The 144,179-nt window shown below is 42.9% G+C and overlaps 2 protein-coding genes and 1 pseudogene across 2 annotated transcripts; 1 reads left to right on the top strand and 2 right to left on the bottom strand.

The window, feature by feature from the left end:
• Positions 1-82,968: 82,968 nt before the first annotated feature.
• LOC118636054 (E3 ubiquitin-protein ligase Siah1-like) lies at positions 82,969-83,847 on the bottom strand. Its single transcript, XM_036271119.1, has one exon. The coding sequence runs from the start codon at positions 83,845-83,847 to the stop codon at positions 82,969-82,971; it is 879 nt and encodes a 292-aa protein (XP_036127012.1).
• Positions 83,848-95,691: 11,844 nt separating this feature from the next.
• Positions 95,692-100,140, bottom strand: LOC118636053 (annotated as a pseudogene).
• An 18,010-nt stretch (positions 100,141-118,150) lies between these two features.
• On the top strand, positions 118,151-143,395 carry FAM155B (family with sequence similarity 155 member B). Its single transcript, XM_036271330.1, has 3 exons — positions 118,151-119,040; positions 140,899-141,070; positions 141,484-143,395. The coding sequence occupies exons 1-3, from the start codon at positions 118,186-118,188 to the stop codon at positions 141,873-141,875; spliced, it is 1,419 nt and encodes a 472-aa protein (XP_036127223.1). The 5' UTR covers positions 118,151-118,185; the 3' UTR covers positions 141,876-143,395.
• Positions 143,396-144,179: the final 784 nt, after the last annotated feature.

Raw genomic sequence — 144,179 nt, 5'->3', positions numbered from 1 at the left:
AACCATGAGCAAAGAACTAAAGGAAGCCAGGAATTATTTTTAAAAAATTTAGCACCTAAAAAGTATAATAACTGTAATTAAAAATGCACTGGGGTGTGTGTGTGTCAATAACAGATTTAAGCAGGCAGAAGAAAGAATTAGTGAATTTGAAGACAGGACAATTGAAATTATCCAATCTGTGGAGCAGAAAGAAAAAAAAAAATGAAGAAAAGTGAACAGAGCCCAAAAGATCTATGGAACACCATTGAGCAGAGCAGCATGCACAATATGGGAGTCCCAAAAGAAGAAGGGAGAGAAAAGAGGACAGAAAGAATATTTGAAGAAATAATGGCTGAAAACATCTTAAACTTGATGAAAGATTCACGTCTACACATCCAAGAAGCTTGATGAAGTCCAAACTGTTGAAAGACTAAGACAAACATCTTGAAAGCAGCAAGAGAGGATTGAATCATAGCATACAAGAGATCCTCAATAAGATTATCAGCCAATTTCTCATCAAAAACCATTAAAACCAAAAGGCAGTGAAATGATTTATTTAAAGAGAATACTATAAACAGCTGTATGTTAATAAATTAGAGAGATAACCTGGAGCAGAGATTTTCAAACTTTTTCATCACCAGGCACACATAAACTACTAAAATTCTGCAGCACACCAAAAAAATACATTTTTTGCTCATTTGACAAAAAATAGGTATAATTTTTATTCATTCACATGGAACGGTTATTGTTGTGTTGGCTGTCATCATTTTTTAATTTGAAAATCTAAGGGAAAAGAGGTCAGTGCCCCTGCCTAAATAGTCTGGTATTTCATGTTTTAAAAATTCTTGTGGCACACCAGTGTGCCTGCTGTAGCACACTGATTGAAAACTGCTGATGTAGAAGAAATGGACAAATTCCTATAAACACACAAATTACAAAAACTGACTGAAGAAGTAAAAAATATCAACAGACCTATAACAAAAAATAGAATCAGTAATTTTTTTTAACACTCTCAACAAAAAAAAGATAGGACCCCATAGCTTCACTGGTAAATTCTATCAAATATTTAAAGAATATTTAACATTAATACTTCTAAAATTCTTCCCAAAAATTAAAGAGAAAGAACACTTCCCCACTCATTCTCTGACACCAGCATTACTCTGATACCAAAGCCAAATAAAGACATTATAAATAAATTACAGATCAATATCCCTTATGTATATGCCATAGCATATACAGCCATGAAAAATCTGAAAAGGAAATTCTATCCAAAAGAATAAAATACCTACAAATAAATTTAACCAAAGAAGTGAAAGACCTGTACACTGCAAATTACAAATTATTGCTGAAAGAAATTAAGGAAGACATAGATAAATGAGAAACTATCCTGTTTTCAATTTTGTTAAGATGTTGATACCACCCAAAGCAATCTACAGATTCAGTGCACTTTCTATCAAATTCCAATTACTTTTTTTGCAAAAATAGAAAAGACAGTCCCCCCCCCCCAAATTATATGTAATTGCAATGGACCCCACATAGCTAAATACTCTTAGAAAAGAAGAACAAAGTTGGAGGACTCACACTTTCCCATTTCAAAACTTACTACAAAGTGATAGTAATCTCTGGGCTGGGGAGGCAGCAGGTCCGACTGGGAAAGGACTCCAGGCTCCCAGGCCCCTCAGGTTAATTCCCTCCTTCAGAGGTCTCTGCCAGTTCCTCTTCATTTCCTCACTTTTTAAGGCTGACGGGAAGCTGCCTGGCCTCCAAATGGGAACATTTACCACTCTACACTTCTATGTGGAAAGAATGAGATGGCCAAAGAGAAATTCAGAGAAGCAGGTTGGAGTCAGGGCTAGGCAAGGTGATAGAGAAGGGCAAGGGTCTCTGCTCTGTTAACCTTTCCCCTCCTGCACTCCAAAGACTATGGTCATGGAGTAGGGGAATGCTACAGCTGGACAGGCCTTTATAGACCAAAGTCCACCCAATTTGCATTTTACAGATACGAAGACTGATCTCTGAAAATGGGAAGGGAGTCACCCAAAGTCACACAACAGTTGAACTCAATGAATAATAGGACTACTGGTCTGAATGACATCTTAAATGGACCCCCAGTTCCCCCGCCCCAATTTAATGCAGACATGCTCTCAACAGCCTTCCCGATGTTGTCAGGCTATGGCTTAACACCTTCAAAAACAGGGCACTCCCTCCCTCCCAAGGCCAACCTATGTTTCTGGCTTCCTGAGGACAAGTGGGCTGATTGAGCAAATTCCCTTCTGTTCAGCAAGTCACAAATAACCATGGTAAGGTCCGTCTCATGGTATTCCTCCAGGGAGACCTGAGGAAGTCTTGCCTCCCACCAGCCCTCACCTTATTTCCTTCTCTCTCTCCTCTGAGAAGCTCTTCATTTTGCCTGCGGCTGGGATTTTGGTCCAGTAGAGAAGCAAAGGTTCTCCATTTCCAGGAGCTGGCTCAACATATACTTTCAGAGCATCACTAACTTCTAAATGCAGCCGAATGGCTTTCCTCCCAAATCCTTCTTTGGGTAGAGACCAGAAATGGTAAATTTTCAGGGTCCTTTGGGATATTTAAAGGGCCTGCAGCCAGGGTGGCCTAAATGCAGTCTGAACTCATAGTCCCCCATCTGGACTGATAGCAAAATGTGATCAGAACTTCTGAGGCTTTGGAAATCATCAGCACCTCCAGAACCCTCCTTTGCTTGAGGAAGAGCCCCTGTCTATTCTTCTGCTGCAATTCTGGCAGCCTAATATTCCACTTTCCCTGACCCCCCATCTCTCCCTTAACAACACTTCAATAATAAGACCCATTGTCTACAGTAGTCTAAACCCCTCCAGCATTTTACAAGTGGGAAAATTAAGGCTGCCAGAGGGGTTGGGCTTCTGCAGATGTGTCAGTTCAGGAATCCCACGAGCTTACAGAAATGCCATCCTCATTCACTAACCTCTTCTGAGCCCCATCTACTTGCACACTCTGGGCATACCTTGTCTCACCTGACTCTGACATGCCTAAGGTTGGAAAAGGCTGGGGAAGGCTCTGTTGATGGTGGGTCAAGTGATTATCATCATCATTATCAGCTGGCCTTTCCTGCCCAAGCATGTTGATCTGTAACCCCACATGCCTGCCTCTACCCATCTGCCAGCTCACCATGAGGATGACACCAGTGCCAAGGGGCACACTGGGATCATCTCAGCACAGCTCAGCCTGCCTAGACCACCACTGTCCTTGCAGCACCCCACTAATGCCAGATCTGCCTCTGTGCCTGGTGGGAGGTGGGGGAGCAGCTGGCCTTTGCCCTCAGCCCATTCCTTTTGCCCTGTCCTGCTCTCCCCTTCATCTCCCCTCTCTGCTCATGGAACTTACTTATAAATCCTGAAAACCCAAACCCCCATAAATTCTCAATTCATTCTGCAGATATTTCCTGTGTTGGGGTTTTCGGCAGCATCTGCTGGTTTGAAGTTCCCTCTTTATTTGTCCTGGGGGCACCATTACTCTCAACTTTAGCAGTTTTTCTGCTCTGTAGTCCTTGCCAGACTCCATCCGAGGAAGAGAAAATTGGTGAAAGAATAATAATTATTATTGTTATAAATATATATTTCATTTTGGTTTCATTTTTTCCCCTCTAGGCCTTGATGAGAATCCCAGGCAGAGGCTGGCAAGGATATGGCCTCTTCATGGACCTCAGGGCAGTGGACTTGCCCTGTCAAAGCCTGGCACTTTGCCCTCCCGATAAAGGCATCTGCCAAAAGGCCATTCTCGGCTATTCTGCCCAATTATACCCAGTTCTCCCATAGCTTTCTTCCCACCCAAAACTCCTGGCTCAAGTCCCCAAGTCTCCAGGAATTCTCCTTAAGCAAGAAGCACAACACCTATGGTGTATGAGACACTTTCCAAGGCATGGGCTTGATTATTTCTCACCATATCCTTAGAAGGCAGGCATATTTAGCCATTTTACAGAGAAGGGACTCAAGCTCAGAGAGTAGAAGTTAGGGGCTCAAGGTGATAAAAGTAGAGAAAGGAAGATCTAGGATTTAAATCCAGGTCTGCCTGGCCCCAAAGCCAGTACTCATTCTACTAAATTGTATTCCCCTTCTTTGAACTCCTGAATGAGATCCTTTATGAACTCCACTATCTCGCTCTTAGAACCAAGTTGCCTTGGCTTGCTATATACTTGTTTCAGGAGTTCAGCTGACTATAGAGATGCTCAGAATTTGAGAACCTTATAGATCAATTAGTTTAAGGACTTAATACTACAGAAAGAAAAACTGAGTCCCAGAGAGGGCATGTAGCTGTCACACAGCACATTAGTGGTTTTCTTCATGAAATCTAATCTCCTTGAGGATGGGAACCATGCCCCCAGCTCTGTCATTTACTGGAGGTGTTTGTTACTTTGGGCAAGTCATTCTGATACTCAGTCTGAGAGAATCTTAGTCTTCTCTTCTGTAGACTGAGAACATGGTAGTATTTTAGTATCCTTCTTCTACCTCAAATAAGTAAGCTAATCCAATCAAGTCCTTTCCAGTCCCCTTGCTAGTGATTGGTTCAGGAAAGAACACGTGGCCCCATCCTGGCCAATGAATGACACATGAGAGGAAGTCTACCTGGGAACCTCTCAGAAAAATTTCCTTCCTCCTAAGGAAACAGAGACACTTTCTTTTCCTTCTGGTGATGTTATAGGTGGAAGTGATGCTTTGAATGGCCTCAAGCAAAAATGTTTTTGAGGATGGCAGAACCAAGAGGTAAAAACATTCTAGTTCCTGAGAACACTGCTGAGCCACTGATTTTGCCAGGCCTGAAGCCTGCTCTGCCTCTGGACATCCTTTTATTTGAGAAAATAAACGTCTTAATCGTTTATTTAAGCTAGTTTGAATCATGGTTTCTTTTACTTGTAGCTAAAAGCATTCTCATGGACACATAACAATTTCACAGATTTTAGAATTAAATAAGATAATTCCTGTATAAAGGCCTTATCTTGGCACTTATTAGATATTGCTTTTAAGTACTTGGAAATTTAAAAAAAAAAAGCTTGCTTATTCATTTTCTGCTTAAAATGGGGTTTTCTTGTGGTTCTTTTTCAGGGAAGGGACAAGGTAGCAAGTGTGTACACCTTCCTTCACATCCGCTTGGTTAGATTTTTACTGGGGTTTGTAGAGGGACCAAGCCTTGGTTCTGTCCTAGAAAAATCAATGGTTGATGTTCATCTGAGGAACTGGATGGACTGAGTGCATCCAGTTGGTTGTTTTGACATACAGCTATGTCTGTAAAGAGGAACTAAACAAGTAAAGAAATGTGCAAGTCTTCTGCAATCTAGAAACTTCCCACTCAGGAGCTAGTGCATCACCAAGAAGTTCCAGAGTTTTCAAAACAGGCCTCACAAGGAAACATTTACAAACTGGAATTGTTCAGCCTAGAGAAGAGAGAGCTGAGGCCAGAGAAGAGTTATTTCTTCAGTGTTCATCTCAGATAATGGTACTACCATTCATTCAGAAACCAGGAGTTATCTTTGACACCTCCGATTCTTACCACCCTGCCCATATACAGAACTGTCCAAGTCCTATTAGGAGAACTCAAGGAGCCAATAATGCCTGAAAGTCAGTGTTCAGTGGGTTCTTGGTACATGTTAAGTGCTCAATAGTTGGTAGCTGCTGTCATTCTTAGGCAACATACCAGCCCCAGATGGGCATCAAGCTATTCCCATGGTCCCTTAAGCATATTGGCACAGGCTCACATTTTATTTTTTGTTAATCTTCACCTGAGGATATTTTCCATTAATTTTTAGATAGAGGGGAAGGGGGGGGAGAAAGAGATAGAGAAACATCGATGTGAGAGAGACACATTGATTGGTTGCTTCCCACACAACCCCAACCAGGGCTGGAGATCAAACCTGCAACCCAGGTACATGCTCTCGACTGGAATCAAACCCACAACCCTTTGGTCCACAGGCCAGTGCTCTAACCGCTGAGCCAAATTGGCCAGGGCATGACTGACATTTTCTCAAGGAAAATTAACAGGGAGAAGAAAAAGGAAATACTATAATTTATAAAACTATATACAGCATATAAACAATCCATCTCGATTAATTCCAGTTTAATCCCAGTGTATAGCTGCTTGGTGGACCCCCAAACCCTGTTTCTTGAAGTGATAGCACTACACTCTTGATGACCTGATACAATCCTGGAATTACCTTTGCCTGGTGTCTCTCTCCACCAGATCCATGTCTGTTTCAGCCATGTGGCTTCCGTGACCCAGGAGCTTGGACTCATGTCTCATTCTTATACAAGTGACAAGTTCCTAACTATTTCATTTATCCTCTTGTAGCTCTGGTCAGTGAGATACAGCTAGCTCACAGCTGACTGGCAGAGCCATGGTGATTGAAGTCTGTGTGCTTTACAGAAGGAGGAGGGCTTTAGACCCATAGGATGGCAGCCCTGCTATAGGAGAGGATGCTGGTGCTGGGATCAGATCCCCTCTTCCAGCTGCTGCACCTATCCTCAGCTGCTTTGGCCACTGGCAAGACCTTGGAGACTTGTTCTTGGCTGATAGAAGCCATCTAATCCAGAGCTTCATGGGAGGTTATACCTACCACCATGGGATCGGGAGAGGAGAATAAGTGACTGCTACAGGACTACGAAAGTCCAGTCCCTCTCCTGAACATGGTACAACTCTGTGGTGTTATTTGTGCTCCAAAGTCCCCACATCCACTCTAGATCAGGTCAAAGCTAGGCTTTATCAGAGGTCAAATCCTTTCTAGCTACTTCTTCCCTATCTTGCTTTTCTGCCTCACTTTTGGGTTTTTCCATAAGGGTATGACCTTAATTACTCGCATGCCCCAATCCCTGCTTCAGGCTCCACACTCCCCGACAGCTGGAATTTGTATAAACACTCACTAGAGCAATTCCCCTTTTCTTCTTCCAAAACAGGAGTATCTTTTAGAGAAATCTACAGGTCCAGATCTAAAATAGAACCTGGCCTTAATTGCTCAGTTATCCAGACATGCATGCAACTGGCAGTAAGAAGGGCAGCCTTTCTTCATACTATTTCCCAGGATGGAGCTTCTCACAGTTGGATAAACCGCTCCAGTCAAAGGTGCCAAAGCCAGGGCACTCTCCTGAGGACAGCTGATCATGGAGATGGAGAAAGCAGATTTCTAAGGTGATGGAGGAGAGAAATGTTAAGAGCTGGTCAGAGAGATAATAGCTCCTGAGGCCAGCATCATGGGGTGCTGTACACGTCTCTGGTAAATTGATGTCAACCTAAGTTGAAGATCTGAGAGGATGGAGAGAAACAAGATTTGATTTATCAGAGATAGGTCATGGTCATCCCTCCAAACTTTTTAAATCTAGGACATCCCTATGGTCTTGTCAGGACAAACCTGGACCATCATCAGTCTCTGGCCCATTCTAGCCAGTTGACAACCTGCACCTCACACTCAATAGAATGATATGCAAATTTAATGTTTAACAGTGGATTGGTGGTGCTGTAATTGACATCTAGATTACCCATAAGAATGATTTCCTGACATCAGCAGCATTACCCAGAGTGGTCGGTTAATGTCATATTCCAAATAATGAAGTGAGCAACTCACCTCCCCCACCACTTTTTAGGTGTTAGCAAGTTGAATCACAGAATCAATCAGGAGAGATAATATCGTTAAAGGAAAGGTACCTTTACCTCTTAACTGTAATGTTTTCTGAATGCTCCCTCCCCCATTCATCAATGACCATCTGTCTGCCTAAACTTTGTTACTCAAGAACAATTCTCCTCTAGGTCTCTGGTGGCTTCACTTTGCTGCTTTCTCTGGCCCTCCTTTCTCAGCAGCCAGTCCCGCATGGAACTAAGAATGATTCCAACAAGAGGAACTTAGGTGAGACCTAAGGAATGACTTTCTGGCTTTTACAGATGTGGGGCACTAGAAAAATAGTAGTGAAGAGTTGTGAAATCTCCATGGGGGTGGCCTTAGAGCACTGCAGCCCTCACAGAATCACAGAGTCATGGAATCTCACAGCTGGCAGGAACCTAGGAGTCATCGTCTAACCTCTGATCCAGAACTGAAGGCTTCTCTGCAGTATTTCCATCAAGTGTTCTGTTCAGCCAGGGTTTTGTACCACAAGTAATGGAGAACTCTCTCTCAAGGCAGCCAGTTTTATGACAGGGTAGCTAGGACTCTGAGAAAGTTCTTCCTTGTGCTGAGCCCACATCTGCCTCCCTATCTGTCTTGGTCCCTTGGGGCCACATGGAATATGCCTCCCCATTATGTGGTCTGAATTTTCTGAAATCACACCTCCAGGCCTAATAGCCCCAGTTCTTCCAACTGCTCCTCAAGGACATGGGCTCCAAGCCCCTCTCCAACCTCCTCACTGCCCTATAGACATGAACCAGTGTGGCCTGAAGGTATGGGGCCGAGAACAGGACACATATTCTAGAGGGCAGAGAAGAACTAGACTGTGACCTACTTCATTTGGTCTCTGTACCTCTGTTGATACATCCCAAATTCAAGTAGCTTTCAGAGTGGCATTTCTGCTGAGTACTTTCACTCCTTAGAAAGGCTTTCTCTGCTGGGAAGTTCAGCTCATCACAATGGGGTCCTGGAGCCTGGTCTGTGCCTGGCTGGGTATACTTGTGTGACCTTGGGTGAAGTGAGTCCAGCTGTCTGAACTTGTTTCCTCATCTGTGAATTGAGGATTATAAAAGTATCTACCTCATACGGGTTGTCATGGGAAGTAAATGAGATAATGGACAGAAAATGCCTGACACATGGCAAGAGCTCAGTAAATGTTAGCTCTCTTTCCCCTTCCTCATTTCTCAGCCCCAGGGCCTGGCTAACAGCTGGGGGCATCTCCAGGCCTGTGTGTGAAGGGGAAGCCAATGGGTGGAGTAACAGGACAGTAACCAGATGGTCCAGATTTCCGGGGACAAGCTTAATTTTAAATATTCTTTTCTGTGATCAGCTGATACATTAGACAATCTGGCCTGATTTTTTAGTTTGAAAAATATGGTCACTAGAGTTGATGATCACATTGCACATATGTCCTATCTTGGGCCAAGAGGCCTGAGATGGCAGATCTTGGGTCATGGTCAGAAAACAATGTGTCCATGCTTGTGGTGAAATCAGGCAGTGATCTCATGGCGAGCAGGCGGCAGAGGTAGAAGAAAATCAAGGCCTTTTTTTCTGCAGCTCTAGGATCCAACCTGGGCCTCTTTTCCATGTACCTGGGCCCTGCTCTAAGGTGGCTAGGCTTGGGCTGAAGGGGCAGGGCCATCTAATATAGAAGACAGAATGCCCCTCAAAGTCAGCTGGCTGCCTGGCCTCAGGTGGAACCCTGCAGGGCAGGCCAGTGCTGAAGACCACTTCGCCTGACAACCTTGCCTTTGAGAACGCTGCTCCCTCCTGCTCCCCCACTTTCCGTTCTTGTACTGCTTCCTTCTGCCTCTGTCTGAGTATCTGTCTCGGTTTCTATGTCTCCCGCTTTGGGGCAAATGTTGAGTAGATCCCCAGGTAGTTACCATGTATGCTGTCCAAGATGACCTTTGGACAAAAGAACTGGAGTCTGGGAATCAGGGGAGGAGCCAGGCTGGGACGAGTCCTTACTTATCAGAAATTTGCTTGTGTGATCGCAAGTAAATCACATCTTCTCTGAGTCTCAGTGTTTTCACGCGTAAGCTTAAGTGGCCGCTAAAGGTCCTCACAGCTGGAAAGTTCCATGATTTCAGCATGTGCATGCGTGCGTGCGTGCGTGTGTGTGTGTGTGTGTGTCCCACAGAGCCTCTGTACATCTTTCTTTTTCTCTGAACTCTCGGCCTATGTCTCTGTCTTCCTGTCTCTCTCCCCACTTCTACAGTTCCTTCTCCCTCCCAGGCTCTGTCCAGCTCACCCCTACGTCCTTCCTCTCAGATATTCTGCCCTACCCTTCACCATTGCTAAGGACACTGCTCTTCATAAGCACCCACTTATTTCAGCCCTGGGTGCCCCAGGTCCCTCAGCATGGCTGCTCTGCCACAATCCGCCCCCCAACTAGCCAACTCCCGGCCTGAGAAGGGGGGTTGGGCAAGCCTTATAGTCAAGGCCTAGGCTGCCTACCATGGTCCTCTACTGCCACCTGTCGTTAGTCTGGCGTGACATCACTCTGGGGGCTGCCTGGACCCACGGGGGCCAGGAACGTTGCTCCCGCCAACAGGAATCCATTACACGCAGTGTCCTGCCAGGCCTGATTTAAAGCTCATCCTGTAATCTGTCTTGCGCCCCCTCTGGGCCTGTCTCCGGTTTCCTTGCTTGTGAAATGAATGGAAGTTGTCTTCAGCTCTGGCAGAGAGAGGTGAGGAGAGGGGGCTCAGGGGACACCTGGCTTTGTATCCTGCCCCTACTCTTGGCTTGGTGGGTGACCTGGGGGTGAATCCTTCCCCTTCTTTGGAGCCTGTGGGGAGACATGGGTGAGAGAAAAGGGGCAAGATGGATTCCTGTCTATTTCAGTCCAGTACTACATGGCTGAGAAGCTGGAAATGGATATATTCACTGTGTCTACAAACCTTTGGCCAGGCCACAAGTCCATCTGAGCAGCCAAGCCTTTGCATTCACTCATCCACTCACTTACTCACCCATTCATTCCACTAAGCAGCCGGGGGCTGTGGGAAACAGGAGCTGGGAATCAGGGGCCCTGCCTTGTCAGTTCAGCTCTGCTACTGGCTCCTAACCTGGGTCAAGCCTGTGCCTCTATCTGAGCTTTCATTCTCTCCTCTGTAACACGAAGGGGTTTGGAATGGACCAGGGAAAGTCCCCCCTTCTGCCATTCTAAAACCATGATTCTCTGATTGCAGGTGCCCTGCCAAATGTGCTGGGTGATGGAGCAATTACACGTCTCTACACAGAAACGGGGGATATCCTACCTCATACGCCTCCATCCACCCCCTAGACCTCTGGCTGGCCTTCGCAAAACCAACCAACAAGGAAGTCTTTGCTGAATTCCCTCTACCTTCCCACAGGGCACTGTTCTGGTGCCAACTGTGAGGTTACATGGCTGGCAAACAGGACTAGACGTTATCTAGCCCTGCCCACTTGGGTCCAGGAAGATCCGCAGTTCCTGGCGCCAACAAGTCATTTAGACTTCTTCCTGGCAATGCCAGCCCTGGAAGATAAATGCTCTGGAGCTGGTTGGACTCAGAACCAGAGCCCCCAATTCCTGCTCCCTCTGGTTTGAGGCCATTAAAACTGCTGCTATGCTGCAAATAGCATCTGAAAACAAGGCCTTATTGGGGTGCAAAGAAGCTCAGCCTGGGGACTAGTTGCCTCCTAGCCAAGCTCTGCTCCCAAAAACACTTAGCTGAGGCCAATGTCCTCGGGCCAGCTGTGGCCTCTCAGTCTGGGTGCAATGCCAACCTCAAGGTGCCGTGCACAAAGTTGCAGCCAGGTAGTAGCCTCTCAAGAGGACCTGCCTGGCGGTATCTGGGAGCTGTTCCTCATCTCCCTGCCCCTGCCAGTTCCCCACCCCCATCCGCCCATGAGGGAGGTCCTGCCCGCATCTGCTGCTGGCCGTCACATCTGCAATGGATTACAGGGCTGGCCCAGGCTCAGGCTCATCCCAGATGTGGATTCCCCTGGAATGTGCCTTCTCTCTAATTGTCCAGCCTCTGAAGGGTCCCAGCCCCCTCCTCTTTGTCCGCCCTTGCTGTACCCCAGTGAGCGTGCTGGGGCCTTCCTCCTTTCCCACAGCTTGTGCCGGAACAGCAACAGCCAGGACCAGGGCCAGCCCGGTGGGGGGCCACACTCTCCTCCAGTCTGGTTGGTGAAGCTGGGGAGTGGGAGGTCTCAGCCCATTCCCCCTCTTTTTTCCTGGGGCCAGGCACTGGGGGCAGAGGGAGAACTCTGGAAAACTCACTAGAGGTGAAAGAATTTGGCTCTGCAGTGCAGGCTCCCCTAATCCCTGGCCCTTCCTGGGAATGCAATTAACCTCCCCAGTCCCACTGATGGAAAGAACAGCTCTTCCCTGGGCCAGGCCAGCTCCTCAGAGGCTCCCAAATGACGGCCTGGCTGGGCAAAGTGGCTCCCCTGGGTTCCAACCAGCATCTTCATGTGCCCAGAGTAGCAACAGCCTCCCAAGTGGTGGCTGGGCCTCTGGTCCCTTTCACTTTAGGTGATCCCTCACGGGGCATCTAGAGCTATTTTTAAAGACACAAATCTAAACCTAGACTTTGGTTTTGAAACCTAGCTCTGCCACAGACTGGCTGTGTGGTCCTGGGCAAATGACTTTACCTCTCTGAGCTGCCAACACCTTCCTGCCTGAAATGAAGGTACCACAGTCATCACTTTCACCTGACATTTATTGAATGCTTACTAAGGGCCAGGCTCTGTTGTAAGCACTTTACATATCTTACCTTAGAAAGAAACCTGTGGAAGAAGGTGGTATTATTGCCTCTGTTTTTATTTTTATTTCTTTAATTTTTTTTATCAGATAGAGTGGGAGGAAGAGCGAGGAAGAGAGAGAGAAAGAGAGAGAGAGAGAGAGAGAGAGAGAAACATAGATGTGAAAGGGACACATCGAGTGGTTGCCAGGTTGCCACCCACACGACCCAACCAGGGCCAGGGACAAACTGCAACCGAGGCAGGTACATGCCCTTAGCGGGAACCGAACCCGGGTCTCTGTGGACTGCAGGCCGACGCTCTAACCGCTGAGCCAAACTGGCTAGGGCATTGCCTCTGTTTTTAAAGATGCTGAAACTGAGCCACTGAAAATTTGCATCGCATGCCCAAGGTCACACAGCTAGTAAAGAGTGGAGCTGAGATTTGAACCAGGCTGGCTGACACCTGAGTATTCAGACAAGAATGATTCCATGAATGGAACCTAATGTAATCTGTATTACTATTTAAAATAATAATCTGATGTCCTTCTGCCTAAAAGCCAATAGGTCCCTAATACTTACAAGATGAAGTTCAAATTTCCAACCTTCAGTGTCTGGCTGCAGTCCAGTATTTGACCTTTGCCCTGCCCCTTTGCTCTTGCTCTTTCCGACCACATTGACCGGTTCCTCTCATTCTGTTTGCTGCTCTGTGCCTGCTCTTCTCCTATTCATTGTTCACAATTGAGGCCCACTGTCAGCACCGCTATAGGGCCTTTCCACGTGGCTGATTACCCCTCCGTGCACCCGTAGCATCTTGCCCACATATCTCCTACTGCACTTTCGCTCTGTATTCCAAGGGGCAAGTCTTATCCCCTGTCTGGGCTTCAGGATCTCTGGTGGATAGCTTTAGGGGCCCTTCCAGACTTTCCTTCCTATGACCTTCAGGTCAGTGCTTGAGTAAACTCTAGACTGGATGTGACCCAAGCCAACAGCTTGGGAGGGTATGTACAGATGAGGAGAAGAGATGGCTTGGGAAGGAGGGATGAGATCCCAAGTGCAAACACCCCTGCTCCCTTTCTCTCTGCCAAGTCTCTTTGTTTTTCCCTCACAACCCTCTTGAAAATCCACGTCCTCCAAAACAGTCTTTCCTGCCCCTCTACCAGTTCCAGAAATGGCTCAGCCATTGCACAGCACCCCAAACCAGGAACGACTGCCTCCAGTAAACCTACCCTCAGATCAACCATTTGTCGTTTAGCTGAGGGGTATCCCAGCCGGAGATCTTCACCCATGCATCTCTGTGTCTGTATGTCTGTCCATATTTTCGTTAGGATTGGTGTTCTCCATTTGGAGCGCCTGTGCTCAGAAGTGACCCAGGCCAGAGGCCTTGAGAGCCTCAGCCTGGCCTCAGGATTAGTCCTTCCTCCTCCCAGACATAAACCAAAGAAAGAACCAGGGCATACAAGGACTGGAAGAGCCTTTAGGGCTCATCTGGTCCCACAATGGTACAGATGGAGAGTCATGACTAAGAGAACTTGTTCACAGTCCCACAGCTGATCAGACACAGAGCTGGGAGTAGAGCTCTCTCCAAATTCTCAGTTCCCAGCCCCTAACCCTTTAGCTTTGTTTGGAGTTGGGGATAGAGCTGGAAATCCCAGTCCAATCAAGGTTCCCTGGGCCCCTTCAAAAGTTTTTCCTCCCAGAAGCCTTTCCACATTAGCCCCGCCCTAGTTCTGCCTACACCTGCACTGCCACCTCCTCAGCATTTATACCTTCACCACAAACTCAGCTAACGGGGGTGGCCCTGCTCCCTCTCTGCCGTGTGGTGTGCATGTGTCCTTCCTGAGGTCCGTGTCCCATCTCCCCTCCTGAAACAACGGACTGACTGACAGATAGATGGACACATTGACTGGCTGATTGCCTAGCTGGCCAGGACTGGTTAACAGACAGACGGACTGTCTTGCTCTCTGATTGACTGGCAGGCCATGTAGCTGGCTAATAGAGACTGAGGGTTGATGGACAGACTGACAGATGAACTGACAGACTGACTAACTATGGAAAGACCTCAGATAACTCAAGAAAACTAGTACACAAAGCACAGGGACAACACATACTGAGAATCCCTCAGCAAGCTTTTGTCATGACACCTCCAGCAGCCTGTCACCAATGAGACATAATGACACACTGGGAAGTGGGGAAGGGGTGGTGGGAGAGAAGGGCTAATGGAAACCAGATGTGCTGCTGACCTGCCTCAGTGAGGGGTCCCAGGTGGCGGACCTGACCTGGCTCCTAGCACCAGGACATTCCTCGTGGGCACCTTACAGAAAGGTGGGAAGGAGCCAAGAGGACTGGGCACATGGGCACCCTCCCCTGAGCATGCTGGACCTCATCTGGGCTTTCAGGAAGAGAAGTCTCATCCTCTTCCCTGTCATATCCTCCATCTAGTTGACATTAAAAAATAATAGACCCCGTCTGGCTTTTTCCAAAGAAGCACAGCCCTCAGTAGATTCACAGGATTTTGAGCTGGTTCCTATTAAGTTCATCTTGCAATTGGAAGGCACTCCATTTCCCACTCAAAGCCTCATCATTCTGCTGACAAGTGGAAGTGAGTTTGGGGGCTGCTTTCTCATGTTTTTCAGGGTTGGCCATTTCATCCCCTCTGTGCCTGTCACTGCTGTCTTCCTGCACTCCTGGGAGGGGCAGGTATACATCTTGGAGGAGGGATGGAGTTTCCTTCTTTTCCTCCTTCTGAACCTTACCTAGAGAGGCCCATTTACCCACAGGGATAAGGGCTCAGATCCCGCAGGGAGAGAAAGTGGGAACCTCATTCCCCTTTACAGTTTTGCTAAGAGAAGCAGGCTGCGGCTGCAAGCGAGGGCCCTGGAGTCTGGGATTGCAAGGGAGGGAGGAAATCTCACTTCCAGACTGCTGGGTCCGTGGTCAGTCACACATAATTTAAGTCATAACAAACACATTTGAAGCTCACAGGCCGATGCAAAACAATGTGATTAATAAGGGAAGACATAAAGCACATTAGCATGCTAGACAAGCAATTGTTTTCAGGGTAATGGAGCCAAGGACAGTCCAGGTCGCCCTGCTGGATGCCTTGCTCCCCACCCAATGCCTGTCCTACCAATTTCTGGTCTTTCCACTTACCTCCTCCTGGCAAGGGCCAGCTGTTACAATCTAGGCAGAAGGAGGGGCGACACAGAAGGGGACAAAGCCATGGGCAGTTTGCAGTCAGGCATGAACTAGGAGTCAAGAGACAAGAGTTCTAGTCTTGGCTCTGCTGTAGATCATTTTCCTGGTGCTCATGGATTAACAGCACACACATTTCAGCTCAACATGAAGGAGAACTTTCTGGAAGTTTGAGCTGACCAAACGGGGAACTGTGAACTCCTATACAAGAGGTGTGTGAACGGCGTGGGCTTAGCCCAGCCACAGGATGTTGTTGAAATAACATATTGAACGCTTACTTCCATCACTTTGGTTCTGTGCCTCTGTGACCATGGACAAATCATTTGACCAGTCTGAATCTTAGGTTCCTTATCTGGGAAGAGGGAATAATAAAAAGGCTGGACCCGTCTGCCTTACGATGGTATTGTGAGGCTAGGAGAGATGCTGTGTACACAAATGTTGTGAGAAGGACTGAGGAACCTTAAGGAATGATTCTGAGTGGCACCACTTCCTGATCACCAGTGTGGTCTGTGCTGTTGGGGGAGCAGACAGCCTCCCAGCATCCCATCTGATCTCCCCAAACCTTTCTAGCTCCCAGGAGCTGGTTGTGATCCCACCTCCCTGACTTTACCAGCCTTCTGCCCCCTCTGCCCTGGCCTGCTATAGATAGTGGCATTTGTAGAATTCACTAAATATTCCATTATATGCCACTTCTCTATTGAATCTTGAACTGTAACTAAATCTTTTCCTGCTTGCTTGTTTCTTTCCTCATCCAGACCACACTTAGTTCCTCATCACATACCCTGTTCCAAAAAGTATTCAAAGCAGAAGATAGACTGTAAGCTCCATGAAGGCCAAGACTAGATCTTACCCATCCTGAGCAGACTAAGCATCGTATTAATCAGAGTTCTGGATTACACACACTAGGAACAGTTCTAGATAACTTCCTTATATAGGGAGGATATTGCTCACAGAATCTATCAGAGAATTGCGATTTCATCATTAAGCAAAGGAGGTGAGGTCCAGCCATGAACATCCCCTAGGAATAGACTGCTACACGCTGTCACTAACACTGCTATGTCTGGACACGTATTCCTGTGCCAGGAGATTCTTGGTTCTGCTGTAGCCACCACAAATCATCTGTTGCCATCAGTAAGAGCATCTAATTGGCTGCATTCAGGTCATGTGACAGTACCTATAACTGTCAGGAACCTGGAAGGACTATTTGTCTCCTTATGACTTCTGAACTGCCTCCCACCTATCTTGAGAGTCTCCCCCAAACAGGCAGGGCATTCAGGAACTAGTCAGTCACCCTCTCCCACCTATTTCTACAAGCAGTCATTCAATAGTTGTGGGCTGAATTTGATGTAGATATTTACAGAGGATTTTCCGTCTTCCCAGGCTCCCACCTACACCACTGTTAAATACCACATTGCTGTGGTCAGCCCCTCAAACTTGCTGCACAACGAGGCATTGCTCCTATCTCAGAGAAGCCCCCAAGTAGAACACTGTAACTAATAATCCCTAAAGTCCCAGTCTGGAATGACCCACTTTCATCCAGGCTTCACACCCCAACTTGTCCTGCCTCTGACTCTCCAGGCTAAAGTCTTTATTGTTCATTCTCCTCTTTTCAACCTCACCTCATCCTTTGGCTCTGATACTTTTTGCTATTGTCCAGCCCGTGACCTGTCAACAATCAATCCTAACTCTTTCCCAGCAATCTTGTTTCAGGCTGCGTTTGGTAACATCCCGCTCCAATTACAGCAGGTCCAGGGAGCCTCCAACCCAACAGCATACCTCCATCCCCTTTGGGAATCAGCGTCTCCCCCAGAGTCCTATTCATACTTCACTTCCACCACCAGAGCACCACCAGTGCAGCTGGACCTGTTAGAAAGGACATGTGGTGAAGGAGGGGATATTGGGTAGATGGCCATCCTTACTTGGGTCAGATGTTACTTATACAATGATCGTCTTGGCTCTGTCTCTATACCTTTATCTGTAGCCCCATTTACCTTGAGGGCCTGAACTTGCTGGAAATCTATTTCAGAAGGTCCTGGAGAAGCCACACCAAAGTGAGTCCCATGCTGCCCAGAACTCAGCTGATTCCAGCCTGGGCTCCTTCAGACTCACTGGAGCTCCCCCCCCCCCAAGGAAGGTCTTGGGGCTTCCTAACCCCCACTATCCTTGATGTAGCTGCCAACCATTCCATATGCCTCCCTATAGCTACTTCTGCATCAACCACCAAAACTTAAATCTGGGCCTAAAGTGTAGGTTCAGTTGCCTCGGCCTGTCTCTAATCACTCATAATAACCTCAACTTCAGTCTCACAATGCCAAGTGATTGTATCAACAGGAATAATTGCAGTGGGTTGTGGCAGAGACAGCCAGCTGTAAACTAAAGGTTTGTGCTCCCCTTCCACAGTATAAAGTTTTTGCTGGGAACCAACTTCCCAGCCAGGAACTACATTTCTAAAAGTCTTTGCGGCAAAGTTAGGCCATGTGATGAATTTTGTGGCAATAGGAAGTGAGCGGAAATGATGGGTGTCACTTACAAGCTGAGACAGTTAATGTGCCTTCCTCACACTCTCTTCCCCTTCTCTTGTGACCTTGGGATTTGTGTTGAAGATGGTGGCATTACCCAATAGATGAAGCTGAATTTCTGAATGACAAAGAACAGAGCATCCCCACACCTGCAGACCACATTGGACTGATGTGAGCTGGCATTAAACTTTTATTATGTTAAGCCTTTGAGATTTCAGGGTTGGTGCTACAGCAGTCAAATACCTTAAGCCAATCCTGCAGCCTGGAGTTGTCTCCAGTAGCCTGGCTCTGAGAGGCTCTGGTCGGCAGTTTTGATCCATGCTTAATTCTTTGCAGGGCTTTTAGGTTTGCCTACTTTCTGTCTTATGTGTGTGATCTCATAAAAAACAAAAACGAAAACAAAAAACAAACAAAAAAAACCACCACAGAACTTTGGATCCTCTCTGCCAGGTGGCCAAGAACTGAACATATGCTTCCCCAGCACTTTCACTCCTCCAAAGAACTTACACTGAAGTCAACCACCAACCATGGCTGAAGGATTTTGTGTTCTCAATCCATGTAACCCTCATGAATGAGAACCAGCAAGCTTTCTAATGTGCCTCCTTGACATAGTCTGTGAGACGTTTCTTTTTAAAACCAGCACATCTGAGCCACTCTTCAAACTCTTTTCTCAGGAGGTGGTCTGCTGCCCCTGGCCCCTATAGCATACTCACATCCAAACAGGCCACGAAACTCCAGAGCTTTTGGTACTTGGCAGCACCCAACACAGGCCGAGTCCCTTGTTCTATCACTATCCCAGGCCCCTGTGTCTCACAGGCTCCAAATTCTGCTTGGCTCTTCCAATCAATTCTACCATATCCTTTGAGGAATATGGAGGGCTTCCTCTGTCCACAAGCAAATCAATTGCCTCTACCAATCTTAAGTCTATGTCTGATTCTCTGAGGGAAATATTAGGCTTGAACCAGCTAGAAAATTCCCAACACAAATACACTCCCAGCTCCTCGGTGAAGCAGCTATTTCCAGATGTGAGCCCCCTGCAGGGATTTTAATGCTGAGGTAACAGCTGTCTCAACTACATCTGTCTCTTACTGAGAGGAGCTCTCCAGCACCACTGCTACCTGTGCTTTGTCCACTTTGTCTCCTCAGCCCCAGGACCATTCTACTAACACTTCAGGGAACACAGAAGCCACTCCTGGATTCAGTTCTTCAGTACGTTCTGTTTCAGATGCAGTTAGAGTCTGTGATGCACTTCAACAATCCTGGCCCATTTCCTAACCATCCCCCTCCCCCCACACCCCATCTAATTCAATTATTATTATGAGAAGAGTGGGTAGTATTGCCATTTACTGGGGGGTGGGGGGAGTCTTCCTATAACCACTTCAATCACACACAGAGAGTCCAGAACAATGTGAAGAATAGATCTTTACTCCCAGCTCTGATTGCCTATTGCAATCTGGAGAGTGTGGTCCCCCCCCCCCACCCCATTAGCTCCTCAGTCTGAATCAATGGCCTTAGCAGGCCTTTGTTTTCCCTCTTTCAGGGCCACCCACAGAGATGACCCCTATTGGTGTTTCAAGAAGCCTCTCTTCTGGGACTCCCTCTGCCCCCTCCCCAACCCAGGCTCCTTGGCCTCTTATCCTCTCTGTCCCTCAAGATCCCATCTCTTCTCATCCTTTGCCTTAGGCTTGGGTTGCCATTCATACTGTTGTATCTAGTTTCCCCTGAGTGGAGCTAGAAAGGGTGTTGGACCCTTGCAGGTAGAAAGGGGGATGAAGGAAAGCATTCCTCACTGGTCTAGCTTCAGGGTCAAACAATTACAAGACAATCAGGCCTTTCACACTGACAAGAGTGACCGCCTCTTAGCATGCCCCCTGTGTATAATGCTGCTAAAAGAATTTCTTACTGATCTTCGCTTTGGGTTGAATCACAAAATGTTCCCTTTTGTTATCCCAGCCTGGTATGTCCAGAGCCCAGAAGGGGTACAGGGGAAAAAATCCCTTCTAGCCACAAATGGGCAACTTCATTCATGGGATATTACTATGGGTTTCTTCACAACTTCTGCAGACTTCAACTCTGCCCCATCTCCCTCATTTATTTAATTCAATCATTCATTCACTTATTTATCAAAACCACTGTGCTGGGCAAGGTGTTGGGAGGTAGAAAAACAAACAGGATGCAGTTTCTACTCTCCAGTTGAGCCCAGAGCTCTGGGAGAGACACACAATGGAAAGGCACAAGTGCAGTATGCTGAAATCAGTGCTGTGACAGAAGGAAACAAAGGGGATTGCGGGAACCTGGAGAAGGACCACCCTGAGAAGACTGGAGTAGAGAGGACTTCCTGGAGGAGAGGGCACCTGAGCTGAGGCTTATATGGCGAGGGATGCAATCCAGGCAGAGGTAACAGCTAGAGTAAAGGCAGGCGTGAGGTGGGGTGAGAGCAGTGTGCTGCAGGCAGGTGACTGAAATTTAGTGTTGTTGGAACACAGAGTGCAAGGGAAGAGTGTGACAAGACATGGGGCTTGGAAGATTTGCAGGAAGCAGGCTCAAGAAAACTTAGGACCAAACTAAAAGCTGGAATTTCACCTGGCTCCTAAAGCCCACGGGTGCCGGTCAAGAATGAAGCAATGACCAATCAGAGCAAAGGCTGGCTGTAAACTGCATCTTGGACCAATGTCTGTGAAGAGGAGGGATCTCACCAAAGCTTTTGCTCTACATTTGACCCCACAATTCACCTCACTTTGTGGCGGGGGGGGGGGGAGGATTTGGTAATAACTGAGATTAAATTTCCCAAGACGCCAGGAGGTGAAAATAAAAATCAAATTTGGGTTGATTGAATGAAAATAAGGAAGTTGGCTATATCTTGCACACCTGTGTTCGTCAGTGTACCAGAGTAATTCAGCTACTAAAAAGAGTTATCCTGAGCCTGCAGTCCTCAGGTGCTTGCCTATGGGTGTCTGTGGGGGTGGGGGTGGAGGGAAGGAAAGGCAGGGTTTCTCTGAGTTTGCATGTCAGGTGAAGCTAACTTTGGGTTGGGCTAAAACCTTTGGGGACTCTCCCTTCCCCAGTTTGGCAGTAAATCTGTCAATTAAATAATTGGAGTGCCCTCTGATGGGCTGCCGGGTGGGGGTGGGGCAGATTGGTGTGCCTGTTGCTAGGTGATGCTCAGGCCTAGAGGATTGGCATATGATATTCTTCTGAGTTCTGGCACGCTGCAGCTAGCTTCACAATAGAGCCGGGTGGGACGGGCTGATAGCAAGGGCAGACAATTATAATTACAGCAGATACGGGCTGTGGAATGAACTGTTCTGAGTCAATAAGCTATGGGGAGGTGGGTGGGTCTGTGGTCCTCCTTGTGGATGGAGGAATCCCTGAGGTTGCCTCCAGTGTCCTGTTACACCTCTGGCTGGCTTCACACTTGGGCTTAGTGAGCAGTACCAAGGGACATTTGCACCTTTTTTGAAGCTCCTTTCCAAATGGGACCACCACATACTTACCTGGTCAGAGAGGCAAATGCTAGAGAAGTGGCTGACAGCATGGGCTTTGAAGCCAGACTACCAGACTTCAAAGTCCAGTTCTCCCACTTCCCTAGCTATGCAACCTTGGGCAAGGTACTTTAACCCCTCTGTCTCAGGTTCCTTGTCTGAAATATGGGGCCACCCACCTCTCTGGTGATGGGGTGGAAGATTAGATGAGATAATAGGCATAAGAGCTTAGTATAGTGGCTGTCACATAGTAAGCACCAAATCAACAGTAGCTATCGTTACAAGGGACCCAAGGCTGGGGGTGGGGGAGTGGTTCTGTGTTGGGGAAGGAAAGGGTCATTTTTGCAGAAAGATTGTCTTGCAAATATGGCATAATGGCTTGAGGAGAAGGGGTCAAGTTTTTTTGTATAACATTTGTCATTGTGGGAATTTGGGGCTTGGGCACGTCTGTGGTGGTCCTTCTGGTAGCCCAGGCACAGCCTTTTCTCTTTCCCTTGGCCTCATAGGGGCTGGCCTGCACCTAGTACTGAGAGGATTATAAATTGCAGACTAGACCCAGCCCAGTGATGTTTCCTAGGTCCCAAAATGGGAAGTCACTGGAGAGCTCTGTGTCCCTGGGCTGATAGGAGTCAGCAGTCCTCTCTTCCCCTTGTAGTTAGAATCTGACAATAGAATCCCTGGGAATACAGGCCTGCTTTACGGTGGTCTGCAACTATTCCAGGCTGTGGTGGTTGCTGCTCAAGGCCATGAACTTACATGCCCTTCTAAGGTGGCCTTCTCAAACATGACTCTTTCCCCACTGAGTAATCAGAACAGTAGCTCTAACAACAGCAGTGCATTATCAAGCACGTCCTTAGAGTTAGCTAGACCTGGATTCAAATCCAGACACTGCCAATTTTGTAGCATCTTTATTGAGATATAATTCACATACTAGACAATCCACCCATTTAAAGCATACAATTAAACAGTTTTTTAGTGTGTACACAGAGTTGTGCAACAATCACCACCATCACTTTTACATTTTTATCCCCTCAAAAAGAAACTCCATACCCATTAGCAATCACTCCCTATTCTCACCTCAACCCCTGTTAAAGAAAAACAGAGCCAGGCAGCAGTTAAAGTGGTAAAAAAAAAAAGATTTTATTCAGGAACTATAGCAATAGGAAAGAGATCTTAGTCTAGAACTTGGGTCAATTAACCAAATACAGCAAGAAGAGTGGGGATTTATAGCTAAGGAAGAGGTTGGGGAGATGGGGTTGGTGGATGTAAAATTACTGAGAGGAGACATCAGGGGTAGGAGGATTCTTGCTAAACTGACCTAACAGGATTCTCACTGAAGGTAGGCTAGGGTAATCAGGTATCACCTGGGGGATAGAAGGAGATAAAGAACTTGATATCGAGGTGATCAGATACTGAGGTGATCAGATATTGAGAGTGGGGGATTCTCACTAAACTGACAGCAGGATTCTTGCAAAAACTGGGCTCTGCAGGCTTGACAACAAGGCCCATGGACAAGGCCTAGTGTAGCAAAGGACTCACAGGAGTGACTCAAGTTTGGTAAAGGAGAGTCTCCTTGTCACCCCTCCAGCCCCAGGCAACCACCAATCTGTGTTTTGTCTCCAAGGATTTGCCTATTCTGGAATAATTTCCATTTTATATAAATGGCCTTTTGTGTCTGGCTTCTTTCACTTAACATAATGTTTTCAAGGTTCATTCATGTTGTTCATTTCTTTTTATTGCAAGAAAACATATTCCGTGTTATATGTAGCCATTCATCAGTTATTAAACATTTTGATTATTTCCATTTTTGGTTATTGTGAGTTCTGCTATTTGAAAATTTGTATACATGTTTTTTGTGGACATATGCTTTCATTTCTCTTGTGTATGTACCTAAGATTAGAACTGCTGGGTGATATGGTAACTCTTTGTTGAACTGCTTGAGAAACCACCAGACTGTTTCCCACAGTGGTGGCACCTTTTACATTCCAACCAGCAGTGGATGAGCATTCCAGTTATTCCACATCCTCAGCAAAACTTATCTGCCTTTTTTTATTATAGCCATTTTAGTGGGTATGAAGTGGTATCTCATTGTGGTTTTGATTTGCATTTCCATGGTGGCCAACATGTTGAACATTGTTTCATGTGCTTATTAACCATTTGTGAATTTTCTTTGGAAAATTTTTTATTCCTTTGCCAAATTTGTTTTTTATTGTTGAATTGTAAGAGTTCTTTATATGTTCTAGATACAAGCCTCTTATCAGATTTGCAAGTATTTTCTCCCATTCTGTATGTTATCTTTTCACGTTCTTGATGGTATACTTCGAAGTAAAACTGTTTAATTTTTGTGAGGTCCAACTTATTTATGTTTTATTTTGTCACTTGTGCTTTTGGTGCCATATCTAAGAAGGGGTTTGTCTAACTCGAGGATATAAAGACTATATCTTAGGTTTTCTAATAAGAGTTTATAGTTTTTTCTCTTACGTCTAGGTCAATGATCCACCTGGAGTTAATTTGTGTCTATGTTGTAAGGTAGGGGATCCAATTTCATTCTTCTATATGTAGATTTCCAGTTGACCCAGCATTATTTGTTGAAATCACTATTCTTTTCCGCCACTACATAGTTTGGGCACTGTTGTAGAAAATCAATTGATCATAAATGCAAGGGTTTATTTCTGGACTCTAAATTCTATCCCATTGACCTCAATGTTTATCCTACTATACTGCCATAATTATTGTAGCTTTTTAGTAAATTTTGAAATCAGGAAGTGTGAGTCCTCCAACTTTTTTCTTCTCATTCAAGATTGTTTTCATTATTCTGAGTCCCTTGCATTTCCATATGATTTTAAAGATCAGCTTGTCTAATTGTGCAAGCAAAAAAAAAAAAAAAAAAAGCCAATAGGAACTTGGATGGGGATTGATTGGAATCTGCAGATTAATTGGGGAGTACTCTTATCTTAATATCAAATTTCTAATTCTTAAACATGGAATGCCATTCTATTTATTTACATCTTCAATTTCTTTCAGCAATGTTTTATAGTTTTCAGTGAACAAGTCTTACACTTTTTATTTTATTTTTTATTTTATTTTATTTTTTTAATGAAATTTTTATTTATTTTTTTGTTACAGATATTTTACCTTTTTACCCCATTGGCACCCCCCACCCCACCCCCCCTCCACCCTGTCCCCGGCTTAGTTGTCCATGTCCATTGGTCATGCATACATGCATATAAGTTCTGTGGTTTATCTCTTCCCACCCCCCACCCCCCATCCCCTCTTCTGAGGGATGTCAGTCTGTGCCCTACTTCCATGTGTCTGAGTCTACTGTATTCCTGAGACTGTTATGTTCATTATATTCCGTATATAAGTGAGATCATGTGGTATTTGTCTTTTTCTGCTTGGCTTCTTTCACTTAGGATAATACTTTCCAGGTCCCTCCATGTCGTCTCAAAGGATAAGAGATCTTTCTTTCTTACCGCTGCATAGTACTCCATTGTGTATATGTACCACAGCTTTTTTATCCATTCATCTATTGGTGGACACTTGGGCTGTTTCCAGATCTTAGCTATTGTAAATAGTGCTGCTATGAACATGGGGGTACATATATTCTTCCTGATTGGTGTTTCAGGCTTCTTAGGGTATATTCCCAGCAGTGGGATCACTGGGTCAAATGGAAGTTCAATTTTTAATTTTTTGAGGTAGCACTATATTGTTTTCCATAGCGGCTGCACCAGTCTGCATTCCCACCAGCAGTGTATTAGAGTCCCCTTTTCTCCACACCCTCGCCAACACTTGTTGTTTGATGATTTGTTGATGGCGGCTATTCTGACAGGTGTGAGGTGATACCTCATTGTTGTTTTAATTTGCATCTCTCTGATGATCAGTGATGTTGAGCATTTCTTCATATGTCTCTTGGCCATTTGTATGTCCTGTTTGGAGAGGTGTCTATTCAGCTCCTCTGCCCATTTTTTAATTGGGTTCTTTGTCTTCCTTTTGTGGAGTTGTATGAGCACTCTCTGTATATTGGAGATTAACCCCTTATCTGATACATCATTGCCAATGATGTTCTCCCATACAGTGGGTTGCCTTTCCATTTTGATGATTGTTTCTTTTGCTGTGCAGAAGCTTTTTAGTTTGATGTAGTCCCATGTGTTCATTTTCTCCTTTATTTCTGTTGCCTTAGGTGATGTATCAGTGAAAATTCTGCTCCGTATGATGTCCGAAATTTTGTTGCCTACATTTTCTTCTAGAATTTTTATGGATTCACGGGTCACATTTAAGTCTTTTATCCATTTTGAGTTTATTTTTGTGTATGGTGTAAGTTGATGGTCTAGTTTCACTTTTTTGCATGTAGCTGTCCAATTTTCCCAACACCATTTATTAAAGAGGCTGTCTTTACTCCACTGTATGCTCTTGCCACCTTTGTCAAATATTAATTGAGCGTATTGCCTTGGGTCCATTTCTGGGTTTTCAGTTCTGTTCCACTGGTCTATATGCCTGTTCTTGTGCCAGTACCAGGCTGTTTTGGTTACAGTCGCTTTGTAGTATAACCTGATATCGGGTATTGTGATCCCACCTACTTTGTTCTTCTTTTTCAAGATTGCTGTGGCTATTCGGGGTCTTTTTTGGTTCCATATGAACTTTTGAAGTATTTGTTCTAGTTCTATGAAATATGTCGTTGGTATTTTGATGGTGATTGCATTGAATCTATAGATTGCTTTGGGTAGTATGGACATTTTAATTATGTTAATTCTTCCAATCCATGAACAGGGTATGTGCTTCCACTTTTTAATATCTTCCTCTACTTCTTTTTTCAATGACCTGTAGTTTTCTGCAAATAGGTCCTGTACTTCTTTGGTTAAGTTTATTCCTAGGTATCGTAATTTTTTTGGAGCGATGGTAAATGGGATTGTTTTTTCAGTTTCTCTTTCTGTGAGTTCATCATTGATGTACAAGAATGCCGTCGATTTCTTGACGTTAATTTTGTATCCTGCTACTTTGCCAAATTCATTTATTAAGTCTAATAGATTTTTGATGGAGTCTTTAGGGTTTTCTATGTACAATATCATGTCATCTGCAAATAATGACAGTTTCACTTCCTCCTTTCCAATTTGGATCCCTTTTATTTTTTCTTCATGTCTGATTGCTGTGGCTAAGACATCCAGTACAATGTTAAATAAGAGTGGTGAAAGTGGACATCCCTGTCTTGTTCCTGTTCTTAATGGAAATGTTTTTAGTTTCTGTCCATTGAGTATGATGTTGGCTGTAGGTCTTTCATATATGGCCTTTATTATGTCTAGATATGATCCCTCTATTCCTACATTGCTGAGCGTTCTTATCAGAAATGGATGCTGGATTTTGTCGAATGCTTTTTCAGCATCAATTGATATGATCATGTGGTTTTTATTCTTCATTTTGTTTATGTGGTGTATCACGTTTATTGATTTGCGAATATTGTACCAGCCTTGCATCCCTGGAATGAATCCCACTTGGTCATGGTGAATAATTTTTTTGATGTATTTCTGGATCCGATTTGCTAATATTTTGTTCAGGATTTTGGCGTCTATGTTCATCAGGGATATTGGCCTGTAGTTTTCTTTCTTCATAGTGTCTTTTTCTGGTTTTGGAATTAGAATTATGCTGGCCTCATAGAACGTGTTTGGAAGTCTTCCTTCTTCTTGAATTTTTTGAAATAGTTTTAGGAGAATGGGTGTTAGTTCTTTTTTGAATGTTTGGTAAAACTCCCCCGTGAAACCATCTGGGCCTGGGCTTTTGTTTGCTGGGAGAGTCTTGATTACCTCTTCAATTTCCTTAGTTGTTATTGGTCTGTTCAAGTTTTCTATCTCTTCCGGGAATAGTTTTGGGAGACTGTGTGTTTCTAGAAATTTGTCCATTTCACTTAGATTGTCGAATTTGTTGCCATATAGTTGTTCATAGTAGTCGTTAACGATCTTTTGTATTTCCGTGGTGTTGGTTGTTACTTCTCCTCTTTCATTTCTGATTTTGTGTATTTGGGTTCTCTCTCTTTGTTTCTTGGTGAGTCTAGCTAAGGGTCCATCAATCTTGTTTATCTTTTCGAAAAACCAGCTCTTTGTTTCATTGATCCTTTGAATTGTTTTTTTTGGTCTCTATGAGGTCTTACACTTTTTTTGTTAAATTTATACTGTTGTAAATAGAGTTGTTTTTCTTAATTTCATGTCAGATCATTTAAGTGTATAGAAATACAACTATTTTTGACCTTTTATCCTGAAACTTTGCTGAACTTATTAACTAAGTATTGTGTGTGTATTTCATAGGATTTTCTATATACAACTTTATGTTATCTGTAGGGTAAAGACAGTTTTACTGATCTTTTCCAATTTGGATATTTTATTTATTTATTTATTTTTTGCATAATTTCTCTGGCTTAGTCTTCCAATATAGTGTTGAATAGAAGTATTGAGAGTTGACATCCTTGTTGTTCCTAATCTTAGGAGAAGAGCTTTCAGTCTTTTATTATTAAATGTGATGTAGGTTGTGGATTTCTCACATATACCCTTTATTAGGTTGAGAAACTTCCCTGTATTCCAAGTTTGTTTCATGTTTGTATCATGAAAGAGTGTTGAAATTTGTTAAATACTATTTATGCATTTATTCAAATAATCATGAATTTTTTCTTTTATTCTGTTAACATGGTGTATTACCTTGATTGGTTTTCATATATTGAACCAACCTTGAACTCCTGAGATAGGTCCCACTGGTTCATGATGGATGATCCTTTTAAATTAAGGTGCCAGATTAAATTTGCTAGTATTTTTTTTTAAATATATTCATTATGAGATATTGGTCTATATTTTTTGTTTGTTGTGATGCCCTTGTCTGGTTTTATTATCGGGCCAATATTGTCCTCACAGAATGAGTTGGGAAGTGTTCTGTATTCTTCTAATTTTTGGCAGAGTTTGCAAAGGATGGGTGTTATTTCTTTTAACATTTGGTATACTTCACCAGTGAAGCCATCTGGGTCTAGATTTTGCTTTGTGGATAGTTTTATTGTTGTTATTAATTTATACTCTTTATTCATTATAGATCTGTTTAGATTATCACCTTCTTCCTAGGCATATTTCAGTAGGTTGTATCTTTCTAGGAGTTTGTTCACTTCATCTAAGTTTTCTTATTTGTTGGCATGCAGTTGTCCATAGTATTACCTCATAATCCTTTTTACATCTATAAGGTCAGTAGTGATGTTTCCTCTTCCGTTTCAGATTTTAGTAATTTGAGTCCTATCTATTTATTTCTTAGTCAATCTAGCCAAAAGTTTGTCAATTTTGTTGATCTTTTCAAAGAACCAACCTTTGGGTTCATTGCTTTTCTCCCTAGTTTTCTACTTTTTATTTCATTTATTTCCATTCTAATCTTTACCATTCTCTTCCTTCTCCTTACTTTAGATTTCATTTGCTCTTTTGTTCCAGCCAAACACTGCCAATTTTCATCCTGGGTAAGTCATTTAATCTCTCAGAGCTTTAGTTCCCAATTTGTAAAATGTTAGGGCCTACTTCAGAGGATTGTTGGGAGGGTGAAATGAGACAATGCAGATAAAGTGCTTAGTACTGAGCCTGGCACAGAGTCAGAGCTTAACAAATTGTAGCTTCTGTGACTCTTTGTGCCAGGTCCTGCACTTGGAACTTTACTTATGTAATACTGTATATATTCTCCATTATATGTTTCAAGAGCAGAATCAATGATAAGATTTTAAAAAAATGTTTTACTTATGGCCAACACAAATATATTTGAAATCTAGAAAATGGTGTTAACCATTTCTCCATGGTTGCCAGCTAATATTCCTTTAGTCTATAGAGTCTACTTCAGATGGGTATCTGGAAGGCTTTCATCCTGGGTCCCCCTCCTTCTTTACTCTGTTACTCCTTGCCCCTACTTGCAGCCTCAGTATCCTGGACCTATCCTGAAACTATTTCTTGTGGGCAAAGATGGCAAGATCCATTGGCTCCTTGTAGCCAAGACCATCAGGAAAGGCTCTGGCTGTAGGAGGAAAGGGGAGCCTCCTATTTTTCACGTGAAGTATGTTCTGGACCAACAAGCTTCTCTATTGTTTCTATCAATTTCCTCTCCTGAAAAAAAGTCAATGCATTATTGTGATAAGTGGCCCCCTCCTCACCTGAGATAAAGATGGGGAAGAATAGTTGGATGAGTTGTGATGCAAAAAGACCCCCTTCCTTCTCACCAGTTATAAGGATAGCGAGGAATAAGAGCCGTAGGGAAACCCTTTGTACCCTTTCAAAGAAGAGTACTGCCACCCCCTTCAGTGAGTTATGAGAGTCTGGTTAATATCAGGAGTCTCAGCATACCGGGCAGCAGTTAGTTACATAAGATAGCTCTTCCCTGAGCATTCTCGGTTAACCAGGTTAGTCATCATGTTGGATTTCCCAACACACTCTGGGGTGGGGGGGAGGACTGTCCCTGGAGCCTCCAGTTAGACATTAAGAGCATTCTCAAGAACACTATCTGCATTCCTGTCACAGAAATATCTCCCAGTTCTAAAGGCTCAAACTCTGAGGGGTCTAGACAATACTTTTTGAAGGAGGCCTGCTAATTCCTGGTGCTTTGGAAAGACCACTCCTATTAAAGATTGAGGAAATTATGAAATCCCCTCAAAATATTTCATGCACACCCCACTCTCTGTCCCCATGTTCTCCTTTCTTCATAAGCTTTGAGAATAGACAGCTAATCTGATATCATCATCATTATGTCTTTGAGTTGGGAGTATCCCCTATCCTAATTACTTCCTTGATGAGTAGAGGTTGTTATGATGCATTATGTCAGTGATTCTCAAAGTGTGGACTGCAGGCCAACAGCATCAGCAGTCACCTGGCAACTTGCTGGAAATGCAAATTCTTGGCCTCACCCCAGACCTACTCAATCAGAAATTCTGGAGTGGGCCTCAGCCATCTGGGGTTTAACAATTCCTCCAGGCGATGCTGATGCTGCTCGAGTTTTGAAAATCATTGCATTATGGGCCCAGCTTCTGTTCCCCCTTCCAGCTGCACTTTGTAAAGTGGCAAGCATTCTAACCAGTTCACTACCAGATACAGAGTTTCTGTCCAGCAGTACAGTAGCTTTCACATGTTGCAGCAAAACCTGATCTCTGAACAGTCATTTGGGTGCCTTACACAGGCATCACAGTGTTTTTCCTTTGTGTCTGGGGTACTGTGTTGCCACCATCACCTGCCAATCAGCAGATGGGAATGTACTCCTCAGCTTATCTGCAAACTGCACCCTTACCACTGATTCTAAACAGATGCCAGTGGTCAGATAGGGCTTTCTTCCACATATCAGGAAGGTAAGTGGGAGACCAGGGGCATCCCCTTTGTTATGTGCATAGATCTAAAAGCCCACTTACCCATCTACCTGCTTCTGTTGTGGCAGGACCCCACTATGTTTATTAAAGTTCTTTAAATTTCCATTCAGAGGTTCATTGGATAATGACAAGAGTACTTCTCACTTTTTGATTCCTGCCAATTGAAACAGTTTCCATAACAACCAACTCTCAAACTGTCACTTAGGCAGGATGAATCCAAGCAAAAATGCCTCTCAACACACCTGTGCCATCATGGGTCCTCTGTGATTCCAGGTAAGCTTCACTGAGCATATAATAAGTGGCAAGACACCAATATGTTGCCCAGGTGATGACTATCTTATTCTAGGAAAAATTAATTAACTAGGGATTTGATGGCTGATTTGTTTCCTTATAGGATAGCTGCGTGGGCAATAACTTTACTGAATACTTGAGATGACGTTGTCACATTTTGCCTGAACTTCTGTGGTTATTTTGGGCCAAAGAAACTTAATTAATGCTGTATCTGTTCCCTCCCCAAATTGTCCAGTGTTACACATTGCCCATGTACCATATGGTTATACTTCTGAGGTCTTTCCACCCATTTGTACAGCATGTTCAAAGGCATTCATTATAGCACTCATTAGGTACACTCTGTGCCTTTCCTAGAGCCTAACAATCATGCTTTAGAAGGCAGTCCCAACAGAATGGCTTACTCTTATATCTCCTCTACAGCCTGAAGTTCTAAATTATACCACTGAACTGTCTCCCTTCTCCATCAGGGGAAGTGAAACTGGCTTAAATAGACAGCATTCACAACTGCTCTGGACACAGGTTACAGGAGTAGCTTAGGCTTGGAGTCATGCCCTTCCTGTTCAGAAAGGGAGCCCCTCTTCTATCACAGATCGCTTGTGGGCTTTATGGAAAAGAGTCCATGTATCTCTGTTACTTATGCAATTGATGTTGGGGCAGCCACCCAGCAGCATTTAATTTAGCACTGTTAAGGACATATGTTAGAGAGTTGATACCTAAACTTGGAAGGGTAAAAATTTATTCATGATGTTTAATTCACTTCAGGCTAAAAATTCAAGCTTTTTTCGTTACTGGAGTTATATACTTAGCCCACCCATTTTTAAAAAATATGTTTTTATTGATTTAAGAGAGAGAAAGGGAGAGGGAGAGAGAGATAGAAACATTGATGGATTAGCTGCCTTCTGAACACCCCCAACTGGGGATCAAGCCTGCAACCCATGCTCTGACCTGGAATCAACTCAGCAAACTCCTGGTGCATGGGCCAACAATGATCCAACTTAGCCACACCGGCTTGGCGTTAGTCCATCCATTTTTAAAACTCCTTGTTCTCTAATAAATGTCTTTATGACTATAGCCTTATTTCTGAGCACAGCTTTGGCTGCTTCCCACAGGTTTTGATGCTTTCATTACTATTGACTTCTAAATAATTTGAAATTTTCATTTTATTTTCTCCTTAACCCATGAATTATTTAGAATGTTTTAAAATATCCTAATGTATGAATATTTATTATGTTATTATTGATCTTTTTATTTTATTGCATTGTGGTCAGTAAATATGGTATGTATAAGATAAAAATTTTCCAAAATTTATCAAGGCAGTCAATTTATATAAACATTCCCCAGGTATCTGAAAAAGAATGTGTATTTTTTTTTATTGCTGGGTGCAAGGTTTTATTTCTGTGCACATAAGTGCATACACACTGTTTATATCATTGAGCTTGTTAATAATAGTTAGTCAATACGTCTCTATTCTAAATTATTTTTATCTAGTGATCTTTTGATTTCTGAAAGTGGTATATTAAGGTTTCCTGCTTTAATTATGGGATTGTCAACTTCTCTTTGTAATTTTTGTTTTATATATTTTGAAATCACTTCTTTAGGTGCATATTTTTATTTTCTGTGTCTATTATATCTTCCTGGTGAATAGCTCCTTTAATCAATATGAAATTCCCCTCTTTGTCCCCCTTAATGCTATTTTGTCTGCTAATAATAAGGCTTACTGTCTCTGTTAGTTATTTGCCTGGCATAGCCTTTTCATATTTTCAACCTTCCTGTGTCATTTTATTTTAGCTATTATTTTTGTTCTATATCCAAGTTAAAAACTTCTGTGATTTAACAGGTGAATTTAATCTCTTCACATGTATTTTTACTACTGATATGTTTGGACTTAAATCTGCCTTATTTGTGTTTTGTATTTACCTTGATTCTTCTGGGTTTTTTTTGGTCTTGTTTTTGTTTTTCTGGGCAGATGAAACGTTTTCTTTTCTCATTCTTTTCTCTACTTACTCGAACTTAAACATTTGAAAAGAAGGAAGGAGACTCAGAGAGGTGAAGTGTTTAGTTCAAGGTCACACACTTAAGTGTGACAATTTACTGACTTAGTGAATTTAAGTGACTTTGCCAAGATTAAACCTCAGTTCTAATTGACTTCAGTCAACTGTATCAGATCCTTTCTGGAATGAGCCAGGGTATAAATAAACAAACTCAAAATCCAGGCTCTTTCTAATTTAGATAATAACCGCTAACCTTTATTGGGAGCTATGTGCCAGGCACTATTCGAAGAGCTCCCCATTTTGTACACTTCATTGTCATCAGTTTGAACAGAAAAGAAGCAAATGTATCTGTGAGTTATGTTGGGCAAGACTGCCCCCTGCCCAGTATTGAAGGCATCCACCTCTTCTACATAGACATAGCAGCTGATGTGAATACTCATCTTCCCAAATACACAATCTCTACACTAATCTCTATTTTAGAATCATTCATTTTTTCACTTAACTAACAATCATTGAGCACGTACCGTTACTATGCATTGGTTTCTGTCCTCTTGGAGCTTTTATTCTAGCAAGGAAAGCAGATAATAAAAAAGAAAACCACACAAAAAAAGAAAATTAAAGTTTTCAGATAAATTCTATAAAAAAAGAGGGGGTCCTGGCCAGTTTGGCTCAGAGGTTAAAGCGTTAGCTGTGGACCAGAGAGACCCAGGTTCAGTTCCCCCTAAGTGCACGTACCTCGGTTGCAGTTTTCAGTTTGCCCCCAGCCCCAGTTGTGGTCGTGTGGGTGGCAGCCAGTCGATGTGTCTCTCTCAGATCGATGTTTCTCTCTCTCTCTCTTCCTCCCTCTCTCCCTCCCACTCTATCTGAAGATAAATGCAAAAATGTCCTTGGGTGAAGATTAAAAAAAAGAAAAAGAAAAGAGGGGATGGGGGGATTGGGAAGAGATAAACCAAATAACTTATATGCATATATGCATAACCAACAGACACAGACAATAGTTTGGGGAAAGCAGGTGGGAGCCGGAAGGAGAGGGTCAATGGGGGAAAACAGGGGGATATCTGTAATACTTTCAACAATAAAGATTTAAAAAAAGAAAAGAAAATAGAGTAGAATACTTTAGAGTGACCAGCGGGTGGGAGCTACTTTAGATAAAAGTCAGATAAAGCTATCTATAGGCAGAAGACTGTCTATATCTCCATGTGGCTATCATTCATGTGTCTCACTCTATAGTAAGAGGTGTTCAGAAAAGGCTTCTCTGAGGAGGGAATAATGAAAAGGAGAAAACCATGTAGCCAAGGGGGTAAGCATTCCAGGTAGAGGCAACAGGATTTGAGGTAGATTTTGGCATAGATTAAGGTGAAGCAAGAAGGGCCGTGTGGCTGAAGGAAATAGATGGACAGAGAGTGTAATGGAAGATAAAGTCAAAAAGGTGGTTAGTGGCATTAAGCAGGGCCTCATAGGCTATGGTTATGAGTTGATTTTGTTCTATGTATGACAGGAAGCCATTGGAGAGTTTTGTTGTTGTTGCTGCTTTTTGTTTTTATTGTTTTATTTTATTTTTCTTTTAGTCATAAACATTTCAAATATATAACAAATTAGGGAAAATCATATAATGGACCTTCATGTACCTTCAAGAATTAACTTCAAGAATCAGCTTCAAGAATTAACATATGACCAATCTTATTCCATTTGTACCCTCCACTATTCTCATACACACTGAATTGTTAAACATAATCCAGACATCATACCCTTTCATCCATAAATATTTTATATATAGCTCCAAAAGACGAAGACTCAATTTTTTAACATAACCACAAACATTATAGGGATTTATACATGTGACTGGTGTGGTACGATTTGTATTTAAAAGATCACTCTGGCTACTTACGGAGAACAGATTATAGGTGCTTCAGGGTGGCAATGAAGAGATTGGTTAGGCTACTGCAGTGGTTCTGGACAGATGGTGATGATTTGGACCAGGAGTAACACTTGAGATGGAGACAAGTCAAAGTACTGTAGCTAGAAGCTCATAAAGCTAAGAAACCTTATAATTACAAGATTCTAAGGAAGCTCCTGCCCCAAGACCACAGTCACCTTTGTCAGCATTATCCAAACGCTTTGAAGCAAGAGGATGATCCCAGTGTACTGAACTCTGGGGTGGCCAAGGATGGTTCCTCCGCAAGTCACCCAAACCATCTGGGCTGAGGTGTAAATAAGCATGCTGCCCAAATATCTCTGAACTTCATAGTTTTGAAGTACATGTGGGATACTGGTCATGCCTGGTAGAACACTCCTAGTACTGCTAGTATAGCCAAAATATGACACTTGGCCTGATGATCTGGGGTCCTACTTACTTGTGAGGCTGCTACAAACCTGCTGAGATCACTGCTCCTGAAAGCGTAAGCCAGGATGAAGCCTCTCAGATCATTGCCTGCTAGACCAGCCAATAGCACTTATAGCCACAGAAAGTCCAAGCTGTGGTCAGAGGGAAAGGACAAGTGCAAGTTAGAGAAGTGGGGTAGAATGCAAGATTTTATCTGGGAATTGGACTAGGCCATAAGATAACATGGGAAATAGGAGGGGGATGTGAAACAAACCACAAGTTTGATGCTAAGAAAACCAATGACAGGTTGGGAAACAGATTCTGGGTCAATGAAAATGTTTTAGGGTATAGGCTGAAAATCATTCAGGGGTGTCAGAAGTCAGTTCCAGCTATGTGGTTTGAGGTCTGGGTAAAGGTGGGGGTAGCTGATATTAGAAATCCCATCAGGCAGGATGAGACAATGGCAAATATTCTTCTACTTGCCTTCCCCTTTTGGGGTGACAGATGAAGGTGCATGCCTCCTGAATACTAAGGCCCCTCTGAACTTAGCCAGAAGAAAAGGTATGAATGGTGTGGGGTCAGTCTTGTGTGGTCATGATTTCTAGGCCTTGGTTGTTCTAGAGGAGTCTTAGCTTACTATTTTTTTTTTTTTTATCCTCACCCGAGGACACTTTTTCATTCTTTGTTCAGATAGAGCAGGAGGGAGAGAGAGGAAGGGAGAGAGAGAGAGAGAAACATCGATGTGGCTGCCACTCGCACGACCAACCAGGGCCGGGGACAAACTGCAACCGAGGTACGTGCCCTCAGCGGGAACCGAACCCAGGTCTCTCCGGACCGCAGGCCAACGCTCTAACCGCTGAGCCAAACCGGCCAGGGCCTTAGCTTACTATTTTGAAGAGTAGATAAAGCCTCCCCCATTTTCCCCAGAAATTTCTGTCAATAATAGCTCAGAACATGCATGCCTCTGGACCCAGAACACAGCATTCCCATTTCATACAGATCTGGGCCCTGGAAATGAGGAAATGATCCTGTCCCTCTCAGTCTCAGGAGGAGGAAGCTTCCTGAGCTTATGCTCCAAGAATATCTCTCCAGAAGCCACATAGTTGGCCAGCATTTCAGCTACTGGCAGGGTGGGCTGGACAGCTGCCTAAAGGGCCCACATTAAGTGCTGACAACAGTAGATCAAGGTGAAAGCCACTGCCCTACAATGTGGAAGACAGGGAATGAGTGACCACAAAAGTCAGCAACTTATCCTTGGCCTACTCAACGCCTCTGGAGAAGTTCACATGTACTAGGCCTCTTAGCAGAATTCATGATGGTGATGATAGTGATGATGATAATGTGTTGCTCATTACTTACTGAGAACATCTCAACAGACCCCTGCTCCTCAAACCAACACTTTAAAATTAGGAATGAGTCTCTTTCACATAGAGTCAGGGAGCTTTCCAAAGGGCTGCTTCTAAACTGGGCCCTGGTATAGGTGAGTGAGGTCAGGTCATTCAAGAACTGTTCCTTGGTTTGCCACAGCCCCACAGGTCTCATGGGCATGAGCCCCATTGGTCTTCAAAGCCAGATGTTCTGGGGGCTCATCTCTCAGATGCCAGTCTTAAAAGTTGAGGTGCCCAGTGTGGATTATGAACCCTTTGCTCCTCAGGGAGAAGCTCCGGGTTTGGGATTTCTACCCAACTGTCAGTTGCCACAGCAGGAGTAGAGTTTTTGGCAAGATTGTGTCTCAGCCTCTCCTACCTGCTTAAATGTGGTTTCACTCTGTTTTCCCAATGTGAAAGGTTCCCTTCCCCAGCTTTTAGGTTTTTTGTTCAGAAGAAATTGTTCTATATGTAGCTGTAGATTTGGTATATCTGTAGGAGGAGGTGCGTTCAGGATCTTCATTGCCGTCTTGAACTGGAACCCCCCTAAACCTTTACTGTTTTAAGCACTAGTTTTGGGGTTTATTTGATATTGTAACACACCTTAATCTACCTTGACTAATACAGACAAAATTATCTTTCAGAAATGAGAGGCTCAGGAATTCAAGGATACCAATAAGACCTGAGGATTTTATTTTCTCTGGCCCTCCGCACTCCTCACTGAGACCTCAGATTTATGAGTAAAGGAAAATATGGCTGGTAGAATTACCTACTCTCGACATGGTGACTGTAAGTAACCACTTTCTGTTTTTATTCTATTCTATTTTTTACATTTTATTGTTTTTAGAGAGGGGGGGGAGGGAGAGAGATATAGAAACAACCCACAAGTAGGGCATGTTCCCTAAACCAGTGACCTCTTTGTACATGGGTCAATGTTCAACCACTAAGTCACACCAACCAGACAACCACTTCCTGCTTTGATTAACCTCAGCCTTTAGGGCAAATACAGAGAGTTAATCATAAAGCTGGACCCATGAGATGTTTGTGAATATAGGAAGGTGGTGGTGAGTAGAAAATAGCCCCCCAGTTATCTTTCAGGACCATGTCCCTTCAGACCAGCTTGAATAGCCCAAGGAGCATTTGGCCAGCAGACAATAATAGTGGTCCTTAGCATTCTAACCTTCATATTCTCCCTTTCAAGATTGTCCAATTTTTTAGTCTGACTTTGACTCCAATTTCCAATTTGCTCTTACTCTTTGGGCTTGACTTCCCTGAGGTTTTATTTTTGTTTTGCTTGTTTGTTTATTTAAGGGTTTTTGTCATTGTTGTTTTTGTTTTTTGCATTTACTCATTGCTTTTTGCCACTCCTGGGCACCACAAATAATAGTAGCCATAACACTATCTTCCATTATTGAGCGCCTATTATGTGCCAGGTCCCATGCTAAACATTGCCTTATTTAATTTAATTCTCACAACAGCCCTGAGAATAATACAGGTATCCCTCACTTTCCAAAATTTTGTATTATGGCATTTTGCTTTTATGAAAGGAAAAAAAAGTTTTCACTAACTGAAAGAAATCCAAAGAGGACTTTTGCTTTCATGAAAAAATCCATTACCACACTAATGTAGGTCTTTCTTAAAAGAAAAGTGAATTAATGCAAACTTTTGAAAAGCAAGGGACACTTCGCTTTCTGCCATTTCAGCTTACTAAAGGTTTCATGGGGACATTCTACTTCCAAATGGTGGGCAAAGCTGTATTGTTAGAATTTCTATTTTATAGATGAGAAAAAATGAAGCTGAGAGACATTAAGTCAGCTAGTAAATGACAGTTTCAGGTTTCCATTCAATTGTATCCCATGTTTACCTAATGCCAAAGCCATGTTTTACTACTTCTATAACCACTCAGCTCTGGCCCTTGGAACTTAAACTATCACAGCTACCCAACCAATGCCTGGCTTTCCAAAGAGGCCCATCTCAGCCCTTACTAAAGGCTCAGACAGCACAGACACTTCGGACAGTTTGAGTAATCAATGTCGCCCTTTACAGCAACTTCTAGATTGACATCCTCAGCCCTCCTCAATCAAAGGCAATAGAAAAGCTGGATCATATTCCCACTTACTCTTCAAACCTCATCCTCAAAAAGCCCTCAACCTGGGAAAGGCCAAGTCATTTCTGGCAGCAGTACCTCGGAGCCAACCCAATTATATACGTAAAAGGTCAAAAATCCTTTTCCTGGGCTTAGGCTTCTCAGTCAGCCCTCCCCTTTCCCCCAAGCCATCCAGGAAATATTTCAGGGCCTTTGGGCTTGGCGATATTGTAGAGACTCACAACCCATCTCTTTGTTTTTCCAGGCTGTTTCTTTGATCTACGCCCTGAGCTAGGCTTCACAGTAATGACAGGAGAACCTTTCTATCACAAGAGGCCCCTGCACTGGTGTATGGTGCTTTCACTCTAGGAAGCTGACTGCAGCCACAATAAACTCCATACAATGGGACCAAGAACTGCTCACCAGCACAGCTGCTTCAGATGCCTACAAGCTTTACCTCGAGAGGGCTCTGGACAATCCCTAATCATAAGATCAAAGCATCACATTCTGGAGCAAATTCCCCTCAGCCCACATCAGTACAGTTGGCCCTTTTCATTGGATATTTCAGTTGCAGATCACCACATGGTTGTGAGTTCCTCTTTGCTGAGATACTGTGGGCCCAAAGACACAGGAGGAGCTATGTGACAAGATAAAGGGTCATTATTAGGCAGATACTTAAACAATCAGGATACGGTCAACAGTCTCCCAGAATATCTTCCAGAGATTAGAAGAATAGAATGAAAACGGTGCTGCTCCACCAGAAGATCATAGCCCATCCTAGTAGGAGAAGCCTTTAGACATCTCAAGCATTATACAGCCCTAGCAAGTCACTGAGGTTCATTCTAGCCACTAGTTTTGCCTCTCAAGACTTCTGGTGGCCAAAAATGAAGCTTGTATCTTACAGGACACTGATATCCATGGAAGTCTACAAATCCAGGAGGCCATGGGGGCTATTTAATTTCCATTGAGTCAATTGCAAGACTTTTTAAAAGGAGATGCTTGCCTTGTAATCTGTGTTGGGCTTAACCTCTCTCCCAGGGCCACAGGGCCTTATGGTGGTGGTAGATGTCCTCACCATGGTGACATGCTCCATATTTTCATTTACCCCAGCCACTGCTGCTTTGTTAAGCAGAAACTTTAATTTTGTCTCTCAGGTTTATAGATTTGATAGTCTTCAATGTCTTCTCTATCCACACTAGGTTATTTATCACCCACAAACCAGAGTATTTACTGAATCCAACAGCAGCACCATAAAAGGCTACCTTCAGGTCTAGATATTACAACCACCATGGAGGCTCCACCTATCTCCTCACCACAAAGCCAATCTTTAAGAACGCCTTGTCCTTCTCCACCCAGAGCGTGTCCTGGTCTTCTAATTATAGGCTTCATCACTTTCTGCTTCCTCAAATCACAGAGTACCATCATAGCCACAGACCACCCAGGAAAACTTAACAGAAATTCTGTGTGAGACATCAGGAAACTATACCCGCCTTATGGCAACAAGCATCAAACACCAGCCAAGGCTCAGCTTGTAGAATGTAGCAGATCCACTCCAAAAACTAAAAAGAAGGTCCTCTATAGTACTGGATCAGAACTAACTTCTTGAAATCTTCAATTGTGCAAGTCTCTCATCTGGGCATGTTTTATGGCACTAGGCTATGCCTACTACATTTTTGGATATAGTCCTTTTAATGATATATTAAGAGTGTCAGGCTGTGGTAGTCCATAAAATTGTCTGTGATCTCCTGGGTTCACTCTCAAGTGTGCATATGTGAACATTATTTTAAATGACATACCAAAAATATACCAAACATTAATAAAAACAGGCATGGCTATATTTATATTAGGGAAAAAGTAGACTTCAGAGCACAGAGTAGACTCTAATAATGATTATAGAGTTAACTCACAAGAATACACAATCCTAAATGTGTATGTAGCTAACAAAAGAGCCTCAAAATATATGAAATAAAAACTGATATTTTAAAAGGTGAAAGGAGAAATAGACACATACACAATTATATTTGGAGACCAATACTCCTTTATAATTGGTAGATGGAAAATTAGCAAAGATATAGCAGAAATGAACACTAACAACAACTAAATCAAATTAATATTAATAAAACACTCTACTCGACAATAGCAGAATACACATTCTCTTCAAGTGTACATGGAACATTCACAAAGATATATCATATACTGGGTCATAAGAAACACTTACATCAGACTTCACTTCAGAAACCATAGGAGCAAGAAGAGAGTACAGTGAAATATTTAAAGTGTTGAAAAACAAACAAAAAAAAAAAACCCCACTAACCTGGAATTCTATATTTAGCGAAATTATCTTTCAAAAATGAAAGAGAAATAAAAACTTTCTCAGACAAACAAAAACCTAGGGGATTTGTCACCTGTCGATCTGCCTTGAAAGAAATATTAAAAGACGTTCTTCAGAGAGAAAGAAAATGATATAGGTCAGAAAGTAGCATATATATAAAGAAAGGAAAAGTATTAGAGTAATAAAAATGGTAAAATAAAATATTTTATTTTTCTTCTTAATCTAATAGATAACTGTTCTTCAAAATAATAATACGAATAGCTGGATGAGAGCAGCATCATGATGGTGTGACTCATTCCCTTTGTCTCTCCCCTTTAAGTTAAATCAGTAGGACATCTGTAGCCCAACAAAAGATTCTCTGCACAGCACACCAGGATGCCTGAGAGACCCATACATCTGCACTTCTGGAGGTGAGTGGGTCAAACTTCGTGGACCAGAGGAGTAGTAGCAGTGAAGCCCAAGACTGAAGGCTCCAGGAACACGGTGGCACCTGAAAACCAGCCTCTCTCTCCCCCAGCAATAGTGACAGTGCCTGTGACCCTGGCTCCTAGGGAGTCCAGGGACTGCACCAAAGATCCCAGTGCCCTTAGCCTTGGTAGAAGCACCAGTCAATGTTCTCTCTCATTGATGTTTCTCTCTCTCTCTCCTTTTCCCTTCCTCTCTCTCTCTCAGATCAATAAAGGGAAAAAATTGTAAATGCTGAATAGAACTTCATTGTATGTATATACTACATTTAAAAATTCATTAGTCTGTGTATGGATATTTAGGTTGTTACCACATATTGGAGGCTAGGAAGTTCATGATCAAGGTGCTGGCAGATTTGGTGTCTGGTAAGGGCCTGTTTCCTAGTTTATAGAAGACTGTCTTTTCAATGTGCACTCACATGTCAGAAGGGGCGTGGGAGTTCTCTGTGGTCTCTTTTATAAGTGTACTAATCTCATTTATGAAGGCTCCACTCTCATGACCCAATCACCTTCCAAAGACCCCACCTCCAAATACCATCACACTGGGGATTAGGTTTCAACATATGAAATTTGGGGAACACTAAAATTTAGCCTATAATACTCAGTAACCCCTCTCCTGAATATTTCCCCTAGAGAACTGAAAACATACATCCACACAAATATTGGTACAGAAATGTTCATAGTAGCATTATTTATAATAACCAAAAAGTAGAAAAAACCCAAATGCCTTTCAATAGGTGAATGGTTAAATAAACTGGGTACATCCATACCACGAAATACTACTCAGCATTGAGATAAAACAAACTGAGTATACTATTGAGTACTTAAGTTCTGAGCACACAACTTGCCACTAGATGTAGTTATGCTGAATGTGAGAACTCAGTCTCAAAAGGATACATAGTGCATAATCCATGTATATGACATTCTTAAAAAGACAAACCTATAGTGATGAGAACATATTTATACTTAGTACAAAAGGACAACATAAGGCAGTTTTTTGGGAAGATGAAACAGATCTGCTTCCTGATTAGGGTGGTGGTCATACAAATCTATATATGTGTTAAAATTCATAGAACTGTACACAAAAATTCAATTTTATTGTATGTTATTTTTTTAATTAATAAGTTTTATTTTTAGAACAGTTTTAGGATCACAGCAAAATTTATTGGAAACACAGAGTTCCCATATACCCTCTGTACCAATACACACAACTCCCCCCTCTATCAACATCTCTCATCACAGTAGTACATTTGTTCCAAACAATGAATCTATATTGACACATAACTATCACCCAAAGTCCATAGTTTACATTAGGGCTCACTCTTGGTGGTATACATTCTATGGGTTTGCACAAATCTATAATAGCATATATTCACCACTATAGTAGCATACAGAATACTTTCACTGCCCTGAAAACCCTTTGTTTTCTGCCTATTCATCCCTCACTTCCTCTCACTCCTGGCAACTAATCTTTTTACTATCTCCATAATTTTTCCTTTTCCAGAAGGTCAAATAGATGGAATCATACAGTATGCAGGCTTTTCAGGTTGGCTTCTTTCCTTTTGCACAGCAAAGGAAACCATCAACAAAATGAAAAGGCAACCTACCAAATGGGAAGATATTTGCAAATCATACATCCAATGAGGAGTTAATACCCAAAATATATAAAAATTCATACAACTCAACAACAAAAAACAAACAAGTTTATTTTAAAAATGGGCAGAGGATCTGAAGATATTTTTCTAAAGAAGCCATACAAGCACATGAAAAGATGTTCAACATCACTGATTATTAGGGAAATGCAAATAAAAACCACAGTGAGATATCACCTCTCATCTGTTAGAATGGCTATCATCAAAAAGACAAAAAATAACAAGTGTTGTAGAGGATTTGGAGGAAAAGGAACCCTCATGCACTGTTGGTGGGAATGTAAATTGGTATAGCCACTTGAAAAATAGTATGGAGATTCCTCCAAAATATTAAGAATATAACTAATATATGTCCAAGTTATTCCACTTCTGGGTATTTATCTGAAGAATACAAATACATCAATTTGAAAAGATATATGCACCCATGTTTATAGCAGCATTATTTATAAGAGCCAAGATATGGAAACAACCTATGTGTCCAATGATCGGTGAATGGATAAAGAAGATATGATATAGATATACAATGGACTACTACTCAGCCAGAAAAAATGAAATCTTGCCATTTGCAACATGGATGGACCTTGAGGGTACTACAGTAAATGAAATGTCAGATGGAGGAAGACAAATACCACATGATTTTACTCATATGTGGAATATCAAAGACAAACAAAACAAAAACAAACCCACAGATGTAGACAACAGACTGATGGTTACGGGGTGTGTGTGTGTAAAATGGATAAAGGGGGGGGGGGGTCTATTATATGGTGACAGATGGAAACTAGACTTTTGGTGGTGAGCATGCTGTGGTGTATACAGACGTTGAGTGATAATGTTGTATACCCTAAACATATAATGTTATAAACCAAACTTATCTCAATAAAAAAGAATATTGGCCTCTTTTGCTTAGTAATATGCATTTGTATTTCCTCCATGTATTTTCATGCTTGACATATCATTTCCTTTTAGTTCTAAGTAATGTTGCATTGTCTAGATGTACTGCAACTTATTTATACATTTGCCTACTGAAGAATAGTTTGGTTACTTCCAAGTTATGGAAATTATAAATAAAGCTGCTATGTTCAGGTTTTGGTGTGGATATAAGTTTTTAATTACCTTGGGTAAACGCACAGTTGGTGGATCATATGGTGCATGTATGTTTAGTTTTGTAACAAACTGTCACATTGTCTTCCAGGGTAGCTATATCATTTTGTACTCCAACAGCAGTAAAGGAGAGTTTCTGTTGATTCACATCTTTACCAGCATTTGGTGTCAGTGTTTTGGATTTTGACATTGCCATAGGTGTTTAGTGATATTTCATTATTGTTCTAATTTGAAATTCCCTAATAACATATGACATTGAAAATCTTTTCACAGGCTCACTTGCCAACTATATATCTTCTTTAAAGAGGTTTGTTCAGGTCTTTAGCCTATTTTTTAATTGGGTTGTTTGTTTTCCTAATGTTAAGTTTTAAGAATTTTTGTGTATTTTATTTTATTATTATATTTTTTTTATCCTCACCCGAGGACATTTTTTTCATTTTTTCTTCATATAGAGTGGGAGGGAGAGAGAGGAAGAGAGAGAGAGAGAGAGAAACATCTACGTGAAAGGGACACATCGAGTGGCTGCCACTCACACGACCCAACCAGGGCCGGGGACAAACTGCAACCAAGGTACATGCCCTTAGCGGAAACCGAATCCAGGTCTCTCTGGACCACAGGCCAATGCTCTAACTGCTGAACCAAACAGGCCAGGGCGAATTTTTGTGTACTTTAGATAACACTCCTTTATAAGATATGTCTTTTGAAAATATGTTCTGCCACTCCATGGCTTGTCTTCTCATTCTCTTAACATTGTCTTTCACAGAGCAAAAGTGTTTAAATGCAATAGAGTCCAGCTTATCAATTGTTTCTTTTATGAATTGTGCCTTTGGTGTTGTATCTAACAAGTCATGGACATGCAAGGTCATTTAGGTTTTCTCCTATGTCCTCTTCTAAGAGTTTTATGGTTTTTCATTTAATATTTAGGTCTACAATCAATTTTGAGTTAATTTTTGTAAAGAGTATAAGGCCTATTTCTAGCTCCATTTTTTTCTGCATGTGGATGTCCAGTTCTAGCACAATTTGTTGAAAATTCTATCTCTGCTCCATTGTATTCCCCTTTACTCCTTTGAAAAGATCTGTTGACTATATTTGTGTTGATCTATTTATGGGCTCTCTATTATGTTCCATTGATCTATTTGTCTGTTCTTTCACCAATACCACACTGTCTTGATTACCATAGCTTTATAGTCAGTCTTGAAACTGCATAGTGTCAGTCCTCCAACTTTGTTCTTCTTCAATATTGAGTTGATTATTCTGGCTCTTTTAACTCTCTATAAAAATTTTATAATTAGCTTGTCAATATCCACAAAATAACTTGGATTGCTGGAGTTTTGATTGGAATTGCATTGAATCTACAGATCAAGTTGGGAAAAATAGACATTTTGACACTATTGAGTCTTTCAATTCCATGAACATGCAATACCTTTCCATTTGGTTAGTTCTTTGATATCTTTCTCAGAGAATTGCAGTTTTCCTCATTATAGCTCATGGACATATTTTTTATTTATAAATATTTTTGTGTTGACATAAATATTAATTTGTTTTTAATTTCAAATTCCACTTGTTCATTTTTGGTATACAAGTAAATAATTGACTTTTGTGTATTAACCTTGTACACTGCAACCTTGTGTAGTTGCTTACTAGTTCCAAGAGGTTGCATTTTTGTTAACTCTTTCAGATTTTCTACATGGATAATCATTTCATCTGTAAACAAAAAGTTTTATGTCTTCCTTCCCAATCTGTATACCTTTTATTTCCTTTTTTTTTTTTTTTTTGTCTTATTGCATTAGGTAGGACTTACAGTACAATGTTGAAAAGCAGTGGTGAGAGGGATGCCCTTGCCTTGTTCCTGATCTTAGTGGGGAAACTTCATGTTCCCCACAAGTATGTATGATGTTAGCTGTAGTTTTTTGGTAGATGTTCTTTGTCAAGTTGCAGGAGTTTCCCTCTACTCCTAGTTTGTTGAGTGTATATAATGAATAAGTGTTGGATTTTGTCAAATGCTCTTTCTGTGTTTATTAATATGATAATGTGATTTTTCTTTTTTAGTATATTGATGTTATGGAGTATATTAATTGGTTTTTAAATGTTGAACAAATTTTTCATCCATGGGATAAATCCAACTTAATCATGTCACTATTTTTTGCTGCTTTCAAAATCCTCTGCTTGTTTTTAACTTTTCACAATTTGATTATAGTATCTCATGATAATCTTCGTTTGGTTGATTTTGTTTGGGGTCCTTTGAGCTTCATGTCATGGATGCTCACATTCAATATAGATGCACATATTCTTCCTGAGATTTGGGAAGTTTCCAGTCAACATTTCTTTAAATAAACTTTCTACCTCTTTCTCCCTCTCTCTTCTTATGGGACTCTTATAATGCATGTGTTTGTTTATTTTAAGGTATCCTGTAGATCCCATATGTTTTCTTCATTCTTTTTCCTTTTTTCCCCACTAAGTAGTTTATTTCAAATGACCTGCCCTTGAGTTTTGTGATTCTGTCTTCTGCATTATTGAGTACTGTTGAAGCTCTCTATTAAAGTTTTCATTTCTATCATTGTATTCTTGAGCTCTAGGATTTCTTTTTTTTTTTCTTTTTTCTTTTTTGTTGTTGTTGTTGTTCAGGTAGAGTGGGAGGGAGAGAGAGGAACAGAGAGAGAGAGAAACATCGATGTGAAAGGGACACATCGAGTGGCTGCCACCCGCACGACTGACCAGAGCCGGGGACAAACTGCAACCGAGGTACATGCCCTTAGCGGGAACCGAACCCGGGCCTCTCAGGACCGCAGGCCGATGCTCTAACCGCTGAGCCAAACCGGCCAGGGCTAGGATTTCTTTTTGGTTCCTTTTTTGTGGTTTCTATTTAATTAATTTCTCATTTTGAGCATCTTCATGTTTTCCTGATTTTGTTTAATTGTCTGTGTTCTCTTGCATCTCCTTTAGCTTCTTTACATAATTATTTTGAATTCTTTGTCCAGCAATTTATAGATCTCCATTTCTTTGGGTTGGTTATTGGAGCTTTATTAGGTTCCTTTGCTGATGTCATGTTTGCCTAATTCTGCATGATCCATGTAGCCTTTTGTTTGTGTCTGTGCATTCAAAGGAGCAAACACCTGTTTCAGCCTTTAGAGGAGCAGTTTAAAACTTTCTCCTGTCGTCCTGGCTGGTTTGGCTCAGTGGTTGGAGCATTGGTCTGTGGTCCAGAGAGATCTGGGTTCCTTTCCCGCTAAGGGTACATACGTCGGTTGCAGTTTGTCCCCGGCCCTGGTTGGTCATGCGGGTGGCAGCCACTCGATGTGTCCCTTTCATGTCAATGTCTCTCTCTCTCTCTCTCTCTCTCTCTCTCTCTCTCTTCCTCCCTCTCACTCTATCTGAACAAAAAATGGAAAAAAAATGTCCTCGGGTGAGGATAAAAATAAAAACAAAACTTTCTCCTGTCAAGTTCCTGGGCTGATGGTATTGTCTCCAGGATTACAGTCAAGCGGGGCTAAAACTGGGTCATGTGGATGCTGCTAGGTCCTCACTAAAGTCTTCAGTTCTCAGGCCTATTACCCGAGCCTCAAGCAGGCATGGATTCTGTCTGGTCCCTGGGTGGACAGGACTAACAATGTCAGTAGAGCTGGCATTGGGAGAAGGGTCTGCTTCTGGGTCCATAGATGGAGAGTCTGTTACCAGGTGTGTAAATAAGTGTGGCTTGCACTGAGTCCCTGGGAGGGCTTCTGACAAGTCACTGAGCATTTCCCTGGGTAGGCAGAATTGGCCCTGGACCACAGCTGAGATAGGCTAGAACTGAGTTACAGAGTACACAGCAGGGACCAGGGTCTGCAAGCCTGTCTCCTTGGTCATGAACAGGCCTGCCTCCTGCGAGGTTCCTGGAAGCAGGAGTGCCTGTGGGCTGCAGCTAAATGGGACTGGATCCTGAAGAAAAATTGCATATTTCTCATAGCAATATTTTTTTTCTGATGTATCTCCTCGGGCAAGGGAACAATAACAACAACAACAAAATGGGACTACATCAAACTAAAAAGTTTTTGCACATCAAAGGAAACCATCAACAAAATGAAAACAGTCCACTGAATGGGAGATCATATTTGCCAATATATTTGATTAAGGGTTAATATCTAAAATTTATAAAGAGTTTATGAAACTCAACACTAAATAACAATCCAATTTAAAAATGGGCAAAGGAACTGAATAGACACTTCTTCAAAGAGGACATACAGATGGCCAATAGACATATGAAAAAATGCTCAATGTCACCAGTCATCAGAGACATGCAAATTACAACCACAATGAGATATTGCCTCACACCTGCCAGGATGACTTTCATCAATGAATCAGCAAACAAGTGTTGGTGAGGATGTAGAGAAAAGGGAACCGTCATGCGCTGTTGGTGGGAATGTAGACTGGTGTGGCCACTTTGGAAAGCTGTATGGAGCTACCTCAAAAAAATTAAAATGGAACTGCCTTATAACCCAGCAATTCCACTTCTGGGAATTTATCTGAAGAAACCCAAAAGACTAATTTGAAAGAATATATGCACTCCTATGTTCACTGCAGCGTTATTTACAATAGCCAAGATTTTGAAGTAGCCCAAGTGTCCATCAGTATATGAGTGGATAAAACAGCTATGGTACATTTACACAATGGAATACTACTCAGCCATAAAAAGAAGAAGAGTTTATCCTTTGCAACTGCGTGGATGGATCTGGAGAACATTATGCTAAGTGAAATAAGTCGGTCAGAGAAAGACAAGTACCACATGATTCACTCGGGTAGAATTTAGTGACCAAACTAGACTAACAAGCAAAATAGAGACAGACTCATAGATAGAGAGCAGGGAGATAGCTCGGTGGAGGGGGAGGGGATGTTGGGAGGCGGTGGAGGGATAAAAGAAAAAATAAGAGAAAGATCTCATGGACATGGACAGCAGTGTGGTGATTGCAGAGGGAGAGGTTGAAGAGGGTATAGGGGGGATAAATAGTGATAGAGGAAAAAATAAAGAGAAAAAAGAATTTCCACCTCTCTGTTTATATTATCCATCTGTTCTTGCATGCTGTCTACTTTTTCCATTAAAGCTCTTAGCATATTAATGATAGTTTTGAAAAAGTTCTTGGTCTGATAATTCCAACATTCCTACCATATCTGAATCTACTTCTCATGCTTGTTCAGTCTCTTCAAACTGTGTTTTTGCCTTTCAGTATGCTTTATCATTTTTGGTTGAAAGGTGGGCATGATGTACTGGGTAATAGAATGTTGTAAATAGGCCTTTAGTCGTGTGGTGGTAAGGTGTAGGGAGAAAAGAAGTGGTCTGCAGTCCTATAATTAGGTCCTAATCTTTTGTTGAACCTATGCTTCTGGAATGTGAACTTAACTAGTGCTTCTCAGACCCCCTACCCTTTTAGGTGGGACAGGAGGACTACAAGGGGCTGCAGTTGGATATTTTTCTTCTCTATGTAGGTTATGCTCTGCTAATACCCCAGCAGGTTAGCCTCTGGTTAAATAGTATGACCTGAAGGTTGGCCTTGTTCAGAAGAATAAAATGGTCTGGCATATTTCAAAACGGTTCCTTTCTCTTTCCCCCTGTTGGAAGCACGAGGGAATTTTCTCTATTCTTCACTGTGAGTACATGGTAGAACTCCTGGAACTAAAAGTCTTAAAAGCATGTGGGTCCCATTATGACTGAATCCCCTCAGGATTTTTAACTCTCAGACTTGTCACTCTGAGCCTCCAGAAATTCACCAGTTGTGGTTCTGTTGTTGCCACAGAGGTTCCCGCTCATTAGTTTCTGATCTGGTAAAGCTGTGATTCTCTGTATCTGCCCGTATGTCCCATTTGGGGATCGGCAGTTTGCCCTGTGATTGATCTCACTTCTCTGACCGAATTTTCAGTTTGTTCAGTTTTAACTTATTGTTAGGGTGATGTGGTTATAAAGATACAGTGATAGTCCGTGAGCCCCTAGCTGGTATGTCCCTGGTTACTTATGGGTTTGCTATTCAAGCGCTGGAGGCACTTTTTCACTGTCAACTAAACCAGTGGGGTCCCAAAGTCAGTGACATCAGAACTGCTTTTAAAAAAAAAATAAACCCAGCCTCCATCCTCAGAATTTCTGATTTAGGAGGTCTGAGTGAGGCCTGAGGATGTTTTTGTTTTTTGTAGTTCTTTTGTTTGGCTGTTTGTTTTTTGCTTCTCAGCCATTCTGAAGCACAGCAAGATTAAGAAACTACTAGTGTAGATCCCTTAATCAGAATTCTAATTTTGAAATCCGAAACCATCAATATGCATTTCTTTGTTGTCACCTGCAGGTGGTGCTGCTGTAGTAGTGGAATGTAACTCAGACCCACAACTAAATGGGGAAGACCAATTCAGAGAGGAACTAATATAAATGTAGGGCCCTAGATCCCACAAGAATAAAAGATTCCATTGTTTAAGTGAAAGAACAATAAAGGTTAATTCATACCAATTATATTACCAATATCATATCTCATATTAACCCCCGACCAAGTGGTTCTGAAATGACATTTTTCACCCTCTAACTCAAACGAGGTTATATGTATAGGTATCCACCAGGTCCAGGTTTATAAATACCTAGACTCCTCTCACAACACCATTGCTTTAACCACTGGAGACATGTCATCCCTGAAATGTCTCTTAATCTTTTACAAAAAGAGCCAGTGCCCGAGTGGAGAAATTTGAAGATTTAATAAACCTCTGCCACATATTTTATACGTGGAGTCCTTGAGCCTGGACTCCTGAATCAGAGTGTGAGTACATTCACTTTTCAAGATGGGCATCTTGACTGTAAGACCACAAAATCAGTGGAAGGTTTGATACAGGACTAGAATTACCATCTCCTGTTCTGAAAACACCTCTCAAGTAGGTGACAACTTACTTGACCAAATGGATTTTATGGCCACAAGCCTGGTCCAAAGATAATGTTGGCAGTATGAAGCTCAGGGTCTAACTGCTTCAGAAAATAAGTTGATAACTCTCAAGATAGTTATGTCTAAGGTAAGGAAGCAATGGTATATATTACTTAACGCTGAGCTTTAAGGGTGTAGGTGCCATCAGAAGAAAAAGCCCTTCAGTAAAGTAGAGCTTATCCCAACCTGTATGCTGCAATGCAGATATTAATCCTTTTACTTTTTTCACCCAGCCCTGCAAGCCCCCTTCTTCTGACAGCTGTCAGTCTGTTCTCTATCTATGAGTTTATTTCTATTTTGTTTCTTAGTTTATTTTGTTCATTAGATTCCACATATAAGTGAGATCATGGTGATATTTGTCTTTTTCTGAGGCAGCTGGAGCCCGGACCAGGCACCTCTGACTATGAGTAGTCTCCATTTACCCCACTGACCCATACAAATGTTATCATTTTCTATGTGCAGTTTGGCATTGGAAAGATTGGGGCGTTCTATAATAAATTCTGCTAGGACTAAGGCAGGCCTGGGCCAGGTCAATAGCTGGGCCTACTAGACCCAGTTCTCCAGTATTCCTAAAGACCACCAATATATTTGTTTTTAACTGGATACCACCACCCTCTCTATAGTTTCTCTGATAGCCAGGACATCTTCTGACTTAGTTTGAGGCTCAGATAAAATGACAGTTATGCCTGAGCCTACCTCATTTTCCTGTCACTGGCAGCTGGAATATTTTCCTGTTATGGGTTCAGGCCATGAGGCATAGTCCCTTCTTGTGAACTGCTCACTAAGCTACTATCATTTAGGAATAGCTTTCTCCCCAACTCATATCCTATGCATTGGCTCCTCCTCATCTGTCCTTATATCAATGTGACCAAGAGATAAAGTCAAATGACCAGTAGGCTCGTAAGTATAGGAGGTCTAGAACTTTGGCTGGTTCAATGGTCTAGGCTACTTTGTCTCAGATTAGACTCCCTCTTAGAATCATGGCCTCAAGGTGAGATTGTTCATCTATGGAGACGGATTGGGAGAATATGATGGAATAATAGCTCACTGACCTTTACCCATGGTTGAGTCAGAAAAAGGGTGGTGTTTGCCTTTTCTGTCAGGACAGGGATGTAATGTGACCAGAAATATCATGGAATCTTTCCCGAAAGGACTACCAGGAAGGTAAGGAAGAGACTACCTTTCCATTACCTAACTGCCTCCTAACCCTAACCCCTTAGGAGGTTAGAAGATTCATGAGAAATGCCACTAACCCAAAATTTACATTACAACCTATAGCAACACAGACAAAACCTGGTGTTGGAAGCCCAAGGGCATTAGCCCAAATCCTGGGATTGTCAGGACTGAACACAAAGTGAACAGCTCTTCCCTGGCTTCTGTCAGTTGTCTCTCATTATTTCAAATCTTCAGTAAAGCTTGACATGCTCATTCAGCCTTTTGTGGTGAACTGTGTTGAATAAAAGGATGGGAATTCAATGGGGGTGTCCTGTGCCCTGTTCTCCCACTCACCAAGGCCTATGCAGAGATATTAACATTAAATGAGGGAGAACTATAGTTCAGAACTTATAGGAGGTAACAGGGTAAAGCAAAGGGAAATAGTAGCAGGGATAAGCATGTGGAACAGGAAAATAATACTCGGTGTACAACTCAGTGGTGGACATAAGACGAGCCTCCTTTCCCCCCCAAATATACCAGAGGGTATGACTCTTTTTTTTTTTTAACAGTTATTGTTTTTTTTAAAAATCATCTTTATTGTTGAAGGTATTATAGATGTTTCTCTATTTTTTCCCCATTGACACCCTCCGCCCCATTCCTGCACCCTCCTGCCTTCCCCACACTATTGTCTGTGTCCATTGGTTGTGCAAAAATGCATAGAAGTTCTTTGGTTTATCTCATGCCACCCTCCCTCCCCCTTTCCCTTTGAGGTTCATCAGTCTAACAACCAAGTTGTACTTCTTAATTCCTTCATCTTTTCCACCCATTCCCCTAGCTCCCACCCATTTGTCAAGCAACAAAAAGTTCTCTGTATCTATGAGTTTGTTTCTGTTCTGCTTGCTCATTTTGTTTGTGGATTCGATTGTTGATAGATATATATTATTTGCCATTTTATTGTTCATATTTTTGTTCTTTGCCTTTAAGAAGACCCTTCAACATTTCATATAGTACTGGTTTGGTGGTGATGAATTCCTTTAGCTTCTTCTTGTCTTGATATGTCCACTGATTCTAAATGATAGTTTTGCAGGATAGCGTAATCTTGGTTGTAGGTCATTGCTTTTCATCACCTTGAATATCTCTTGCCACTCGTTTCTGGCCTGCAAAGTTTCTTTTGAGAAATCGGCTGACAGACTTATGGCAGCTCCTTTGTAGGTAACTGACTCCTTTTCTCTCACTGCTTTTAAGATTCTCTCTTTGGCCCTGGCCAGTTTGGCTCAGCGGTTAAGCGTCGGCCTGCGGTCCTGAGAGACCTGGGTTCGGTTCCCGCTAAGGACGCGTACCTCAGTTGCAGTTTGTCCTCGGCCCTGGTCGGTTGTGCGGGTGGCAGCCACTCGATGTGTTCCTTTCATGTCGATGTTTCTCTCTCTCTCTCTCTCTGTTCCTCTCTCTCCCTCCCGCTCTACCTGAACAAAAAATGGAAAAATGTCCTCGGGTGAGGATAAAAAAAAAAAAAAAAAAAAAAGATTCTCTCTTTGTATTTAACCTTTGGCATTTTGATGATAATGTGTCTTGGTGTGGACCTCTTTGGGTTCAACTTGTTTGGGACTGTCTGTGCTTCCTGGACTTGTATGTCTGTTTATTTCACCAAGTTAGGGAAGTTTTCTGTCATTATTGTTTCAAATAGTTTTGCAATTTCTTGCTCTCTCTCTTCTCCTTCATGCACAAGGGTATGACTCTTGAGGAAAGAACTGATACTTGAGAAATAAACAACCATCATAATAATATTTTTTAGAAAATATTTAATGATCTGTAAATTGATCACAATGTAATAAATGTAAAAAGAAATAAAATTTATATGTACTATGTTTACCATTTTTCACTTATATATCTATATCTACATTTATTTACCAGTAGACAATTAGGGAGATACAAGCTACACTAAAATGCAACAGGGGTTGCCTTGAGGTAGTAGGATATTGAGTGATTTTTATTTAAATCTTTATATATTTCTCATTTTAATAATAGCATAATAAACTATTCATATACCATAAAACTCACCCTTTTAAAGTATACAATTCAGTGGTTTTTAGTATATTCACAAAGTTGTGCAACTATCACAACTATCAGTTTTAGGACATTTTTATCACCTCCGAAAGTAAACATATACCAATTAGCAGTCACTCTCCAAGCTCTTTTTAAAAATTTTTTCCCTTTATTAATTTTAGAGAGAAAGGGAGAAAGAACGAGAGACAGAAACATTGATGAGTGAGAACATTGACTGGCCGCCTCCTGCATGCCCCCCACTGGGGATCGGGCCCACAACCTGGGCATGTGCCCTGACTGGGAATCGAACCAGAGACCTCTTGGTGTATGGGTGGATGCTCAACCACTGAGCCACACCAGCTGGGCACACTAATCAACTTTCTGACTCATCTCTATGAATTTACCTCTTCTGGGCAATAATATAAACAAGTCATACTATATGTGGCCTTTTGTGACTTGCTTCTTTCACCTATCATAATGTTTCCAAGGTTCATGCATGTCATAACATGTGTCAGCACTTCATTTCATTTTATGGCTGACTAATGTTCCATTTCATGGCTATACCACATTTTCTTATCCATTCATCTGTTGCTGTACATTTGGGTTGTTTCTACTGTTTGGCAATTATGAATAATGCTATTATAAATATTAGTGAACAAGTCTTTGTACATGTCTTTATTTCTGATGGGTAGATGCCTAGGAGTGAAATTGTTGGGTTATATGGTAACTCTATTTTTAACTTTTTAAGAGACTTCCAGACCGTTACATTCCTCATATTTTCAAACTTTTTATTATGAATATCATTGCTTTTATAATCACAAAACTTTAAAATTCACAATAGACAAAAGAAAGCAAAAAAAGCTTCTATAGCCATCATATAGTAGATGACTCAGATAATTACTCCAGGCTCAGCCTGCCACCTTCTTCACGTCTTTCTTTTTATGTGACCCCTAGTTTCTGTCCCACTGGTATTGTACCTAAATGAAGGCCATTTGCCTGGAGCAAAGGAGGTGGTGGCAAAGTACCTCCTGTGAGAGAATACTTGCTGAGCTCAAGAGACAACAGCAAGTAGGCCAATGTAGCTGGAGTAGAGCAAGCAAAAAGTAAGAGTGGGAGATGAGGTCAGAGAGAAAGTGCTGTCAGTCAGGGAAGGCCTCCTTGCTAAGGTAGTATTTCAGCAGATGTCTGGAAGAGCACATTCCAGACAAAGGGAGCAACCAGGACAAAGGCCCAATGGTGAAAACATGCTTGGCATGTTTGAGGAAACACCAAGGAAGCTGGTATGGCTTCAGGAGAGTAAGTAAGGATGAGAGTGATAGGTGGGGAGGGCAGAGGGGCATAGGAAGGGGCATATTTTATAAGCCTCGAAGGGCACTGAGAGGGTATTTACTTTCAGAGAAATAGGGAGCAATGGGAGAGTTTTAAGAAGGGGGACATGACTGGATTGATGTTTTAGAAGAATCCATCTGGCTGCTGTGTGAGGGGAGGCTGCAGAGGTGAACAGGGGTTCTAACTACCCTGACTTTCTGAACCAACTCCAAGGAACCCTATGCTTCACAAAGCCTGAGAGCCAGGGTATATAGTTATTATCAGCCAGAGGTATTTTTTTATTAACTTAAAGCAGATCACATTATCCCTTTTAGCACACTCCAGTGTCTTCCCATCACACTCAGCAAACTCAGCATTCTTACCTGTGACTTCTTTGTCCTCATCATCTCTCACTCTCCCCCTTCATCCCTCTGCTCCAGCCACATTGGATTGCCTCCTTGTTGCTTTCTCCATCATCGGGTTTATTCCTGCCTTAAGGCCTTTGCACTTGTTCCTTCTGCCGGAACACTCTTGTTCAAGTTCTTCTGATGACTTACTCTCAGCCAAAACGGCACCTTTCCAGAGAAGCCTTCCTTGACCTCTCACTATAAAGTAGCCCCTGGGCCCTCCTTCTGACAGCACCCAACATTCTTCCATCTGAGAACTTATATCTCTTCGTAATTTCTCGTCTATTTACTTATTACCTAAGTTCATCGCTAGAATGTAAGCTCCATGAGAATAGGCACTTTATTTTATTCAATGTGGTATCCCCAAGGACCTAGGGCATTGTTGGTACATATTAAGCATTTAATAAGTATTTGCTGAATGAATGAAAGAAAATAAAGTTTTTTCCCCCTTGATTTCTCTACCACTTAAGACTTAAAGTTAAACCTTTTTTTTTTCCCCAAAAGAAAATGTACAAAAAGTAAAGGAGGCTAAAAATAAAACAAGTATAGGAGAATGTTACAATAAAGCATGAGTCCCTGAAAAAGTTAGCAAAAAACACAACTAACATCATACTTAATGATGAAAGACCGAACACTTTCCTTCCAAGATCAGGAACAAGGTAAGGATGTCTGCTCTCATCATTTCTAGTCAACATTTACTGGAAGTTCTAGGGCAATTAGGCTAGAAAATGGAATAAAAGACATGCAGATTGGAAAGGAAGTAAAACTACTTCTATTTGCAGATAACATGATCTTGTGTATAGAAAATCCTTAAAAATCTACTAAAAACTATCAGAACCAATAAATAAGTTCAGCAAAGTAGCAGGAAGCCTCCAGGGAAACAAGGGCTAGTAGAGGGGGTTTCCTGCCTGCCCCCCCAGAGGTGATGGAATAGCTCACACACTTCCTTGGGTACCATTTCCATGGAATAAACAGTCCAGACACACAAAGACTCTTTCTGCCTTCCTGCAAGCCCTTCTCCTGCCCCATTCCCATTGTCCCTTTGTGGAAAGGTGGAAGAATTATATTCTCATATCCTGTGTGCCCTGTCAGCTGTGCCAGCCAAGCCAATCTGTAGTCAGACTATAGTTATCTCAGGACAAGGAATCAGGAGGACCCTATAATACGTCTTTTCCTAAGCTTTTGTATTCTTTCTCGCTCTCTCACCCCCTCCCTGGTTTTGTTTTTCACTTGGTTTCCTAGCAAATTTCCTTTTGAGAAATTCCAATATTGTCTCATCTGAACCAAGGGAAATAGGATTTGTATATATCTCAGCCACTGCAGGGCTAGCTTGGGAGGTCAGAAGCCCCTTGAGGCTAGGTGTGGGGGTGGCTGCGGCCAGCACAGCTGGAGATGTAGGGAACAGTTGGAGCTGCACAGACTTACTTCTTTTTTATTTTTATTTTTTTTTATAGATGATGGCTTAAGATACTGGAATGATAGGCTTTTGGCTAAGGATCCAGTGCATCTCACTAGGGAAGAATGTGGTTGCCTGGAGACTTGGCGATCTGATCAAGATGACTTTAACTGGAAATGAGGGTGGGGGTGCAAAACATGCCCATATCAGACTGTGAGGCCAGATACTATAGACAACAGCCTGCATGTCCGCGACAGAAGAATAATAGTGAGAGAGACATTCTAGTGATTTGCAGGAAATGACTGAGAAGAAAATTGGGCATGGCAGTTTCAGCCTCAAACAAAGTAAATTGGGATTTTTAATACAAAGAAGAAAAAGCCCAAAGAGATCACTAAAACATAGAGGAAAGGGATTCATAACTGAAATATACTCGTGGGTGCTTATAAAGACACAAATCTGATAGAAGGATTTGTGTTATCCACCAGTAGGAAGGTGGCCCTTTGCTCACCTACACCAACTTTTGGGGCATCCTGGGGTTTAGGTTAAGAATAGAGAATCAAGGGAGGGAATATTAGGGGAAGTGAACACCAGCTCCAAGAATTGTGGAAATTCATCATTTGCTAACTTATTTAGTACCCTGCACTCACAATAGGGTAGGGAACAAGCCAGACAGGATTTCTGCTGTTATTGAGGGTAAACAGACAACAAACACACATTAACAAGTAAATTAACCATATAAGTTCAAATACTAAAAAGGTCATGGAGAAAATAAAACTAATAGTGAAAGAGAGAGGAACTGTTATAGTTTGGCTGGTCTTAGATAGGTGATAGCCAGAGGGAAAGGGGGAAGGGGAGAAAAATGGGGATGGAAAGAGACTTGACTTTGGGTGGTGAGAACATGAAGCAATGTGAAGATGATATTTTGAAAAAAAAAAAACAAAAAAAAAAACAAAGAAGAGAATGAACCATTGAAACATATGAGGGAAGAGCATGCAAGCACTAGAAACAGCAAAGGCAAAGGACTTGCAGCAGAAATAACCTTGCCAGTGGGTAACAGTCCTAATACCCCAAGAAAACTCTTAAAAATGTGGCAAAAAACAGCAACTATATCTCAAAATTACCCTACTCAAGGAGTAAGAGGGTTGAAATACTTATCTTCAACTCCTAGAATCATTGGTTGATAGCAGTTTTCCATGAGCAGAGTGACTTTCCAATACTACAGAAAAAGCATCCAGGCACAAAGATGCAGACATTAGCCATGGGAAAGAGAGACTGCACAAAAATGACAGAACTAAGGGATCAAAAAAAGCATTGACAGTGTCTGCTGTTGAAGTAAGCCAGCCTGGAGCAGAATCAGAAAACGGGCCAGCTGGAGAGTCAAGCAGGGCCCAGACCACCTAGAGCCAAGGTTAGTTGTAAAATAGTAGCTGGCAGGGTTGGTTGATTTGGCTGGCACAATGTTTTCTCTTGTTTCTGTTTGTTTGTTTTATTTTGTTTTTGTTTTTAATCACCAATATTTAAAAATCAGAAGTTCTTGCCATGGCTACTGTAGCTCAGGGATTGGAGCATCATCCTGTGCACTGAAGGGTTGTGGGTTCAATTCCGAGTCGTCAGGGCATGTATAGGAGGCAACCAATTAATGTTTCTCTCTCAGATCAATCTCTCTCTCTCTCTCTCTTTCTTTCTCTCTCTCTCTCTCTCACACACACACACACACACACACACACACACACACACACATATCCATGAAAAGCATATCTTCAGGTGAGGATTAAAAAAACAATCGAGGGTGTCAATGGGGGAAGAAGAAGGGATCTCTGTAACAAAATTAATTAATTAATTAATTAATTAATTTAAACAAGACTTGAGAAAACAAAACAAAAAATCTGAAGTTCTCATTTCTAGACCTAGATTTCTAGTTTTCTTGGGGGAAAAAATCAAAAGATCTGATAATAGTGGATCTTCATTTGGCAAGGTGACAATCTGTTGGAACTGAGCAGCAGATGCCCCATTTATAGAAGGAACACGTGCTATCCAGTTAAGCAGTCCTCAAGTTTAGGCTCAGTGGTCTAGGGAATTGTATGCCGTGATAAGGAGTTAGGGCTTCACTCTAAGAGAATTGGAAAGTTTTTAAGCTGGGGAGTGATATAATCACTCCACTCAATCAGTGTAGAAAGAGTCAAGAATGGGAGCGGGTAGACAAGTAAGGAGGCTATAGGAGTAGCCTGGGCAAGACATAATGGGATCTTGGAAATGGGTTACAGTAGAGATAAAAAGCAGTGAAGAAATTAAGTATACGATTTGGAGTGGATTTGACAACATGCTGATGTAGGAGTTGAGGTAAAAGGAGACACCCAGGATTACACCCAGATTTCTGGCTATATTATATATGTCTATAGTACCACAATGTGTTGAGATGAGGAAGACTAAGGGAGGAACTGGTTTGAGGGGGAAATCAAAAGTTTTCTTTTAAACACAGTACATTTGAGATGCTTATTAGACATCTAACTGAAGATGTGAAACAGGATATATGAGATAGCTCTTAGATATGAGATATGAGATTAGGGGAGGAGACAGGAGTTTGGGAATTACCAAAATATAGAAATGAGACTACACCTTGCTCTGCTGGTAATATTGTATGTGAAGTGTCCTGACAATAACTTCCTCCTATAAAACACCTAGAAATACTGGATAAAAGATAACAAATTTCCTTTTAAATACATTGCTAAGCTCAAAAAGAATCAAGTGAAATCCCAAGAGCCAAAACAAAGAGCTGAGCTTAAAAGAAGAGCCCTGGGGGCAATTATGGATTATTAATGAAGTAGAGGTTGAAGGATTTTGATTTTGTTTACATTTTACTGTTTTTTTTGTTGTTGTTGTTCGAGGAGAGGTACACTACCAAATATCACATTTATCATTAAAAATGCCCTAGCCCTGGCTGGGTAGCTCAGTTGGTTGGAGCATCGCTTGGTACACTCAATGGTCATGTGTTCAATTCCCCATCAGGGCACATACCCAGGTTGCAGGTTCAATACCCAGTTAAAGTGTGTGGGGGAGGCAACTGCTTGATGTTTCTCTCTCATATTAATATTTCTCTCTCTCTCCCTCTCCCTTCTTCTCTCTAGAATCAATAAAATATATCCTCAGGTGAGGATTAAAACAAAAGAAAACAAAAATGCCCTATGCAGTTTTGTTTTTTGGATTTACTTTTAATATCATCTGTATTTTAAGCTATTACACAATTAATCAATTTTAAAGTAAAACATCAACAAAATAAAAACAACAAATAATTTATTGCTAAAATACCAATGTCCTCGCATGACTTATTTTTCCATATCCAAACCTGGAGAACATTCGTTTTCTATTTTTCAATCCAATTTTTAAAGTAAATTTTTACCGAAGTATAAAATAAACAGAAAAGTACATACTGTATATCTTAAGTGTACAACTTGATAAATTTCTTAAAGTGAGCACAGCCAGATCAAGAAACAGAACATTACCCCAGAAATCCCCCACCTTATATCCTATTCACAGTTACTATCTCCCAAAGGTAACTCCACTCTAATTTCTAACATCATAGATTAGTTGTTTTGTGTTTTAGAACTTTTATATATAGAACTTCATTTATAGAATGAAGTCATATAGTATGTGCTCTTTCATGTCTGGACTCTTTCATCCAATACTGTGTTTGTGAAATTCACCATTCATGTTGTGGTATATAGCAATTACTCATTCATTCTCATTGCTGCTTAGCACTATTAGGTCCTGATAATAAAATCTTTGCTTTATCCATTCTGCTGATGATGTACATTTGAACTGTTTACAGGTTGGGGCTATTACAAATAGTGCTGCTATAACCATTATTTTTTTCTTATAATATCTATTGATAAGCACATATATGTAATTTCTATTGGGCATATACCTAGAAGTGGAATTGCTAGATGATAAGATATGTAGGTATTGAGATTTAGCAGATATTGCCAAACAGTTTTTCAAAGTGTTGTACTCTTTGTACAAATTTACCCTCCCACAGCATATAAGAGTTATAACTGTCGCCCTGGCCAGTTTGGCTCAGTGGTTGAATGTCGGCCTGAGGACCAAAGAGTCCCAGGTTCGGTTCCCGCTAAGGGCATGTACCACCAAAAAAAAAAGAGGTTTTTGCCCTGGCCGGTTTGGCTCAGCGGTTAAAGCATTGGCCTGTGGTCCTGAGAGACCCAGGTTCGGTTCCCGCTAAGGGCATGTATCTCGGTTGCAGTTTGTCCCTGGCTCTGGTCAGTTGTGCGGGTGGCAGCTACTCGATGTGTCCCTTTCACATCGATGTTTCCCTCTCTCCCTCTGTTCCTCTCTCTCCCTCCCACTCTACCTGAACAAAAAATGGAAAAATGTCCTCGGGTAAGGATAAAAAAAAAAAGAGTTATAATTGTCCTATTTAATTTTATAATTGTCAGCTTTTCACTTTATTTTTCTTTTATATTTTTGCCATTCTAGGAGGTAGGACTAAGTATCACATTGTGGGTTTTTTTTAAAGTTTTTTTCTTTATTGTTTAGAGAGAAAGGAAGGGAAAGGGAGAGAGAGAGAGAAACATGGATGAGAGAGAACATCGATTGGCCGCCTCCTGCATACCCCCCACTGGGGATCGGGCCCACAACCTGGGCATGTGTCCTGACCGGGAATCAAACCAGCGACCTCTTGGTGCATGGGTTGATGCTCAACCATGGAGCGACACACGGCCAGGCTCACATTGTGGTTTTTTTTTTTTTTTTAATCCTCACTCGAGGACATTTTTTTTCCCATTTTTTGTTCAGATACAGTGGAAGGGAGGAAGAGAGAGAGAGAGAGAAACATCGATGTGAAAGGGACACATCGAATGGCTGCCACCCTCACGACCGACCAGGGCCGGGGACAAACTGCAACCAAAGTACATGCCCTTAGCGGGAACCGAACCCGGGTCTCTCTGGACCGCAGACCGACGCTCTAACCGCTGGGCCAAACCGGCCAGGGCTCACATTGTGGTTTTAATTCACATTTCCCTGATGATTAATAAAGTTGAGTATATGTTTATTTGTTTCCTGATCATTTGCATATCTTCATTTTCCTTTCAGGTTATCTTCCTTTTTCTTCTTGGTTTGAAATATATTTATTCTGGATACAAATCTTTTTGTTGGATATATGTAGTACAAAAATCTTTACTCATTCAGTGACTTGTCTTTCTACTTATTAATGGTATCTTGTATTTTAACGGACATATAAGTGTAGTAGACAAGGCCTTGGGACTTTGTAAAAAGGAGTAGTAGGAATTAAGATGATCACACACAAAAATACGAACTCCCAAAAGACAATAAGAATTCCCAAAAGACAACACCCTGGCAAAGTATACACTAGGAAAAAAATCCACTTGAAAATAAAATGAGAAAACAAGCAAACTTAGCTGTTTCAGCTTTAGCATTATTGTGTATACATTAGTGGGTAAGGTCTCTTTTAAGAATTTATAACCACAAAGAGTTATGGCTCAAATTTATACTACCTGTGCATCCAGAAAACCCAGTACAGTGACTATAATTAATAGTACTGTGTTGTAAGTTTGAAAGTTGCTAAGCGGGCCGATCTTAGAAGTTCTTATCACAAGGAAAGAAATGTGTAACTGTGTGGTGATGGAAAACTTATTGTGATCCTTCTACAATACATACAGATACTGAATCATTATATTGTACACCTGAAACTAATATAATGTTACATGTCAATTGTACCTCAATAAAAAACAATTATCATCTCAGTTTTGATGAAAACAGATGGCAAATCAGTGAACACAGGGTAAAGATTTTAACACTCTGCCTCCTCAAATAGTTCCTTTTAGGTGATTTCCACAGAGCAGACTCCATGGACACTGGATAGGAAAGACTGTCATCGGCCAAAAGTAAGCAGTTTCCCCTGTAAGGACATTTTTGGATTGTCAGGAAGGCTCTGACCCTGCAATTCAGAGTGGCTACCACAACCTTAGTCTGCAACAGTTTGACTAGCAAACAAATATGTAAACAGAAAATACAAAAGATTAAGAAAATATTATTAATACATAAGTGAAATGTGGAAACATTACTCCATTTAGGTAGCTTCACCTTCCTCACATTTAAACATCATCATCTTATGTGTCCCTCTGTCTCGTTTTAGGCTTTTTTCTTTGTCATTGTTTTTCGGAAGTTTAGTTATAATATATCCTGGTGTGGATTTTTTTTGGGTTATCCTTTTGAGGTTTGCATATCTTAAAAGTTGTTAGCCATTTTTCTGCCTGGATGGCTCAGTTGGTTGGAGTATCGTCCCATATACCACAAGGTTGCGGGTTCAACTCCCAGTCAGGGCACATACCTAGGTAGTGGGTTCTATCCTGGTTAGGGTGTGTACAGGAGGTAACTAATCAATGTTTCTTTCTCACATTGATCTCTCTCTCTCTCTCTCTCTCTCCCTCTTTCTCTCTCTCTTATTTCTTCCTCTTTCTAAAATCAATAAAAAAATATCCTCAGGTGAGGATTAAAAAATGTTGTTAGTCATTATTTGTTCAAATACTCTTTCAGTTACATTCGTTTTTCCCTCTCTTTCTGGGACTCTGATGATACCAGTGTTTAATTTTTGTACTTGTGGGACAATAATTTTAATTATTTTTCAGTCTATTTTGTCTCTGTTGTTCAGATTGGGTGAATTCTATTGATCTTTCTTCCATTTCACCGATTTTATTCTCTGTCATTTTCAACCTACTCTTGAGCCCATCTGGCAATATTTAATTTCTATTATTCTATTTTTAACTTCTATAATATCTATTTGGTTCTATTTTTTTCATAACTTTCATTTCTTTGCTGAGATATTCTATGTTTTCATTTGTTTCAAGATAATTTTCAGCTACTTGTTGAAGCATTTTTATGGTGCTGCTTTAAAATCCTTGTTTGATAATTCCAACATTTGATTAATCTGTTTTGGCATTGTTGATTGTCTTTTCTAATTAAAGTTACTAGTTTCCTGGTTCTTATTATAATGGGTTGGGTTTTTTTGTTCTTAGGCATTTGTCTATTATGTTAAAAGACTCTGGGTCTCATTTAAATCTTTTATGCTAACAGGCAGTCATCTTGATTAGGTATAGCATATAGGTCCTTGCCTACTTTTGTGGACTCTGATTCCAATGACAATTTAATTTTAGAGTCTTTAATGTGCTATTTTGGTCTGCTTGGTTTATTTGGTGCTGCTGGGGCTTCTGCTGGATTCTGCTGGTGATTCTGAATGGGCAAAAGCCATCCCACAAGGATGCAGAGTGCCTCCTAGGCCAAGCCACTTACTGTGGTGGGATTCCTCTATCTCCATGCCATTCAGCTACCTGGTTTCTCTTGGTGGGGAATGGGAATACCATGCCTGATGGGGGAGGATAACACTTCTTCTAGCCTCTTATTTTCAGTGATTCTTTAAACTGATCTCCCCTATTGATGCTGGCAGCTTCATCTGGGGTTGTCACTGGAATTCCCATTACATTCTGGGAAAAGTTTTTGTTCCTAGGTAAGGAATCAGTAGACATTAGACCTAGGTAGCCTTTCTCTTTGGGGTTAGATCATAAAATGTCCAGTAGAGTTTTCCTCCCATCCTGAGATTCCCTAGCCAGTTCACTCTTCACTTTCCACTTTCAGAATTCTCTTTTGATTGTCTCTTGCATTATCTTATTTGTTTTTATCTTTTTTTATCTTTATTATTGAAAGTATTACAGATGTTTCCCTCTTTTTTCTCCCACAGACCCCCTCCTCTATGCTCCCACCCCACTCCTGCTTTCCCCACACTATTGTTTGTGTCCATTGGTTATGTATGTATACATATAAATTCTTTGGTTTATCTCTTCCCACCCCCAAGCCCCTTCCCTCTGAGGTTTGTCAGTCTGTGCCTTACTTCCATATCTCAGTATCCATTTTGATGATCAGCTTATTTTATCCTTTAGATTCTATAAATAAGTGAGATCATGTGATATTTGTCTTTCTCGGACTGGCTCATTTCACTCAGCATAATACTCTTCAGGTCCTTCCATGTCGTCTCAAAGGGTGAGAGATCTTTTTTTTACAGCTGCATAATATTCCATTGTGTAAATGTATCACAGTTTTTTAATCCACTCATCTACTGATGGAAACTTGGGCTTTTCCAGATCTTAGCTACTATAAATAGTGCTGCTATGAACATAGGGGTGCCTATATTCTTCCTGACTGGTGTTTTTCTGGGTTTATATTATCATCTTGTCCAAGAGAAACAAATATATGCCATTTTAGTCTATTTTTTTGCTGTTGTTATTGAGATTCTTTAGCTGTTCAATCATTACAGCCATCTTTTCCCTTTCCTATTTATTAAAAAACAAACAAACAAAACCTTTAAAGCCCTTGTTTACCAAATCTAACATAGCTCATCTCATGTTGGTTAATACTGACTTCTGTTTCTATCAATATTAAGTCATACTTTCTTGTTTCTTTGCATGTGTACTAATTTTTATTTTATCTTTGACCTTTGGGATTATATATCATAGAGATTGTAATTTTGCTTTGGCTTCTGAAGAGTGTTGATTTTCATTCTAGTGGGCAAATAAATTACTGGTTGATAACATTGGATTTCTGGGGCATGGTTTTATACTTTTTTAGGGTGAATCTGTTTCAATTTTGCCCTTAGTCATAGGGTAAGTCCCTTTATCTTTGGACATAATCTTTACTCTAAAGTCAAGAGCCTTCTGGTATCTCAATGGAAAGTTTGGGATATTTATCAAGAGACATTTACCCCTTTTACTAGGCAGCATTGAAACTGTAAAGTTTGTGTTCCCTGCAATGGGCAACAGCTGAAATCCCTGCTCAGGATTTTTAGCCTTTTAGCTGTTGCTTTCTTCCAGGTCCTTGGAGTCCCCTCATATGTGTAAAGTTCAGATTCAGCCAAGGGTTTTGCTAGACTTCCCTCTGCAATATTCAACTGCTCTGGCAATTCCAAACTCTCCTTTGATACATCAAGCAAAAATAACATGACTTCCTGCTTAAATGTAAGCCATCCTGTGACACAAAAACTGGGGATTGTTCTCAGGGGAAAAGATATATAATTTTGGACCTCAACCAGTGAGATTCTCTTCTTTCTTTAAAGGGTCAAATCCCTACAATTTTCTGCCTGGTTTCATTCAATCAATCTTCAATGCATTCTAATAGTTGGTGGTTTTTCAAATAGTAGTTTAAAAATGCTTGTCTGTAATTTATGATTGTTATCTGTAGGAAGATAATCTGATACAACCCATTCTTCCATTACTGGAACCAGAACTCTCCCTCGCCCTCTCTTTTAAATCAAAGCCTCATTATCTCTGATCGAGGCTATTGTAATAGACTCCACACTGGCCTCCAGTTGCTTTTGTAATCTATGCTATGCACCACTGCCAGAAAGATTTTTAAACATAAAAATCTGATTCTAATATCCTCTGATTACAATTCTTCATTGCCCTTCACCCTCCAACATACACAGAATAAATTCAAAATTCCTTAGCATGACCAGGTTCCTGCCTATCTCTTTAGCTTTATATTCGAACAACTGCTCATCCTCCTTCACATCTATGCTCTAACCACACCGAATTATTTGCAGGGTTTTTTTATGATGCCCTGCTATCTTGTTGGTTTTTTTTTTATCCTCACCCGAGGACATTTTTCCATTTTTTGTTCAGATAGAGTGGGAGAGAGAGAAAGAGAGAGAAACATCGACGCAAATGGGACACATCCAGTGGCTGCCACCCGCACGACACAACCAAGGCCAGGGACAAACCACAACCATGATACGTGCCCTTAGCGGGAACCAAACCCAAGTCTCTCTGGACCGCAGGCCGACACTCTAACTGCTGAGCCAAAATGGCCAGGGCTGCTATCTTATTTTGAGGCCTTTGAACCCTGCCCTCTCTCTGATATTAAAATCTCCCAAAATGAAGAAAATATACTGTGATAATAATGATAATAGACAACATATATTGAGTGTATTCTATGTTCAAAGTGTTGTGCTAGGAGCTTTTGAAGTATTTTTTTTTTTTCATTTAGTTTTTACAACAACCTTATGAGTTAAGTGCCTTTGTAATCCTCATTTTACAAATGATAACACTGGCTCAGAGATGGTAGATGGAGGTCAGGATTACTCTAGAATCAGACTATGCTCACTGTTTTCCACTCAAGCAAAGTGTACTTATAGGACTTGGAAATGAAAGAACTAAGAATCACCCTTGAGAGTTTAACTGTTGAATTAACATAAAATGAATATTAACAGAGATATGCAGTGACATCTTAATAAGACAGAATGGTTCCCTTGTCAGCAAGGCTTGACTGTAACCTGATGGAATTTGTTGACATATCTAAAGAAATAATGTGTCCAACAGAAGGGCAGCTGGCCAATTATGGATGCAGACACAGAAAAAGCCACAGAGACAAACATGAGCAGCTCCCTCCAGACACCTTCCAAAGCATATAGTATTCTAGCCGAACACCCTAACCCTGATAACCAGCATAGTTAATGGGAGAGGGAAACTTCCAGTTTCTTGGCCAAATGTTTGTATATACTTAAATCATAAGACTAGTTCCCTTCACTTTTATTTCATGCTCACTAGACAAGCTTCTCATTATAAGCTTGGCTTATTTTACTCCTTGCCGACAGGTAAGAACATGCACAGGTAAAGTTTACGTGTATGTCTTGAAACCATGAGGGAACTTAGACTAAGAGAACATGCTGAGAATAGTATCATGCCTAGAATGGCAGAGAGAAAGGCAGACATATCCTGGGTCCTACATATTACAGAGCCACTGAATGAAGCAGCCTGGAACCTTCCTTGTCAGTAGAGTTCTTGTGAGGGTGAGAAAGTACGTGTTCTTTATTGTTTATGTAGGTTGATTTGGCATTTTCTGTTGTATGCTGCCAAGAGCAACTCAACTTATAGAGTGAGGCAGATGTCAAAGTCTCTAACGAGGAGGGGGGAATTACTGGGATGTCGGAAGATGACACCATTGAAGAAGGGGAGAGATGATATTGATGATGGCATGAACCTCATAAGCAGAGATTTTTACACAAAGATTGAGAATAATTGTTTGTAAGGGGAAATGGGGAGCAAGTAAGATACCTGCCTCACATTCCTGATCTGTGCAGTGTGAAAGAAAAACTACCCATAGGAGAAGGGGTGTGCTAAGGGACCATTTAGATTGTAGTTATGAAAGGAGATTGATGGAATGTTTCAAGAAGAACTTGAGGGGATTTATTTTATCACAGGATGTGCATTTCAGAGAGTACAGTGGGACGGTTTAGGCTGGATGCAAAGAGGGGAGGAAATCTGGTTAGTTAATGGGAAGTACAGAGGAATATGGGGTAAGTGTCTTGGTATAATAATGTGCTGGTATATTACCTGTTTGCTTTTAGCTTCATTCCATACTCTTCTCCTGTAAATGATAGTACTCAATTGTCCTTGCTAACTGGTTTTGGTTAATGGGAAACACTGATAGGAGAATGGAGCATGGAAGAAAGTATAAGCTACGGTTTTTCTCCCTCTCTCTCTTTCAGGGGGCATTTTCTGGAAGTGGCTACATGTTCCTCCATAGTTCCATCTCCCCATTGGATAGCTCCATCATGATCCCAGATCCCATCAGCTGGCCTTTGCTTTACCTCCTCCCCTGTGTCCCTCCAGCCCTAGGGAAAGTAGAGACTTCCTGCTGTGATTTTTGCTTTATTATCCTCTGTTTGGCTTCTCAGCTCTTCTATGAGTGTTTTTTTTCTTCCAATTGATACCAGTATCCATAGTGGCTTGACTGTGACTGGTGCTACACCCTTCCAAAAATCATTTTACAGTTTGAATGCAGCATTTGGGCCAGGAACTCCTTCCACATGCATTAGTCCTGGCCTCTGTAGTTTCACATTCATAAGGAGTATGTCTTAAAAAAAAAAAATTTTTTTCTGGGATAAGTTGATAGTGATGGTAGTGTTTGAACTATCTGTTTAGAAACCTATTGAGATACTAGCATGGCCTCTTGATAGCATGGGAACTCCTTTCCTAGAGGTCTGTTAAGAGGGACATCATGGCATTAAAAAGCTAGAAATGTTCCTGATGTAAGAGAAATCATTTACTACTTTGCGTTTTGGAGGGGTGGTGTCTTTAATATCACATGGTACTATCCAACAAATTTAAATGTTCACTTCTGCCTTTATGTCCCACAATAAGCACCACAGAAAGGCAGGTCTTATCCCACAACTGAAGGCCTTAATTTTGAGCTACTTTCCTTATCCCACACTTCTTGATATGTTTCCTACCTTCTTGATTACTGATTTCACCACTGGTCTCCTTCATGGCCTTTAATTGGCCATACTCCTGATTTCTCTGGCTTCAACATTTTTATTTCCTCATTGGACACAATCTAGACTCTTGCTCTAGCCATGCTATCTTTAGCTGCTTTATTTGATTCCTCATCCCAACCAATTTTTTGGTCTAGTCTGATCAAGTTACTTGGCCACCTCCCCTCAGGCTGCCATGGATGGTACCCCACTAATTTTTTCCAATCCTTGTGGATTGGATCATAATTGGTGGGAGGGGTGCATCTAAGTCACCTGTGGAAAGCGAAAATTCAACCTTGAATGTGATGGTCACATGCTTTTTCTTCTGGCCCAGCATCTCTTTGGGGTATCATCCCTCCTGAATTCTCAGTTCATGTGATTTGGATGGGGAGAACCATCCCATAGGCCTGGCTAGTTAGAGTCCTTCCTTACCTATAGTAATTAGTCCAGGACGGGTTAATAAAAGTCTGATCAATGAAATTCCTACTTGATATTTTTCCTGAAACTATTGGGAAAGATACACTCTTACTCTCTAAGATCAAAGACACTAATGGACCATGTAAGCCTACAGCTGACAGAAGCTGTCTTCATCACCACAGACCCAAGGATAAAAGCCAGCAAAGAAAAGAATCAGAGCCAAGAGATAGAGAGACACTGATACTTGGCAATATCATTTGAGGCCTGGGTTCAGTTGTACCTGAAGCCAGTTGTATTGCTGTATTTCCCCTTTTGTCTTATACCACTTTGGGGTGGGCTTCTGTCACTTGCAACAAAGACAGTCCTGGTTATAGCACTCAAACTCTTACTTTTCAAATTTCACCTTACAGACATATTGATGTGAATAGGCCAAAGAAATTTAGATATGATTATGTTAATTCATGAAGTCACAGAATTTACGAAAAAGTGATTAAGGCAGATTATAATTTTCTGCCCCTCTCTGCCTTCCCTACCAAAATTCACACATTTCTGAAAGACCACAAGTAAATTACACAGGCTAAACCTTTTTGAGTCACCTGTATCTGATCTAAAAGGCACTCCCTTTTCTTCTTCTACCTCCTCTCAATATTTTCCTTTATTTGGGCTTCCTGAAAATAGTTCAGGACTTGGGATCAGAAGTAATATATGATACCATTAAGGACCAAGGTCATAAAGAGTACACAAGGATTGAGTGAGGAGAAAAGATAGCTATGATCTAAAATAATCCTGTCCAGAGTTTCTGACTTCATACTCTGGTACTGAGGAGGCAATGTGGTAAAGCACAAAGAATAGGGTTTTTTTTGTTTTGTTTTGTTTTGTTTTTAAAATCACATAGGCTTATTTTCCAGTTATATCTCTGCCAACTCCTAGTTGGATGGCCCTGAAAAAACTGGTTCACCTTTCTGAGTCTTGGGCTCTCCAACTATTAAATGAGGGATGTACCCTTCAAGGCTTTCTGTGAGGAGTAAATAAAACATCAATACCTATTGAGGTGTTCAGGTGACTGCAGTAACTTTCTAATGAATATCCCTGCTATTCTTGTCCCTTACCATCCATTCCCTAGAAATGGATGCATTTAGACAGAAAGTTAAAATTTAACTTTATTAAGTTACAATTTACATACAATAAATTACTCATTTTAACAGTACAATTTGATGGTACAATTTTGTGAGTTTTGACACATGCGTGCACCCATGAAACCACCACTACCATCAAGATAAAGAACATTTTCATCATCCCCAAAAGATTCTTTACTCTCCTTTTCAGTCCATCCCTCACTCCACTCCTAGCTCCACAACCAGAGTGACTTTTTAAACATGTAACACAGATCATGCTACCTTTCTATTCGTACCTTGAAATGGCTTCCCATCCCTCAGGAAATTAAGTCTAAATTCCTTACCATGTCATTTCAAGGCCTTTTTTGGTATAAATCTTGTTATTTCAAATCACATGGTCTCCCTATCACTTACTATGTTCTAGCTATACTGGCCCCCTCTGTGTTCATGAAACCCATCAAGCCCTTACCCCCCTCTAGGCTTTTGCTATTGTTTCCTCTATTTGACATCCTTTTTCCTCAATTAGAATCACCTCACTTGCTTGTCATATTTCAGGATTCAGCTTAAATGCCACTCCCTCAGAGAAGTCTTCCATGATTATCCATCAAAAATGGGTTCCTCTAATTACTTTCTTTTTCAATACCCTGTTTCTTTCTTCTGCAGCCTCCATTTTATTTTTGGCTAATATGTAGTATCTGTCTCATTCAGCTGATTTTAGTTTCCATGATATAGAGATCATAAATCTTTTGCTCCCCAATGTATCTGTAGTTCCTAGCACATAGCAGACACACAATTAATATTTGTTTAATGACTTAATTATGCATTAACATACCTAGAAGAGTGCCTGGCACATAACATGTGTGTAATTAATATTTGTTCCCTCTGTCAAACCCCTAATCTCATCCTTCTCAACATGATAAAAGTCATATATAAAAACTTACAGATAACATTGTACTCAATTGAGAAATTCTGAAAGCTTTTCTCCTAAGATCAGAAACAAGATGAAGAGGCCTGTTTTCACCACTTCTATTTAACATAGTATTGGCATCCAAATTGAAAAGAATTTGTAAAATCACCTCTGTTTGCAGATGACATAATCTTATATATTGAAAACACACACACACACCACACCTGTTATGGATAATAAATGATTTACCAAAGTTACAGGATACAAATATACCTTCAAAAATCAGTTACATTTTATACACTAGTGATAGATAATCCAAAAGAAGAAATAATTCCATTGACAATAGCATTAAAAATAATAAAATACTTGAGGATAAAATTAACCAAGGAGGCAAAAAACATACATTAAAAACTACAAAACATTGCTGAAAGAAGACATAAATACACGGATTAGAAAACATAATATTGCTAATATGACAGTAATAGCCAAAGTGATCTACATATTCAATACAATCCCTGTCAAAATCTCAAAAGGGTTCTTTTGCAAAAATAAAACAATTCATTCTAAAATTCATATGGAATCTCAAGGGACTCTGAATAGCCCAAACACACTTGAATGGAGTAATTATACTTCCTGATCTCAAAACTTACTACAAAGCTGTAAAATTAAAACAGTGTGGTACTGGCACAAAGTCATACAGACAAATTGAATAGAATAGAAAGCCAACAAATAAACCCTCACATACATGGTCAACATTTCATTTTCAACTTAGGTACCAAGACCATTCAATGGGGGAAAATACAATCTTTCCAAAAAAGGTGTTGAAAAACCTAGATAACCACATGCAGAAGAATGAAGTTGGACTCTTACCTTACAACATATATAAAAATGAACTCAAAATGGATGAAAGACCTAAATGTAAGATCTAAAACCATAAAACTGTTAGAGTAAGACATAGAGTAAAATCTTGAAATTGGATTTGGTAATGATATCTTGATATGCCAACAAAAGCACAGGCAACAAAAGAAAAACAGGTAAATGAGACTTCATTAAATTAAAAATCTTCTGTGCATAAAGGGCACTATTAAGAGAGTGAAAAGAGCTGGCTGGTGTAACTCAGGGGTTGAGCATCATCCCATGGACTGAGAGGTCCTGGTTTGATTCCTGGTCAGGGTACATGCCCAGGTTGCAAGCTTGATACCTAGTAGGTGGCATGTAAGAGGCAGCTGGTCAATGTTTCTCTTTCACACCAATGTTTCTATCTCTCTCTCCCTTCCTCGCTCTCTAAAAATACCAATAAAAACATATTTTTAAAAAGGAGAGTGAAAAGATAACCCATAGAATGAGGAAAAATATTTGTAAATCACATATCTGATAAAGGATTAATATCCAGAATACATAAAGAACTCCTAGAATTCAACAACAAAATAAACTAACATGAATAGACATTTTTTCCAAATAAGATACATATATAAATGGCCAACAAACACATGAAAAGATGCTTAAGTCCACACTAATCATTAGAAAAATACAAATCAAACCCACAATAAGATACTACTTCACACCCCTTAGAATGGCTATTATGAAAAACCAGGATATAACAAGTGTTGGCAAAGATGTGGAGAAATCGGAACCCTTGTGAATTACTTATGGGGAAGTAAAATGATGAAACAGCTGTGGGAAAACAGTTTGGTGTTTCTTAGAATTACCATTTAATCAGCAATACCATTCCCGGGTATACCCAAAAGAAAGGAAGACTCAAACAGATACTTATATGCCAATGTTTATAGCTACATTATTCACAATAGCCAAAATGTGCAAATAACCCAGGTATCCATCAACAAATAAGTGGATAAATAAAATGCAGTAAATACATTCAATGACATATTATGCAGCCTTAAAAATGAAAAAAAAAAAATCAGATACATGTTACAACATAGATGAACCTTGAAACATTACTAAGTGAAGTAAGCCAGACACAAAAGGACAAATATTGTATGAGGTCCTTAGAATAGGCAAATTTATAGAGACAGAAGAAAGTAGAATTGAGGTTACCAGGGACCAGGAGGAGGGATGAATAGGGAATTATGGTTTAATGGGTACAGAGTTTCTGTTTGGGATGATGAAAATGTTCTGGAAATAGATAGTGGTGACAGGTGTACAACATTACTAATGAACTTAATGCCACTGAACTGTACACTCAAAATGATTAAAACCATGAAATATACATATATATATACACATATACATATATATGAAAAAATTTTTAAAAGGCCATGATTGCTAACTTGAAAAAATATTAAACAGAGATACAGACATGCCTCGTTTTATTGTGCTTGACTTTATTGTGCTTTGTAGATATTTCCTTTTTACACATTGAAGGTTTGTGGCAACCACCAGCAAAAACATTATGACTTGTTGAAGGCTCAGATAATGGTTAATACTTTTTAGTAATGAAGTATTTTTAATTAAGATATGTACACAATTTCTTTTTAGACATAATGCTGTATTACACACTTAACAGACTATAGTATAGTATAAACATAACTTTTATATGCATTAGGAAAGCAAAAAAATTCATGTGACTAGCTTTACTGTGATATTTGCTTTATTGTGGTGATCTGGAACCAAACATGTAATATTTCCAAGATATGCCTGTATGCCATGCTAACACTAATCAAATAAAACTGGAGTACTTATATTAATTTCAGACAAAACTTCAGAACAAGGAAAATTATCAGGGATAAAGATGAGCATTACATTATGATAGGAGTCAATTCTCCAATAAGACATAACAATTCTTAATATGTATGTGTCAAATACACGAGTAAAAAACTGATAGAACTGCATGAAGAAATAGACAAATCTAGCATTGCAGGTTTCAGCAAACTTCTTTTAGTAATTGATAGATCAAGCAGGCAGAAAATCAGTAAAGATATAGTTGAACAAAACATCACTATCAATCAACTGGATCTAATTGACATTTATAAAATACTTTATCCAACAACAGCATAATACACATTATTTTCAAGTTCACATGGAACATTCACCAATACAGACCACATTATGAGCCATAAAAGACACCTGAAAAAAAATAGAAATCATACAAATTATGTTCTCAAGTCTCAGTGTAATTAAACTAAAAATCAGTAACAGAAAAATAGCTAAAAAAAATAACACATGGATCAAAGAAATGTTAAGAGAATTTAAAAATAATCATAAATGAAAATAAAAATACATCTTATCAAAATTTGTTGCATGCAGGGAAACTTAGAGGGAAATTTGTATCATTAAATGCGTATATTAGAAACTATCTAAAATCAATAATCTGAGCTTTCACCTACACAACTAGAAAAAGTAGAACAGTTTCAGCCTAAAGTAAGCAGATAAAATGAAATAGAAGTTAAAGCAGAGATCAATAAAATTGAAAACAGGAAAATACAAAAAATCAGTAAAATTGAAGTTGGTTTTGTTTTAAAAAGATAAATAAGATCAATAAACCTATAGTCAGATTGACCGAGAAAAAAAGAGAGAAGCTACAAATTTCTAATATGAAAAGGTATTGCCCTGGCCGGGTTTGCTCAGTGGTTAGAGCATCGGCCTGCGGTTCCAAGAGACCCGGGTTTGGTTCCCGCTAAGGGCACATGCCTTGGTTGCCGTTTGTCCCTGGCCCTGGTTAGTCATGCAGGTGGCAGCCACTCAATGTATCCCTTTCACGTCGATGTTTCTCTCTCTCTCTCTCTCTCTGTTCCTCTCTCTCCCTCCCACTCTACCTGAACAAAAAATGGAAAAATGTCCTCGGGTGAGGATTAAAAAAAAAGGTATCACCACTACTGATTCCATGCACATTAAAAGGCTAAAGGCTAATGAATGAATAATATGAATATCTGTATGCCCACAATGTGATAATTTAGATGAAAGGGACCAACTCCTCAAAACACACAAACTACATGAACCACACAGGGAGAAATAATCTGAAAAGTCCAATATCTAGTAGAGAAATTGAATCAATAATTAGTAACATTACAAAAATAGAAGTGCCAGTTCCAGATGGTTTCACTGCTGAATTCCACCAAATATTTAAGGAAGAAATAATATCAATTATCTACATTCTCTTTTGGAAAATAAAATAAAAGTACCACTTCCTAACTCATACAATTAGGCCAGTGTACAAAATGAATCATACACCAGAACCAAATGGGATTTATGCTAGATGGGCAAGGCTGGTTCAATACTTGAACATCAATTAATGTGAGTAATCACAAGCTGAAGCAGCAGCTTCATAATCAATGCAGAAAAAACACTTCACAAAATTCAAAATCCAGTGATGACAAAAACTCTCTGGCAAACTAGGGCTAGAGGGGAATTTCTGCAACCTGATAAAGAATATCTACTCTATTCTTAATTTTTTGAGGAACCTCTACACTGTTTTTCCTAGTGGCTGTACCAGTCTACATTCCCACTAGTAGTAAATGAGGGTTCCTTTTCTCCACAGCCTCTCCAACACTGTTATTACTTGTCTTGTTGATAACTGCCATTCTACCAGGGGTGAGGTGGTATCTCATTGTAGTTTTGATTGATGAAATACTGCCATTTGTGACAACATGAATGGACCTTGAAAATATCATGCTAAGCAAAATGAATCAGACAGAAAAAGTTAAGAACCATATGATTTCACTCACGTGTGAGATATAAAACTGAAAGCAACAAATAAACAAACAACACAAACAAACAAAAACTCATAGACACAGACAACAGCATGGTGGCTACCAGAGGGAAAGGGGATAAGGGCAGAGTGAAGGGTAAAGGGGATCAAGTATATGATGACAGAAGGAGATTTGACTTTGGATGGTGAACACAATGCAACATACAGATGAGGCATTGTACAACTGTACACTTGAAATCTATGTAATTTTATTAACCAATGTCTCCCAAATAAATTCAATAAATGTTTAAAAAACGGGCTAAGGACTTGAAAAGACTTTTCTCCAAAGAAGGCATAAATGGTCAACATGTATATGAATAAATGTTCAATCATCATGGAAATGCAAATCAAGTCACTAATGAGACACTACCTCACACGTGTCAGGGTGGCTACTATTAAAAAAAGACATGTATTGGTGAGGATATGGAAACATTGGAACCCTTTTACACTGTTGGTGGGGATGTAAAGTTGTGCGGCTGCTGTGGAAAGCAATATAGACATTCCTTCAAAATTAAAAATAGAACTACCATACGATTCAGTCATTCTACTTCTGGGCGTTTGTTTAAAACCAGTATCCCAAAGAGATATTTGTGCTCTCATGTGTATTGCCGCATTATTCACACTAGCCAAGATGTGGAAACAATCTAAATATCCATGAGAGCACAAATGTGGTAATACTATTCAGCCTTAAAAAAGTAAATTCTGCTCTGTGTGACAAGCATGACCCTTGAGAACATTATGCTAAGCAAAATAAGCCAGTCACAGAAAGACTAATACTGCATGATTACACTTCTATGAATTATCTAAAATAGTCAAATCCAGCCCTGGCCGATTTGGCTCAGCGGTGAGAGCATTGGCCTGCGGTCCAGAGAGACCCGGGTTCGGTTCCCACTAAAGGCACGTACCTCGGTTGTGGTTTGTCCCAGGCCCTGGTTGGGTCATCTGGGTGGCAGCTACTCGATGTGTCCCTTTCACGTTGATGTCTCTCTCTCTCTCTCTCTCTCTCTCTCTCTCTCTCTCTCCTTCTCTTTCCCTCCTGCTCTGAATAAATAAAAAAAAAAAAAAGGAAAAATGTCCTCAGGTAAGGATAAAAAAATAAATAAATGAAATAGTCAAATTCATAGAATCAATGATTATCTAGGGCATAGGAGAGGGGGAAATGTGGAGTTACTAATAACAGGCATTAAGTATCACTTAAGCAAGATACGAGATCTGTTGTACAACATTGTACCTACAGTCAATAATAATGTATTATACACTTAAAGTTTTAGGAGGGTAGATTTCATGTTAAGTATTCTTGCCACAATAAAATAAAATGAAGAGGAAAACCCTTCTGGGAATTTAATTTTGATTGTATTGAACCTACAAGTCAATTTAGAAGAACTTCTATATTTATAATATTGAGTCTTCCAGTATGGCGGTATATACCTTCGTTTATTGAGGTTTTCTTTACTTTTCTGTGGAGAACTCATCCACCTTTCATTAGATTTATTTTAGGTATTTTATATGTGTGAAGCCATTTTCTTTTTTTTTCATTTATTTTTAAAATTTTGAAAATATTTCAAACATATACAGATATAGAAAAATATAACATACATTTAAGTATGCACTGCTAATATTGAAATAATACTAACAGTTTGCTACATCTGCTTCAGATTTCTCTTTTTTATTTTATTTCTTTATTTTGTAAATAATTTTTATTTTTATTTATTTTTTAAATTAATTAATTTATTTTTATTACAGATGTTTCTCCCTTTTCCCCAGTGCGAAGCTATTTTAAATGTCTGCAGTTAATGCTGTGGTCCATCGCCCAAGTCCCCATTCAATTCCCTCAGCTGCTGGGAGTGCTGCTAGCAGACAGGGGTCAGCTGACAGGCCTTGTCTGAATTTGTTTGGTTGAAGAAAACTGTCTCACCCAAAACTGGCATCCCTCGTCCAATGACTGATCAATGATGGAGTGTAAATTTAGGTTTGCCCCTTTCCCCCTAGTCCAGAAACCTCTGAAGGGCCATACCAGTTCCAGATCTATGAATTTGGCTAGGGCTTTTTGGAGGTTGATTTTTTTTTCCATTGCACATATGTGGAGCGCAAAAGCACTTCCTCATAAAAATCCTGCGTGATAATCTATGTCTCCCAGAATGCTTGATGAGAAAACCAACCTGGGCCTGTATCACTGTTTCCCTTGCATTACTGTATTGGCTTGAACCTTCAGGACAATGTTGACCAAAGCAGTGATAGCACCTATCCTCGTCCTCGTCCTAGTCTCAGAGGGAAAATCTTCTATCATTTCAATTTAGGTGTGTTTGCTGTGGGTTTTGTTGTTTTTTAAAAGACAATGTTTATCATTTTTAAAGTTTTCTAGTTCTAGTTACTAAGAGTATCACATAGTTTCCCTGCATCTATTGAAATAAACATTTGATTTTCCCCCTTTATTCTTTGAATGTGGTGTTAAACTAGTCCTGCTCTTGTGAAATAAACCACACATCGGCCTGATGGCAGCTATAGACTTATGAAAAAGATTTTTTCCCTCCAATTTTTATTAATTTATTTTTGTTACAGATGTTTCTCCTTTCCCCCCCAGACCCCCTCCTCCCCATCCCGCCCCCCATCCCCTTAGCATTGTTGTCTATGTCTATTGGTTATGCATACATATATAGAAGTTCTTTGGTTCTTCTCATCCATCCCCACCCCCCAACACACACACACACACACACACACACACACACACACACACACCACACACACACTGAGGTTTGTCAGTCTGAACCATACTCCTTTCTATGTCTCTGGGTCTATTTGGTTCATCAGCCCACCTTGTTCATTATATTCCACAAATAAGTGAGATCATGTGGTATTTGTCTTTCTCTGATTGGCTTATTTTGCTTAGCTGTTGTGAAAACTATTTTTATTGATTTTTAGAGAGAGAAGAAGAGACAGAGATAGAGAAACATCCATGTCTGAGAGTGAAACACCGATCAGTTGCCTCCTGCACACCCCCTACCTGGGATGGAGCCCTCAACCCAGGCATGTGCCCTGACCAGGAATTGAACCAGCAACCCTTTAGTGCATGGGATTATGCCCAGCGAATGAGCCACACTGGCCAGGGCAAAAATATATTTTTTTAAAGTATTTTTAAATTACTTTTCAATTACAGTTGATATACAATATATTAGTTTTAGGAGTAGAACCTAGTGATTAGACGTGTATATAACTTATGAAATAATCACCCCAATAAGTCTAGTACACATTTGATGCCATTTATAGTCATTAAAATAGTATTGACTAGATTCCCTATGAAGTGCCTTATATCCCTGTGACTATCTTACAACTACCAATATATACTTCTTTATCCCTTCAACTTTTTACCTAGTCTCTCTCCCTTCCCCTTGGGCATTCATCAGTCTGTTCTCTATGTCTATGTCAGTTGCTGAGATATTTGTGTTAAAAATCTCCCATGATGGCCCTGGCCGGTTTTGCTCAGTGATTAGAGCGTCAGTCTGCGGTCCAGAGAGACCCGGGTTCAGTTCCCGCTAAGGGCATGTACCTCGGTTGCAGTTTGATCCTGGCCCTGGTTGGGTCGTGCAGGTGGCAACCACTGGATGTGTCCCTTTCACATCGATATTTCTCTCTCTCTCTCTCTTTCTCTCTCTCCCTCCTACTCTATCTGAACAAAAAATGAAAAATGTCCTCGGGTGAGGATAAATAAATAGATAAAATCTCCCATGATGACTATGTATTTATTAATGTCTTCTGTAATTCTGGGAATTTCTGATTTATATATTTTGAAAGTATGTTATTAGGTACATACAGATTTTGAATGATTATATCTTCTTGTTGAATTGTACCTTTTATTATTATAAAGTGCCCCTCTTTACCTCTAGTAATGCTTTTTACCTTAAAGTCTATATTGCTTGACATTAATATTGCTACTTTCTTCTGGATGCCATTTGCCTGGTATGTCTTCCATCTTTTAAAATTTTTAACCTCTACATTTTAAACACATCTCTTGTAAACAAATATCACTTTCTTTTTCAATACAGTCTATCTCTTCTAACTGGCATATTTAATCAATTTTCATTGAGTGTAATTAATTATATACTTCCCTTAAATTTACCATCAAACTCTTTGCATTCTACTTGTCCTGCCTGCTTTGAACCTTTTCTCTCCTTATTACCTTCTTTTGGATTTTTTGGTCTCATTTTTTACCCTTTGTTAACTTTGTAGTTCTACATTATTTATGATTGTTTTAGTGTATATTCTAAAGATTACAACATGAATTCTTGACTTATTATAGTTTGAGATAAGTTAGTTCTTTCACCTCTTTCTATACAGTGCAAAGGCCTTAGAACACTTTAATTCTATTTTTCCCGGCTGACAATATGCTATTGTTTTATAGTTCAATTATCTACATAATTTAAACCACAGAAGACATTCTCATTGTTGTTTTACGGTCAATATTCATTTACATTCCCCGATGTTTACCCTTTTCTTTTCTCTTCATTCTTTTTTGTTTCTAGGCCTCTGTCTTGGAAATTTTCCTTCTGCTGCAATAGCACCCTTTAACTTCCCTTAATTTTTATCTGCTGTGAATAACTTTTCTCAGTTTTGTGCTGAAAATATGTGTTTATTTTACCTTCATTTCTGAGGGACCTTTTTACTGGATCTAGAATTGTAGGTTATCAGTTATTCTTCTTAAAATATGTGGAGGATATCATATCACTGCTGACTCACTTCTATTATTTCTAATGGGAAATCAGCTGAAAAAAATATATATGTGCTTCTTTGGTAGGTAATGTGTTTCTTTCTTTTGCTTCTTTTGCTATTTCTCTTTATCTTTGTGTTTTAGTAATTTTACCATGCTGTTTATAGGTGTGATTTTCATTGTATTTTTAAAAACCACTTTGAATATATACAAATCGATTTTAGAGAGTGTAAGAGAGAAATACTGATGTGAGAGAAAAACCTTGATCAGTTCCCTCCTGCAAGTGCCCAGACCAGGGATTGAACCACAACCTTTACTGGAATACAGGATGATGCTCCAACCAACTGAGCCACACCAGCCAGGGCTGTTAGTATTTCTTTAAATGCTGTTCCTGACCTATTCTTGGTCTACTTTTTAAAAGATTTGGTTACAACCTCTTTTAGACATTTTCCCTGTAACCCTTACACCTCTGACACACTTTTTTCTATATTGCATCTCTTTTTCTCTCTGTATTTCATTTTCAATATTTTTTTCTGACCTATCTTCCAGTTCACTCTCTTTAGCTTTGCCTTATCTTCTATTAAAGTCACCCACTGATGTTTTAATTTCACTTTTGACACACATTTATATTTATTGTTTTTTAAAAATTTTTATTTTTGTAGAATTAGAATTGTACATTTGAATCCTATATAATCTTACTAACCAATGTCATCCCAATGAATTTAATTTAAAATAGAGGGGAAAGCAGTGGTCTAAGACCACTCAACATGGCTTGTCTGTTAAAGAAAGAAAACCTCAAACACACATGCAAGCACATAAAAACAACAATAACAACCAAAACCAAAAACCCCACTGTTTTTCAACAGTACCCTCAAGCTACAACAAACACAAATTGAGAATTATTTTGTACTACTTCCTTTCTTAATACAAGAGATGTGCGTCTTGAATGTGTGTGTACATGTCTATTCAGCAGTTTACCGTTGACGTGTTTGTACACATATCAGTGTCACCCACACAAGTGTTTCCTTGTAACAGCCCTTATGTTATTGACCGTGGTGTCTCCCCCGGCCCAAAAGTGCTCTGTTGCCCTCACTTGGAGATGGAGACCCTCATGCTCAGGTTGCCGCTTTCGATGAAGTGCTCCACGATGCCAGTATCAAAAAGCAGACAGTCACCCCTGCTGAAGGCCTCCTCCGGGTCCTCGAGCAGGGACAGAGGCGGGGCTTCCCACGCCAAGTACCGCCTGTGCTTGGCCAGCTTCAGCTGGTAGGTGAACTGCTGGGCCTGGTCAGGGGCTCCGATGAACTGCACTACGGAGAAAAACTGCTGGTAGCCCTGGTAGTTCTCCCTTTTCCCCAGGACCGTCATGAAGTGACCTCCGTGGCAGGACTGCACCATCACCCAGTCCAGGGCGCCGGGAAGGTGCACTTTGGAGGCCAGGAACACGACCTCTGCCCCGTGCATGGACGTGATGACTTCATGCTGCATCAGGTGGGCCGAGATGGCATGCAACGGGCCTCGCCAGGAACAGACAATGCCGGGGCACGGGCAGCGGTAGGGCCGGAAGTCGCACAGTTCCTCGTGGGCGGCTTTGCCGGTGAGCTGCGTGGTGGCCGTGCAGCCGTAGTGGGCGTACTGGCACGGGAACAGCACGGAGTCGGCCAACTTGTCCATGGCTAGGTTGGGGATGCGTCCCAACGGACCCCGGCAGGTCGGGCAGCAACTCACCCTCGGACGACAGCTGTTGCAGAGGAGGTGGCCGCTGTAGCACTGGAAGATGGGCGGTAAGACGGACCCAAAGCACACGGGACACTCAAACAGAGGGGCCAGGTCAACACTGGGCACAGCTGCACCTGCCGGGCGGTCGGAGGGCGCAGGAGGGGGCGCTGGGCCGTCGGAGGGCGCAGGAGAAGGTGCTGGGCTGTTGGAGGGTGCAGGAGGTGGCGCCCTGGGGCAGCGTTGGCTCATAGCTGTGCATGCGCAGGGTGCGCATTGGTGCGCCCAATGCGCACCCGCCCCTTCACTGGTTGGCTACCTCAGGAAGCCCACACCTCTTTCCGGACTCCACGGGTGGGTCAGGTGGGTCGTCACCCGGACACTCATGGGAAACGGTCTGCTGCCGCCTCGGCCTCTGCTGCCACAGCTGCCCAAGCACCCCAACAACAGTTGCTTTGGCTACATCCTGGCCACCCAGCAGTTGCCATATCCGGGTCCTGGAGCCCCCTTCATGCCCCCCCAGTCCTGCTGTTGCCACATCCGGGTCCTCGAGCCCCCTTCATGCCCCCCCAGCCCAGCCGTTGCCACATCCGGGTCCTCGAGCCCCTCCCCCCTCCCCTGTTGCCATGTCTGGGTCCCCAGCCCCTCCCCCACACCATTGCCTTGTCCAGATCCCCAAGCCCCAAGCCCTTCCCCCCATTGCCATGTCTGGGTCCCCAAGCCCCTCCCCCAACCGTTGCCATGTCCAGGTCCTCAGCCCCCCACCATGGCCACGTCCAGGTCTCTGAGGCCCCCTCCCCCCAGCCCAGCGCGCACCCACTCCTGCTCCCGCTCAGGACCACCCACCACGGCAGGCGCCATCTTCTTTCCGTCTGCCTCCTCCTCCTCGCCCCTGTTTTTTGTTTCCAGAATGTTCCCTGGGACCTTCTGAAAAGTAGTGTTCAGGAGTATTTCCAATGAGCGTTTTCCTGAACGCAGGAAGCAGTTCTGTGAAATTCTATCATCTCCTTTCCGCGGGGGCTGCGTCCGTGGTCTGTGGTCTCTCCTGATTTTCCATTCATTGTGCCTTTGTGCTCCTCGGCCTGGTTGGATCGGGCTCCGTGGCCGGCTTGGTAGCTGCAAGACTGGGATGGAGATGGTGTGAGGCCTGGGCTTTCTCATCTGCACCCACAGAGGGCGGATGCTGCCCTGGGCCGGTGGTAGGGCACCAGAGTCCCGGACGGCCTGCATCCAGTCCAACTTCGGGGTCACTGGATGCTGGCCATGTATAAAATATTCAAAGTGATGAAAAACAAGGACCTACAACCAAAAATATTTTACCTAGCAAGCCTATAATTTAAAATTGAAGAATAAAGAGCTTCCCAGACAAGAAAAAGCTAAAGGAGTTTGTTATCCAACCTATAGTACAAGAAATGTTAAAGGGCCTACAAGAAGAAAGAAGAGGGGGGGGAGGGGGGAAGAAGAATAAGAAATCTGAACCATAATATGGCAATAAATACATATGTATCAACAATTGAACCTAAAACACAAAATAAGTGAACAAGCAGAACAGATTTATAGATACAGAGATCATTTTTATGGTTGTCAGATGGGAGGAGAGTTTGGGGGAATAGGTGAAAAAGGTCAAGGGATTAAGAAGTACAAATTGGTTGTTACAGAGTAGTCATGGGGATGTAAAGTACAGCATAGGGAATATACTCAATAATATTCCAGTAAATATGTATGGTGTCAGATAGGTATGTGCTTTATTGGGATGGTCACTTAGTAAGTTATATAATGTCAAATCAGTGGAGCATATACTTGAAACTCATATAATATTGTATGTCAACTGTAATTAGAAAAAAAATAATTGAAAAAAAAATGAAAATGTGGACCTGGCCAGGTAGATCAGTTTGTTAGAGCATCATCCCAATATACCAAAGTTCCAGGTTCGATGCCCGATCAGGGCACACACAGGAATCAACCAATGAGCCCAGCTGGCATGGCTCAGTGGATTGAGTGTCCTATGGACTGTGAGGTCCCAGTTTTATTCCCGGTGAGGGCACATGCCTGGGTTGCAGGCTCGAGCCCCAGTAGAGGAGGCATCCCATTGATGTTTCTCTCTCACATTGATGTTTCTATCTCTCTAAAAAAATCAATAAAAAACATTAAAAAAAGAATCAACCAAAGAATGCACATATAAGTGGAACAACAAATTGATGCTCTTTTTTCTCTCTCCCTTCCTCCCTGTTTCCCTTCTTCTCTCTCAAATAAAAAATAAAAAATAAATCTAGAAAAATAAAAACAGGATAAAACAGATGTATGAAAAGATGCTCAACTTCACTAGCTATTAGAAAAACGCAAATCAAAACTACAGTGAGATACGACCTCACACCTGGTACAGTGGCTGTTACCAATAATACTAGTAATAACAAGTATTGGAAAGGTTGGGGAAAAAAAGGAACCCTCATTCACTGCTAGTGGGAATGTAAACTGATACAGCCACTATGGGAAACAGTATGGAGCCTGAGCCCATGTGGCTCAGTTGGTTGGAGTGTCACCCTGAACACCAAAATGTCACAAGTCAATTTCTGGTAGGGCACATACTCAGGTAGTGGGTTTGATCCCTGGTTGAGGTTCGTGTGGAGGGACAACTGATTAATATTTCAGTCTCATCTCTCTTTCTCTCTCTCTCTCTCTCTCTCTCTCTCTCTCTCTCTCTCCAATAAAAGCATGTCCTCAGGTGAGGATAGAAAGAAAACAGTATTGAGGTTCCTCAAAAAATTAAGAATATAGTTACCATATGACCCAGCAAATCCGTCTCCTGGGTATCTACCCGAGAAACTCAAAAACATTTATTCACAAAGATATATGCACCCCTATGTTCTTGCAGCATTATTCACTGTTGCCATGACATGGAAACAACCAAAGTGTCCTTCAGTTGATGATTAGAGAAAGAAGATGTGGTACATATACACAATGGAATACTAGACAGCCATAAGGAAAGGAAATTTTACCATTTGTGACAACATGGATGGACCTTGAGAATATCATGCTAAGTGAAATAAATCAGATGAAGTCAAGAACCATATGATTTCACTCACATAGGAAATAAAACTGAAAGCAACAAATGAACAAACAAGAAAAACAAACAAAAATCATAGACAGACAATAGTATGGTTATCAGAGGGAAGGGGGTGATGGGAGAGTAATGGGTAAAGGGGGTCAAATATATGGTGATGGAAGATTTGACTTTGAGTGGTGGGCACACAGTGCAACATCATGTGTCATAGAAATGTATACAGTGATACCTCGGTTCTCGAATGCCTCAGTTTTCGACCAAATCAGGATTCGAGAAACTTTTGTCTCGGAATCCGAACAAATATTTGGAACTCGAACTTCCGAGATGAGCTGAGTTGAGCCGAATGGCGTTCATTCGGCCCAGCGCGCCTTGCTTGCGTCATCAGTGTGAGTGCAGAGAGAGAGTCATGCTTTGTGGAGTCACGCTTTCCTATTGGGTTTCATTGCTTCGGTTCTCGAACAATTCGGTTCTCGACCGTCCTCCTGGAACGAATTATGTTCGAGAACCGAGGTATCACTGTACTTGAAACCTATATAGTCTTATTAACCAATGCAACCCCAATTAATTTAATGAAAGGAAAGGAAAAAATATCTACAAAAATTCTATTGCTAATATCATACTTAACAATAAGAAACTGTATGCTTTCTCCTTAAGGTCAGGAACAGGGCAAGGACATTCTCTCTAATTATTCTTAATCAACGTTGTATTGGATGGAAGTCCTAGCTAGTGCGATAAGAGAGGAAAAGGAAATAAAAGTATACCAATTGGGAAGGGAAAAATAAAACTCCCTTTGTCACAGATAATATTATTGTCTATGTAGAAATTCCCAAATAATAGACAAAAAAAACTCTGGGAACTAACATATACAAAATTCAATAGCTTTCCTGTATATCAAAAATGAACAATTAGAATTTGAAATTAAAAACAAAACAAATTACAATAGTGCCCAAAAGATAAGCACTTAGGTATAAACCTAACAACATTTGTACAGCATCTACATACAGAAAACTATAAAAATCAGATGAAAGAAATCAAAGATCTAAATAATTGGAGAAATATTGTGTTCACAGATTGGAAAGCTTGATATTAACATGATAATTCTTCCCAACTTGATTTATAGCTTCACTATAACCTCAGTCAAAATTCCAGCAAGTTATTTTGTGGATGTCAATGAATTAACTATTCTCAAGTTTACAAGGATAAGCAAAAAAAAAAAAAAAAAAAAAGGACAGCCAACACAACTTTGTTGGAGGACAACAAAGTTGAAGGACTGACATTACTCAACTTCAAGACTGACTATAGAGCTACAGTAAGCAAGACAGTGCGGGAGTGGTGAAAGAACACACAAATAGATCAATGGAACAGAATAGAGGGCCTAGAAATAGATCCATACAAATACAGCATGGGGCAAAAGTAGGTTTACAGTTCTTAGTATGGATAATACAATAATTAATAAATTAAAATGCAAGAATAAACTTTCATGTACTCACAACTGTAAACCTACTTTTTTCTACCCTGTTTAGTTAACTGATATTTGACAAAGGAGCAAAGATAGTTTTTTTTTTTTTCAATAAATAGTGCTGGAAATTTGGACATCCATGTGCAAAAATAAATTAATCTAGACACAGTTCTTAAACCTTTCATACAAATTAACTCAAAGTGGATTATAGATCTAAATATAAAGTGCAATAGTGTAATATTTTCTTCCAGAAGAAAACATAGGACAAAATCTATGTGACGTGGAGTTTGTAAATGAAATTTTAGCTATCACCCCAAAAATGTGACTCAAAGGAAAAATATGAATAAATCAAACTTCATTAAAATTTAAAACTTATATGTGAAAGACACTGTTCAAAGAATCAAAAGATAAGACACAGACTCAGAAAAATATTTGCAAACCACATATATGATAAAGAACTTGTACCCAAAATATATAAAGAACTCTTAAAACTCAACAATAAGAAAACAAACAACCCAATTAAGAAATGGACAGAAGATCTGAACAGACACCTCACCAAATAAAATTAATACAGATGACAAAGAAGCATATGAACAATGATTAACATTATACCTCATTAAGTAACTGCAAATTATAACAATGACATACCTCTACACACATATGAGAGTGGCTAAATTTTTTTTCAATATGAAAATAGCTGGAGAGAATGTGGAGCTATAGGAACTCTCATTTATTGTTGGTACGAATGCAGAATGGTACAGCCACTTTAGAAGTCAGTTTGGAGTTTCTCACAAAGCTAAATACAGTCTTATTATATGATGTATTTACCCAATTGATTACAAAAACTATGAAGGAATTAAGTATAGATTGGTAGTTACAGAATAGTCACAAAGATGTAAAGTAGAGCATAGGGAACCGTCAATAATATTGTAATAACTGTGTATGGTGCCAGGTGGGAACTAGACTTATTGGGGGGGACTACTTTGTAAAGCATATAATTGTCTAACCACTATGCTGTACACTCAAAACTAATGTAACATTGAATGTCAACTAGGTGGGGTGGGAGATAGGTGGAGGAGGTCAAAGGGGAGAAAATGGGGTACATCTATAATACTCTCAACAATAAAATAAATTTTTAAAAAAGAAAAATTTTTAAAAGCTATGCTCATTTGGAAAGCATTGTAGTTCTGACAGCACCTAGTGAGCTCTTGCTGGCTGTTGCAAGTCTGGGAGAGAAGGTGTAAATCTTTGCCAGGCCAAATCTGTATGTGCAGCAGTTCTCCAAGGTGAATAGCCTCTGGCTTGTTAGATAAATTATATATTAAAAATAACAATAAAATTAAAACCCATGCCCACACAAAAATCTGCGTAAATGTTTATAGCAGCATTATTAATAATCACCAAAAACTGGAAGCAACTAAGGTGCCCTTCCATGGGTGAATGATTGAACAAACTATGGTACATTTATACAATGGAATATCACTTAATGCTAAAAATAAATGAGCTATTAAGCTACAAAATGTCACGGCAAACCCTAAATGCATATTGCTAGTGAAAGAAGCCAGAATGAAAGAGTTTCATACTGTATGATTTGAATTATATGACATTCTGGAAAAGGCAAAACTGTAGATACAATTATTAGTGGTCGTCAGGGGCTCAGGGGGTATAGGAATAAAGCACAGGCGATCCTTAAGGCACAAAATACTTATATGATAGTGTAAAAGAATATACATGGCATTTGTGAAAATATATAGGCCCTTATAGAACAAAGTGTGAACCTAAATTTTTGCAGTTTTAAAAACAATTTAGGAGGCTGAGGATTTGAGGAAGAAAAACAAGACAAGAGAATCTAACTGTATTACAAATACACGAGACAATGTCACTGAAGGGAGTGGGTAGGATAGGTCCTGATCCAAGTAACTTTGGCAGTGAGTTAAGTCTGTAAGAGTAAAAGCACCAAGAACCGTACATACACATTGTAATCTAGTTGATAAAGTTTGTTTCCCATGGGGGGGATAGGTTAACAGTTCTGATGGGGCTATACACAAATACTGGGATTAAATAATTAAATAAATAGATGGCAGATGGTGGGAACCAGGTTTCTCAGTGTTGGCATGGAAATTTATAGATAAGCAAGGGCAAGAGGCTAAAATAATCCATGTGGTAATAGATTCGAGTTGGAGACATCACTATGATCTCATGTTTAACTTAATATAGGTACAGATGGTTACATATAGAAGTATTTATAAATATGTGTCTATGAGTTAATATACACACACATATATATTTCTTTGCTCTGTCAGCTAACAGGGCCTAGGAGCTAAGAGGGCCTAGGAGCAACGAGATCACATGAGCAAAGAGCACATCTAGCATCCAGATCTTGGTTTCTAATATTCTATAATAAAAGGAATGAGGGTTTCTTGGATAAAGAGCTGATTCTAGGACTGGGGCAGGAAATATACAAGATGAGCCTGGCATTTTATAGTGCCAAAAAGTAAAGAAGTGATTAAAAACTCACACACCTTGATGGGGATATATCAAAGGAGCACAGAAGCCAACTGAAAGTGCTCCTACTGGCGAAAGTTAGAACGATTTGAGCAAAAAAAAAGTAGTATTGGATTATAAACCAAAGTATAAAATGAATTTCCATAAGTCCATACCAGTATAACTAAATAACTAAATAAGTTGATAGATAGGGAGAAGAAACAAGTCTCTCAAGCAAAAAAACTTCCAAATAATTTATGTGGATGCTCTGCGCTCAAGGAGGGAGCATAATGCTTCACTCCTTAGGTGTAGGCTGCATATCGTGACATCTTTCCAAAGAGTGCAGTATGGAAAGGAGAGCAAGTGAGTGAGAAACCTGATCAACACCACCCCTGCAAGGTCAGCATCAACAGCTATAAATATTTTGGATTATATTTATAATCCATGTATATTTTTCTTTCATGTTGATAGTATGGATGCTTGATATTCTGTGATGAAAATGGCCCTTAAATTGTGTTCTTCCTCCCAATGCAGTAATCCCTAACTCCAAATTCTAATCGCGTGATACCCTACAAAACACCTGACCTGTCCTCCAAATTGTCAAGGAAAGTCTGGGAAACTACCACAGCCAGGAGAAGCCTAAAGAGACTTAACAATAACCTGTACTGTAGTGTCTCGAATGGGATCCTGGAACAGAAAAAGGACATTAGGTGAAACTAAGGAAATCTGAAGAAACTGGATTTTTGTTAATAATAATTTATCACTATTGGTTCATTAATTGTAAAGCAAAAAGTGTACCATACTAATATAATATGTCAGTAACAATGGAAACCAGGTACAGGGTAAATGGGAAATATCTGTAATATCTTCTCAATTTTTCTGTAAATTTTCAACTGTTCCAAAAAATAAAGCCTATTTTAAGATATTTGATAAACCAAAAGGTGATAAAGTCCATGGTTCTTATTTGCATTTCTTTGATTAAAGGTGATGTTAACCAGGTTTTTATAAGTTTATTGTCCATGTATATTTTTCTTTCATGATTTTCTTGTTCTTATCCTTCGCCCATTTTTCTAATGGAGTATTATCTTTTTGTTAATATGTTTTTAGATGATGGAAATTAACCTTTGTTGGTCATATATGCTCTTTTCCAATTTGTCATTTGTCTTTCAAACTTGTTTATGATATTTTCTGCCATGAAGAAATTTGTTTTTATGTAGTCAAATCTGTCAATCTTCCCTTCATGGTTTGTACATTTCATATCTTGCTCGAAAAGGCATCTGCTACTATGAGATTATAAAAATGTTCACTCATATTTCCTTCTACTGGTTTTATTTTTTCACATTTTATATTGCTGTTTTTAATTTTTTTCCCTTTATTGATTTTTTAGTGTGTGAGAGAGAGAGGGAAACCTCAATGAAAGAGAGCATGGATTGGCCTCCCTCTGCATGCCCCCCACTGGGGATCGGGCCCACAACCTGGGCATGTGTCCTGACCTGGAATTTAACCCATGGCCTCTTGGTGCATGGGTCGATGCTCAACCACTGAGCCACACTGGCCGGACTCACATTTTATATTGTTATATCAAAAAAGTTTTATGGTATAAAAAGGCATTAATCCAGTTTTATTTATTTTGTCCCAGTAGTACTTATTGAATATTTCTTTCCCTAGTTCACTGCAATGACTCTTTCATAACATAATAAATTCCAAATTTGGGCTTATTTCTGGATTTTCTATTTTGATTTTACTGATCTAGCTCTCTACTCCTAGGATAGTGCTACAGTATTTTAATTATTGTAGCTTTGTAACAAACGTTAATATCTGGCAAGGCAAATCCTTTCTTATTAGTTTTATTTTTCAGAATTCCCTTGCTATTCCTTAGTACTTATTCTTCGAGAAAACTTTACAATACTTTTTTAAAGTTCCAAAAAAATAAGAACAACCCCCAACACTCTTGGAATTTGTGCTGGGAATGTTTTTACTTTATAGGTTAATCCTGAGAGAACGAGAAGCTTTTACAATATTGAGGCTTCCTATAGAAGAAAAAGGTATGTTTCTTTATTTGTAAAAATCTTATTTTATGTTCTCCAGTAGAGTTTTATACTTTTTGTCATATGAGTCTTGCATATTTTTGTTAAATTTATATTCCTAGGTATTTGTATTTTTCTTTACATGAGTTTTGCACTTTTATAAAATTTATATTCTTAAGTATTCTATGCTTGCTATTGCTACTGGCAATTGAGAATTTTTTTAACCATTATATTATATTTTATTTTTTTATTTAATTAATTAATTTATTTTTGTTACAAATGTTTCTCCTTTTCCCCCCACTGATTCCCCCCCCCCCCCCCCCCCCGCCCTGTCCCCAGCTTTGTTGCCATGTCTATTGTTCATGCATATATGCATATAAGTGCTGTGGTTTATCACCATTATATTTTAAAATATTCATTAATGAGCCCTGGCCGATGTGGCTCAGTGGTTGATTATTGCCCCATGCACCAAGAAGTCCAGGTTCAATTCCTGGTCAGGGCACATGCTTGGATTTTGGGCTCAATCCCCAGTAGGGAACATGCAGGAGGCAGCTGATTGATGTTTTTCTCTCTCCCTCTTCCTTCCTCTCTCTCTAAAAGTCAATAAGACATATTTTAAAATATTTATTAATAATATATGAAGCTATCAAGGCAAGAATAAATAAAAGAGCTTTCATACATATGTGTATATGTGTTAATACATACATACACACACACACTTTTTGTTGAAACAGAGACCTCCAAGAGTTGGGGGCTGCTTTGCCCCTAAAGGATCAAAACTCCCGTTACCCGCCTCCCCCCCCCCCCCCCGCCCCGAGCATTTTTCTCTAGCTAAGGGCAATTATCTCTAGTAGGACAGAGAACCATTAGCAGTCAAGTGTACCAGCGTAGTGGTTAAGAGAACAATCTCTGTGGTCAGACAGCCTGGAATCAAGTTCAAACTTCACCACTTCCTAACTGTGTGACATTGGACGAGTAACTTGATATCTCTATACTACAGTTCTCCCATATATAAAATGACAATGATAATAATGGCATGTACCTCAGAGGATTGTTCAACATTAGATGAATTAATATAGACAAAGTATTCAAAACCGTGACTTGGAATTGTAAATACTAACTATTACTAAAATTACCACGAGCATCCCCTTTTTCAATCCTCTACCATTCATACCATAAAACCTTGTTGTTGCTTTGCTTTAATTCATCATGCACAAGGCTTTAATATACAATCAGTGTGAATTGAGAAGTTTATATTGAGACAATAAATTTTACCTAAAATGTTACCTGGCCATATAGCACATGAAATGGAAAACAAATAGATTTATAATAACCTTGGGCTGTTTTGTTTTCTGAAAGTGTACACCTACCCTTTTTTTAACTTTATAATTTCTAACACACATTTTTCACATTCCTTGGTTCATTAGCCCTGAGTGGTAACTTTTGAAAAAATTTATCTTTATTGTTGAAAGTGTTACAGATATCCCTCCTTTTTTCTCCCACTGATACCCTCCCCACCCCAGGCCATAACCACACTGTTGTCTGTGTCCTTTGGTTATACATATATGCATACAAGTTTTTTTGGTTTATCTCTCCCCACCCCCACCCCTCTTCCTTCTGAGGCTCAACAGTTTGTTTCCTGCCTCCATGTGTCTGGATCTATTTTGTTTGTCAGTTTCTTTTGTTCATTAGATTCCACATATAAGTGAGATCATGTGATACTTGTCTTTCTCTGACTGGCTTATTTCACTTAGCATAATGCTCTCTTAGTCCCTCCATGCCATCTCAAAGGGTAAGAGATTCTATTTTCTGACAGCTATACAGTATTCCATTGTGTATATGTACCACAGTTTTTTTTATCCACTCATCTACTGAAGGACACTTGGGCTGTTTCCAGATTTTAGCTATTGTAAATAGTGCTGCTATGAACATGGGGGTACATAGATTCTTTCTGATTGGTGTTTCAGGCTTCTTAGGGTATATTCCTAGAAGTAGGGACACTGGGTCAAATGGCAGTTTCATTTTTAATTTATTGAGGAAACTCCACACTGTTTTCCATAGTGGCTGCACCAGTCTGCATTCCCACCAGCAGTGTACTAGAGTCCCCTTTTCTCCGCACCCTCGCCAGCACTTGTTTGATGATTTGTTGATGGCGGCCATTCTGACAGGTATGAGGTGATAGAAAGTTACAATTGTTTTTACCAAGAGTCTAGTGGAGCTTGATTTACCCTTTATCCATTGGTGGAATATGGATTGGGGATTTGGTAGAAAAATAAACCCTGCTTTTGATTAAAAACAACAACAACAACAAAACTATGTTAAATGATTAGCACTGTGGGTGGGGGGAGGGGGTGGGAAGAGATAAACCAAAGAACTTATATGCATATATACATAACCAATGGACTCAGAGAATAGTGCATTGAAGTGGGGGTGCAGAAGTGGGGAGGAGGGGGGTCAATGGGAGAAAAAAAGGTGAACATCTGTAATACTTTCAACAATAAAGATAAATTTAAAATATTATTATTATAACTTTCTATAGGGAAAAATAGTTTTGCTTTTTTTAAAAAAGTTCTTAGGCATTTGGGAGCAGATAAAAAATTTTACATATTGAATGATCTGTGCTTTATTTTATGCATTCAAATCTTCCCTCCCTGCTGCCCCTTCTGTGCAGATGAGGTCCTGATAATAGCTGTGCAGCTGCACTAACAGCCCTATCTCCATGTCACTCAATGGTTTTATAACCTAGTACCACCATATGCTTTCAATTTATAATGCTCCAAGAACAGCTGAAAATATCTGAATTAAATTCTTCAAACCTTGAGTGCCTACTATTTGCTGGGCATAGATGGGGTACTGGGCAGTGATTCTGTTGGTTCAGAGAAACATAAATGGTGCTACAGAGGTGAGCTTTCCTCCCAAGTGACAGGAGGATGTTTGCTGGGGATTAAGAGAACCAGTTTCTCCTCTACTTCTACCACCAGGGGTAGGCATGAAGCTCAGGCCCTGGGAACAGATGCTATGTCTCCTCTGACAGGCACTGCCAATGGAAGAATCAAAAGCAGTTTCTAAACAGCTGAGGAATTTGTTCCACAATCCACATAGTGATATGTCTCCAAGGAGCTCTGGGTCATGTGGCCAATGTATGAAATCTTCACTGAAGTTCTCATGAAGATCAGATTACTATGTTGTGCACCTGGATATCAGGTAGTGTGCAGAAGAAGTACATATAGGGAAATAGTCCTCCCATCTCTGCCCTGCACCTTAGAATTCACCAGCTGCTCCCTCCAAGGTGGAAAGAGGGAGATACTAGTTGCCACATATGATCCAACCACTGTGTTCAGGTACTGAACTAGGCTGGACAGGCTGGTCACTGCCACAGAGTACAAGTTGGAGTTCCTGATTTTAAGGTTGGCCTTGATAAGGAGGATTACAAGGGAATCCTGCTTATTAAATGTGACTGGTGGCATCATCATCCACAAGGACTGAATGTGGAAATAGGAAGAAAACCACCAAACCAAATGCCAGGAGACAGAGCAGGACCAATAGGAGGATATACTGCTTAGTTGTCTGAGGGCACAATCTCCAACCACTGTGTGGGATCAAAGCCACCAACTCATTTACTTGCTCTATTGGAATGTAGTCTGTGAGACAGGTGATGCTATCCCATCCTGTGAACTCCACACATGGAACCTGGGTAATGACTTCATTCTGCTCCCATTCAACCAGCATATCCTCTCCATCATCTTTCTTTCGCTTATAGGAAGGAGAGCGAGCAGAGGTGGAATTCTGAGACCCCTTGGCCAGGATGCGCTACCTGTATCATGTCCTGCCTCTTGGTTCTTTGGAGTGTCCCACCAACATTTTTTTTTTAAATCATGGAAATCCAAAATACCTAAGGTAAAAGAAGAAACTCAGCTTAACTACAACATGACAGTGCACACAGTCCACATGGGGGATGGTACACCTGGAGCACTCAGCTCAGGTGACTAGGAAGGCTGTGCCACTGGACCCTACAGGACACTTACTACATTAGGCCACTCTACCAAGATGAGGAGACATAGCAGCTTTACCTAATACACAGAAACAAACGCAGGGAAACAGCCAAAATGAGGAGACAAAGAAATAGGTTCCAAATGAAAAAACAGGAGAATTTTACAGAAAAAACAGCTAAATAAAATGGAGGCAAGCAATCTACCAGATACAGAGTTCAAAACAATGGTTACAAGGATACTCAAGAAGCTTAGTGAGAACTTCAACAGCATAAAAAAGGCATAAGAAAACATAAAAAAAGAACCAGTCAGAAATACAGAATACACTAACTGAAATGAAGAATACTTTACAGGGAATCAACAGTAGAGCACATGAAGCAGGGGATCAAATCAGTGATTTGGAAAATAAGGAAGCAGAAAACACCCAGTTCAAATAGCAAAAAGAAAAAAGAATCCAAAAAAATAAGGATAATGTAAGGTGACTCTGGGAAAACTTCAAGCATAATAACATTCATGTCATGAGGGTGCCAGAAGGAGAAGAGAGAGCAAGAAATTGAAAACCTATTTGAAAAAATAATGACAGAAAAATTCCCTAATGTGGTGGAGAAAATAGACATACAAATTCATGAAGCAGAGAGGGTCCCAAACAAGATGAACCCAAAGAAACTCACACCAAGACACATCATAATTAAAATATCAAAAATCATTCCTTTTTCTCCTAATTTCCTTAAGCATCTTTATAACCATTGTTTTGAATTCTGGATTTGGTAGATAGCATGCCTCCATTTTGTGTAGTTTTTTTCTGGGTATTTCTCCTGTCCTTTCATTTGGGGTATGTTCCTGTGTCTTCTTATTTTGCCTGCTTCTCTGTATTTGTTTCTGTGTATAGTGGAACCTAAGTTCTCAAACTTAATTCATTCTGGAAGGCTGTTTGAGAAGTGCTTTGTTAAAAATCTGAATCATTTTTTTCCCATTAAAACTAATGTAAATTGAATTAATCCATTCCAGACCCCCAAATGATTCATCGTTTTAACTCTTCTTATATACAGTACTTGTCTAATGTACTGTTTAATCTATAAATAAACACTTTAAAAGCAAAAAGGACATGAAATATAAATAAAAATTTAACAAAAAGGAAAGTAAATGTACAGTAAAAAATAAAATGTAATAATAATAATCAGAAACAAAAGCAAAAAACACAAAAATAGTCACAGCACAATTTCCTGAGATGCTAACATGACATCTAACTCATACTTGCTCATTCTCTCCCTTGTAGCCTGAGAGACACATGACTGATCATCCAATCAGCATGAAAGGATTGTCAGGTTGAGAAGTGAATTATTTGAGATGGGAGACATTTGAAAACCAAAGTTTGACTGTATTATCAAATAGAAAATATCTATAGAGAGAGAGAAATTATTATTTTAAAGAAACAAATGGAAATTCACTAGACAGGTTCACGTGTATCTGGAGTTGGTAGACAAAAGAATATGTGACCTTGAAGATGAATCATTAGAGATTATACAACCTGGAAAACGAAAAAGAAAAACAAACAAACAAACAAAAATGAAGAACCTCAGAGAAGTGTTGGGACATCATTAAGTGTGCCAACATATATATAATGAGAGTACCAAAAGGAGAGGATAGAGAGAAAGGAGCAGAAAAATACTCAAAGAGATAATGACTTTAAACTTCCCAAATTTGATGAAAAACTGACCTACATATTCAAAAAGCTTGATCAACTCTACACCTAGACACATCATAGTCAAAAGTTGAACAACACAGACAAGGAGAAAATCTTGAAAGCAGCCAGAGAAAAATCAATCGTCACATGCAAGGGACCCCAATAAGATTAACATCTGACTTCTAATCAATAACAATAAAGCCCAGAAGGCAGTGGGATTATATATTCAAAGTGATGGAAGAAAAAAATTATCAATCTGGAAACATAAATTCAGCAAAACTATTTTTCAAAAATGATGAAAACATTGAGACAGTCCCAGTTTGGTAGTTACTCTAAATGTAAACATGGAGTTACCATATGAGATAGCAATTTCAATCCTAGGTATATACCCAAGAGAAATGAAAACATATATCCACACCAATATTTGTACATGAATATTCATAGCAGTATTATTTATATTAGCCAAAAGGTGGGAGCAACTCCATGCCAATCAATTAATGAAAGGATAAATAAAATGTTTTATATTCATACAATGAATATTATTTGTCCATAAAAAAGAATAAAATACTGATGCATGCCACTACATGGATGAGCCTTGAAAACATGCCTAGTGAAAGAAGTCAGTCACAATAAAAACATATATTTTCTTATTCCATTTATTTCTATTCTATAGAGACATAAGATAAATTAATGGTTGTTTAGGGCTGCTGGAGTAGGGGGAATTTGGAGGTTGCAGGGTTTGTTTTGGGGCTAATGATGGTCACATGACTGAATATACTAAAATCAGTGAATTGTACATTTATATGGGTAAATTGTATGGTATACAAATTACACTTTGATAAAGCTATTACTAAATAAAAAGTTTCTGACGTACTCAACAACATGTAGAATATTAAAAGCATTTTATGACCAGAAGAAGTAACACCTAAGAGTATATACTGTTATTCCATTTATATGAGATTTTAGAACAGGAAAACTAAACTTTGGCAACAGAAAATATGTTCATGGTTGTCTATGGGGGCCAAGAATGAACAGAAAGTAGAAATGAGAGAACTTTCAAGTGTGATGGAAATGTTTTATATCTTGATTTAGAATGGTAGAAATACAGTGTATACATTTAATGAAAATTCTTTGAGTTGTACATTTAAGACATGTGCATTTCACTATATGTAAATGTGCACTTCACTATATGTAAATCTTATGTCAACTGAGAGAGTATATAAGAGACAGAAAAAAGGAAGAGAGTGAGGGAGAGAAAGGGAAAGGAGAAGGATATAGGAGCCATTTACAAGGTAGAATCTATAAATTTGGCATCTGATAGGATACAAAGGATCAGAAAGAGGAAGTGATCTAAAATAACAAAATGTGACAGAGTGACATTCTGTAAGAATCCTGACTGTAAAGACAAATAGATGTGGAAGAGATTCCTCCAAGACCTAGCTGTGGGACTCTTTGGCAATCATCTCCTCTGTCAGAAACTTGGTTTATTCATCTGCAAAAATAATAATGATCCCTCTTTCACAAGTATTTTATGAAGATTGATGAAATAATACATGTAAAGTACCTTGAGAGCTTTGCTATTTGAAACTCCAGATTTCGAACTTTGCCCCTAAATAGGTCAAGCTCTGCTTCTGAGACGGGATAGGAATCTTGGATACAGGGAAGTGTTGTACAAGGGATACCCAGCACAAAGAGCCAGAAGCGGAGATGAGCGGCAGTCTCCCAGCATACTGAGGGATAGACTTGGAGATCAGAACAAAGGTTGCTATATCTACTTCGAGGAGCCCAATTCTCAAGCTGGGAGGTGGGATACTGGTGGTATCATCACTCTGCCAGCTCATACTGAGAGGCATAAGCCCTCTAAACCTGTCTTCTTATCTCTGCCTGAGTGGTCAGACTTGGCCTTCAACCCATTTTCTGGCTCTGCAGGTAGAGTGTTACTCTCTCTGAGAACAATGGGACATTTCCCTGAGGTCTGTGGGTCAACCTACATCTTTTGCATTAGATCAAAAATCTGCTTCCTCTTCTATCTACATTCTGATGCCCAAAGGTATGCAGAACTCAGAGGGTGGGAGATGGGCCAGCTGGGCTCTGGGCCACCTCTGACCTGCCAGAGCTACCTGGCAAAGAGCAGAAAAGCTGAGTTATGACTCCTGGGTTATGGCTCCTGCGAGGCATACATGGGAAGGATCATGCTGTTAGACTTTGAGAAGGGTGCTTGGGGATCGTAGGAGGCTTCAGGCTGTGGTGATTTCGAGGCTGAGCGCACCTTGAAAGAAATCATCCCTGTCCCAGTTTCTTGAATGCCCTCTTTCTCCATTCATTTCCCACAGCCCTAGAAGAGATCTGAGGTACGGAATGGTGGATATACACCAAAGTGGGCGGCTGTGTCTCCCACTCACAGCCTGAACCTCGCCAGTCTCAGGGTTTGGCCAAGTTGTGCCCTGCCACTGTCCCAAGAAAGAGCCATGTTCCTGGCAACACTACAGAGAGGACAGGGCTGGCTATAAGTAGCTGGGGAAAGTGGCTAATAATTTGGAGGTCTGACAGCCTTTTTTCAGAAGTTACCTCAGGTGAGGAAAAGTAACTTCAGTTACCATGCGGGGGCAGCAGAGGCCAATTTACAGTACCCTTTGCTTAGACTCAGAACTCCTGGGTTAGAAGCTGTTTGTATCTGTGCAGGAGTCAGCCCAGCTGAGTTCAATCCCAGGCAGCATCACTACTCTGCAGGCAAGTCCAGACCTGACCCAATGTACAGGGAAGAGGGCAGTCCAAAGAGCAACTAGGGAAGTCAGAGAAGAAAGCCTCCAGGGTAGTGCAGCAGCATTGGGGACTAAAAATGCCACAATAGAGAAGTCCAAAATATGGCCAGAGAAGAACACAACTATTTGCATATAATTTAGTTCAGTCTGTGTGCAGAAATATCTCCCTCCCCAAATGACTTTCACATAGAACATTATTCCCCAACTTTTGATATTCTAGACTGCCTCAACTTCTCCCCCAGATCACTCTAGCAATGGCTTTCATGCTGGTCTCTCTGGTCTGGAAGAGATACCTTCTTACTTTTACGGTCCATAAATTTTGGGTACCCAGACTTTATAAGAATGCAATTCAGGGATTGTAGGAAGAGTTTCACACCCCACGCACCAAAAGACTGAATCGTCGGTGGTTTCTTAGGGAAGAGAGTGTGTTCGGTGACCAGTGCTGGTTGGATTAATGACTAAACTCAGAAGAAAATAAACAACCATATCCTGCAAAAGAGTTAAAAGGAAGAAGCACTCCTGAAAGAATAGGGTTCTTATTGGATGAGTCCAGGAGTGAGCTCAGACTTCAGAACAGAATGGGAAAGTCCGTTAACTAACTTATCAGAGCCCAAGAGGGCATTCCGTTGGGTGACCACATAGCTGATAGAATAAACAGGTCCAGGTATGAGGTTAGACCAACCGTGAAGGTACTGAGCTTCCCTGAGGGTTACCCTGGGGAAGCCTCACATACTTTTCCTCTTAAGCTCCCAGACCATATGTCAAGTTCAGACCAACTCCAAGAGTTCTGCTGGCTCCCTTCCTGAAGGCCTAGGGAGTCACCCTCTTTTCCTTTCCTCTCTAAAGCTGCCATTGACACTCATCCCTTTGAGTGGGGCACCGCTCTCTGTTGGGCTGGCTACAGAGTGAGGTAAAGTCATTCTGGCACTCCTCTAAAGATAAATCTAAAGACAACCTTCAGGTAAACAGCTCTACTGAACACCACAAAAGCCAAACAACACAAGTAACAAAAGCAACACATGAGCCCTGGCCAGTTTGGCTCAGCAGTTAGAGCGTCAGCCTGCGCTCCAGAGAGACCCGGGTTCGGTTCCCACTAAGGGCACGTACCTCGGTTGTGTCCCCGGCCCTGGATGGGTCGTGCAGGTGGCAGCCACTTAATGTGTCCCTTTCACGTCGATGTTTCTCTCTCTCTCACTCTCCCTCCCTCCCTCCCTTCCACTCTATCTGAACAAAATATGGAAAAGTGTCCTCGGGTGAGGATAAAAAAAAATTTTAAAAAGCAACACATGCCACATACTAGACTTGGTGAGTTACTATAGTGAAATGAACATAAAATGGCAAAGGCTCCATCTTCCAAAGTCCCCAGAGGCTACTCAGATTGAAGAGGTTGAGCTCTATCTCCTGATTCCCTTCTGAGATGGCCACTAGAAGCTCTGTGAGGCTTTTTCCCTCTGCATTCCTTATCCTGAGTGTGGAGTTACTTCCTCCAACACCCCCAACTTGTTCCTCCCAACTTACACCTGAGAAGCAAGGGTGATCTGTATCTCTGAGGATGTTTGCTCTGGGGAATGAAAACAAGCACCCAGGGCACAAGCCTCTGCTATACATAAAAATGGTCCTCTCTGGGAATTTCCTCCCAGCAGAGAATCATACTTAATAATCTGCTGGTGTATGTGTTTTAAGCAACAGAACAGAATAGAAAGAAACCATAAGAGGGGAACGGGGGGATGAGTACCTTGTCATACTGTCATACAAAGAACACTTCAGGGTGGACTTATGTACTGAGGGCCATGTATGAGGTACTTTAAAACCATCATGACATTTTATCTAGAAAACAACCTTATGAAGGAGCTATTTTTCCTATTTTACTGATAGGGAAACTGGTAGGCTCTGACCATTTGTGCTCAGAAGGGCTGGGCTGGTTGGGTGGGATGCACAACCAGGCCTGCCTGATGCCAAAGTCTGTGCTGTTTCCACTGCCAATGTGCTGCTTCCTGAACAAGGTGGGAGTCATAGACTAAAGCCCACAAAGCCAGCTGAAAGAGGCAACTTCTAGATCATGGTACCACGCCCCGAGCCTCAGGAGGAGAACCAAAGACCCTCCAGGGGACAAGGCAGCTACAGAGCCAACGTGCAGCACATGCCAGGGCCTGGGGCCCCCACTCAGAAGCAGTGCAGGAGCAGGTTATGGGAGGGACTAAGGGAAAAGCTCGAGTCTAGGCAACACAGGCTTTCCTTGGTTTTAAGTCCCAGGTCATGCAGGGACCATCATCCGTGTTGACTGGGACTCTAGTGCTTGGCAGTTCTGCTGCTTTAAGACCTCCACTTGGTTCCCTTCTATCAGCAGAGGAGTAGGCAGACAATGAGTGGAGTGGATAGTGAGCTGTGGAAATGGAGGCCCTTCCTTACCCCCTGGGCCTACCTTTCACCACTTTCACTAGGCAGCTCCCTATGGCACAACAAGGCACAAAGCTGCAGAGAGGGGCTCCCTGGCCCTCACAAGCAATCTTCACCAGGTCCCAGACCAGGAGCCTTTTGGCCAAGGCCTTGCCCAGGGGACTAATTCCAGAGAGGATCTGAATAGCAGTGCTGGAAGGGCCCCATATGCCCACTGCCAGCTGGAAAATCTACCTCTGTCTCTAGAGGTAGGTCTCTTCTTGACCCATGAGAAAGTGCCTAGTGACTAAAGAAACTGCTTCCCTTGTTAAGATAAACCCGTTGCACTGAACAGAGAATCTCCACGGGGGGAGAGGCTGTGGTGGTCTCCCCGCTCTGGTCCAATGAATCTCCCCTCTCCCCTTATGGCCCCGGCTCTTACTCTGACCTTACCACTAGCTACCCCTTGATAAAACAACACAGAGTCTCCCATATTAGAGCAAAGAAGTCTTTGGGAAGGGGGTATGCAGGAGGTAAACTCTTTCTCCCAGGACCCCCTTAGTGGGCCCTATGATACAGCTCTGGCTCTTTCTCTTTGCCACATACTCAGCTCCAGGCACATGCTACTCTCTTTTTAACCTCTGGCCTAAGAGGGCCACAAAGCCCATCTTTGGTTTTCCCTTGGCACAGTAGAGACAGCAGTAAGCATTTGCACAAAGAACTTCTTGAAACACTCAGGAAAGCATAAGGCAATGCCAGAAATCCAAACATCCCAGCTTCCACAGCACACATCTCTGAGTCAACCATGGCCAACTCTTCTCTGGGGCACAAATACACTGTCTGGACTGCATCCAGACTCCAAAGTTGCAGAGGCCGGGCTCCTTTCCTCTCTGCCCCTGGCCTGTGTTTACAGGGGAGGCACTGCTTACCTCAAACCTCAATGAGCAAATATTTGAGGACTGAGTTCCCTCTGCAGCCAATACTAAAAACACCTGAGTCCCAGACTTCCTAAAGGCTTCCTCCTCAGCCCTGGTTTCCTCTCTGACAAATACATTTCTTCCTTACATGATCCTCAGGACTCTATATTGATCGATACTATTTTTTGTTCCACAGTTCAGGTGAGAGCCAACTCCCTACTTTGAGAGGCATGGCTTTGACCTATACAGGCCCCATGGTGTGACAACACTTCAGCCTTACAAGACCCTTAACATCTGAATAGCAAGAGTAACCCATGTACAGTATAACTAATGGCACCTTAATTTTCTGCACTGTGAAATGTGGGGACTTGCACTCATTCCAAAACAACCTTTATTTAAAAATGTTTTGGATACAGCTGAGCAGTATACTTCCATCTTTGTTATGGGAAGCATAAAGAAATAGCTTTTAATTTAAGCAGGAAAGATAAAAACTGGAAGATTGACAGTAAATGATGGAACTGAGTGAGCTTTGGAAGTCGAAGAGCCTCTACCCCATGACAATCTCCAATGTAGGAAAAATAATGGCCCTCCAAAATATGGACTAGCAGAGAACTTCTTTGGGGAGGGAAGGAAATGAATGATGTGATCTCAGTGGGGCTAAAATCCTAGACTACTTTCCTCCATGTTTTTCCATTTCCTATCCCAGAGGGTGTCTGAATCCTCTTTGCTCTAGCCACCCTCTCACCATGTATCGAACCCTAGAATCACAAATCCTTGGATAGCAAAAACTTTAGAAATCATTTATTCCTCTTGTGGCTATTTAACCATGAGCAGGGTCATTCAACTTCTGCTTAGATACCTGTTTGAAGATATTTTCACTAAGGGGAATCACTACATCTGGAAGCAACTATGAGAGAAAGACCCTCTCTGTATGTTGTGATTCATATATTTTATTAAACAGTCATGCTAACAGATCTGTTAGAGTAAAGCCACACCCCTGTGATGGGGTGGGGATGGTCTCACTTGAAATGTCAACTCTTTCTTTCTTTCTTTCTTTCTTTCTTTCTTTCTTTCTTTCTTTCTTTCTTTCTTTCTTCAAATACTGAGCATCTATATGTTAGGAACTACACATGCTGCTAAAGGAACAGGGAAAAACAAAAACAGAAATGGCTCCTGCTCTGATGGAGTTTGGGGTATAGTGAGTGAAACAGTAATAAACCAAAGAATCACACAAATAAGGGTGAAATGCAACTGAGATAAGTGCTATGAGAAAAGGAAGACAGTTCTTTGAGAGATATAATGAAAAAAAACTGACCTAGCCTGGAGGGATTGATCTAGTAAACCTTCCTGGAGGGAAGTAATGCTGGAACTGAGATCTGAGTATTAAGTAGGATTAGCCAAGCAATGTGGATAGAGGTGAGAAGTAGAGAGAGTGTTCCAGAAGAAGAGAAAGCATGTGTAAAGGCCCTGTGGCCACAAAGGAATGGTAGATTTGGAATTGGAAGAAGAACAGTGTGGATGGAGCATAGAGCATGAGGAAGAAAGTGATGTGAGCCGAAGCTGCAGATGTAAGATTGGACAAGACCTCACAGAACCTTGTAGGCCACATTAACAATTCTTCTTTCTTATATGGATCATAGGAAATTATTCATAATTAACTTTTGAAAACATCACTTTGGATGCTGTGTAGAAAATCAGTTAGAGCCCTGGCCGGTTTGGTTCAGTGGTTAGAGCATTGGCCTGAGGTACAGAGAGACCCGGGTTCGGTTTCTGCTAAGGGCACGTACTTTGGTTTGGGTCATGTGGGTGGCAACCACTCGATGTGTCCCTCATGTCGATGTTTCTTTCTCTCTCTCTCTCTCTCTCTCTCTCTCCCTCCCTCCCTCCCTCCCTCCCTCCCACTCTATCTGAACAACAACAAAAAATGGATAAATGTCCTTGGGTGAGGATAAAGAAAAAAAAAAGAAAAGAAAATCAGTTAGAGAGAAGCCAGGTTGGATGTATAGAGACCAGTCTGTTTTAACAGATAAAATAAAAGATGATAGTAACATGGACAAGGGTGGTGGCTGGCAGTGTCACTGGAAAAATATGAATGGACTAAGAAACTTTTAAAAGGTAAAATAGATAGAACTTAGTGATGTTTGAATATGAGGGAGAGGGGTTACCAGAAGGCTCTTGGGTTTCTCAATTGAATAACAGCATGGTTGGGGGTACCATTCAATGAAAAAGGGGGAAACTGGTAGAGAACCATATTTTGAGAAGAGAAGACCATAGATCTGTTCTTGGATGTAATGAATTTGAGTCGCGTTTCAGTCATCTCAGTGTATATATATATATATATATATTCCTTACCATAGCTAAGGGTGAGATTTCCTAGTGTGAGAGTATAGAGTGAGAAGATAAGGCAACTGAGGAACTCCAACATTTAAAAGCTAGTTAGAGCCTGGCTGGTGTGGCTCAGTGGTTGAGCATTGACCCATGCACCAAGAGGTCACCAGTTTGATTTTTGGTCAGGGCACATGCCCAGGTTGTGGGTCCAATCCCCAGTGGAAGGCATGCAGGAGGTGGCCAACTGATGTTCTCTCTCATTGATGTTTCTAACTCTCTCCCTCTCTCTCTTCCTCTCTCTCTAAAATCAATAAAGAAAAAAAAATTACTAAAAGCTAGAGGAAAATGAACCTCAAAGGAACCCAAGGAGTTCTCAGAGACGTAGAAGAAAAACAAAGAAAGAAGGCTAAGAGAAGAAAGTGTCTCAATAAAGAACAAGTGGTTAGTGGAACAGAACAGAGAACCCAGAAATGGACCCAAGGCAATATGCTCAATTAATATTTGACAAAGGTGGCAAGAGCATACAGTGGAGTAAGGACAGCCTCTTTAATAAATGGTGCTGGGAAAATTGGACAGCTACTTGCAGAAAAACTAGATCATCAACTTACACCCTACACGAGAATAAACTCAAAATGGATAAAAGACTTAAATGTGACTCATGAATCCATAAAAATCCTAGAAGAGACTGTAGGCAACAAAATTTCAGACATCATACGCAGCAGAATTTTTACTGACACATCACCTAAGGCAATAGAAACAAAGGAGAAAATGAACACATGGGACTACATCAAACTCAAAAGCTTCTGCACAGCAAAAGATACAATCATCAAAACGGAAAGGTTACCCACTGTATGGGAGAGCATAATTGCCAATGATATATCAGATAAGGGGTTAATTTCCAATACATATAGAGTGCTCATACAACTCCACAAAAGGAAGACAAAGAATCCAATTAAAAAATGGGCAGAGGAACTAAATAGACACCTCTCCAAACAGGACATACAAATGGCTAAGAAACACATGAAAAATGCTCATCATCACTAATCATCAGAGAGATGCAAATGAAAACAACCATGAGGTATCACCTCACACCTGTCAGAATGGCCACCATCAACAAATCATCAAACAACAAGTGTTGGCAAGGGTGTGGAGAAAAGGGGACTCTAGTGCACTGCTGGTGGGAATGCAGACTGGTGCAGCCACTATGGAAAACAATATGGTGTTACCTCAAAAAATTAAAAATTGAACTTCCATTTGACCCAGTGATTCTACTTCTAGGAATATACCCTAAGAAGCCTGAAACACCCATCAGAAAGAATATATGTACCCCCATGTTTGTAGCAGCACTATTTACAATAGCTAAGATCTGGAAACAGCCCAAGTGTCCATCAGTAGACGAATGGATAAAAAGTCAGTGGTACATATACACAATGGAGTACTATGCAGCTGTAAGAAAGAAAGATCTCTTATCCTTTGAGACGACATGGAGGGACTTGGAAAGTATCATTAAAAGTGAAACAAGCCAAACAGAGAAAGACAAGTTTCATATGATCTCACTTATTTGTGGAATATAATGAACATAACAGTCTGAGGAATGGAGCAGTCCCAGAGACGTGGAAGTGGGGTACAGACTGACAATCCCCAGAAGAGGGGGGTGATGGGGGAGAGATAAACCACAGCACTTATATGCATGTATGCATGAACAATGGACATGGACAACAAAGCTGGGGACAGGGTGGGGAGGGAGGAGGAGGGGGGAATCAGTGGGGGAAAAAGGAGAAACATCTGTAACAAAAATTAATTAATAAAAAATAAATAAATAAATAAATAAATAAATAAATAAATAAATAAATATAAATAAAAAAGAGAGGACACAAATGACTTATATCAGAACTGAAAGAGGGAACATCACTACAGATGCCAGGGACATTAAAAGGATAATAAAGGAATAATATGGACAAAAAATAAATAAAAAAAGAAGTGGTCAATAATATCAAATGCCACTGAGACTCAAGTAATTTAAGGATTGAAAGCATATTTTGAATTTAATGGCATGGAGGTCATTGGTGACCTGAGTGAAAGCACTTTCAGAGCAGTGATGAGGCAGAAGCATGATTGGAGTTGGCTGAGAAGTGAATACAGAGAACTCTTTTGACAATCTTATTTGGAAGGGCCAAAGAATGAATGATAACTGGTGGGGGTTGTGGAGTTGAGGGGGACATTATTTTAAGATGGAAGAGACTGTTTTCTCTGCTACTAAGAAGGGTCCAGTTGAGAGAAAAAGGTTGAATACACAGTTAATAGTGTGAACAGGTGGGAAAGGATAAACTACAAAGCACCAGTGGAAGGAATGGGCCTCCAAGAAGAAAGGACACACATCCTCCTCTGTTATAAGAGGAAAGTCCTACAGAGGGTTGGGGTAGTGTGGGAAGTAGAGGTCCTGCCTGATGCTTCAATCTTACCAGTGAGGTAAACGATGAGGTTATCTGTTATGAGAGAGAGAGAGAAAGAGAGAGCGAGAGAGAGAACACAGGGGCTTGAGATATCAGAAAAGAGCGAAGGTGATTTGAAATAGGCATTCTGGAAAGTGAGAGATTCTAAAACAATTTAGCACTTAGTAAGATTGTGAAGCAGTGTTGAGGGCTCAATTGAGATTGGTGATTTACAGGGAAGCTGATCCAGTTTGTGACAATGTACGTAGTTGGCTGAGGTGAAGTGGAAGAGATGAGGATATTTAGGAACCAGGAGGTCCAAGTGATAGCTGAATCATCAACATGGACAATGAAGTCTCTTAGGATCATGGCAGGACTTGCAGTGGGGGGGGGGGGGAGTCAGTGAGACAGAAATCAAAGTCTTTATTGAGAAGGAGAGTGTATTTATTTCCTAGAACTGCTATAACAAATGGCCACAGGGTTACTTAAAGCAACACAAATGTTTCTCTAACAGTCCTGTAGGCCAGAAGTCCTAGATCAAGGTGTTGGAAGAGTTGGTTCATTCTAGCGGCTCTGAGTGAGATCTATTTCACGCATTTCTCCTGGTTTCTGGTAGTTGCCAACAATCTTTGGCATTCCTTGGCTTGGCTTGTGGACCCATTGCTTCAATCTGTGCTTCTGTTATCACATGGCCATCTCCCCTCTGTGTGTTTCTCTGTGTCCAAAGTTTTCTCCTTTTGTAAGGACAGGACACCAGTCAGAAGCACACCCTAATCCAATATGACCTCATCTTAACTTGATTACATCTACAAAGACCCTATTTTCAAATAAGGTCACCTTCACAGGTACTGGGAGTCAGGGCTTCAACATAACATTTTGGCAGACACAATTCAACCCACTACAGGGGTTATGACTAGGAGGTCTATACCTGACAACAATGAGAAGGAGTGAGTGTTGTATCAAAACAATGTGAGCCTCAAAAGAGCTGTCGTTTTTGCAAGAGGGAGAAAAGCAAATGGTCTGAGAGTTATGGGTAGCAAAGAAGAGACCTACCTTACCTCCTGACCCTATAGTACTAGAAAAGTCAACAAGCAGCCTCGCATAGGAAAGCAGCAGAGGAAAGAGAGTCCTTTGGGTAGATCTAGCTTTCTTTTAGGTAAAAGAGGTTGCAAATACTGATTAGCACACATCTGGTCCAGACGGCTCTGGTGGAAGGCTTGGTAAGATGGAGCAAAACTGGAGGGATGCATTGGGTCAAGAAGAAGGCAGAGCAGTATGAGAATCAATGTGAGGGTAGAGGTGAGGCTTACAATTGGGGAGTGGAATAATGACTTTGGGAGATGTGGGGCAGGGTGGAATTAGTCCTAGTATCTTTAAGAAGTTATTAGTCTCTCAGCCTAGGTTGATGGAAGCTTCAGGAGACACACTTTGCATACTACAAGCTCTAGAATAATGATGGCTCAGAGGGGTCACCTCTGTACCTTTGTGATGCACAGAGGGATGGAGTCTAGGGTGAGGTCACTGTGTCAGTTACTTAGGGATGAGGATGGATTCCTCATACCAAAAATTAGAAGTGAGAGGAAAAGCCAAAGATGCGCTAAAATACAGACATTTACTTCTCTTGGTTTTGACTGAGAAGGTATTGAACTATATAAGAGAAATACCCTAGGTTGTAGGTCTTAAAATGGGGCCCTCTATCTATCTGCCCCATCTGTGCCAACTCACCCACCATAGCTAAACAATCAAGCAAGCTGAAATGTTATCTGGTATAAATTCAGTCCATTATACAGAATCGCTAACCTCTTCTGAGTGGAGGTAAAGTGAGCATGAACTCTTGTGTTCAAATTCTGCCTCAGCCACTTGCTAACTGTGTGACCTTAGACAAGTGACTTAACCTGTCTGTCCCTTACTTTCTTCACCTGGAAAATGGAGACAATAACAGTTCCTACCTCACAGAATTGTTGTCATGGAGGGTTAAGTGAGTTAATGTATGTAAATACTTAGAACAGTACCTGGTACATACTAACAACTATATAAGTGATTGTTTTTATTGTTATTAATTCACTCTCCCATCCTTCCACTTAATCACTTGATACTACCCTGCTTGCTGAAATCTCCTGTGCTCTGAACCCTAACTGCCTCTGACCCTTCCCTTGCAGGGGCTGGTCCCTGTTTACCTCCAGACCAAATAAGCTCAGGTCCTTCAACTGTTTCTTATATGATGTGGCTGCTCATGTACCAGTCTAGTGACTCACATTTGGACACTTTGCACTCTGTCATTGTATCCCTGTTTACACGGAGCACAGTGCTCTCTGAGAGGGATGTGACAAGTGCAGAGAAGGGCAGAACCATCTTTTCTCTTGTTCTGGTTCTATACTTCTATTAATGCAGTCTAAAATCTAATTACCTCTTTTGGCAGCATCATCACTCTGTTGGCTCGTATTGACTTTACAATCAAATCAAGGTCTTTTTTACATGTGCTGTTGTTAAACCAGGCAGGTCTCTTCTATCCTGTGCTGGAAGAACAAACCAGCTAGTTGCTGGGAGAAGGTCAGTCCAGCAATCAAAGCCCAGTAACTGAGGGGTTTAGTAAGAAAGGAAAGGTGGTCTAGGCAAGCAGTTGGTGGTTGGGGTTCATGGAAGATGCTACCAGTTACTTGCCCAATACAGATTTACCTCTTCCTCCTTACTTATAGAATCCCAACCTTCTTCAGAACAATGTGCCCAGCTAAAAGCATTAGATTGCTCAGCTTCCTTTGCATCTAGGAGTGTCCATATGACACAATTCTACTCAGAGAGATGTAGGTGGGTAACACTGGGGAGAGCGATTCATTCTAAATAAAAAGGTTAAGCCTCTCTAGAAAGTTCTTTGTCCTTAGCCTTTTTGCCCTGTAGCTTTTTCCACCTTCTTCCTATCTGTAATACAGACACGAGGCCAGGAGCTACAGCAGCTGTCTTGTGACCACAAGACAAAAAGCAAATAGATAAAAGCCTGCCCTAAGGATGGTGGAGATGAAAAGCCAGGGTCTTGATGGCATTGTTGAACTGCCTTATCAAGTCTGGACCATGCCAGGGAATTTCTGTTGCATAAGACAAATCTCTATCTATTTAAGCCACCATTGCAGAGCTGTCTATTATTTGTGGCCAAAAGTATACTTAATTGAAATAGGGTTACAACATAGGAAAACTGGGGATCCAACTGGAGGGTAAACATGACTACAGGAATTTAGACCTTAAGAAATACAAGTGGGCAGTTAGGAGCAGAGGAGTCTATCACTAGGCTATCAGGCCTCAGCTACTGGGTGGGACGCAAGGTCAGGACTCTCTCCCTAGATGGTAGAGTAAAAGAGCATGACTGGATCTAGGCCTTGACAGGAGACTGGTGGTCAGGCAGGGTCTTTGACTGGGGGACTCAGAGATAGGGCATGATACAGACAGCCAGGGATCAGAGCTGAACAATATGGTAGAGGCTGAGTGGAAACTTGAGCTCAGACTCAGATGGTGACAAAGTAGTCTTGACACTGAGTCCTGGTATGTAGGTGGGGTTATGTCAATCCTCCTGATCTCAGGACAGGTGCAGTCTGTAGGTGGGGGAAAATTACTCTAACTATGAAGGGAGGAGGGGAACAGAGGGTGGGATCCAGGCAGAGCCCGGCAAGCTTCAGCTCAAGCTATGCTTTAGCCGTCCTGACATTCTTTTTATGGGTTCTTGGATTCACCCCTAATTTCTTGTTTCCATCTTTTAAGATCTGAGCTTAACAGAAAGTTAACAAATGTACAACGATGTTGGTCTCTCTGAATGGCTCCCACTTTTTCTTCTTCCTAATTGTCAGAATTTCACTGTGGAAAATCTTCCCCTCCTTCCTCTACTGCAAGGAGTCTCCCCTCTGCCTGGTTTGAAAGCACTCTATCGCTCTTACTGAATGCCCTCAGAATTGACCCGCCTCCTCTGTCTTTAGCCTCTGCTGACCTGGAAGAGGGTGGAGAGAAAGGGCTGGGGAGGAGGCTGGCCAAGACCCACCAGTTGTGGGGAGCAGCAACTCCCTTCCTACCTGGTTATTTTGCTCCAGGAGCCTGATTAGAGGCCTATGCCTGCCCTTCCCTCATCCCAATTTCTTGTGTCATCTAGAGAGAGAGAACGAGAGTTTCATCTGATTGCTGGTGTGCTACTTCTTCTCTTTCATGAGCAACGGGTACTGTGCGGGTAAGTTATTGTTATCTTGTGCTCCTGGGAGACACGGACCTTTGTGAGACACTTTTCACCCTGTGTGTGCTGGGGAAGAAGAAAAGGGTCTTGCCTGAGTGACTTCTCACAGAAAGCTTCAGAGTTGCTCAGAGCTGATAGCCTAGGCCTGGCAGGCTGTTCTTTCATTGGCACTCAAGGATGTCAATCACTGTGGCTGTGCCAATCAGCTCTGAGCCAGGTATCTGTAAGTGATTAGCCTTCTTTGTTAAACAGAACACTGAAACCTCCAAGGGCTGAACAAAGAATCACTCTGGAAAGAAACAGTTGCTAGGTGGGCAAGGGCAGTGTGCCAGTGTCACTAACTCAAATCTTTTGATTTCATTCTCCTTCTTCAGGCCCTGACTCTACTTTATGCTTTATATTTAGGCCAGTCCTACATGCATTCAATTCTACATCTGTATTTCCCTCCCATGTGCATTTCCTCTGCCCACCCCTAATGCTGCATTGTCTGTTCAGCCCTCAACACCTCTCACCTGGACTTCTAACCAGTCTCCTAACTAGTTTCCCTGCCTCAAGTCTCCTACCGACCCCCACTCCAATCCAGTCTCCATCCTACAACCAAATCAATCTTCTAAAAATACAAATCTCCTGAAAATCTTTCAACCTCTTCTGTGGCTCTTAGTACCCTTGGGATAATATCCAAACTCCTTAGCATGGCACCCAGGGCCTTTTCGTGATTTGGTTCCTGCTAAATCCTCAGCCTTATTTTTGGAAGTGTTCCCCTTTCACACCTAGTCACAGTAAACTACTTTGCAGGTTTCTGAACATGCCATTCTTGGCTCTGCTTCTGGGCCTTTACACATGACATTCCCTCTGCCTGGGACATCCTTCACACACCACCTTCTCCCTTGTCTAGCCAATTCTTACTCATCCCTTAAGACTTCAACTAAGTTCCTTCAGCCCAAGCCATGTATTTTACTCATTTCTATATCTTGGATGCCTAGTACACTGCTTGGAACATAACAGATCCTCAAAAGGTGTTCGCTGAATAAATAAATGAATGGATGCCCTCCAACTCAAGTGGCTGTGTGCAAAATAATCTCTGAGGGAAGCTGACAGAATCCATCCATGCCCACCTGTATGGGAGGAAGCCCTCTCTTCCCACCCATTTATATCATTCTTGTTCCAGTGGGTTGCAATACCTCCTTTAAAATGTCTGCCTCCCGCATGGCCTCGGCATTCCCCTGTATGTGTCTCTGGCTTCAACAGTGTTTGAAGGCAACAGACCCAGGGATGCCCCTTCTTCCAGCCTCTGACCACCCTCCAACCTCTTTTCCAGTCACCACCTTCAGAACTACTTCAGCCACTCTCAGCCTCCAAGACCAGCCAACACCTTTTTTTCTTTTTTCTTACCTTAAGTCCTTATGGCCAAACAACCACAAGCTCCCAGATTCATCAGAATTATTCCACCGAGGTGGAGGCTGCTGTCAACTGCCTGGCCAACCTGCACCTGTGGGCCTCCCACACCTACCTCTCTCTGGGCTTTTATTTCCACCGTGACAATGTGGCTCTGGAGGCTGTGGGCCACTTCTGCGAGTTGACGGAGAAGAAGCGCGGGGGTGCTGAGCGTTTCTTAAAGATGCCAAATTAGCACAGTGACCACCTTCTCTCCCAGGACGTGCTGAAGCCTTGCCAAGATGAATGGGGCAAAACTCAGGATGCCTTGGAAGCCTCCATGGCCTTGGAAAGGAACCTGAACCAGGCCCTTTTGATCTGCCTGCCCTGGTTCTACCCACGCAGACTCTCATCTCTGTGTCTTCCTAGAGAGCCACTTCCTGAATGAGTAGGTGAAACTCATCAGGAAGGTGAGCGACACCTGACTCACCTCTGCAGGCTGGCTACCCCCAGGCTGGGCTGGGTGAGTATCTCTTCAAAAGGCTCACCCTCAACACACATGACTGGGAGCATTTGGAGCCCAGAGGCCTTTGAGGGGCCCCTCTGCATCCCCCTGATGTCTGGCTTTTGCCTTAGCCTCTCCCCAAAACCACTAGCCATTTTATTAACCACCTTGGAGCTCTCTCCCATGCATTGGACCAAATGGAAACAATAAAGCTTTTTGCAGCAAAAATAAATAAATAAATAAATAAATAAAAAAGGTTGCCTCCCTAATTCACCCGTGAGCATGTCAATGTCTGATCCACCTGATTTTCCTCCCTAGTCACCAGCATAGTGCTTAGAATATAATGAATGAGTAGGCGTGCCAAATGCCTGATATTCTTGCCCCCTGTCTCATATCCCTCTACTCTCTTCCCCACAAGTTCTCACCACCAATACAGCTCAACTGTCACACTCATGGCTTCACAACCATTCAAGGCTCCTTCTCATCCCTGAAAATTTTCACTTGCATTCCTCTCACCTGTATTGGCCTTCCTACCCACTCACCCAAATCCTGCTGCTTCTTTAGGAACCAACTCAAATTCTCCCTCTTCCAGAAACTTTTCCTACACCCACCCCAGCCCACCTCTGAGTAGTGCTAATGATTCTCAGCCATCCTATTTAGCCCTTGGCATCCCCTCATGTTACTCAGAGGGAAACCAAGACTCGGAGAGAGAAAAACCTCCCTCAAGGGCACATGTCACACTCAGTGGTAGAACTGTTACCTGAACCGAAGTCTCCAGTCCATGAATCCTGCCAACATATATGCCTTGTATCCTCATGTAGATGATCATTTCCTATAAGGCAGGAAGGACTGTGTCTTCCACCCCTTCATTTCTCCGGGGCTTTGCTGGAGTGTTAAAAGAGCTCTACAGCCAGACTGCCCAAGTTTCTAACTTGGTTTCATTGGTTACTAGCTGTGTGACCCTAGGCAGCTTAACCACTCTAAACTTCAGCTTCCTCGTGTGTAAATGAAGATACACTAGTGTCTACTTCATAAGATTGTTGTGAAGATTCAATGAAATAATGTGTGTAGAGTACCTAGAGCACTAACTGAACACCTAGTATACATGCAATAGAGTACTTTATTATTATTCTCAAAATTAACACATTCTTACTGGTAACGGTTGATTAAAAATTAGAATGTGGGAATCGCAGGTAGTGGAAAGGAGAAAAGGAAGTAGACAACCGGACCACTCTGTGATTTGGTGGAATCCAACCAAACAAGGTTAGTGGCGCGGCAGGACATTTGTTCTCCAGAGTTCCTAATGCCATGTGACTCTGTGAGGGCCCCAAGCACATGGTTCCATCCAGGCGGCGCAGCTTCCCCAACTCTCGCTCGGCTATTCTCAGCAGCCTATAGGGGGAGCCAGGAAGCCAGGACAGGGGAGAGGCCGCTGGAAATCTTACTAAGGGCATAAACGACACCCCATCACTACTAACCATCTTAGTCAACTGTCTTGCCCCCTCCAGGAAGCTCTCCAAGCGCTGTCTCGCACAGCTGCTAAGCCGGGAGCTGTCCTTCAGCACCAGGGGCCGCCTTGGCCTCGAGCAGGACAGTGAGGGCGACGGCAGAGTTAGGAACAGGGGACTGGTCCGATCCGATCCGCAGCCGGCTCCAGCGTCGCCTAGTCACGGGGACGGGGGAGGCGACCCGAGGAGGCATCCAGACGCTACGGAGATGCCTCCTGCTTCCAAGAATCACCCTCAGAAAGCCCCCGAGCCCTCGGGGGGCAGTGAGCGGGCGCTCCAGGGAGGGAGGCGGGCGCCTGGGCTGCCGGGGGAGGGGGAGCGCCAGGGCCTGGGATTCAGCGTGTGGCGTGCGCACGCGGGGAGCGGGCGGATGAACGGAGGCGCCGAAGTGAATGGAGTTGGGGGTGGACTGGAAACATCCCCAAACAGCACAGGCTGCGGCCGGCGAGGGCTGGGGTGGGGGGTGGGGGGGGGAGTCCTGAGGCGCAGGCGCAGTCGGGGCCCCAGTCCCGCTCCCTCCTCCTCTTCGTGCCTCTTTCTCCGCCCCGCTCCCCACCAAACACACTCGCACACGGGCTCTCAAGGTGTTCTCCGCACAGCGGAAGATGGCGACAGACTGAGGGGGCATGGCCAGCGGGAAGCACGGGGCCGTGACGCTCGGCTGCCGCCACAGCGGTGCGAACGGGAGGCGGAAGCGAGAAGCGCACTGAGCGAAGCCCGGCGCCCGCCTTCGGCGCCCGCGTCCGGCGCCTGTGGCGCCGCCGGGAGCCAGGTGGCCCGCCCGAGCCGGAACTCCGGGAGCAGCAGGCGCCGAGCCGGAGCGGAGCCGGCCCGGGACCGGCCCCGGCGAACGGCCAGAGCGCGAGCGAAGCCCGAAGGGCCAGGCAGCGGGCCGGCCGGCGGGCCTAGGAGGGCGCGAGCGAGGCAGGGAGCGGCGCGCAGCGGAGCGGGCGGCGGGCGGACGGGCGGGCGGACGGGCGGGCGCGGGGCGAGCGAGCGGAGCGGAGCGGCCGGGCCCGCACGGCGGCGCACAGGGGCGCAGAGCTGCGCCGAGCCGAGACGGCCGGCACGGAGTGCGAGCAGGGCGGCCGCCGGCGCCCAGTGGAGTGTCGCGGAGAAGAGGGCAGCTGAGGGGCCCGACACTATGAGGAGCGCGGCGCGGCCGCCGCAGCCGCCACCGCCCCAGTGCCCCGCACCGCCCCCCGCCGGGACGCCGGGCAGCGCCTAGCGGGCCGGCGGCCGCGCCCGGGCTGCCAGCGAGGGAGCGCGGGAGGGGCGCGGGGACGGCACGAGAGCGCCCCGCGACTCCGGCCTGAGCGGAGCCCCGGGCCGGCCGGCCTGCCTCACCATGCAGCCCCCGAGGTAGAGCCTGGACGGCGCCGCGGAGCGCGGAGCGGCGGGCAGCCCGCTCGCTCGCCCGAGACGGCCGTCCGGCCTCGCGCCTGCCTGCTTTCTCCAGCCCGGACCCCCCTGAAATATGTTCAGGGGCGCTTGGATGTGGCCCGGGAAAGACGCCGCCGCGCTGACTATCTGCTGCTGCTGCTGCTGCTGGGCTCCCAGGCCGAGCGACAAACCTTGCGCCGACTCCGAGCGGGCGCAGCGATGGCGACTGTCCCTGGCGTCCCTGCTCTTCTTCACCGTGCTGCTCGCTGACCATCTGTGGCTGTGCGCGGGGGCCCGGCCCCGGGCCAGGGAGCTGAGCAGCGCCATGCGGCCGCCCTGGGGGACCGACCGTGAGCGGCAGCCGGTGCCTCCTCGTGCGGTGCTGCCACTGCCGCCGCCCGGTGAGCCCAGCGCGCCCCCGGGCACTTGCGGCCCCCGATACAGCAACCTGACCAAAGCCGCCCCCGCCGCCGGTCCCGGGCCGGACTGCGGCGGCGTCCCAGAGCCCACGGGGCTGGCCGCAGCTTGCACCAAATTGCAATCTCTGCAGAGACTTTTCGAACCGACTACCCCAGCCCCGCCTCTGCGGCCCCCTGACTCCCCTTCCCGTGCCCCGGCCAAGTTCCCCGCCGCCAAAAAAAACTTGCTCAAAGGCCACTTTCGGAACTTCACTCTCTCCTTTTGCGACACCTACACGGTCTGGGACTTGCTGCTGGGCATGGACCGCCCCGACAGCCTGGACTGCAGCCTGGACACCCTGCTGGGGGACCTGCTGGCCGTGGTGGCCAGCCCGGGCTCCGGGGCCTGGGAGGTGTGTAGCAACTGTATCGAGGCGTACCAGCGGCTCGACCGACATGCTCAGGAAAAATATGACGAGTTCGACCTCGTGCTGCATAAATACTTGCAGGCAGAAGAGTACTCAATCCGGTCCTGCACGAAAGGCTGTAAGGTAGGGACTGGCGTCCGCGGCCATGCGGCGGGAGCGGTGGCGGTGGGCTGGGGAGGAATAAAGGGAGGTGCCCCCTCTGCCCACCACACCTCCTCCCATCACCCCTAACGTTCTCGGTGCTGCACTATGAGTGCTGCTTTGGAACCCGCCCGGGAGAAGGGGCCTCAGGGATTCAGGTCAGGTCACCACCTGTCCAACTTCTATTAATTCTGGGCTTGGGCACGGTCTGACTGGGGCCTCCTGGCGCGCCGCCCCGCCCGAGAAGGGAGGGGTCACCGGGCCTTCAGCTGGCAAAGGGGTGAAAAGAGGGATCTGGCTCCCCCAGCCCTCCATCTTCAGCCCGCGGTGCTCTCTTTCTTTCATGGGCTGGAATTGAAAGTCTTGGAACTGGCTGGTGCAGGGGGAAGGCAGAGGTGGAAGGAAGAACATTTGGCATCCTAGTTAGCCCTCACCCTTTGGCCCCTGCGAATGGGCTAGAGGAGGGGCACCCCTGCTGATGGGGCACACCACACTGTTGACCTTATATGACCTGAGGTGGCCTCTCAGAACCTAGGCAGGTGGAACTCAGGGGTGCCTGTCTTATCCCAACGAGAAGCTCCTTGCCAACTTCTTCCTCTTCCCTGACAAAGAAGGAGCTGGGAACAGAGCACAGCGACTTGTGGGAGGGCCACTGAAGGTTGGTGCATTACCAGAGTCCCAGTGCCTTCCCGGCGCCCTGGGGTGGCAGTGGCAGGACAACTGACTTTCTGGCTGCTGGGAACCAGAATCCAGAGGAGAGGAGAGGCCACTGCAGACTGGGCCTGCCTAGGACAGAGCTGAGTTGAGAAACTTCTTGACCCTCAGCAGGATCCTTCTGGGCAATAGGTGTATTTGGGACGTGGTGCTACTGTCCTGTTGGCTCAGCCTGGCCTGGTGGCCTGCCTTTGGGAGGAAAGAGAACAGCAAGGTCAAAGGGTCAAGTGACAAGGAGACAGAGTGGGGTGGTGGCCTCACCCATCCTCAAGGGGGGGGGGCGCGGCTGAGAGCTGGAGAGGGAGATGGTTGCCTCCTAGTCTAGCTTGTCTCCCACCAAGGCTTTGGGGAGGGGCAGAAAGTGCCCCTTTCCATTCAGTGTGATCCTGTGGGCTTCTGCAGGGTTCCATGCTCTTAGTGGGCTCCTTAAGCGGTTAGGGAGGAAAGGGGTAGCTCCTTGCTCCTGACTTCACTTTCTCCTTCTCCTTTTTCCTGTTCTCGTAATCTAGCTGTCTCCCTCCCGCCTCCCTCAGCCTCAGCTGACTCACTGCCTCACTCACACTACCGAATGAGATATTCCGTTTCTTAAAGGTGTACAGACAGATAGACACTCACACACACATACACACGTACACTCTGTCATATAACACCACCACTACTACCCTGGCAAAGTCACACAGAGATACAGAGAGGTTGTCACACAAAACAGTGCCATAGAAGCAGACACTCTGTCACACACATACATTTCCCCATGATGTTAGACACAAAGGCAAAGTCCTACCACACGAAGAAGGACACATTGTGTCATATAGAGATAGAGACACACAGCCTCAGTATCAGCCACAGACACACACACTCAATGGGAACAGACGGACGTGGTCCTCTAGCAGAAGGAATAAAAATTGTGTCTTTTGTGGCCCTCAATTCAACCCTGCGGCCCCAACTTTCCTTTTCTTCAATCACCAGGATGAATGGGAGACCACACCACAACTTTCCCATGGGTTTTCCTCATGGGGTAGTTGCCTTCAAGCTGTGTCTGATCCCACAGTAAATAATACTCATGTTGATTATTTTTACCCAGCATTTGGTATAGGAGAAAGACCACTGATCTCCAGGATTTAGGCCTTATCAGCCTCTACCACTTGTTGATAGTGTGACCTTGGGCATGTCACTTGACTTCTCTAAGCTTTCATTTGCTCAGTTGTAAAACAGGGTTAATAATCCTTGTTCTGCCCACATCCTGTCTTGTGCGTGAGCATCCAGTGGGAAGAGGTAGCTGATGGTAGTTTGAAATAATAATATAACACCTTACATTGACCTAACGGCTAGGGTTTTAACCTCTCTCCCATATATTGTGAGATCACAGCTGCCCAAGGAGACTGGTAATACCAGCACCATTATTCCCATTTTACAGATGAGGAAACTGAGGTGCAGGGAGGTCAAGCAGTTTGCCCTAAGGTCACTCAGCTAATGAGCGGGAATGCCAGGCCTCCAACCTGCAGGTTCTGGTGCTAAGTCCATGTGTTTTCCAGTGTCTCCCTTCAAGTTTCCAGTGGCCAGGGCCCTCCTTCCTCTCCTTTGTCTCCTTGTCACTGTTGCTCTCCCTCTCAAATGAACCCCAAACTTCGCCTGCTCTCCTGCTGGGCTAGGAGGAGGGTAGTGCCAGCTCTCTAGCTGTCTTCTTGTCTTTCTCACCCCTCTCCATTGCTCTCTCCCTCAACTGAGGCCGAGACCTTGAAGGGCTCTTGATTCCAGCTGTATTATGGGCACTATGGGTAAAAGAAATCCCTGCTGTCTTCTCTTCTGCAGCCCCCCTCTTCACCCCATCACCCCATTTGTATCCTCGGACTTCTCTGCGGATCCCTGCCCCTGCCCCCAGATTCCAAGCCTGCCTGTTCAGCTCCTACCCCAAATGGGATCCCTTGGAGTTGATGACCATCATCAAAGCTTCTCCTGGGTGGAGAGATCCCACAGCCCCAGGCCAGGATGCCGGGGGCTTCCTCTACTTCCGGACACCAAGCCTGGGCCTGCTTCAGGGCCAGGTGATCCCCATCCTTGGGACCCCGACCTGAGTGTCTTGGTTGGATCTTTCCTGGGAAGCCCCAGAAACCCTGTTCTCTCCCTTCGCAATGTCTGGCCCTGTTTTGGGCCACACGAATGATACCTGTCCTCAATGCTGCCTGTGACACCTCCCGATTTAGTACCAGCTGCAACATTTCCTTAATGTGCGACTGACTTCCTTTCACACAGCAGGGGGATGTTAAGTTAGGCAGGCTATGCCCATCTCCACCCTGGCTTCTCCCAACCCAGGGCCATGCTCTACCCCTCCCTAATCTCCCTGTGCACACCCCCAAAACAGTCACTTCTCCCTCCCTTTGGCCCTCTTGGCCCTGCCTAGGGTTACTGGACAGCCACCTCACTCCTCACAGTTCTCCACCCTCCCAGCCCTGCCCTGCCCCTGCCTGGTTCTGATTGCTTCTTCCCCCACTTCCACCTTTCACTCCTCTAATTTAGGGTATTCCGATTGAGGGGAGTAGTGGAGATGGGAACACATTCCTGGCCTCTTCTCTCATAGCTTTGATCCAAGAGGGTCGAGAAGCCTAAGAGAAGGATAGTTCTTGGCTCTCTTACCAGCCATTGGGCCACAGCAGTAAAGGTTAGTGCCAAGGAAGGATGTGATAGTTCTGCTCTATTTGGAACTGGCCCATGTGTGGGGTTCAGGGTCTCACACTGAGCAGGCCAGGAGGAGGCTGGAACACCAGTTTTCCTGGCCAGAGTTGAAGGAGCTGCCTCACCAGGAGAAGGGGACATGCAGAAGGCTGTAGTCTCTGTTTTCAGAACTCTGAAGCGTTGTCATGCAAAAGAAGACACATGTCTTGCTTAGCCCGAGGGGGACTTTGTACTTAGAAAGTCCTGGGTTCAAATCCAGGTCTTTCATTTATTGTTGATGTGACCTTGAGTTAGGGACTCCCCCCCCCCCAAAGCCTCACTTTTCTCATCTGTAAAATGAACCTCAACCCTCATTATTAATGAGAAGTCTACACAGTACCTAGGCCTGGCAACTCAGTTAACAGGTTTTCTCTTCCAAAGAGGGACCAGACTGCCTTAGGAGGAGGTGAGCTACTGTTCCAAGAAATGTCTGTCCTGATTTGAGCAGACCCCTGGAGGAAATGCTGTGGAGATAATTCTGATTCCAGATTATGGAGAGGGTTGGACCAGGTGACCTCGGGGGTCTGTTTCAGCCCGGAGTTAAGGCCCATGAGCAAAGCCTGCTCCCTGAACAGCAGCATGGAATGGGAAGGGCTGGGGCAGGAGGCCTAACTAACACCCATACACAGAGGGAAGGGCTGCTTCCAGAGCTAGCACCTCGCCTTCTGCCCATGCCCATTGGGGCCCTGCTCTGCCTCCACTCGCTGGCAGCTGTTTCTGCCTCTCTGCCTTCCTCTCTCCTCCCACCTGCCACGGCTTTCCTGCCAAGCAGGACTCCTGGGCGAACGCTGGTGCTGAGAACAGGGAGCTCAGGGCGCTGGGAAAAGGGCAGTAGCCCCAACTTAGCCAGTGGTCCCGGTTGTCACCCAAGCTTGCAGACGGGGAGCAGTACCCACAGTCAGCCTCCTGGACCCAGGGTTCTTGTGGGCAGAGAAGGTGCCCTGATCCCTGTTTGGGGTAGAAGCTGTCTCCTGGGAACCGTGGCAAAGCCTCCTGTAGTGGGGGCCTCCAGACCCACAGAAGCCCGCTGTCCAAAGAGGCAGGGTTTATAGCTCGGGCAAGGATACAGGGGGTTAAGCTTGGGGACTGGGAAAGTGGCCTCATGCTGCCCACATCTCTCCTGACCCCATCCTGACCCAACCCCACTATGACCCCTCATATTCCTGTTAAACTCGGGCCCACACTCAGCATCCCCACTGACATACCAGTGACCCCACAGCTTTCCCAGTCATCTGCTCAAAGATCACCCCAGACCTCTTCCAAACCACAGCCTACACCTCACTCTGTAGTCCTTACCCCTATACCTGCATTCCTCTGACCCCCATTCCTCCCAATAGTTATCTGTACCCCTTCCCACACTCCCCTTTCCCTCTCCCTGCCCTGCTCCTCTCTAACAGTTCACCCTTTTCCATTTCCCACCCCACTCCACTCCTTTCAGCTCCCACCTCTTCCTCACACCCCTCCCAGCCTTTACCTCAAGTCATTACCCCCAGCCCTCCTGGCACTGCACCTCTTGCCTTAGACACCTCGCATTTCTCACACCCCACTCACACTTTACCTCCCTTTTACCCATCCCTCCTCCTGCCCCTTTCATCCTCTGGTCCCCTCTTTTTCTATCCCCTTTATCCCCCCTTTCTCTCTGCTCTTTTTTCCTCCCTCCCCTCTCTCCTCCCCACTCAGGGTAGACATGCGCACATACTTAGACACATAAACTCACACGGACATGCAGTCTTCTTCATGGCTGCTTCCAGTCCTTCCCACAGGTTGGTTCCTGACTACTATAGTCACCATGGCAACGGGAACCTCCAAGAAGGATATACTTGTATCTCCTGAAGGTGGGGGTAGGGGGAGTTAAATGGAGGAAGGGAGCCTAGCAGCCCCTCACCCAATCTCATGGTCTGGCTGGAAGAGTCTGCTGAACATAGTGGAGGTAGGGGGTGAGGAAGGAGAAGGCAGTGGGTAGGGCTGAGATTAAAGGTGGGTCAGGGATCTCCAAACAGATCACAAGCATGAGAAGGTGCATACTAAGCCATGTAGGGATCTAGACAAATATGGGCTTTCAGAAGCACCATACTCTGATGCTGACCTGGGAGATCTTTGGGGAACGGGCATGTCGCGTTCCTATGCTTATGTGGACCAGAGTGTTCAGGTGGCCAGGGACGCTGGACTAGACTTTTCTCTATGGGCATAAGAGGGGGTTCAGAAAAGCCTGAATTGTTGACACCTTGAGCCAGGCAGGGCCTTAGAAGAGAGAGCAAGGGCACAAGATGAGCTGAAGCTGGCCCTGGAAAGGGAAGAAGTTACTATGGAGTGGTGGATGGCCAAGGCCAAAGCTCCTGCTTGAATGGATTCTGGAGAAAGGAGTTGGAATCTAAACCACAAGTCTCTGGGCCAGAAGGCTGGACAGGCTGGCACCAAAGATGAAAGGGGAAAAGAAGGGGAAGGGGAAAATGAAACAGCAAGCTTTTGACACACAGAGTGCCTGGAAGATGCCAGGGTCTTTGTAGGTGTCCACGAACTCATTTTATTCTGACAGTCCTAGCAGGCAGGTACTATCATTATCCCCATGTTGCAAGTGAAAAAACTCAGGCTCAGTGAAGAAACGTGACCTACCCAGGCCACATAGCTAAAAGGTGGGAAGAGTGGGACACACAGCCAGGTCTTTGTTCTTTGCTCAGTACATCCATGTATAAAAATGTTAATAATCTCCAACTGTCTGAGGCAGTCAGTGCCCAGCTGGCTGCTGAAAGACTGGGGCAAGAAGCTGGACTGATGGCAGGTGAAGTCCAACACAGCCCTTTGGTAGATTATAGTCAACCTACCACCCGTCCTGCCCCCCGGAGCATCTCAGAGCAAGAGTGGGGACCTACTAACATCCTCTTTGTTCAATACCCTAGTCTCATGTCCTTGAGATCCAGTGCCAATCACCAGCATCCTCTTGGGATAGTGATGGAGGAAGGCATGAGGAAGGGGGATATGTACTCCCTCCTTTTTTTCTGCAGGCTCTGCAAATGAGATAGGAGGAGCTGGGCTCCTCTTGCTTGGAGAGAAGGTCCCTGTTATATTCTCAGCCTCAATGTGCTGGAAGGATCAACTGGGACTAGAGGACAGAAGGTCCCCTAGGCAGGCCTAGTGCAGGCCTCAGCCCCGTCCAGCATCTGCTGGGTGGGAGAGCTGGAAAGGGAAAGAGTGACACCTTGTCACCCCACAGCCTGCTTAGGCCTGGCCTGGGCTTTGGACACCTAGTTCCCATGGCAGGGTTTAAGTAAGCCCTGGCCTGGGATGGCTAGGCTTCTCTTAGGGGTAGAAGGAAGTGGCAACTCACCAAGTTTTGCCTGGAGAAGGACATGTGGTAGTGGTGGGGGTACCCATTATCCCCTCTTCGTTTGTTTTTTAGTGGCTACTATGGCTACCTGGCTGATCTGTGAAAGGTGAGCCTGTCTGCTTAGCATTGAACTCGACGAAAACTTCCAGACATGTTAATCCTTCAGAATTATTACAGACTCGGAATCTTTTAAAAATACCTTTTTTTTTCCAATTACAAAAAAGAAAATAGTCTGAGAAATTTTGGAAAATATGTGTAACAGTAAAAAGGTCACAGAAACACTCTTAATAGTATAGTGTATTTCCTCCTAATACGTCTTTTTGTGGCAGATATGATAGCTACATAGATATAGATTATCATCTTTTGAGCTTTTTATTGTGGTAAATATACATATGAAGTTGGCCATGTTAACCACTCTTAAGAGTACAAAGTCAATGACATCAAGTTCATGTGCACTGTTGTACAACCAGTGACCATCTCGAGAACATTTTTGTTCTCCTAAACAGAAACTCACACCCATTAAGCAGGACCTCCCCTCCCTCACTTCCCCCAGCTCCTGGTAGCCTCTGTTTCACTTTCTATCTTTCTGAATTTGACTGCTCTAGGTACCTCTTGTAAATGGATTCACACACTATTTGTTCTTACGTGTCTGGCTTATTTCATTTAATGTAATGTTTTCAAGGTGCATCCGTTTTACAGCATGGATCAGTACTACTTTCCTCTTTATGGTTGAATAATGTTACATTGTCTGAATATACCATATTTTGTTTATCCATTCATCTCTATGGACACTTGGGTTGTTTCTACTTTGGGGCAATTAAGAATAAAGCTGCCGTGAACATTCATGACCAAGTTTTTGTGTGGACATATGTTTTCATTTCCTTCCACCTTTTGTCTATTGTGAATGATGTTGTTATGAACATTAGTGTGCAAATATTTGTTTGAATCCTGCTTTCAATTCTTTTGGATGTATACCTAGATGTGGACTTGCTGGGTCACATGGTAATTCTATATTTAACTCTTTGGGGAACCACCACACTTACCCACAGTGGCTACACCATTGTACCTCCTTACTGGCCATGCAAGAGGGTTCCAGTGTCTCCACATCCTCACCAACACTTGTTATTTTTCCTTTTTTATAATAAGCGTCCTAATAGACGTGACTATATAGTTTTATATGGTTGGAATATAGTTTTTACCCTGCTCGTTTTAACATTTTATTGTTATACTGAGTATATTTCCATGTAATTAAATATTTGTAAACATTCTTTTTTAAAATACTCACCTGAGGATGTGTTTTTATTGATTTTAAGAGAGAGAGGAAGGGAGAGGGAGAAAGAGAAATATCAATGTGAGAGAGAATCATACAAGCCCCGGCTAGGAATCAAACCCACCACATTTTGGTGCAGGGACAGCACTTCATCCAACTGAGCCACCTGGCCAAGGCCGTAAACATCATTTTTTTAAATTTACTCCTCACCCGAGGATTAGATATCTTTATCTTTAGATAGAGTGGAAGGGAGGGAGAGGGGTAGGGGAGAGAGAGAGAGGGAGACATCGATGTGAGAGAAACATCGATTGGTTGCCTCCCGCATGACCCCGACCAGGGCCAGGGACGAACCGCAACCGAGGTACATGCCCTTGACCAGAATCGAACCCGCAACTCTTTTGTCCACAGGCCAACACTCTAACCACTGAGCAAACTGGCCAGGGCTAAACATCATTCTTAATGAATATAAGTATTTCATCACGTGAATCTAGTGCAATTTATATATAGTACAGTATAGTCCTCTGTTGTTAGATATTTACTGTCAACTTTTACTATTATAAATAATGCTGTGATGAATATTTTTGTTCATAAATCTTTGTCAGACCTGTTTCCTTTTTTAAAATAAATACTATCTCAATTATTTTTCCTTATTTCTCCACTTTGCTGACTTTCTTAAATCACAAAATAATGCATACTCATTGTACCAAATCTAACAATACAGAGGCTTATAAAGAAAACATTATTAATCCTCCCAGTCCCTCCACTCCCAGTCCCACTACCCTGAGGTCGCTGATGTTAACAACTTGTGGAACCCCTCTCCAGGCTACAGAAACATTTGCAAACAGAATGCCTTTTTCCTTTGTTTCGCATCCAAATGGGAGCATAAAGATTCATTCTGCAGAGTGAACATTTGGGACTAGTCTTACAGAATCAGAGTATTAACCTTTGGAAGGCTTTTGATATGCAGATTTCTTTCTTACCAAATTTCTTTCTAGAAGGATTATTCTAGTTTACACCCTCGCCAAATATGTGGGACTAATTTACCACTCTTTTTTCAGTATTGAGTGTTGTACTTTTGAAGCTTCACTAATTTGGAGTTGAAAATGTTTTTCTTCATTATAGTATATTTCTGTTGTCTGTTTTGTGAATTGTCTGTTCGTTTCTCATGTTTTTCTTATTGATTTGTATGTACTCGTTTATATGTATTAATGGTTTTAAACTTTTCTGATCACAATTGTAGCAGGTTTTCTTTAAAATTTGTTATTTGAATCTTAGAAATGAAAGGAGGGAATGGGAAAAAAAGGAACTATCCCAGCCACTTTTAATATACTTTATCTCATTTAATTTTTACATGTGCCTTGTGAAGTGCATATGTATTTATCTCCATCTGACATAGGAGAAGACAGGCTCAGAGAGGGTAAGTAGCTAGCTCAAGGTCATTCAGCTAGTAAGACTTGGAGCTGGGATTTGAATCCAGATCAAATCCAGGGATTTGATTGCCAGAAGGCAATGGCGTTACCCAATCTGTGTCAGTGTACTATACTATAAGTAATTATACTATAGGTAAAGTCTTATGCTGGCTGCTTTACAGACATGCGTTACAGAAAGGTAAGGATAGGAGCTTTTATCTCCATTTTGTAGATAAGGAAAGTGTACATCAGAGAATATAAGGAAGTTGCTTGAGGTTTCATAACTGGTAAGCGTAGACCTGAGATTTGACTGTTTGAGTTTTAAATTGTTTGACCCTGTCTTCTTCCCACACATGCTACCACCCTAAGGACCATCTTTTTGTATCCAAATTGAGGTCCAGAGAGGAAAATTACTTTGCTCACAGTCACACAGCAAATTAGTGGCTGCATCCCTGCCTATTTATTGGTGATTTGTCCAAGGCCACACAGCTAGTTAGTGGCAGGCCCAGAATCTGAGCCCAGCTCTGGCTAACTCTCCATCTTAACTAGAGCCAAGGATTTTCAATAATGCACATTTATGGCACAAGCTGGGGAGAAGGAGTGTACAACTGCCATGAGACCCTCCCTGAACAAACAGACTCTGGCATTGGAGTCTTCCAGGGCAAGGCAGTTCCAGAGACCCCTAAATGATAGGACCTGGGACAGGAGAACCATGTCCGAAGGCAAGAAAACCTTTCCACAAGGAGACAGCTGCCCTCCCTTCACCAGTTGCCAAAGATGATAGCAGAAATAGTGAGCCTGGGGCTCTGAATAGGAAGATGGTGGGTTTGGAAGAAACAAAGCATCAGTTGCCTCTTTTCGGCATCTGTATCTCCTGAGTGTGTGTGTGTGTGTGTGTGTGTGTGTGTGTGTGTGTTTAGAGGAGGGAGGGAAGGCAGTGCTTTGATGGAGGAAATGGTCATTTGTATCCCCTAGTACCCAAATCTTCTCCCCCAACACACACACCCTTACAAAGAAACCATTACTCATACAGGGAATGGGCTGAATATACTGATTTTAGAAAAGTACTCTCCCATCCAGTCCTAGAAATTTCTCCCTAACTTGACCAGAAATTCCATCAAAAAGATTTGTTTGAGTAACAAGCTAATTACTTCCATGGTGATAGTGAAATCAGAGGAAACGTCAGAGGAGCAGTGTGGCATATAAGAGCTTGGACACTGAAGTCCAGGTAAAACTGATTTCAAATTTGAAATCGGTCTTCTCCATGAAATAGTTGTTGACACCTTGAATACATTTTTTTATCTCTCTTGAAACCTCACTGTCTCTTTACTCAAAACTAAGAAATGAGGTCATTACAAAGCTTAAATGACATACAACATTCTAATCTCTTAAGATCACAGTGTCTGAAATCAAAGTGCTCAAGAAATAGTAGCCCCTGTTGTTATTATTGGTTGTGTGGCCTTGGGAACATTTATTGAAACTCTCTTGTCCTTCCTGTCCTCACCTGTAAAAATGTCTCCACCTCAGAGGGAGGTTGTGAGGATGCAATGAGTTAATAAATGTCAGTTGATTAGAACAAAGTCTAGTATATAGTAAGCACTTGATAAATGGTACCTATTATTCTCACCTTAATTAGATCTGTTAATCCAAATGACTGCTTACTACCCAATTGAGATTGACAATACTGGGGTGGACTGCTTAGGAAAAAGGAAAGGTAATTTGGGGGGGAGGGGTGAAGTGTCTGATGTGGGAGTCAGAGGTCAGGAGCCAGAAGGCAGCTGGAGAGATTCTAGTGTGAGGGCGCAGACACATGCTTAGGTGGGCCAGTGCCTTGATTTACCTAACCCCCAGAGACAAGCACAGCTGACAGGTCCTGTTATTAGGTCTCTGTTCTCCCAGCCTCTCATCTGTCTAACAAGGCACTGCGTTTGGGGAAGGAGGGAGGTGAGGCAGGGACAGGAAGCTGGTTTCATGATGATCCCTGCAGAAGACAGGCAATTGCTTCTGGGAACTCGGCTCAGGACTAGCAATGCATGGCAGACAGGCGTGCCTGGGAGGGGCAGTGGGATTTTATGCCATGCACGTCTGTGTGCAGCTCAAAGGAAGCGATGGTTTTCACTGTCACAAAGGTACCAATCCTGTGGTGGCCTATATAGCCGTTGGGCACAGAAGCCCCCAAAGCTCCCCTCTTCTCATATTGCTTCCTCTCTTGGGCTATGGGGCCACTCGTTCATTCTCTTGTTAAGCTTACCTGGCTCAAGCCTGTGGCCCAGACAGTGGTGATGGAGTAGCGATCCAGCACTGGGCAGTGCAGGGCCTGGGGCTTTCGGGCTTTGGAGCTGAGTCTGCTGGGGTTGGTCAGTTCAAGCCTTAGGGATTTTGTTTTGTTTTTGAACTTTATATATATTTTTTATTTTATCAGAGTCATAGATTTTCATAATTTTATATTATGTATAAGATACACACATACACTCACTCTTTAGCGTAAACACTTGAAACTCTTAGCTTTTTCTTTTGCTATTTATCTCCACATTTCTGTTAGTATGCCAGTACTGCTGTTTCTTGATTTTTCTGTTTTGTGTGTGTGTGTGTGTGTACACACATACATATAGATACATGTGTATATGTATCCTCCATATGTCCTTGTTAGGATATACATGTGCTAATATGTATGTGATATATATACTTATAGCTTGTACCTGTCTTTTAAATAATAAATATAGCTCTCAGTGCTTATAATTAAAGCAAAAGCCCTCTGCTCTGCCCCTGAGCCTCACTCTTCAGTTAAATCTTGCACATCTCTTAGCTGTTTCTTCTGATATTTACCTCCACACCTCAAAATGGCAGCTAATACTGCTATTTTTAATTTCTTTTCTGTTTTAAATATCTATTGACTTTTTAAAAATAATTTTTTGTTAATCCTCACCTGAGGATATTTTTTTCATTGGTTCTTAGAAAGAGTGGAAGGTAGGGAGGGAGGGAGGGGGAGAGAGAAAGAAACATCGATGTGAGAGACACATCGATTGGTTACTTCTGGCACATGCCCGGGCCCAGGCCAGGGATCGAACCTGCAACCCAGGTACGTGCCCTTGACTGGGAATCAAACCTGCCACCCTCCATTGTGCAGGTGGACACTCTAACCACTGAATCACACTGGCCAGGGCTGTTGACTTTTTATTTTATTAAAGGATTTAGCTGTCTTTCTACAAGCAGCATCGTATGCACACACATACTTCCCCTCCCCTCAGACATCCAATATGGACGTACCATAGTCTCTGGTGTTAACAGTAGTCCATGTAACGTTATTAAGATTATAAATATTGTTTGCATCTGAGTAATGTAGAATTCTATGAATACATTTCTTCCCATTGTCAACTTGTTTTCCTAGAGTTAATAATTGTCTCTTTTGTGGTTGTCTATTACGTTTTGCTAGTGCACCCCTGGTGTCTCCATCACAGCTATAAAAATTCATGCAAACACACGAAACAACCCATTCCTTCCATCATTTTCTTGGAGCTCTTCACCTTGTTCCAATGTGGGCTAAATGCTGGAGGCTTGGTTTTCAGGTACTTGGATTAAGTATTTAGCAAGTACCTCTTCTTTATACCCAGCTCCCTGTGAAACCCTGAGGGCAATGCACAGATAAATAAGGTATAATCCCTATCTTCAGGGACCCTATGACCTCAAGGATGTTTAATTTATTCAGATATCTCACCAGGAGGCTTGGGCTCCTTGCAGGGACTTTTATCTAAACTGTCTTTGATCGCACATTCTAGGGAGGCGTTCCTCTCTCCATCTCCAATGAATACCAGAAGAATACAAGACTGGGCCCCAGAGAGCAAATGTGGTTTTAGGCTGCATTAACAGAAAAAGGGCTTCTAGGACAGGAGGGTTGATAATTCTGCTTGAGTCTGTGTTGATAGACTCTATCTGGGGATTGTGTTCAGTTACAAGGGACACAGAAAAATAGGAACACAGCTGACTGTGGATAACCAGGATAGAAGAGAGAACTGGAAACCATGTCCCATGAAATAGTTGGAAAAACTGGGAATCTTTGGCTTCTTGGAAGAGTAGTCTACACACAGCCATCTCTGTTTTTCTTCTTTCATGCTCCCTTTTAAATTGGCTACAGTATGGTTTCTGCTCCCACTGCTGCACTGACATTGCTCTCGCCATGGTGAGACTGCCAACGTGATCCTGTCTACGTCCTTATCTGCTGACCACCCCCTATTCTTTAAAACTCCTTCCCTAACTTACAGAATGTCACTCTCTTGTGTTTCTTCTCCAGTCTCTTAAACCACTCCTCCATCTTCATTAGATTTCCTTCCTCCATCTGCCCCTTAAATGTTAGTGTTTCACAGCGATCCACTGTCGATGCTGTTTCTCTCTGTGCTCACTCTTACTAGGCAATATCATCACTTCTTTGGTCTCCATTGTTATATCAGTCAGGGGCAGACAGTTTATGCTCTGGTTAAAAACAACCGCCAAATATCAGAGGCTTAACACAACAGTTATTGCTGGCTCGCAGTACATGCCCAAAACAGGTCAGCAGGGATCATGTGCTCATGACAGTCGCCAAAAGACGTAGGCTAGTAAAGGATTCATTTCAACACTGCTTCCACAGTCAGCACCAGAGAGAGGAGAATGTGGGAAATCATATACTAGCTCTTTAAGCTTCCCCCAAGAGTGACCCATGTCACCTCAACTCACATTACATTGTCCATGCTGAACTTCAAAAGCGTGTGGGAGAGTATAGTTCTACTATGCTTGTAGTGATTAACCCCATAACTTTTGATGATTCCCAAACCTTGATGTTTAGCCCAGACTCTTCTTCTGAGCTCACACCATTATGTCTAACTACTTCCTTCACATTTCTACCTAGCTGACCCATATATGCTTCAAAGTCAACATGACTAAAACTGAAGTAATCTTCTTTACCCACAAATCGATTTGTCCTCCTGGCTTCCTTTCATTAATGAATGAAGCTACGATTCATCTTGCCACTCAAGCCAGAAACCTGGTAGTCATCCAAAACACCCTTTTCTCCCTCATTCCCTGCATCTAGAAGTTACCCTGTTGATTCCATTTCCTTGACATCTCTTCTCACATCCACCCCCTTCTCTTGATTTCTTAATTCTGCTGCTGCTACCTTCATTGAGGTCCCCATCACCTTACCCACAGATTGTTAGAATAGTCTCCTAACTGGCCTCTCTACCAGTTTTGATGCCTACAGTCCCTACATAGTCTGAAAAGTTAGTCACAGAAGTGGTAAACAATCTTTTGTTTATTTTATTTTTTATCTCATTTTTTTTGTTGTTTTGTTTTGTTTTTGCTTTTTATTGGTAAACAGTCTTTTAAAAAGAGATTATTTAAAACTTGTTAAAGGCTCCCCCTTGTCTAGAGGAGAGAAGACCAGCTCTTCCTCAGCATCCAGAACATATCATAATATGGGCATGGCCTTCCTCTACTTATTAGTGTGACTTATAGTGATTGATTCACATGATTGTCTCTCCTGCTCCTTGAACATGGCAATCTATTGTCTAACTCATCTCTATAATCGGTAGCTCCCCAGCAGTGCCAGGTACACAGAAGATGTTCAGAAAGTGATCATTGCACGGACAAATGGATGGGAAGACCTGATTCAGAGAAGTTTACAAATACCTCTAGGGCTGGCATGGGGGACAGGAAGCTGACTCTTCTGTATGGTCCCAGAAGAGCTAGTAAGAGCCATGAGTAAAGCCACAGAGGCATTATCTCAGCTCAGGAGAAAGAACTTCTTTAACTGCTAGAGTTTTCTGAACATATGGGCTGCCCTAGGAGACAGTGAGTGCCCTGTGACAAGAGGTTCACAATTAGTAGCTGGATAGGGCTTTGTGGTGATGTTGCAGTGGAAATCCCAAAAGCAGATAGGAAGTGGAGCGATGCCTCTCACAGTCCCTTCCATTCTGGAGTGGTCACATACCTGTCCTCTGCTCACTTCATTGATATGGATCATCTAGGTTCCTTAAGAGCTGCCCTTGCATTGGGGACACTGCTTCTCCACTGACCAGGCTGACCCTGGCCAGGCCCACCCAGCCACTTGGCCTTTGAGCAGGTGGCCTCAGGGGCTTGGAGGCACCAGGGCCCTCTGGAACTGCACTTGCTCTAGGTTCTCACCAACCTCTCGAGCCATCTCCCCCACCTTTCCTACAAGCCAGGCCAGGCCACTTTGACTCATGACTGCTCATTGTCAGAAGCAGGAAAGCTGTTGCTCATTTTTATAGCCACTTACTTAAGTCAAGCCATGTCATGGATCTGGATTTGCCCCATAATGCCTCTAATCCCAGGATGACTCTGCCAATCCCAGTGAATGGCTGTCACCAGAGTGATGTCCATGATTTCCTTCCCCTGGGTCACAGAGACTGACTTTGACTTTACCCTGTTCTGATCCAACTATTCGAAAACCCTGAATCAGGAACAGGTACACAATCCTAGGTGTGTCGACAGATGCAGGGCAGAGGCATCTGATTAGTCATCAGAATCCCTCCCTTCTAATCCTGGCTTTTCTGGGTAAAATCTGAGGGGGAGGTGGCTACGTCTGTGCCATGGACAGTGGGTTTCATTCCCAAGCCTCCACAGGCTCTACAGCTGCAGCTCCTGGCCAAGGGTCCCAGGGGGTACATTAAGAAAACAAGCAGCCGTGAAGGGAAGGTCTGTAGAGAGGATTTGAATGGGGAACCGGGCCCTCCGGAGGGGAGCCTATTGGAATCCAAGAAGGAAACTGCTGACTTCCTGGTTGGCAACAAATGAAACTCTCCTCCCTGGAGGGTTTTCCAGCCCCCAAACCAAGGAGTCCAGGATGGCCTCTTCTTTCTAAACCCTCTGGCCTGAGTCTTGGCTTTGGGCTATGTGTACACATGTACCTGTGTGCATTCACACAGTGCCCTGGGGTCCAGAAGTCAGGCGCTTCTTTGCAGGGGAGCGTAGGGATGAGAATGCTGGCCAGGACTTCAAGACAGTGAGCAGGAAGGTGAGGCTCTCCAGGTCCTCCCACTCCTCCCTAAACTGGCAGCTGCAGAGGCCAGGAGGGGTGGGGATCCCCTTCATCTTGCCCGCTCTCATTTCAAGAGTGGTTTAGCAGCCCAGCTGGGAGGAGGGGTGGGACAGCCTTTCCAGCTTCCTTTTTGGGTTAATTGGTGTTCCCTCTAGTTACTCCCTGCTTCCTTCCCCTCCCAGTTCCCATAGCAACTTGGCTGTAACAGCCAGAACTTGACTGAGCTCAGCGGTGGCCTGACTGAAGTGGGAAAGGGGGTTCTATAGGGAAAGGAGGGCACTGCCAGGCCATGGCTTCCCACCCCACTCATCCTCTGCTGCTACCTTGAGGGTCTAGGCCGGGTAAGCTCAGAGGACAGGGCATGATAAAGAAGCCTTTTCTGCCACAGCTGGAGTTTGAAGAGCCTGGAAGCCCAGAGCAGGCCTGGTTCTTACCTCTTCCCCCTACCCACGCCCTTGTGTCCTGCCCCCTGAGTTTGGACTTCAGTCACTCGTGGGATTGCCCAGTAGGAAGAACCCTGGAGCTAGAGTTGAGAAACCAGACTTCAAGTTTCTCCCTCTTCCCCTCTTTTATGTGACTGTAGACAAGCCCTCCCCCCTTTTCTAGGCCTCAGTTTCCTCATCTATAAAATGATGTACTAGGGCTAAGCTGAAGGCTGTCTGCATCTTGAAATTACCTGAGGTGTTTGAGAAAGTACAGATGTGTGGGTCCACCCACAAGGATTCTGACTCAGTTGGTCTGGAGTGTGCTGTGGATCAAGCAGGAGCATTTTTATTTATTTATTTATTTGTTTAATCCTCACTCGACACTTTTGCATTTATCTTCAGATAGAGCGGGAAAGAGACAGGGAGGAAGAGAGAGAGAGCAACATCAATGTGAGAGAGACACATTCAGTGGCTGCCACCCACACGACCCCAACCGGGGCCAGGGACAAACTGCAACCAAGGTACATGCCCTTAGTGGGAACCGAACCCCGGACTCCCCGGTCCACGGGCCGACACTCTAACCACTGAGCCAAACCGGCCAGGGCGAGCAGGAGCATTTTTAAAAGACTTCTCTGAGTGATTCTAATATGCAGCCAGAGTCAAAAATCTAGAGCAAAATATCTCCAACCCTCTGGCCCTGAGTCTTGGCTCAGTGGGTCTCTTAACTGAGGATTGTCTGGCTCTAAGACATTTCCTCTTCCTGCATGCCCCAGCTCTCGCACGCACCACAGCTCTCCTGACCCTGGCTCTTCCCCGTCTTTGTGGATGAGTGCCCAGGGCCCCTGTGCCTGTGCAAACAAGCTGGCCCCATCTGGCATAGTCCTAACACTGATGAAACATGGCAAGCTACTTAGGCCCGTCTAGAGAAGAGGGCTGCGGAGACTAAGGTGGGCTTGCTGCCCAGGTGGTACCACTGAGAGTCAGACTTTTCACCTGAGAAGGATCCCAGGGCACCCCTGAAGCAGGTGGGCCAACAATAGCCTCAGCTGGCTCTCTGTGGGACCAAGGAATTGGATTACCTCTCCACCCTTGTTGCTCTTCTTCCTCCATTCCCCTCATCAGCTCCTTGCCTGTTCCTGTCTTGCCACCCACAAGCCTGGTGTCCTCCTCAGGCAATCTGCTCACCCACTTGTTGCCATGGTGACTCTGGCTGGGGGTGTGGGGCTTGAGAGAGGGTCGTCTAATTAAGGAGAAAGGCTATACTCCCACGGTCAAGCCACCCCTCTCCTCCTCCTGCCTTCCTCTGTTCCTCCCTGGACTTGCCCAACCACTACAGCATGTCACTGGGCTAATTGCAACTGGCAGGGAGGAGGGCTGGAACCCCAATGGAGTCTTCTTACCTCGGCACAGAAATTTCGAACAGGAAGAGCTGAGGGAGAATCCCTTAGGGAGTCTCTGAGCTCCTTTGGTGGAAGAGGGAGTGATTCCACAGATTTTGGGGTGAGGTTTGAGGTGGACTCTGGGGTCCAAGCTTTAGAGATTGTGGCAGAGACTGTAGACACAGCCTGATCTTGACACTCTGGGGACCAAAAGATAGCAGGGGTCTCTGAGGTACTTGAGCCCATAGCTCTAGGGGTTTCCTTTTCTTTCTTGCCTTACTTTTATTTCTTTCTCCTACCCTCCTTCTGCTGTCATATCTCTCTTTCTTACTCCTGCTTTCTTCCCCTGGTCACTCTTACCCTCATCTTTCTTTCTCCTTTCTTGGCCCTCATCTTCACAGCCCCACTCTTGCCCTTAACCCCTTACTGCCTGCTCTTTCTTACCTTTCTTTCACTCTCAATGCACCTCTGTATTTCCCTTACACCCTCCATCTCTTATTCCCACTCTTTCTCCTTAATCCTGTTTTTCCTACCCCTGTTAACAGCAACATTACTTATCCTGCAACTCCCTACTCTTTCCTATTCTCTTTCTTACATACCTTCTCCCATGTACCCCCTTACCCCACTGCCACTCTCTCCTATCCCTCGACCCCATCTCTGACCTCTCCAGCTCTCTCTTACCCTGCCTCTTACCTTCACGTGTTTTTTCCACCCTCCTCTCACCCCTCTCTCATTCCTTTGTAGATACTTTTTATTCCAATAATTTCACTTTTCGTTTTTATAAATAAAATGTAACACAGGTAAGCAAGAGATGTGTATACAAAGATATTCACTGAAGCATTGTTTATAACGGTGAAAACTTGGCAATAATTTAAATGTCCATCCACAGGAGATTGGTACCATTTCCACTCCATTCATACAAAATCGTTCTCTGTTCTTTTAGCACGCCATGTGTTCACTCACATCCATAGCTTTGTTGAAGCTGTTGCCTCAGCCTGGAATGCCCTTTTGTCTCATCTCTACCCAACCGTCTAAAATCCTACTGTGAGTCCTTGCTCAGCTTTTGTTCCCTTGCTGAAATCTTTTTTTCTTCTCCCTTTTATTTGGTTCTTTTTTCTTTCTTTCGATCTTTTTTCTTTTTTTGTTTTCTTTTCCTTTTTTTTTTTATACTTTTTAAGTTATTAAAATATTTTTTCCTCGCTGAAATCTTTCCCAACTTTTCTATTTGTTTTCCCCTAATGGCCAGTTGTTTAACCTCTCCTATAGTATAGATCATGTGACAGAGATTCAAGTTAAATGTGTCTACCCCATGAAACTAGAATTTCTCTGAGAGTAAGGAACCTGTCCTCATTAAATCATCCTGTTCATTCAATCAACAGACATTTTTTACATATACTGTGCTGAGTACATAATTGTCAATAAGACAAGCCCATGTCTGTTTTCATGCATTTCACATTTTAGTGAGGTTGACAGAGAAGAACAAAATAAGGATGCAGCCAAATTTGTACTTGTGGTGAACAGTTAAGAAAAAAGAAAGAATGATGAGGGGGGGCATCCTCTAGTTAGAGTGGTCAGGGAGACCCCCTCTGAGGAGGTGATATTTGAACTGAGGCCTGAAAGATGAGAAGGACATAGCTATGCCAAAAGCAGGGGGAAGAGCATTCCAGGCCAAGAGAACAGTATGTGCCAAGGCCCCAAGTTGGGAAGAAGTAGGTCATGTTCAAGAAAAGGAAAGAAAACCTCTGCGTGTGGAGCATAATGAGCTTGAAGGGAGAGGCAGAAAAATGAGGCTGGAGAGACAGAGGAGGCCAAGTTTTGCTGGGGCTTGAAGTCTGTGGTCAGAAGTTTGGGTTTTATTCTAAATGCTTTGAAGAGTTGGAAGCAAGAGAGTAACATGATATGATAGCTCATTTGGAGATCGCTCTCACTCCTGTGTGAACAGTGGATCAGAAAGAGCAAGAGTGGAAGTGGGAAGGCTAGATAGGAAACTGTCATCCAGGTGAAAAACAACTGAGAACTTCATTTAAAGATTTAGAGAAGGTTAAATTCCAGATGTCGGTGAGATATCAAAGCCCCAAGCAATGCTTTGTTCTTCATGGGGTTGATTTGCACCACAACCCACTACCACCCATCACTGATGGCTTTGGAAAAGGCCAACGTGAAATTGCATCACCAGAGTTCATGTTCACAGTGGAGCTATTTGTATTTTAGTGTAGACGTTTGAAGTCTATGTGAGAAGCTTTGACCACGTCGTTCAGAGTGTGGTTGAAAGGCCTTCGGCAGCAGAATGACCTGGACCCTTGTCAAAATGCAGATCCCTGAGCCCACCTCAGTCCTTTTGAAGCTGAATTGCAGGGGCCGGCTTCATGCTTACTGTTGTCCCAGGCAGTTGTGAGGCACACTGAAATCTGAGAACCATTGCTGTGACTATGAGAAGCAACCATGAGAAGGTGTCCCTGAGTGATGAACCCTGGGTGTGGGCAGGGCTCTAACCCTAAGCTTGAGTTGCCTGGGGATCCTGTTAAAATGCAGGTGCTGACTTGGGTCTAGTGCAGGACCTGGACTCCTGCAATTCTCATGAGGTTCTATGTGGGTGATAGTATTGCTGCTGGCCTAGGTCTACACTTTCAATAGCAAGGAGGTAGATCAGTGATTGTCAATGGGAGATGATTTTGCCACCCCCCTCCCAGACATTTGACAATGGCTGGAGACATTTTTTTGGTTGTCTCAATTGGAGGAGGGGGGTGCAACTGGCAACTACTAGGTAGAGGCAAGGGATGCTGCTTCAGTCCCTACTACCAAGAATTGTCCAGGCTAAAATGCCACTAGTGTCACTCACTGTTGAGAAACTCTAGGCTATGATAGCCAAAGAGTATAGAGCAGGGAACCTTTCCTATGCTAGGACACAGCACCTGATAGTAATGGGCTAGATAAGGGATAGGAAATATACCCATGAAGTGAAAGTGCAAAGCACAGTTTCCAAATGAAACATGGTGTCTGCCCCACATCAGAGTTGAGCATGGATTAAGTAGAGCCTGAAGGTACACATGGTGCCTCGTAAGGAAGATTCCTGTTTTTATTAAAAATAATCCCTTACATTTGTATTGCACTTTTAAGTTTACAAACATTTTCACATGTCATATTATTTGATCCATACAACACCCTAATGAAATAGAGCAAGGATTATTCTATCTCCTTCTTGAATTTAGAAAGTTAGCATCATCAGGACACCTCTCTGGGCCAACTGTATAATGGTAGGTAGGGTTGGATGGGATGATTGGTAAGACCCCTTCCAGCTCAGACATAGGAATGATTTTGTGATTTTACCAATGAACAAATTCTAAGTCTTGGATGATCATAGACTTGGGGACTCGGGAGTCCTGGCTATGAGATGGGAGATCTTAGGGTAGGGTGTAGTGGTCTTGACCCAAACCCTTCTTCTCCTGCATCCTGGGGTTGAGTCGGTGAGCACACACACACACACACACACAGAGTATAAGTATACCATCCTCATCCCATTTGTCTAAGGTGGGAAGGGGCTGATGCCTGGGCTGATGCTCTTTCCTTTCCCCACAGGCTGTCTACAAGGCCTGGCTGTGCTCAGAATACTTCAGCGTGACCCAGCAGGAATGCCAGCGCTGGGTGCCCTGCAAGCAGTACTGCCTGGAGGTGCAGACCCGGTGCCCCTTTATACTCCCCGACAATGAGGAAATGGTGTACGGAGGGCTCCCTGGCTTTATCTGTACAGGTAAAGGCAGGGCACTGGGGAGGAGGGAGGAGGCCGGGCCCCAGGACAGGCCCCAGGTCTGGGCTGTGGTAGCAGGGAGGACAACAGGGAAGTCAGGTTAGAAGAAGGTTAGTGGCTGGAGGAGCGGGCAGTGAGGTCCCTGGGTTGGGATAAAGGTAAGTGGAATAGGGACAAAGAGCAGAGTGGCCCTCTCTACCCAAAACATGCCCATCTACGGTGTCATCCCAGAGAAACCATCTGGGGTCCCTGGGAGAAAAGAGTCTGGAAAAGGAAGTTGGTAAGAGGCAGGGGGAAAGGAGTCTTGGGCATGGCTACTTGAGCAATTAGTCCCAGCTTTGAAAAGCTCGTCTCTAGGAAGGGCCTAGGCCTCAGCCCCCTGAGCACCCTACCACACCTTCCTTATCCATTGGCAGGGTTGCTGGATACTTCACCAAAGCGGCCGGAGAGCAAGTGCTGTGATGTGCAGTGGGTCTCCTGTGAGTCGGAGAAGAAGAAGTTCAAGGAGTCTGAGGTCCCCAAAACCCACCACCAGCAATTCCACCACTCCTATTTCCACCACTACCACCAACAGCACCGCCACTACCACCCCCGCCATGACCCCCCAGGCCACATCAGCCACAAGCCCTCCCTGCTGCCTGTCTCTGGGGGCTCTCGCCTCAGCCTCAGCCCCAGCAGGATCCGGCTCTATGTCCTTGTTCTCATGCTCCTCCATACCATGGTGTCCTTCTCCAGCAACCAGAGTGGTGGGGGACTGGGGCTGGAGGCACTGCCTGCCCTAGATGAGGGCCTGACTCGGGAAGAGTGACAGCAGGGAGGGAGGACAGACCTCCGCCACACACTAACATCAGCTCCACCTCCCCCAGGGGGAGGGGAAGGGGGCTCCTCCCATGGGAGATATAAGACTGGGGAGGGGGCGGGGGGAAATGGGGGACTACACATAGTCCCCAACCAACCCCCACCCCAAAAGCAGCTCCAACAGAACGGCCAGAGGGCCCCAGGGAGCTGCAAAACTCATCCAGGAGAAAAGACAGGAGCAGCAGGCACCCCCTCCTAGGCCCCCACCTATGGGGCTTAGCAAACAAAAAGGGGGAGAGTGGGGGCTGGCATTGCCCACCCCTGCTGAGAGCCTTGACCCAGGGAAGGAGGCTGCTCACCCAGCCTTGGCCCTGCAGGGAATGTTGGAGGGCCCAGAGGGGAGAAGCTCTTTCCCCCCTCCCCATTCCTTTTGTTGCCAAGATCCTTAATTCCCTTCTGCCCATACCCTACAGGCAACGGCAGATGGTGCAGTGGCCCTCCTCCAGCGCACCTTGGCCCACGTGGGGCCACCACAGGGAAATGCCAGGCTGGCAGATGAGGTGCGCACAGTCACAGCTGCATCGGGACCCCAGTTAAACTGTGCTCCACCACCCTCAGCAATGAGGGGTAGGAACAGGGTGCAGAATTGCAGAATGAGTGGTGAGAGATGGAGATAGGGACGAGGGAGAGGAGAATTGTAAGCAGAGGGCTTGAGAGAGATAGCTAAATGGGTTATTGCTACTAGGCTTTGGGGAAGTGGATAATCAGTGTTGAGGCAGGCTCAAATACAGCTCCCCAAATTAAAAATGTGTTGTATAAGGAGCCCTCTGGGAAAGAGTGCAGGAACTGGGTTGCTGGGCCCCGAAACAGAAGGCTGAGGGCACGTGGTCAGACTGCTGCTGTCTGAAGGGCCATATCTTACAGAAGGTGCACATACTCCCAAGGGCCACTCTTGCCCTGGAGATCTTGGCCTTGGGGCCAAAGACATTTCCATTTCTGATCTCCATGGGGAGGAGGGACTTAAGCCCAAGTGGGTCAGGCCTGGCCTGTGTCCCCATACTCCCCCATCTTGTCCTAGCCCAGGCCTCCATGAAGGAGAACCTGGTGGCATTGCCCCAGGACTTTCCAGAGATGAGCCTCCCTCATCCCCACCCTGTCCCCATCCCCAGCCTACCAAAGAGTATTCATCCCGTCCCATCCCTGATCCCATGGATTACTCTCCCAATAGTGGAACAATCAGACTCCTCCTCACCCTGTAGTGGGTCCCCTAATCCAGCCACCCTTGCCCCTTGCTGGAGAACATCCAGAAACTGGCAAAAAGGTTAGAGGGTTGAGCGAGAGAAGGGGCTTCGAGAGCCCTTTGGGGTTCATTAGCCTTGTGCTGATCTCTTGGGAGTGGGAGGCCACATTGCCTGGGACATCTAAAAGCCAATAGGGAGCCGGAACTGTGTTCTGGGACAGGCCAAAGGGTTTTGGTTCCAGAAGAGCCTGCATCCGAGGATGTGATGCCAGTGAGTTAAGGGGAGGGGTAGGCCTGCAGCCACATTAGGTAAAACCAAGAAGGGGTTCGGGAAGGAACAGCTGAAATTGGTTGGCTGGGGGGAAATGGGAGACTTCCCTTGGAGAGAGGGAATCATTCAGGGGCCTCAGCTGTGTCCCAAATAGACTTCATGAGACTGGGGAGTCTTCCCTGCCAGTTTTCTCATTTCTTGCAGCGTGTCCCCTTTCCCCATCCATGTGCTCTGCCCACACACTCCCCTGTTTGGCCCTCAGCACTTTGGGCCTAGCCACATACCCCATCCCTAGAGTGCTCTTTTCAGCTGGGGAGGGAAAGAGGTGCTGGCTCCTTTCCAGAGATGCTTAGGTAGACATGAGAGACCCTAGGTACTGCCTTCTAACTAACTCCTGCATCCTCAGGAGGGGAAAAGGGGACTGGGAAACAAAGGGGGACCTTAGGGCCCTAGGGAATGGACCCTTGGAGACTCCCATCCTCTCTTCCCCCTCACCAAGTGCCCAGGAGACCCCTGGCTCAGACCAGCCCAGGGCCTTGCCCGGTGGCAGGGGAAAGGGGCACCTCACTCCACCTCAAAGTCATTTGACTGTCCCTATCCACCCTCCACCCAGATCTTACACCACCCCTCCAGCTGCCCTGCCCTCCGCCACAGGCAGCGGAGCTGGGCAGCTTTCTTATGCCATTTTCTACACTGTGCTTCATGAGTAGGACTTTCTTGCACTAGTTTCTATGACTGAGTCTCCAAGCTGGATTCCTAGTAGTCCCCTGTCCCTTCCTCCCTAACCCGGCTGATTCAGTTGT

The sequence above is a fragment of the Molossus molossus genome, unplaced genomic scaffold (genome assembly GCF_014108415.1).
Source record: "Molossus molossus isolate mMolMol1 unplaced genomic scaffold, mMolMol1.p scaffold_m16_p_2, whole genome shotgun sequence".
In the NCBI taxonomy this organism is placed as follows: Eukaryota; Metazoa; Chordata; class Mammalia; order Chiroptera; family Molossidae; genus Molossus; species Molossus molossus.
The sequence above is the reverse complement of the archived record's forward strand: the minus strand, read 5'-3'. Positions and strand labels throughout refer to the sequence as shown.

What these genes read in the sequence shown, in the direction of transcription:
- LOC118636054 (XM_036271119.1), bottom strand. Translation starts at nt 83,847, where the DNA reads ATGAGCCAACGCTGCCCCAGGGCGCCACCTCCTGCACCCTCCAACAGC.
- FAM155B (XM_036271330.1), top strand. Translation starts at nt 118,186, where the DNA reads ATGTTCAGGGGCGCTTGGATGTGGCCCGGGAAAGACGCCGCCGCGCTG. An exon ending in CCTGCACGAAAGGCTGTAAG is followed by an intron (nt 119,041 to 140,898) that starts GTAGGGACTGGC and finishes CTTTCCCCACAG; the next exon opens with GCTGTCTACAAGGCCTGGCT. An exon ending in CCCTGGCTTTATCTGTACAG is followed by an intron (nt 141,071 to 141,483) that starts GTAAAGGCAGGG and finishes ATCCATTGGCAG; the next exon opens with GGTTGCTGGATACTTCACCA.